The following is a 144,179-nucleotide window of genomic DNA, read 5'->3' as shown; positions in this document are numbered from 1 at the left end:
CATAGGCACAACTTCCAAGGTCTAACCACCATGAACCAAAGGAACCTTTCCACATACACGCGCTTTTGCTGAATCGAACTTGCGTGTACACGCGACTTGGGCTTAACGAAACAGCGTGTATGAGCTTTCTTGCCATGCTGTACTGAGATCTGTCTTCTGATTAAGTTGCCATCACCTGTACTAACCTTTGAGCACCTGTACCATCCACTGAGTGAGTTGCCATCAAGGACAATACTTGAACCATAATGCCAACAATCTCCCCCTTTGGACTTGATGGCAACCACCACACCAAGTCACTCTCCCCCTTTGACATCAAGGGCAAAGGGAGGACCAAGATATTCTCTTCCTTGGTAATCCTTCTGCTGTCCATACTGCTGTCCATACTCCCCCTGAGTACATGCTGAAATCTCCAAGTGTGCTCCCCCTTTGTGAATGCCAAAGAGTACCAATCTATCCATCCTGCTCACCAAGTGCTGTTCATGCTCCCCTTGACTGTAGGCAAGATCTGCAAAAGGTGTTCTTCAAGAAGAACATGACTCTATACATCATAAAAGACCTTCCTATCACCGAAGACTCATACATACATCCATTTCTCAACTAAGTGAGGATATACAAAAAAAATGACTCATCCACCCAACCAAGTGGGGATACATCAATATTGACTCATCCACCTAACCATGATAATACATGAACATTTCATCATTCATCCCAGGCATAGTGGGGAAACCAACAAAGGCCGTTACATGACCTTGACACCATAAAAGAGACAAGAGAGATACATGACATAGAGACAACAGATCTAGACCAAGACTTAGGAAAGACACCAGCAGCATTTGTTAGATCAGCAACTAGAATTTCTTTCTGAGCTCCTTCTTAAACCAATCAACCAAACATCTGAATGCCAACAGTGCTTTCTGAGACTTTGGAGCTGCTCCCCCTGAACCTGTGCCTGTTGCACTCCCTGAAACAGTGCCTGAATACTTCTGACATTCCTATTGCTGTTCAGAACTTCAGAGTTTTCCTTTGCTGTTCAGAACTTCATATACGCGTTTTATCCTGTATAAAACAGCGTATGTACGCGGATATTCTTTCTGCAACAAGCGTCCAGCATACACGCGACTTACTCAGCATAAATCCGCGTGTATACGCTCATATCCCTTCCGTAACCTGCGTATACCAACTTTTCTGTAGAACAAACAAATTTCAACAACAGGATGAAGCATCAACTACTCCCAGCTTTTGTCTGAGATATTCAAAAGTTTCCCTGGGCAGTGGTTTTGTGAGAATATCAGCAACTTGCTCCTTAGAAGGAACATACTCCAATTTGACCTTCTGCTCAAGCACTTGTTCCCGAAGAAAATGGTACTTGATTGGTATGTGCTTGGTCTTTGAGTGCATGACTGGATTCTTTGAAATGCTGATTGCACTTGTATTATCACATAAGATAGAGACAGGTGGAGTGCAAGTGATTTGAAAGTCCTGCAAGGTCTGCATCATCCAAAGAAGTTGTGTGCAACAAGATGCTGCAGCCACATATTCTGCTTCAGCTGTAGATAAGGCAATCGAACTTTGCTTCTTGCTGAACCAAGACACTAATCTGGAACCCATGAAGAAAGCACCTCCACTTGTGCTTTTCCTATCATCCACACTTCCAGCCCAATCTGCATCTGTGTAAGCATGAAGAGTGAGATCTGTATTTCTAGGATACCATAAGCCATAGTTTTGGGTCCCTTGAAGATATTTGAAGATTCTTTTGACTGCCTGAAGATGGGTTTCCTTTGGGTTGGCTTGAAATCTTCCAACCATCCCTACTGCATGAGTAATATCTGGTCGAGTACCTGCCAAATAAAGCAAACTCCCAATCATGGATCTATAAGTGGGTTGGTGAACTGCTGCTGATTCATCATTTGCACTGAGGCTGCATCCTGTAACCATGGGTGTACATACTGGTTTTGACTCTTCCATGCCATACTTCTTCAAGATCTGCTTGAGGTATTTGGTTTGAGACAAGAAGATACCTCCTTCATTTTGTTGGATTTGCAATCCAAGAAAATATGTCAATTCTCCAAGAAGTGACATTTCGAACTCTTTCTGCATAACCAAGGCAAAGTTTTGACTCATAGTTTCTTCATTGCTGCCAAAAATAATATCATCTACATAAACAACAAGAATTAGCAATTTGTTATTTTCAACTTTTATATAGAGATTGCTATCTGCTGATCCTTTTGAAAAGCCTTGTTGGTGAAGATATTTGTCCAACCGATAGTACCAAGCCCTTGGGGCTTGTTTGAGCCCATAGAGAGCCTTTTTCAATCTGCATACAAGGTTTGGATCATTCCCAAGAATGAACCCATCTGGCTGCTCAATATATACTTCTTCTTCTAAGTCTCCATTCAGGAAGGCTGATTTCACGTCCATTTGAAATACCTTGAAGTTTTGAAAGCTTGAGAGAGCAAGGAACATTCGGATGGCCTCTAGTCTTGCCACAGGAGCAAAGGTCTCTTCAAAATCTATTCCTTCTTGCTGTGCATACCCTTTACAAACAAGTCTGGCCTTGTTTCTAATTACTTCTCCATTTTCATTTAACTTATTCTTGAAGACCCATTTTGTTCCTATTACATTCTTATCTTTTGGTCTAGGAACTAATTCCCAAGTGTTGTTCCTTTCGATTTGCTCAAGTTCTTCATCCATTGCTTTGACCCAACATTCATCTTTGCATGCTTCTTTCACATTTTGTGGTTCAATGGAGGAGAGTAGAGCCAAGTAGCTTGAAGCTTCTGCAAGTGTCCTTCTTGTTTGTACTCCTGCTTCTTTCTGCCCCACAATCTGAGTTTCTGGATGATTCTTTTGGACATATCTGGATGGAGTCTTCTCTTCTATTCTTGTCTGCTCCTCTGGTTCTTCTTGAGATTCTTCTTCTTCTTGAGGTTCTTCTTCTTCATCATTTCGCCTTTGAGAGTAACCTTCATCTTCTTCATGATGAACTTGCCTAGGAATATATCCCTTCTCATCAACCACTATATCAATACTGTCAACAATTCTGCCAAGTCTTTTATTGTAGCACTTGTATGCTTTGCTATGTGGAGAATAACCAAGAAGAATGCCCTCATCTGCTCTAGGTTCAAGTTTGCCAAGTTGCTCATCAGTGTTCTTAATATAACATTTGCTCCCAAAGATTTTGAAATGCTTCACGGAAGGAGTTTTACCACTCCAAAGCTCATGAGGTGTTTGAGTGCTGTTTACTCGGACATTTGTTTTGTTAAGAATGATAACAGCAGCATGTGCGGCTTCTCCCCAGAAGGTTGCAGGAGTACCTGATTCATCGAGCATAGCACGAGCCATTTGTTGGATAGTTCTGTTCATTCTTTCCACAACCCCATTTTGCTGAGGAGTTCTAGCTGTAGAGAATTCTCTTCTTATCCCATGTTCATCGCAGAAATCAAAAAATTCATTTGATGTGAACTCCCCACCTCTGTCAGATCTGAGGCACTTGATTTTGTGTCCTGATTCATTTTCGGCCAATGCTTTGAAGGATTTGAATTTTTCGAATGCTTCATCTTTGTGCTTCATAAGCCCTAACCAAACAAACCTTGAGAAATCATCAATGAATAATATCAGATATTCTTCTCCTCGAGGTGACCTTTTCCTAAATGGACCACATACATCTGTATGGACTAGCTCAAGAGGCAAGCTAGCTGATCCTTCCTTCTCTGGAAAGTTAGTTCTGGTCTGCTTTCCAAACTGACAAGATTTGCATATGGTGTTGTCTGGAATTTTGATATCTGGAAGATCGCGAACTGCCTGATATTTGCATGCTTTCCTTATTTGTGAGAAGCTTAGATGTCCCAACCTTCGATGCCATAACCAGTGCTCTTCATCCTTGCTAAGATAGCATTGTTGTTGTTCTTCTTCAAATATGTACAGATTATTTGGAGTTCTTTTGCCTTTGAGAACTGTTTCACCTGTATCAAGATCACGAACAAGACATCCATTCGATCTGAAAATAACCTCTGTTTTTTGATCACACATCTGGCTGACACTTAGAAGATTATGTTTCAATCCATCAACATACAAAACATTTCCAGCCTTGACCTTTTCTTTTAAAGGAGCAATACCTTTTCCTTTTATAGTTGCAGGAGTATCATTTCCAAAAGAGACTTTCTTTCCCTTTTCTAAAGTAGAATAAGATTCAAGTTTTTCTTTATCACCTGTCATATGTTTCGAACATCCACTGTCAATGTACCATAGATTTTCCTGTCCTTCTGCATAAAATGCTATCCCACATCTTTCTGTTTGAGGTTCCTTTATTCTCCATGTTTTGGTGCTTGTGGCTTGTTCCTTTTTCTCCTGAAACCTGCTCCTGCATTCAGAGTCTTTATGACCAAAATTATTGCAAATAGAACATTCAACTTCATTTTCAAGCACCGAAAAGTTTTTATAGGTCCTTTTTGTAATCCCTGTCATACTTCTTTGTTTTTGAGCTTCCCTAGTCATGATTGTTTTATATGCAACACATTGAGCTGCTCTGTGACCAAAGTTGTGGCAAGAAAAGCATTGTCCATTGAAGAAGCTTCTGCGGTTATTGAATCTACCAGCCAACTGATTGTAATTTCTATTTTCATCTATTCTTGAGCCAAACTGAGAAGATTTTACCTGTGGTTGGTTGTAGCTTTTGTTCATCCTTAAGGAGGATTGTCCCTGATAGTTTCTGTTTGTAACTCGTCCCTGCTTTACCTGATTATCTTCATTGTTCTTCCGCTCATTTCCTCTTGCTGCATCAAGATAACTTTTTGAGGTGGATGCTTGAGAGGTTTCTCCATTATAGCCCAAACCTGTTTTGTTTAGAGGAGACCGCTGCACACTAATAATCTCATCCAAGGTTTCAGATCCTTTGACAAATTTAAGATTAATAGTTTTTGTTTTCTCAATTTCTTTTCTGAGACCAACAATTTCACCTTCTAGTTTTTCAAGATGTTTTTCCTTTTCATCAATCTGAAATTGCAAAGTATCAATAATCACATTCCTTTCTTCTATGCTTCTCTTGAGTCTAGTGATTTCATTATAGAGATTATCCACATCTATAGCATCCTCATAATCATCATCTTCAAATGCCATTAACAGCTTATATTTATTACCTTGTTCATCTTCATCACTGTTTGATAAGCCATCACTATCTTCATGTGTGTAGTAGCTTTTCCTATTTGCACTTTGTTTCTTGTTCCATCTAGCAGGTTCTTTTCCTTTATCCTTATAAGGACATTTTGCAGCATAATGACCTACTTTCCCACAAGCAAAACATTTGAAAGGTAGCTTACCTCTGAACCTTCCAGAACCCCTTTGAAGATTTCTGACAAAATTTGATTCTTCTTCCTCTTCTTCTGGAACTTGTCTTGCTTCATAGTAATCTTCTTTTCCTGATGCCTTAAAAGCAGCTTCCCTTCTGTCAGATGGACCTCCCTTTCTCATTTCATAAGCGGTTAGAATTCCATGTAGCTGAGACATAGTGAGAACACGGAGATTTTCCTTTTCTTCTACTGCAGATACTTTAGATTCAAACTTGGGAGATAAAGATCTTAGAACCTTTTGAACAACTATAGTTTCTCTTACTTCTTCACCCAAATTTTTCATACAATTAACAATCTCATCTACCCGGAGAAAATAATTAGCCACACTTTCATCATTATACATCCTGAGAGTCTCATATTGAATCCTGAGTGTTTGAAGTTTAGCTTCCTTTACCTGTTCATCTCCTTCATAGCTAGTGATCATTTTGTCCCATATTTCTTTTGCTGATTTGAAGTGCATGACCTTCATGAATTCTGTTTGAGATATACTTCCTAATAGGGTAGCGACTGCTTTTGCATTTGTTTCATATGCCCTTTTCTCATCTGGATCTGTAGGAGTAGCTGAAGGAAAAGCATAGCCTTTTTCTACAATGTCCCAAACTTCTGTACCAAGAGATTGAAGATATGCAGTAACTCTTACCTTCCAATAATTGAAATTTGTTCCATCAAAAACCGGTGGCCTGATTGATGCTTCTTTCTCGTAGTTGCTCATGATGAATGATCTTCCTTCAAGCGATCAAGCTTCTCTGAAGGACCTGCTCCGATACCAATTGTTGGAAATAATACTGAGAGGGGGGGTGAATCAGTATTATCAGATTAATCAAACTTTTCAAATGCTCAAAACATATACGCTACTTCAGTTAAGTGAACCAGCGTGTACACGCTACTGTGACGAAGTAAAACAGCGTATAAGCAGAAAACTCACAATTTAGTTGGCTTATTCTTCAATTAAGTGCATCAGGACATTATTCATCATATTAACAGTAAACATGTGCAGTATAACAGAACAGATAAAAAGCCACACACATGAACACCAAGATATAAGGTGGAAACCCAATGTGGGTGAAAACCACCTGCTGCAAGTTGTCTCTATCTTTCTTAATATGAAACTTCAGTTTACAATCTTTTGTACTGGTGCAGCCTTATACCAGTACGCAGGCTACAACCTGCAGAAGGCTTCAACCTTCTCTCGTTCTCCAAACTTCCTTGGAAGGGAGCTCCAACCCCCTTTTGCTTTTGTACTAGCCAAGATACTAGTACGTAGGTGCTGACCTACAATCTTCCTTCTTCCAGGTATCACTTTTCATACATTTTCAGACTTGGATATTCCTGAAGCACAACATTACAATCTGAAGACCACAATTCATTCAATTTCCACAACAGATCATTGAAGCATAAAACAACCCAACTTTGAATCACTGAACCACTGAACCCTGTCAATCACCAGTTACCAGAACACAGAGCAGACTACAGAATTCTGTAATAACAGTCAGACCCCACTGTACACCCAAATCAAGCTTCAAAAGATATACGCTACTTTAATGAGCAGAAACCGCGTATACACGCGCTTTTACCAAAGCCAACCTACGTACAGATCTAAAAATAAACTTTCTCAATTTGCAGCTGTACCAGATATTAGTTAGACTCAGAACGTAACATTGCGACAATATGCAGATCTAGAAATACGCATAATCAACCATATCATGATAGTGCATTTCAAACCATTTGATCCCGATCTCTCCTTAGATCTAGTTCTCCATCAACCGATGAGATCTCTCCTTAGCTCAGATCAACCAACTCAGAACCTGCATATCAGATCTCTTTCTCTCTTAGATATTCATGCCTTGTCGAAAGATGATATTTGCCTAATGATCTTCTTCTCCTTATATAGCCTTAGGCCTTTCTCAATACCAAGAGCCAAAACCATAGTAACACAATACCATCAACTTTAAAACTAGGGATCGACACGCCCGTCGAGACATAATGGTCCGAAATCATAGGCACAACTTCCAAGGTCTAACCACCATGAACCAAAGGAACCTTTCCACATACACGCGCTTTTGCTGAATCGAACTTGCGTGTACACGCGACTTGGGCTTAACGAAACAGCGTGTATGAGCTTTCTTGCCATGCTGTACTGAGATCTGTCTTCTGATTAAGTTGCCATCACCTGTACTAACCTTTGAGCACCTGTACCATCCACTGAGTGAGTTGCCATCAAGGACAATACTTGAACCATAATGCCAACATAAGGTGCTGAAGTTGTCGAACGAAGCTCTAGGCAATTCAATGTACCATTTTGCCGTTGGACCCGTTAACGTCCTCTGAAAGAGGCGAAGTCTTATCGAATCATCATTTAGGGTGTTTGATGAACACCATAGATGAAAGGTCATCACGTGATTCGATGGATCTTCGCTGGCCACCAAGGGGCGTAAGCAATTGGATCGTTTGTTAACCGATTTAAATCAGGTAACTCTAAGGTTGCCACAAAGGGTAACTATTGATTCAGGTTAGGTGAAGCATACCCAGGATAAGATGGAATCGCCTGAGCAGTTGGTCTTTGCATACCGGCATAATGCATTTGATGCTGGTATGTTTGGTAAGGTTGGTGGATTTGACCATTGCAAAATGGTTGATTTTGACCGTTTTGAATGTACGGTTGTCCACTGTTCGCAAATATTTGCTGCTCAGAACCTTGGTATACTTGTTGGAATTGCGGTTGTTGGTATTGCACCAGCCATGGTTGCGAAGCCATGTGCTGTTGCGCGATACTAACCATTTGACCAAGGTGAGGGGTAATTGTACCCGTCTGGACCAATGTCACTCCACTAGTCGGCGATTGTGGTTGAGTCGCAGGGTCAAGGGGATTTTGCATTACAACCTCAGAAACCTGAGGTTGGCATACAACAGGCAGCGTTTGAACTTGCGACACCGTCACAATAGCTGGCGTAGTCGAGATGTTCGACATAGGTACGCATTGTTGCATCGAATACACAACTCTTGGTTGTTGAGGTAGTATAGGTACCCAACTACTTGAGGTAATTCCAATGTAACCTGAATGTTGTTGTGAACTCCCGTATGGATATCCTCCCGGAGGGGATAATGAAAGGGCATACTGCCCCCCATACGGTGGTAATCCGGAACTCAAGGGAATTGTTTGCCCTTGGGGACCGGACTGCCCAAATTAACCTCCAAATGGATCAATTTGTTGAGATTCAACATAAGAGTTTCCGGATATTATTCCGGATGAACAAACAGGAACGGACCATACTGTCGTAATAGCCCCTGAGTGGGCTCCTTCTAGCGGCTGAGAGCTAGTCGGGACAGATGGTATGCCGACGAACATTGTCAGAGTGATAGCGGGGAGTTCTGCCGTCGCTGTGTCAGATGACACAGTCCTATATGTTGACGGTTGCTCAGACATTTGTAATCTATCCAAAAGATTACCTAGCGATTCTACAGGAGCTTTCGCTGGTGGTAGACTAACTTCTGATGAAGAGGGATATAGAGTGATCCCGACTCCAAAGTGCGTTGGAGTACTTGTTTGAGGATCTTCTACAATTTCTTCAATAGCAGTCAGACCAAGTGGAAGGGGAAGACTGTCAGGTCCGTAAAATATTTCTGGTGCCGAAGAAGGTGTGAAATCGGCAGCGACAGATGTTTAAAGAGTAAGACTCTCCGAACCAGTTGTAGATGGAACTGGTTCGGTAACACAAGTGTTTACTCTCAAACTAGGATCAGTATCACTATCCTTCCGTGGCTGTTGAACTTCTTCTGTAGAGGCAGGGATTCCAGAAATGTTTGGAGTAACCGGAGTCTCTGATGTCGTTGGAACACTTGTTCTAACTTTAATAGGAGATTTGGAACCGGTTAAACGAGTTTGCTTTGTCCGTACTGGTTTCGATTCCGGAGACAAAGACGGTTGACTTGTAAGCCTCCGCGAACGACGGGGTTTCAATTGACTTTCTTCCACGATTGCGGATTACTCGATCAACTAAAATAAAGGGAAGGTATGTTTCCGAGTTAAATGAATTTTAGACGCTTTGACACAACTTGTTTTTTCAGTTTTTAAGAGTCGAGAAAAAACAAAAGATGACTCTAGTCTCCTTCGATTTTTAAGGAGCCTGAAGTGACAAGTGCTCAGATGGACCTTTTCCGCTAAGGAGTCTGAAAAGGAACGAAAGGGACTGCTCTGGAGATCTAGGTAGAGGGAGTACCAAACCAATCGCAAAACTGCAGAATACTTTTTACGGTACGGCAGTCAATCTTCCCAAATGTTGTGTTCAGTGCATTGCGATCGATAGGGCGGCAAACACGGCTTCCTATGGATAAAGGATTTAAGCCTATAGGGGTCTCCCAAAATATACTCGACGGTACGTGGGAGCACAAGTCCGTACTGGCACTTATCGTCTCAAAGTGGAGGAATCACCCAACCATCAATGAGGACAACAGTTACCAGGCTTTACGACGCCAGAATACGTCTCTAGCCTAGACCTCTAAATGTTGTGCATTAAGTTCCAAAGCGTTGTTAGATTCATTGAATTTATTTTAAGTTGATCTTTCTTATGAAGTTTGCCTTTTGGGTTCACGACGAGATGTAGATGTAATTACTAAAATGCAATCTAAAGATGATAAACAAGATTTTATCTCTTTTGTGCAATGAAAATCCTAGCTACTAGAGGAAAAGAAAGACACAATCTTTTCACAAAGAGCAAAGAGCACACTGTAAATGCACTTTCCTAAATCAAGCCAAACACGCTGTCAATATGCAAATGCACATGCATGTATTTGTTTTCGACTTTCTTTGTATTGATGCTAAAAAGAAAGTTGATGTACAAATCTGAATTTGCTTTCAAGCGATAAGCACGAACAAGCTTCTTTTCGAAATCAAAAGATAGAGACGATTACGACACTTTAAGATTTTGAGATAAATACTCGTTTTTGACACTAGAAAGTCACAAATTCAGACCAAACGCAATAGTAAAAGTATAATTGACTATCAACAGTAATCAAACTTTCTCCTATGATCGAAATCGACACTTGCGACAGATCTAAATCAAAGGACGACAGTACGACTATTCTACTTTTGCAATGGAAAACTGTAAATGACTCAACAAACACACAAAAACATCTACAGTTCTTTTTTACAAAGGAGGCGGAATAACAACAAGGAAAAGGGGTTTTTAAACAGACATATACTAATCACAGGCTGCAAAAATCAGAGACAAAACTGGAAAGAATGAAGCACAAGAACCTCAGCTGCACAGGGCTAGTCTGATCAGCGCACCTGTAACACAGAGAAACTAGATTGCAGCGCAGGTTTCCCTTTCGGGAAGTGCGCTGAAATGCAGTAACTCTTAACAGTACCTGTGCTGGGCCAGAAACTAGAATATGTATGGGTTTTGGGTCACGGTTTGCAGTTCAGTCTTTGGTTTTTGGCCAAGTAAAAGCAATCAGTAATGCACAATCAGGGGGTAGATCTAAGGAGGGTCTAAGAGCTATCACAAGGGCAATTAGATCGTTCGTGAATCAGCTGTTCAAATCATAAATAGATCCAGTGAATGGATTGAAGCAGCAAATGTCTACTTTGCATTTTTTATGGAAAATGCAGTTCGAATGCTACTTATAAGTTTATGAACCAAAAAACAAAGAGATACACAAACAAACTAATTAGACAATCGTCCCCAACGGAGTCGCCATTTTGTTACCGGGAAAAGTGTCTATTTAGAACTGCTCTATCCCACTAAGGTGTGACAGCTGCCTTAGAAACAAACAGAGAAATCTACTTTTGTATTTCCTTTATGAACTATAGATAGAGGGGGATAGAAAGAACCGACCTGTGTCTTGCGCTAATCCTTTGATCCAATCCCTCTCTTCTTTGACAGCTTCCAGCTACCTACTCCCTTACTTGCCCGGCTTCACCAAGTACCTGTAAGGTCACAGAAGAAGAACACTATGCAAAGACATGGATCTATATTCATAAACAACTTAAGATCAGATTTAAGTTAACCATACAAATGTAACAAGCATCAATGATACAAAAGCATGGAGGAAAAACTCAAATAGTTTTTATTGATAAACAAGAAGATCTAGGAGGAGTTACAACCGATGGTTCCTGACCCAGCATCAATCTCCCAACAGAGAAGCCCCTCTTCACCTCCAACAAAGCATAAATCACCCAATACTCTGATCTTTGTCTCAAAACCAACAACAATTCCTTACAATGTGAAAAATTCCAGCCTCTGGATCTCTGGGATGAGGGATCCATATATAGATGTATGCAAGGAGGATGAGTCAGCTTGTGATTTGATTAGTTTCTTCTCTCTGTCATTTCTTGCTTCCACTTGGAGACTGAAGGCCTATTACTCATCCTTGGTCGAATTCAGTGAGGCAAGTGTCATAGGAGAAGATTCTGGAAGCTTCCATTGTCTCTCCACCTCGCGGAATGACACTGCCATTTGTCATTTCTCGCCCAACGCACCCTCATAGTGCATTTAGGTGCATTGCAACGCACCCAACTAGTGTGTTTAGGTGCTATGCAACGCAACTAGCCAGTGGAGCAGCGGAAATGATCCTATTTTGATTTATTCTGAGCAGTTTCTGGTGGAGAACTTCTGGGAGAAGCTGTAATTTGTTGACCTTGTTTCTTTAGGGGTTAGAACAACACTTTTAGGGACTTAGGAGCCCTTGGTTTATGGACATTTCATGCTTGGAGCTGCAAGGCACAAAAATGTCTATAACACTATGGGGTGGGTCGTCTTCTTTAGAGATGAGGTTCCACTGTCAAGAATTTGTATCGAAGGAATATAAGTGCTTGAGCTCCTTATGTTGCTCATCTTGGCCATCGAAAATATAAATGACAGAGCCAATAGGGACCATGGTGACCCCCATTCTAGGAGGTGGTGCCTCCTCGTTGGCATCTGCCACTCACTAGGGATTGCCCTCTAGATCCAAGATATGCATTAAATTGTCCACTGGCATGCATGGCTCCACCTCTCCATTGAACACATACACCTTTTTTCCGACCACTAGAACTGCATGGGAGCTCTGCGCCTTCAGCCCCCCTTCCTCCCGATTCACCTGCACTGTCCATTACCCTCATTTTCAATATAGTTCTCTAGTGAAAACGAACTATCTATCAAAGAATTAAATTAGCAAAGATGAAGATCAGAGCGATACCTGTAGCCATTTCCCCTGCGTGATCACCATCGGACAAGCTTCTGGGTGCAATGCTTCGAGATCAGATCAGAGCACTCTCCTGCTGGAAGTAGGAATGGATGAATTCATAGAGTTCACAGTCAACTATACTCACCAAAAAACAAATTGGGTTGGGGTCCAGGGCAGAGGAACAAGGCCCCTCAGGTAATATGCTCCGTAGTGTTTCTTGTTTTTATTGTTTTATAAATTCAGAGGTTTCTATAGCTGGTTGAAATTGTCAAATTTCCTTAGTTTCCATTATAACCTGTAAATGAATATGACCACTCAGAATGAGATGTTAATAACTGAGTCACAGTTGAGCGACTATGAGAGGTATGCCAGATGGGCTTGACAGGGTACAATGACTAGAGGAGAATGGTACAACTACGGGTAAGACGAGGAGCAGAAGACGTGAAAGGAGGACAATGTTTGCAAATAGGTATGGCGAAGGATGTCATGTCAGTCGAGAGAATCGCACAGGTAGGGAAAACTGGGCTGAAAGCTAGCTGGACAAATGGAAAATTTTCATTGGTTAGAGAGACAAACACACAGAAAAATTTAACTGGTTAGAAGGGCCAAATTGAAGCTCTCCCATTGGTTGAGGTGAACAGTGTTTTCCCACCCCAAGCCAGCAAAGAAAACGCCTTTCGACGTAAAAATGTGAGGAACATAGTTTCCCAGTGTTAAACTTTGTACAAATTTATTTATTTATTTTCCCCAATTTCCTATTGTGTTCACCACATAGGTATCGATATATGGTGTTTCTAATTAGTTTCACTGGTCTCTTCCTACTCCGAGTACACCTTTAAGTGTGGCTGATCTTTGGGGAATCTATGCCTAGACACTTTCACAAGTGAAATGAGGTCGTTAAAAGACACGGAAAAAATAGAACCCTTTCTTCCTTTTTGTAAACCCATTTATGAGTGGATTTGTCAGCAATCCAAAATCTACAATCTTTGTTCTAATATGTCTTCGCTATCTATTTCCTGACGACGAGGGGTCTAGTACTCAACCCAAACATTGTGATTTTCAATATTTCTTAAACAACTTATCCAAAAATATTCATATACACTATGCCGAGTCTTCAAAATACAAAGGAAGAAAAAACACCCATTTTGCCTTTCTGCAATCACCATTTTATAGCAAATTTGTAACAGTCTAAAATCTACGGCCTTTTACGTAGTTACTCTACTTTTTTTTAGTTGTTGAGGCCTTATTATATGGACATAATAAACTTTCTTATTGGTGAAAAGGAATTTTTTTCCTGAAATGCATTCTACTTACCAAGTCAACTCCCCAATTTAATGATTCGAGAATCTATTTTGGTATTTCAGATGCTTACATTTGTGCTATATTAATGGACTAATACTAAGTATAGTGGGCAATTGAATCTATTTTGGTATTTCAGATGCATCCGACATTTGTGCTATATTAATGGACTAATACTAAGTATAATGGGGAAATTTGGGGATTGTTTTAAAGTATTATGACTATAAAACACAAATAGCAAGATTTCCAAATAAAATGAATCATTGTTTAGAAGCACTCTTTTAATGTACTTCTATCAATTGTAATATAAATGTAGTAATTTTAAAGCTTGCTTGGTGATACTTAATTTTAATCCAATCATATATTATAAATGTGGACTCATTGAATTGACTTTCACATTTTTTTTCCTAGTTAATAATTTTTTTTGAAATTTGTGCGAGATTAATTTTTAATTGATGAATTGAAATTCATATATATTTAATTAATTTATTTTTATTATATAGGTGTTATATATAAAAAAAATAAAAAATTACAATGATAATTTTTTATTGATTATATTTTTATAAAAAAATATGGAAAATCATGTGAAGGGCAGTTTAAACATAAAACGGTCATAATTTTTTTTATGACAAGGGACCCGTCAAATTTAACCCTTGAAATTTATCGGCGTGTCGCCGAGTCGACAGCAACTGCACGTAAACGTAATCAAGGACGAGTGGGACCCCAACTGCACCCTATTGTGGGACGTAATAATTGCGTTGTAAGGTGTAATGAGTTGTCCCCAACTTCTCCCTATTGTAACTTTAGTTATTCCATATTGGCTAACCCAAGGGTTTCCTATAACACCACATGGTTGTAAAATTTTGGAGTTATTTTGCGTTGAGTTCAGTGAGAGCAAGTTGCTATAATTTCAACACAGTATAGGCTTTGGACTATGTTATATAACCTGTCACATCAGCATGGCATTATTGGGGTGGGACCACTATAACGAATCACATCATTGTAATACGTGACCTCAAATATGGATAACCATCTTGACATTTATCCTCAAATACACGTCACCTAATTATTGTAATTAAACGTTGCATCACTCACCGCTCAACGTCAATCCGTAGACTTTGTTCGGTAACGTAAATGGGTTTCATTATTTGAATGGATTAGAGTTGCTAGATATCAACCACTATAGAAATGATGTGTACATCCATGATTGCACTCAATCATGTCTTGATTTGAAACCCAAGAGTTGTCTATAATGTGATTTTTTGGAGATTCTGGTGACGGAATCCGGCGGAAGAAATTGAGGTTAAATCTTGATTTGTTGCAGTTAAAATGGTTTTTTAACTACATATTTGGATTCAACACCCTGGAAAACCCCTGAGACGCTTTGATTGTGCAGAAACTAGCTATCAAACTTGCGATTCCAATAAATTGCTGCCGGATTTTGACCGGAAAAACCCACCGGAAAAGCTTCCAAAAAGTCGCATTATAGACAATTGCATTGTTATTTGAGCACAAGCAGAAAGATAGTATACTTTGTAATCAAATAGTCACGGGATAGAATGGATAGAATTGGGGATAGAGTGAATAGAATTTGAAAGGCAAATTGTTTGTTTGTTATGGAATGATTTAGATATTGAATATAGCTTAAAACAATCTCATTTCTTACTATTATGGGATAAAATGATGAAAACATAGAAACTGTGAAATTTGATGGGGACTTCAAATTTACCATTCCTAATTCCTATACTGGTACCAAACATTAAGTATGATAGAGTAATAGGGTAATGTTACTATTAAGATTGTTTTCTTTTTTTTTCTATTTCTTGTTGTTTCGGGAAATTAAGGCCAACATCCTTTTTTTTCATTTATTATTCATGCATAGAAGTCTTTTTTTCAAATTACATACTAAATTTGGGATAAAGCAAGTTATTATTTTTCATTGTAACACATACGCAAATCGATTTGCTTTTTAGATCATCGTTTTTGTATAATTTGGCAGTGTTGTCTTTTATATTGTAACAATGCATTACAAGGTTAAGAGGAAAGGTACTTGTAAATAAGATTGCGTATAGTAGATAAATAATGGAACCCACTTTAACCATTATGCCAAAGCCTTTTCAGTAATATTCTTAATAGATTTTGATATTGATAGGTTGTCTTAGATAATTTCTTATCGCATTGAAAGATAAAAACAAGGGCATTTCACATAAGATTTTGAAATATCATCATTCCCCAAGGTTACACATATAGTTGCTTTCATTGAATCTTAATTACAACAACAATGTATATATTCATGTTAATGATGAGTTTATTAGACATCCTAGTTCATTGTATTGTAATATCAAAGTTCTCCTTATAAATATTAAAATTTTCTTTCATTAACTTCACATTGAGATGTCACTTTATTAGAAGTTTATTTTTGTATTTTTATATATAGATAGAAAGAGGGAGAGAATAATTTCATAACATTACAAAATAATTTCAGTAATTTAAATTATGATTTTTTTATTTTTAATATATATATATCTATATATATATATATATATATATATATATAATGCAATTTCCCTAATGTGCTGTCTAGAAAATGAAGTTTCTTAATTTATCAAAGGTTCACGAAAATAAGGTGCTTAACACTTAGACAATGGCGTGTTTTTAGTTTTCAAACTAAAATGACAATGTAAGTGTTAATTTTTATGTTTTTAAACTTCATCTAATATTTTAGTTATTAAAAGGGGTGGCAAGTGCGGAAATGGGTTCTCTTTGTCCCCAAAGGAGAAATAGAATTGGAATACTAATGGAGGCTAGGTATAGCCTCTAACAGCAAAATTGAAATGTATGCTCTCTTCTAAGGCATTGTCCTAACTTGATCTTACTAATTAGATCTCTAAATATAATAAGTGAGTCTAATAACTCCATTTGTCGTCTTGCTTTGGGAACCTTTCTCCATGCTTCACCATTGAGAGCACTCACTTGCATTCCTCACGTTCAAGTCAAATATGTTTTAAGAGACTTAAACAGCACAACAAACAAGTTGGACAATCTATCCTTTTCAATTCCCCCTGGAATTTTGAGGGACAACAAAACCTTGTAGGGAGCATGCTACCTTAAAATTATGATGATGAATTTCAATTTAAAAGGATATTATAAGACAGTTTGCATGTCATGGATGTGGCACTTCAGAGGCACAATGGATGTATGTGGAGGTCATTATGAGCTTCCAAAGTTAGATAGGGTTGTACATTTTTAGGATAGTCATTTTGTGGGAAGCATAGGTGATCACCATTCAATTACTTGAAGGAACACTGTGGTCATTATTTGGATCCCTCTCATGCTAGCAAAGGTGAAGAGACAAGATCAATGCGCTAACCAAGGAGGACTCTGTGTGTGATTTAGTACATAATACCCTCCAAACATGAGTTGTAGCATGGATCGTGGAATATGGGAGGGGAGCATATTAATTTTAGAAATTTGTAGGTGCTCATGCAAATTAGTCCGTAGGTATCCAATGTGTAGAGAGATAATAGTTCTAGGAGCTTCATTCTTAGTTCTAGGAGGTTTGAGGTGGATTTCAAAGAAGGAAGTGGATAATTGTGAAGTAGATTGCATCACAAGGAAATTGAAAAGAGCATTGAGCCCTAGTCAGTGGTTTCCAATCACTATGTTGTATTATGATGAACAATAAGAAAGGAAAAAGACAAGGTCAAAATAGAACAGAGAGGGATGTTGATGAGGATTTCAGGATGGAGATTGTAGTCTTGAGAAGAAAAATGGATCACCTTTCAATCCATGTTCAAACAATAAAAAACATTTTCTCTACATAGTGATAGAAAATACAGAACATGAGTATTGACATGAAACGTCTTTAGTCTCAAGTGAAATAGCTCTAGGCAGCGCAATAGGGAGACACTTAAGGTAGTGAGCACGAAATCTCTTCTACAAACTCGTTCTAATCTTCCCTAGTTGAACTGCCTAATCTTAATCAAGTAGTTGTTCATGAAATTTTGATCATTATAGATGACTAGGAGTCAATCCTTTTTATATTTTGATGCCAACTAAATTTTACCGCGTTAATGACAATTTTTTATATATTATCTTAGTATAGTTTTTTTGGAACTTAGTATTAGGTTTGAGGTGCAACCATTTTGGGTATAGTAGTGTAGTCTTAAAACCATTTGAATATTTTCTCTCAAGAATATATAGATGTATTTCATATTTGTTTCAATACATTTTTTGTTAATATAATCTACCCTATTATTATTAAAAAGAAAAATACTTAAGTTATTAAAATTGTGGATTTATCTAACCTTAAATTATTAAGGTCTTAGTCGATGCTCTTTACAATGATTTGGTATGGAATTTTTAAGCAATAATGAATGATGTGAGTTTTTAATTGTAATTTTGAATGATCAAGGAGGTTTTCTCATGTTCCTCATAAAAACTAGTTATGAACTTCTCAAGCCATAATGAAAATATGAGTGTCGATATTTATATTTCAAGGTCCATAATTTATATAATATTTGGTTTATTATTAAAAGAAACAACAAATTGTAATTATGAATTTTTCCCAACATTAGATAAACGAGGTATTTTTTGATGTCATTTATAACAATTTGTGTGGACCTTTCAACATTGAATGAAAATGAGAGTGTTAACATTTATGTTTCAAGTCCATACTCCATATAATATTTTGGTTAATATATAGAGTGGAGGATGAGGTTCATGGAATTTTTTTGTAGCTTTGAGTTTCTTTAATGTGTATTTTTATAATAACTTGGAGCAAACCTATCAAGCTACAACGATAATGTGGGTGTTGACATTTATATTTCAAATTTATACTTCATCAAATGTTTGGGTTACTATCTAGAGCAGAAGATTAGGAGCATGGATTTTTTGTACTCTTAGATTGTCAAAGTCTTTGTTCATCAATTTCATAACTCTTGATATGGCCCCTCAAGCGACAATAAAAATGTGGATATAAATTTATGTTTCAATCCATACATCATATAATATATTGGTTAACAATTAAGTACTAATAAATGAAGAAATGGTTTCTACCTAACTCTCTTATGAAGCTCCTTATGCCATGCCTTTAATATAAGTGATATGTTGGTGAAATCAAACTCCTAAATCATAATGAAAATATAAATATCAACTTTTATGTTTATAACTCATACTTTATCTAATATTTTAGTTAAAAATCAAATTCTAATAAATCAAAATCATTATTTTAAATTAACCCTCCTAACAAAAATCCACATTTGGGTTTTATAATAAATTAAAATTAACTTAAATATTAAATATATAAATATTTTAAAAAATTCACAAATTAAAATAAATAATTTCTCTTAATTATTTTATATCTATATCTCAACAAACATCCACCCTTTTATATATAAATAAATAATTACATTTTATAATTTTTTTAAATATCACAATATCTGTTGCATAATATTAAAAATAAGATGTTATTTCACATTATAAGACTATTACTACATTAAACTGAACACGATATATTTCTATACCAACAAACCTCCACCCTTTTATATATAAATAAATAATTACATTTTACATTTTCTAAAATACTAACATCCACCCTTATATGTAAATAAATAATTACATTTTACATTTAAAATACTTTAATATCCGTTGCATAATATTAAGAAAAACAAATGTTATTTCAGGTCATAAGACTATTACTACATTAAACTGAACACGATATATTTATTATTATTATTTTACAAGTTTGAACCTGAATAAACATGAGAATGTCACAATTTCCTTTTAACCAACTAATAAGGCTTCCCACGTACCATTGGGATTTGGCTTTTCAAGCTCGTCCTTTAAAAAGTTAAAGTGCCAATCACATTTGTGTGACAATTAATTTACTTGAAAGCATAGGTGACTTTTTCAAAGGCCACGTTCACATCAAACTACTATAAGAATATTAGTTTCTTTTAGTTTTTTTAGTTTCTTTTACATAAGCAGACCCCGGGTTTTTTTCGGCATATGTTTTCTTCTTAAACCTTATATTCACTTCAGTTTATTAGTCCATGCCATTTGGCAATGTCATCAGATTATAGTAATAGAAAAAATGGACTTTAATATTTATTTAACTGGTTTATATTTATTTAACCGGTTTACTATGACAAATGACAAGTTACAATTATAAATAACCAAATTTTTTAAGACTAATCAGTGTGATCGTCTTATTTAGCCTCTTTCCAAGGCCGGAGGCTAAAAATATAAGTTATATTCATTTTTTTCCTTGGCATTTGGATTTTTTTCTTAGCACAGTAAACTAATTTGAGCATTAGTTTAAAACATTAAATGTTATAACAATTGAATTAAATTACCGAACCTAAGCATTAGTTTAAAACATTAAATGTTATAACAATTGAATTAAATTACCGAACCTAAGCTCCTAAGCTTCACGATAAGGTGAGAGACTTGGCTTAATCCTTGAAAATCAGATACTCTGGAACGTCTACGTCTACCATCGCTGTCTGCATGTCTATCTGCGAAGGCTTCTGTCTAGTGCGCCTGGCACCTGCCACCGCTTCAATCTAAGTGTCATGTCATACACTGTAACAGTTGTCCCTTTCACCAGATTGCATCGAAGATTTTTCCATAAGCCGGAGGGAGTCCCTGAGTCTTCTGCATCATAATGAAGATGAGCCACTCTGTGATGTCTTGTCTTGTATGAAGATTACACAAAGTCCTTCACCTGCGTGTGAAACTTGAGGTCAAGGCTATGGAGTAGGAAATACATAAACAACAATTACTTCACATTTATGGGTGGTCGATTAAGAACAAACGGAAGAAGAGCAACAAGTAAAGCAACAAGTAAGAAACAACTTTGCATTCTTTGCTATAATTTCTTGCACAATCAATTTTCATTATGAATTCACTCTTTCTCAACGTTTCTTCATTCTGCATTTACTCTTTGTCATTGTTCCGTGCACAGTCCATAGGCAATTTTCGCACAGTCAATTTTCATTTATGATCTTTTGCTGAACACAACATTTTAATTTTTTATGGAACTCTTAAAAGTTGAGATTAGAAACAAAACAACTCACCTTTGTGATTTACCATTTTTATTTGAATGTGAGATCAGATTTATCAAATGCACCAATCAACCTTTCACATGATCTTAGATAAAGTAAACACTCTAATGCACAAATCTCCAAGTCATCACTAAATTATCTAGTTATGTATCAAATTATGCAGAAAGGTTTTTCCTCAAACTCATAGATATAATCAGAAATCGTTTAGATATAGAAGTCATTGGTGTAAGGTTATTCCTGTTATGAATTTAAATATTTATGCTAAATATATGGTTAATTGAAATTTGATAAATATGTTGACCCGTAACTGTATTATGCTAAGTCAGCCTGGCAGACATATTGATCTGCGGTAGCTGGGAATATGAGTAAAATATCAAAACATGAAAGCAAAGCAAAAAGAAAAAGCAAGAAGCAACAAAAGTAAATTCTTAAATTTTTTTACTCAGATTGTTATCTTAATCAAAATATTTGTTATTTCTTCCCTGTAAAGGAGTTCTATATCATATCTTTATGATCAATATGAACCATATATATTCTCTGTTATCCTCAAATACTATAAGTTAATAGCAAGCTAATGTATTTGGATTTTATTACGTTTATGCACTCTAACTACTTCCTTATATCATCTAGAAATCAAAGTTAAATTATCACTATCTAATCTTCATACTGACCCTTAACACAATTAATTATAATGGTGTTTCAGAGATTTGTAATCAATCTGCTCTGTTATTAATTTCAAACTGACTCTTACCGTACTTTGCCCGATAGTTATCATGCACACACAAGCAGCGCTCCCGACAAGCTATATCGATCCATAAACAAGAAGGCCAGTGTACCGATGTCTCTTCCACGTCCAAATTCAACCAGTAATACCGTAAGGCTAGTCAACGAAACTCTTTCTAAAGGAAGGAATCAGTATTCGAGGACGGCCTCCGACAGACTGATTTAATAGGCTTTAACTAAATAGAAATGGGCGTAAAGAGAAAGTCCTGCACTCAAAACTACAGGAAGGGAAGTCGTAATTAAGCAACAAGGGATGAGCTAAAGCAAGAATAAGGTTCATGCCCGAGGCTCAAAGGAAATACTGACTGCACATCTTGGGCATTGTATATGTACCCCATGAATTGCTTATAGAAGAATTGTTTGACATACTTGCCGAATTTGAAAGCACTACAGCATAAGCCTCTTTAATATTAAAGGTGGTGCGGTGTCCAATTAACTATTTCTGATACCGCCTTCTTAAAAGGCTTGTAATAAAAATTGCAGGTGAAGCCACAACCTGTGATGGTGGCCTCAAAATCCATGGCACCCATCTCCAGATGAAGCCTCTTTCTCAAAAAACTTTCGCTTTCTCAAAAAACTTGTAATAAAAACTGTCATATTTCTTAAGCTAGTCATTCGAAAACTAGCAAAACCACTACTCATATGCCTTCTCTACCATAGGTAGCTATGGATCAGTGGCTGAAGCAGCTTAAGATCCAGACTCACTAACAGCATACCTATTACCTCTCTCAGTTCCCTTTCCCTCCGCAAATAAACTGGCCTATTGTGTGGAATATTGAACTTAAGAAGTTGTGCCTGCCCTATCAATTTCAATGTATGAACCATATAAAATCTTCACTTAGACCTTACATTTCGAGAGCCAGTCCTTTATGTTGCTTAAGCAGTAGATCCAGCACCAGTTTATCCACCACTACCTACACCAGCAGCAGTAGAAGAGCTAGCAAGAGAACCAGCGGCAGGACCAACATCACAGCCATGCCATACAAGACAACAATCCAAACCAAACGACCAGCTGTGTAATCAAGAATTGCTTCATGTTTCGGATTCACACTCATATACAAACGTTTAGTGTGAAGAACCGGCACGTGGTTTGCATGCAAGCCTCAAGAAGGCATCATCATACTTGCCATGCTCATTAAGGAGAACCCTCGTGCTGAGACTAAGACTGACATTTGTTTCTCTAAAACATTTGTCTCTAGCTAACATTATTTAGGAGAATACAATACATTTAGATGCTCTTTTATTTGTTTAGATAGATCATGTATCCCCTGTTGGAAATTTCTGGTGATTTCAAACACAAAAGACCAGAGAACAATGCTCTGATATAATGTTGGGAATTTTTCTGCTAAAATTCCAAAAACAAAGCAAACACAACACAGAGAATGATACTCTGCTAGGAATTTCTGATAATTCCAGAACAAAAAAAAATCACTTGAACAGAGGATAATACTCTATTTTACAACACAGTATCTTTAATACAGGATCTTGCTGCAGACAGAATTTCAGCTTGCTGAAGATAAGCAACAAACAAAAAAAAACTTCTATCCATTTACAATAAACCAACTGTTACAAAACGTCTTCCTCACATAGAGGGATTTTCACAACTGCTATTACAAAAGCATCTTCCTCTTGACAGAGGGATTCACCAAAGATTATGCTGAAGAGCATCTTCCTCTTAACCAGAGGGATTCACCAGTCTATGCTAAAAAGCATCTTCCTCTTGACAGAGGGATTCACCAAAGACAACAGATCTTCCTCTTAACAGAGGGATTCACCGGAGACTGTGCTGAAAAGCATCTTCCTCTTTAACAGAGGGATTCACCAAGAACTTCCACCAAAAAAAAAATTACTCTGCCTCCATTTAAAAGGATTTACACTGTTGTGTGTAAATTTTTCATTTACATTTACTACTGTAAATAAAAAAAATTCTTACATAGATTTACTGCTGTAAAGTAAAAAAAATTCATCATATGCTTATGCTCTGTTTTTGTTTCATTTCGCACTGCTGTGCATTCCATGTGCTCAAACTCATTTTAACCTGCTGAAAAATTCTCCCCTGTTCTTGCTTCTTTTACGCACTACTGTGCGTTTTTCATTGCCCAATAAAAAACATTTCCATCTGCTGCATATTACACTCACTCTGCTGTGTGTGTATATTCTCTCACGCTGCCCTGTTCCTCTATATTCACACTGCTGTATATTGCAATGCTGTTTCATCTCACGCGCTGCTGCACGTATTTCCCATCTCAACAAAATCTTGTTGTCTGCTGTGTCTAATGCATTACATATACAATGAACAGCAACACATTACATTTGTTGCTGCGAATTCTTTTCATTTTCACTCAATGGAAAACCTTTCTTCACGCTGTTGCGTGGGTCACAATGCATAATAAAAAAAACAAAACATATGACATTACATATTTTGAGCCATACTCCCATGAGCAAATAAAAAACATTAAAATTAAAACTTCACCAACCATTTACGAACCACAGTAAATTTTATGAAATGTTTTACTGACGCAAACATCGGTCAACAGGAAGACTTTCACTTCACGTAATTTCCATGCCCTGCAGACCTATATTCAGTCATACGGCCATTGTCAGCCATACGGAGGTCCTCCAAAGAAAACATGCACCCTCACTCTCATGAATTACCAACCGTTGATCTTTCCCTCAACAATCGGACGGCTGCTGGCAATATCGGGAGGCCCTTTCTCGCCGATCTTTACGTTCCGGGGGATGGGCGGTTTTGAGACCGTACTCTGGATGCGTGGCAGCAAGTCGGTGTGATCGGAGCCCTCCTGAAAAATACCACAATCGGCAAAAGGTGGTGCGATATAAAACAGGTGGTTTTGCTGCTGCACGATGGCGGATTCGGCAATTAACTACGCGGCCGTCGTTGTCCCTGCACGGCAGTTGGAATTAATATTCCAACACTCCCCTTTAATTTCAACTGCTGGGTTATCAGTCATACCCAGACATTTCCTCAAAAACTCACAACTTTTCTGCCTATTCGTATCAGCTTTCCTTTCATCGCTTTCACTGTTGTGCTCAGGCGCTCCAATCATGTAATATCCTCTTTCTCTCTGCCTCAGGCAAGATTTCCAATCTTTGCATCTCCAAGCTATCCTGCAACCTTTTCTTCTCTGCTTTTATGGCAGATTTAATTTCATATCTTTCCCTTATAAGAAGATCTATATCAAAGATTGATTGTTAATATAATTTAGCAATAATGATCAAGAATTACAGGCTCCCCCTAACTGTATGCATCGTCTCCTTTTGGCAAAGTCTTCTCAAAAGAAACTTAGATTGGCTAGGGAGCTCAAGGGACTTTCGGACTGTATTTCTTTCCTTCTCCATACTTGTGTAACTTTCTTCTTTTGCATGGATCTAGCTTGTGTAAGAGCCCATGTTAAGTTACAATCACGTGCCATATGACCAATGTTATGACACTTGAAGCATTCTACATTGTTCATGAATAATATTTCATGATTTCTTCCTGTAAAATTGTTTCTTGGAGGTTGTCGAAGACTATAACATCTGTCTCTATGAGATGCCTTCCAGTCTTTTGCCATATGAACAAAGTTTCAACAAGAATAACAATAACCAAAAAATGAACTTTGGTACCTGAGAGATGGAGGTTTCCTTGATGTACTTCTGAAGCCTTTCTGCCTTGAGATCCTTTGATGATAACCATTGCCTCTTGTCTCTTTGACATCATCTACATTTCTTTTTGGACCTGGTTTTCTACTTGGAGCAAGATTTCTTCTTGGAATAGAATTTCTTCTATTGTAGCCTTGATTTTTCTCCTTGCCTTTGCTGGAACTAGGAGCATCACCATTTCTTTCTGGCTTCTTCACCTCTCTTTTGCTTAAAGCATTTTTATTCTTGTTTGAGGGTTCACCTGCATACCTGAGTCCTGATTTATCAGATGGACATCTGTGATAGCTGAGCATGTCATCCAAGGCTTGAGAGCTCTTCATGATTTTGTTCATCCCTTCAACCTTTTTTCTAAGGAGGACAATCTCTTCTTCCAATCTTTCACACTCATTATTCTTCTTTGCAAGTTGTTCCTCAGTTTCTTCCTTGCTACGAGTAGCTTCAGCTGCTACTATTTTAAGGGAGATGATATCTGACTTCATTTTGAAGATTTCTTCATTCTTTGCTTGACTGCTCTCCATTTTCTTCTCAGCTTCTTGTGCCTGCTTCCTAGCTTCTTGTAATTCAGACTTAAGGGAGGAGACCTCTACCTTGTACTGTCCAATCTCTTCTACAAGTTTTTTCACTCTCTTGTGCCTTTGTTCAAGTTGACTTGACAAGGTATCTTCCTGCTTCTTGGCTTTATTCAATTGATTTTTCATGGATATGACTTCTTCATGATGCTTTCTTTTGCTTTGATCAAGTTCCTTCTTAAGATTGGCGAGCTCTTCATCCTTTTCTTGTACTTGAAGCTTGATGAGGTCAACCTTCTCATTTTCAGCTTCTATGGTGGGTTCAGAATTTCCTTCTTGACTGATGGTCATGGTCAGTGCTCCCTTTGAGTGAAGGTCATGAAGTTTGTCCCATATATCCTTTGCTGATGAATATTTTCCAAGATTCTTCTTTACAGAATCAGGTAGCCCATCCAAGATTGTCTTTGCTGCTTTTGCATTGTACTCCTTGGATTCTCTATCCATCCTGCTATCATCAATCACTGATTCCCAAATTTCAATCCCTTCAGACTGTAAGAAAGTCCTCATTTTTACTTCCCATATATTAAAGTTCCCATTGAACCTTGGAGCCTCAAATAGAATGCTTTCAAATTGATTGTTTTCTATTTTAGTAGTAGAGGGAGACACATCCTTAGGAGGATTGGAGACTTTCTTCTTTAACCTCGCCATTCTTAACTATGCTTCAAATACTTGACTATGTATTTAAAATAACTGACTGTTTCTTCAACAACAACACAGAAAATTAGCTTGAGAAATACCTTGGATTTTTTGACTGAGTCTTCACTCTGCTGGAGAAGCTGTTGCAGCAAAAGGGACCTTCCTTCAGCTTCTTTGACAACTTCAAAGAGCCTGGACAGGCTCTGATACCATGTTGGAAATTTCTAGTGATTTCAAACACAAAAGACCAGAGAACAATGCTCTGATATAATGTTGGGAATTTTTCTGCTAAAATTCCAAAAACAAAGCAAACACAACACAGAGAATGATACTCTGCTAGGAATTTATGATAATTCCAGAACAAAAAAAATCACTTGAACAGAGGATAATACTCTGTTTTACAACACAGGATCTTTAACACAGGATCTTGCCGCAGACAGAATTTCAGCTTGCTGAAGATAAATTTTCAGCAACAAACAAAAAAAAACTTCTATCCATTTACAATAAACCAACTGTTACAAAACGTCTTCCTCACATAGAGGGATTTTCACAACTGTTGTTACAAAAGCATCTTCCTCTTGACAGAGGGATTCACCAAAGATTATGCTGAAGAGCATCTTCCTCTTAACCAGAGGGATTCACCAGTCTATGCTGAAAAGCATCTTCCTCTTGACAGAGGGATTCACCAAAGACAACAGATCTTCCTCTTAACAGAGGGATTCACCGGAGACTGTGCTGAAAAGCATCTTCCTCTTTAACAGAGGGATTCACCAAGAACTTCCACCAAAAACAAAATTACTCTGCCTCCATTTAAAAGGATTTACACTGCTGTGTGTAAATTTTTCATTTACATTTACTACTGTAAATAAAAAAAATTCTTACATAGATTTACTGCTGTAAAGTAAAAAAAATTCATCATATGCTCATGCTCTGTTCTTGTTTCATTTCGCACTGCTGTGCATTCCATGTGCTCAAACTCATTTTAACCTGCTGAAAAATTATCCCCTGTTCTTGCTTCTTTTACGCACTGCTGTGTGTTTTTCATTGCCCAATAAAAAACATTTCCATTTGTTGCATATTACACTCACTCTGCTGTGTGTGTATATTCTCTCACGCTGCCCCGTTCCTCTATATTCACACTGCTGTATATTGCAATGTTGTTTCATCTCACGCGCTACTGCACGTATTTCCCATCTCAACAAAATCTTGTTGTCTGCTGTGTATAATGCATTACATATACAATGAACAACAACACATTACATTTGTTGCTGCGAATTTGTTTCATTTTCACTCAATGGAAAACCTTTCTTCACGCTGCTGCGTGGGTCACAATGCATAATAAAAAAAACAAAACATATGACATTACATATTTTGAGCCATACTCCCGTGAGCAAATAAAAAACATTAAAATTAAAACTTCACCAACCATTTACGAACCACAGTAAATTTTATTAAATGTTTTACTGACGCAAACGACGGTCAACAGGAAGACTTTCACTTCACGCAATTTCCATGCCCTGCAGACCTGTATTCAGTAATACGTCCATTGTCAGCCATACGAAGGTCCTCCAAAGAAAACATGTGCCCTCACTCTCATGAATTACCAACCGTTGATCTTTCCCTCAACAATCGGACGACTGCTGGCAATATCGGGAGGCCCTTTCTCGCCGATCTTTACGTTCCGGGGGATGGGTGGTTTTGAGACCGTACTCTGGACGCGTGGCAGCAAGTCGGGGTGATCGGAGCCCTCCTGACAACTACCACAATCGGCAAAAGGTGGTGCGATATAAAACTGGTGGTTTTGCTGCTGCACGATGGCAGATTCGGCAATTAACTGCGCTGCCGTTGCTATCCCTGCACGGCAGTTGGAATTAATATTCCAACATCCCCCAATGTATCCCCTTGATGAATGTTGAATGACTACCCCACCCCAATAGCAGTACTCAGGGTTCTCTTCTCTCCTCAGTGAATGTTGAATGACTGTCCCACTCCAATCGCAGTCCGGTAGACCTGGTTTTGGTGTGTTCGTTTAATAGAATTACTAATTACCAGGGCCCAAAGGTCTGTATTCCATGTGTTTCCTTAGTGAGTGTGTTTGTGGCAAGGTCGAGCATTGGCTGACACAAGATCATAGGTAGAATAAAGGCTCACCACGGCAAACCCTTCAACTTCACCTTGAAGCTTAAGTACACAAGACATTTATAACCAAATCAGCTTACACAAGACTCAGGGAGTATAAACAAGCAATGATATATGTTTACAAGCTTTCTTGTATTTGTGCGGCAAGCCAAGGAAAATACGTATTTTTATTCAGATATTTAGCTCCTCAAGGCACTTTGATCACGTCTTTTGGCACTATTGCACTGGAGGTCATTTAGTTCGAAAAAGTGTCTGGTTTGATAACATGTTTTAAGATGTTTCTATTTCTAGACCGGATTCCTGCCTGAAGCAAGAAGACCAGCTATCGAAGCGGAACCTGCAATAAGGTAACCTAAATAACATTTAGTGTTGCTGCTGGAACTAGTGCTTCAGTATGTTCCTAACGCTTTCATAAAAAAAAATCTGCAGTAACACATATAACCTTATCCCAAAAGTGCTTTCTAAGCAAAGCAAAGACTTGTTGCTTGCAACCCTCTTATTAAATTTAAATGAGTGTTAGAGTACATATTAAATGAATTTTTTTTCCTTATAAGAGCAAAATGTTATTATCCAGGATTATACAAGATTCAATCAAATTTACATGTTTTTTTTGGAAATAATCTCTACCATTAACACTCATCTTTAACTCATTTTTAACTTATCCTTAAATGATTAAATTTAAAATTTTATAAAAATTAAACCTCATAAAAATCAACTATTTATATGTCAAATATATTATTGACATGTTTTTACATTATATTGTATTACATGTAATACACCGATAATAGTCTCACCCTCTTATAACATAATGGATGAATGAGTTGAAAATTATGATAACTTTATTAAAGCATAGTTGAATGGCATGGTTTGAGTTGCTTGATTGAAACCAAATAAGTTATGGGTTTGAAAATTATTTTATTTATTTATAATTAGAGTTTCTTTTTGAATCTCATATATGGTATTTCATAAAATAAACTATAAAGGAAGACATCTTTTCCATAGCTTTGCAGATTTAGTTTTTAGCCATAGCTTTGCAGATTTAGTTTTTAGCCATAACAATAGTTATTTTAATATTGGGTTCAATTTATTTAGTATTAAAATTAATTTAATAGTGGGTTAAGAAAGGAGATAATAGATTTGTGTATAATTAATTCTAAAATAATATTTCTATATGGCTTGTATTGGTTAGTTATTAATTTTTTGAAATGTTCTAAGGATCAACATAGTAGTATTACGGCTAAATCTTTATTTAGTGTTACCATCATTCACCATTAAAAAAAAAATTCATGACTCATATGATCACAACTCCAATGAAGACATATTCTTCAAATACACTCTCCAATTTCTCTAAACAATATATATTACTAATAATAATATAAATTGGTTTTCCACGATTAAGATATGATTAAGTAATCAATCCATTTCTTCTTCTATAAAGAAGAAAGTGAATGGTCTATGCAATACCACTTTATGTTCAACGACTACCACCACTACAAATTCTAAGGAGTGAATAGAGGATATGGTTGTATTTACAAATGCTCAATTTTTGAAACTATCTATGAGCTCAACTTCTTAGCCCACTACATCATTAACCATTTCTCCAACCACAATTGATAACTAGCCATCTCTTTCTCTATTAGAAAGAATCATCTTATCGTAGTGAAGCCAACTACTTCAAAGCTTGCTATAAGAAAATCCATTGAAAAATTTGGACAACAAACTTCAATATGTCATGGAATAACTAGGCATAGGTGGATGCTGCATCGTGAAGCTCATTTATGGGACAAAAATTGCAAAAGGGAAGTGCGTACACACAAGGGCATGCAAGTGTATCTAGATGAATATGAGAAAGCAACATGTGAACTTGAAAATGATAATACAACGTTCATAGAGCATGAATCCATCAATGCTTTACCAAGCAAAGTTCGTGAAGAGATATCAAAGTGAATACTCAAAATTTGTGGTAGAAGATGCTCCTATTGAGCGTCATGTTGGGTAGAAATCAAAACAAGCGGAATCACTCAAAATAGAAGCCTTGCTCCATGCAATACAACACTCTCAATACTAGTTATCGTTTTCAACACCTAGAAAACCATTATTTCAAGGACCCCACAACATTCTTTCTTCTGATACAAGGCTATTTTTAGTAATACACACTAGCTTAATGCTTCTAGAAACACTCTTATTGTAAACAATGTAACTATGGGAATGTTATCTAAGTATAGAAATGATATCAAACTGTCGGGTGCAACCCAACTTGGACTAAATTTTGATGAAGACTCTGCATTTTCGGGAGTGGAGACCAAAGTAAAAGATGTTGCGGAGTGCGAAGTAGACCGCGCAACGAAGTTGTTTTTATTATACTGCATGGTATAAGAGCTTCAGGATAGGGTGAAGCCCCTCCCTTTTGTAATTTTGTAAAAGATAATAGCTGGTATTAGGGGAGTCCATAGTATATGGAGCATGGTATTGCAATGATATATCCCTTGATGTAACAACATATATAAGGTTGAATAATAAAGAAGGAGATAGTCTTGAGGAATCACATTACGTGTTGAATGATTGTATCTTTGTGAGTTGGGATTTTGGGCAAGGAGGCGAGGCTCTGCAACTGAGTGCGCAGAGGCCTGAGTCCGCAACTGAGTGCGCGGACTGCCTGTAGCTGAGTGCACAGGCTAAGAACTATTTGTTGTACAAATTCTCTATTACAAGCAACAATTCTTGTGGACGTAGTCCCACATTGGGATGAGCCACAGTAAAATTTGTGTCTTCATGTGTTTATTTGCTTATTACCTATTATAGCATAGAAGTTTATTACAGTTGCATGTATTTACAACGCAATAATGTTTATGGATTTATAGGATATGTTTTTAGTTATGAATGTAATATGGAAAAGTGATGTGAAGTAATGTATGAATGTTAAGTATCAGAAAAACACAAAACACCACATCTCCATATCCTTCAAGGTTGCAGAAACCTAGTTCTGCATCCGCCCATAGTCACTTCGGGTGAGACTACGATATTCTTGTAGGTCGTTTCCGAAAGGGCTAGTGAGTGAGGGTTTCGTTGGTGCATAGTAAATAATTGAACCTAGGTCAGCCCAACCTAAGCCAACAAATATGGTAGAACTTGACATGATGGAGGAAAGAATGTTGCAGTTGATTGCTTTGGAAGAAGACATATTTATAGCAGGATTGCATCAGCAAGTAAAAAAATAAAGGGAAAAGGCCTGGCATGATAGGCATATTAAGCAAAAGAAGTTCCAGATAGGAGACCTTGTTCTCCTCTATGACAAAAATTTTGTGAAGTTCCCAGGAAAATTTAAAATGCATTGGTTAGGTCCATACGTTATCAAGTATATGACTGATGGAGGCACAATCTAGTTAGCGAAGTTAAATGGATAACTAATTTAGGGAAAAGTAAATGGAAGTAGATTGAACTCGTATAGGGAAAACCATTTCCCTACAACCTCGTACTGAGGAAGAAGAAGAAATTCCTTAGTGAAACTTGCAGTTGAAAGTGGGCACTAGACTATAAACTACACTATAGAGATCTTCGACGAAGGAGGTTACTTCGCTACAGTTTGGAGTATGTCGAAGTAAGTAGGAGCCGTTACATAAAACAAATGTTCGCTAAATTATGGAATATGTCAAAGTTCATCGAAAAATAGAAATATGACCGTTCAAAGGGGAAAATACGCAAAAAAATGCACTTATGAGGAAAAATTGGCAAAATCTAAGGATAGATATGCAATTAATGAGAAAATATGAACACAATATGGAAAAAATCAAATCTAATGATGGGGTTAAAAACTCGAAATCTCTATAAAAGGCTGTGTCCCACCCAGATTGAACACTTTGTTGAATTGAGAATTCGAGCTTTAAGAGTGCGAAGTAGTTGCAGAGAATTTCTGCATGAATATCTTGTCAACCGAAGAATACATTTGTATATTGAATGAGTGAGTTTTAGAAGGATTCATGGAAGTGACCGCCGCAGCAACATTTGGTACACCCGTAGCATCGCTCGCAGTAGCATCAACTGCAACACCATCATAGAAACAACGAAGATCCTCAAGAAAGAAACCAACTAAGGAGGTGAGAAGCAAGAAGAAACATGATAAGAAGCCTGTTAAACCTCAACAAAAACCCGAGCTAGTAAAAGTCAGTGAAGAAGAAGTAGAAGCGATATAGGCAGAGGAAGGTAGCGCAACATTTTTATCACCCCTACCATCATACATCCCACCAAGGAAACCAAATGATGAACCCATAAAGGAATCAAAAGACATGAAGTATGGCACATTTACACCCTCATTTCTGGAAGTAGTGCCATTTAAAGGAGAAATTTTAGGGAAAATTTCGTAGCTCAAGTTCACGGATTATGATTTTAACGACAGAAAGAAGTACCCTCAGTTTGCATCGGACCACTATTTAAAACAAGTTCACTACCCGAACAACGGAGTGACGAGGTTGGAGCCAAAACAATGGGAAAATGGGTTGGTACAGTCAGGGCTGCTAAATATGTTGAACGTGTTGCACTTTGGAAGAAGCGCAGGAAGCACAACATATGTGAGGCAATTTCTTGTGTTGGTGCACGACATAAACTTATGGATGGGGGATAATATCCCTATAGATCCTATGATGATCTTGAGGATCACAAGGTTACCATACCAAGGACGGAACCCTGCGGAGGAGTTTGTGGGAAAGGATCAAGACCACACTATATTAGAAAGTATGAAGAAAAAGTCTGGGCTCGTCAAAGGAAAGAGGGGCTATGACATAAATTCGATTAGTGACCAAGAAAGTCACTTCATGATGCACATATTGGCCGGGAAGATTATGAGAAAGTTCCATGCAAATGAAGTTCTTGCATTGGTGGTGTCAGTAGTCACGCAGTGTGACAACGGTGTTCAGTATAACTAGGTTGAATACCTATGCAAGGAATTCTTGGACGACTGCTGCTAGGTCCAGGAAAAAGGTACAACGTTGCACTATGCGTGGCTAATATTAATTATTGCTATGTTGGCATGGAAAGAACCAGAGGATTCCCAGTTTCCTCAAGTGCCTACAGATACCTATGAAGTAATGAGGTATGCTTCGCTATGGTTTACTACCCAACCATCGTGTGCACAAGAAAACATAATATTTTTTGTTTTGTACTACATGGATTTACACATGTTAGTAAACCAGCATCCTAGACTATCACCGAGCTTATACGAGAAATATAGCTCTGTGGCCAAGTTCAAAGCATATTTTCACAAAGTGTACATACAAGCGTGTAGGGATACAAACAATAAATGGCATGCTTTGCCATATATGGTGACTGAATATGATCTTGTGGTGTAGATACAGAAATGGCATGCAAAATGGATGACTCCACTGGATGTAATAGGGGACAACGCAACAGAAGAAGAAGAGGAGGACACTTCGCAGCATGGTGAAGCCAGTGGAAAGGATAAGGAGCAAGATGAACATGAATCAGAGAAAGATGAGCATCATGATGAGGGTCAGTAGGATCCTCCTAAGGGAGATAAGCAGACCAAGGAGATAGAAAAGGCAGAAACATAAAAAATTGTCTTGGAGAAGAGGAAGGTAGAGGAGGAAGCTTCTTCAAAAAGTAAGAAAAAGAAATGGGCTGATAAAATAGAAGATATCACACCAATGGTCCTTACTGAAGGGGACATGGAGCAGATTGGAGAAAAGATTTCGGAGGTGACAGTCGAATCCTAGAATAAAGTAGAAGATCGCTACGACGCACTTCTTATAGGTTACAGGAGGGGATCATAGAGCTAAATATTTTGGCACTAGTAGTTAGAAAGCTTGCGTAGATATAGGAAAGGGTTGGATTAGAAAGAAAAATAGAGCCTACCCTTGCATCGAGGTTGGCTCGAATACATGCAGGAGCTTTACAATTTGAATCTCTCGAACTACAACAGTAGGCAAATGAGTGGAAAAATGTCAACATGAACATCACAGCACCATCATTGCAAAGACTACATAAGTTGCAGATGGAAATCATAGAAGAACTGAAGCTGAGGGAATAACATACATCGCTACTGAATATACAAGTAGAAAAAAGACCAAGCTACATTTCCCCAGAAGCTCAATCAAGTGATCAAGGAAAGGTATCAAATAACTACATTTTCCCAGAAGCTCAATCAAGTGATCAAGGAAAGGTATGAAATAACATCGCAACAACACAAGCTCAAAGACACAATATAAGAAACATACAAAGAAAGCCCAGATATTGATGTCGAATAAGAAGAGCCAATAGAAGAAAAGGTCGTGAAGCTTGGCCTTGCAGTGAAAGGGTACAAGAACAAAATTGCAGAAGTACAATTTAAGTATGAAATGTAGATTATTGAGCTACAAATGAAGTTACAACCACCTATGCCATAGGAAGTGAGGGATCAGAGGGAGACTGGCCTAAAGACTGTAATGGCTAGCATCTCCACAACATTGGTCGACTATGGAACACTACTGGATGAAATTTTGCAAATTTGGACTTTGCTGTAGGAAGATCCAAATGTACAAAAACTGCAAGAAGAAATGCAGCTACATCAACAATAGTTAGAAGAAGTTCAGGCATCTGTGAAGACTTGCCAATCTCGCAGAAGCTCATGAAGATTAATGAGTCAAAGGTCCTACAAAAGAATATTGAGGAGCTGAAGAAGGAAGAACAAATTTTGATAGAAAGGACTCAACCTTGGTGGATGAGGCCCTCTAGCTATCACAGATAGTGGATGAGAAGCTTTAAGAGCTTTGACAGAAGGAGGCATCATTGATACAAAAGGCTGCAGAACACATAACAGAGGCACTATTGGAGGAAGCACACAACGAGGATAAGTAAGTGGCAGATACGCTGCAATAGTTCAACAAGGACTACAACAAAATCGCAGCAAAAATCAAAGGCAAAAAAGATAAGTGACTCAGGACGAGTCACATGTGAGTGTTGGGGGCCTATTGGGCGCAGTCCAACTTGGCCTAAGTTTTGATGAAGACTCTGCATTTTGGGGAGCAGAGTGCGAAGTAAAAGATGTAGTGGAGTGCGAAGTGGACCACACAACAGAGTTGTTTTTATTATACCATGCAGTATAAGGGCTTCGAGATAGGGTGAAGCCCCTCCCTTCTGTAATTTTGTAAAACATGAAGGGCTTTAAGACCATAATAGCTTGTATTAGGGGAGTCCATAATATATGGACCATGATATTTTGATGATATATCCCTCAATGTAATAGTATATAAAGGGATGAATAATAAAGAAGGAGATAGTCTTGAGGAATCACATCATGTATTGAATGATTTTATATTTGTGAGTTGGAGTTTTGGGCAACGAGGCAAGGCTCTACAGCTAAGTGCGCAGAGGCCTGAGTCCGCAAATGAGTGAGCGAACTTCTTGTAGCTGAGTGCGTAGGACAAGAATTGTTTATTGTACAAATTCTCTATTATAAGCAACAGTTCTTGTGGACGTAGTCCCACATTGGGATGAACCACGGTAAAATATGTGTCTTCATGTGTTTATTTTCTCATTACCTATTGTAGCATAACAATTTATTACAGTTGCATGTATTTACAACGCAAGAATGTTGATGGATTTATAGGATATGTTTTTATTTATGGATGTAATATGGAAAAGTGATGAGAAGAAATGTATGAATGTTAAGTATTAGAAAAACACAAAACACCACATCTCCATATCCTTCAAGGCTATAGAAACCTAGTTCTGCATCCTCCCATAGTCACTTCGAGTGAGACTGTGATCTTCTTGCAGGTCGTTGCCGAAAGGGCTAGTGATTGAGGGTTTTTTTGGTGCGTAGTAAAAAATCAAACCTGGGTCAGCCCAACCTAAGACAACACATACATACGAATTTCACATTACTTAACATCCTTCTTAATTTGAAGGTAAGTGGTATAGGAATCCATAGGATAGTAAGAAACATAACTATGTCATAATTAACTATAAAACATATTAAAAGAAAAATAAAAACATAGTCAAATGTGATTTCCCTATTTTGTATGTTTATATAAAAACTACTCCATGTAAAATATATTATATTTTTACCGTGGAATAATAAATTTTCTTTTATTGATCAACTATATTATTCCATTTTGTATGACTTGGAGAGTTGTTAGAAGGGGTAGTGGTAAAAACAACTTATTCTTATGCTACAAAGAGAGGTGGAATGTGTAATAATGGAAAATTTGGCATATCAATGATGGAAGAGGGCATCGATGTCATGTGTTTTCAATGCCCGAAAAACACTCTTAAATGTTTAAAAAGAAATATTTCCATAGCGTTACTTACACATTGACTATAGATAAATAAAAATGATAGGACACATCTCTAATTTACGAATGGATGTAACCCCTTAAGTTCTAAACTTCAATGATATGACAAGGGAACATCACACTTTACTTTAACCAAGTACGGTTAAGAAAAATGTAGCAATAAAGGCTCAATTTGATTTAGCCTTGGTCAAATTGAGAAAATTTAAAATTTCCACATCAACAAACAACTTGGAGGTAGTTAACTGGGGTGACATGGCTCTTGTCACTCAATTAGCTCAATAAATTTGAGTTAGAGGGCTTGAAGTTTAGTTATGCATATGTGACTGCTAATTTATAGCAAGATCCAGTTCATTTATTTCTAGTTGTACTCAGTTAAACTAGTTCTAATAGTTAATAGAACTAATTGGAGGTCAGTTGTGTAGTGGGACAATAGTCTAACTCAGGTATCATCCAGTTAACTGATCAATCAACCAAAAATAGCTAGTGCATGTAACGGATTCGAGTTCCTCAGTTGTGGTGGAGATTCCAAGGTAGTGTAACAATAGTTCTAGACTAGTCTTTAGTGTACATGTGTTACATGCAATCAATTATTAATCATTGGTAATTATGCAAGCATTTTGGAGGAAATTCCTAAAGAATAGGGGCTAATTTCCTCGGGATTTGTGCAAGGAAATAGGAGCTTAGGTGAAGGAATAAATTCACCAAGTTTGGGTCAGAGCTTCTCATTGAGAAGAGAGAAAGGTTATTCACTTGCAAGTTGAGCTCAGAGAAGCTACAATTATAATACATTCTCTATTCATATTATTAATGTAAGAAGGCTTAAAGGTTTTTAACTAGTTGGTTTACCCTAAAAAAATATGTGTACTTGTGTATGTGATTGATGCATGTTTTTGAATGTTGTTCTAAAGTGTGAATTAATTTCCACATAGCTGTAGAGTAGAATTGTGTCTCTTGATTTAGAGTAAATTTCTTGAGAAGTTGCAATTCTATCACCATATTTCTACATGGTATCGGAGCAAGATTCACATTAGAAAAATAATTTCGAAGTTTTTTCTTCGGAGGTTCGAATTTTCAACTTCAATGTAATAGGATTTCCTCAGATTTGGGAGAATGGCCTTCAATGGATTGAGATTAGAGTATTCCTTGGAAGGTAGCTTGAATTTCATTACCTAGAAGGATCACATGGTAGGCAGTGCTTGATGAAAATGGACTACTGGAATATGTTAAGACAAACATTCCAAAACTAGGATTAGCTAATGCCCAGAACCTAGCCCAATGGAAGAAATATGTAGCCACAACGAGGAGAATAATATTTGAGGGAGTGAGAGACCATATTGTCTCAAATTTCCATTGGAAAGAAACTCATTTTGCAATGTGGAAGGCTCTACCTGAGCTATTCGAGAATAACAGTGACCATAAAAAACCGGCCCTCAAAGACAAACTTTGAAACATTAAGATGCAAAAGAATGATATTATTCCACAGTATCTCACTAGATTTACACAAGTTCAGGATGATCTTGGAGGGGTTGGTGTGAATGTTTCACAAGTTGATCTGGTAAGCCTATCTCTTCTAGGCCTTCACAAAAGATGGCATATCTACCAGGACTCGGTGAATGTGTGGGAGAAATTACTGAATTGGGAACGCTTATGGTCCTATTTCGTACAAGAAGAGATTAGGGGAAATACCAAAGATGGAAGTTCATCCAAGGGAGAGGATGAAGAAAATTTTGAATTGGTTGGAAAGGGAAAGAAGGGAAAAGGGAATAAGTCTCAAATCAAACCAGAATCTAGCCAAGGGGACAAGAAGAAATAATTTTCCAAAATAAAATGCTTCAATTGTCATGAATTCAGGCACTATGATACAAAGTGTCCACACAAAAATTCTAGGAATAAGAACCCAGGAGGAACAAGAGGTGAAGAATTGGCTTCAAAGTTCGAGCTAGAATTCACCTTGATCACATGCATGGCCAACACAGTGATGGGGAGTGTGTGGTACTTGGACTCAGGTGCCTGGTTCCACATGACATGGAGTCGAGATTTTTTCAGTGATCTAGAGGAGAAAGATATCCAGAGGCATATTGAGCTTGGGGATGATGTAAGGTACAACGCTATTGGGATTGGTATAGTAACCTTCAAGAGGGAGTCAAGATCCCCTCTTTGCCTCAAATATGTCATGTTTGTACCTGGCCTAAAGAAAAACCTTGTCTTTGTAGCGGTTTTGGAAGGTCGTGGCTATGATGTGATCTTAAGTAAAGGGAAATCCTTTCCAAGACACAACCACTAGGTAGGTGAATCAAATCGGGGTTTGTGTGAAGAACCTGCATAAACTTGATGTGGAATATTGTTATGCATTAAGTAGTAAGGTAGAGGAAATGTAGAGTCACGTTGTCATTAAACTATGTCACTGGAGATTGGGCCATTTGCATCATGGCGCCTTAAAAATTATGCAACAAATAACCACTAGCCTCTCTAAAGGATCACTTGAGCAGCAGGATGTCTACAAGGGTTATACCTAGGGGAAGTATGCAAAAATCCACATTCCATGATTGAGATATCAAAGCACATACAATCTTGGAGGTTCCATTTTGATGTTTGTGGACCCTTCTCGACAACCTCCATTTCTAGACATAAATACTTTGTTATTTTATTGATGATTTCTCAAGGAAGTATTGGATCTTCTTCACATGGAAGAAGGATGAGACATTCTTAAAATTTGTATAATTCAAGGCACTAGTTGAGAAAGAGGCCGACAAGAAGGTGAAGGCTCTTAGGAGCGACAATGAATTCAAGGACTTGTGTGCCGAAAAAGGAAGTCAAAGAGAGCTGACAACTCCCCACAACCCACAACATAACATGGTAGATGAGAGGAAGAAATGGAGCATTGTGGGTGTTGTGAGAGCTATTCTACATGACTTCGGCCCGCCACTACATTTGTGGGAAGAGGAATGTAACACAACAGTCTACTTGCAAAACTAGAGTCCTCATCAAATTCTTGGTATGATTACACCGGAGGAGGATTTCTTGGCGAGAAAGTTGAATGTGTCTCATTTTAGAATTTTTGGAGCTTCTGTTTATTGTCATGTCTCCAAAGATTCGAGGAAGAAACTTGAGCCAACAATAGAGTTGGGAGTTTTTGTGGGTTACATTGAAATTCCATAAAATTACCGGGTTTACTTACCATCCCTTAGAATGACAGTTGTGTGAAGAGATTTAAATTTTGATGAGGATAAAGCAATGCGATTCTCTCTTAAGAGGGAGCTTCAAATCCCACCAGAAGAGGAGATTTTAGCTCCAAAGGAGAAGCCTTTGGAATTTTTGGAGCAACCACAAATGGAGGAGTAGAGAGGAGGAATAGTGGAGACATCCACTCAAGCAGAACCATCCATAGAAGGTAGAAAAAGAATGATGGAAGTTGATATATTGGTATAGGATGTGAGGGAGAATGTGGGCGCTCCTTCAAATTTTCCCATGCAAAGGAGGTCATCTGAGAGGTACACTGGCTACATGGCTCTAATTAATGAGCTTGTAGAGGCCGAGCCATCGTCTTTTGAGGAAGAATTTGAGAAACTATTTTGGGTTGATGTAATGGTGGAAGAATACAAATGCATCATGAAGAAATTTTTTTGGGAAGTGGTCCCAAGACCAACAGATAAATCATTTGTGGGTTTGAGCTTGATCTTCAAGGTTAAGCATGCAACAAATGGAAGCATAGAGAAGTATAAAGCCATATTTGTGGCTAAAGGATTATCTAAAGTTGAGGAATTTAATATGAGGAAACCTTTGCTCCCGTAGTAAGGTATTCATCCATTATATCAATTCTTGCATTGACTGTGCAGATGGGGTGGAAGATCCACCACATGTATGTAAAAACAACATTTCTCTATAGTGTTATTGACGAGAAAGTGTACATAGAGCAACCAAAAGGTTTTGAGACATTTTATCAAGAGTCTCGTGTGTGCAGACTCAGGCGAGCATTGTAAAATCTCAAACAAGAAGCCCAAGCTTAGTACACTCAGATTTACATTTATCTCATTAGATTACGCTTCACCAAAAGTGAAGCGGATGCGAAACTCTATCATATTTTGGTAGAAGGTAAATTGATTATCATTGTTTTATATGTTGATGATTTAATATTGACAGGTGATGAGTAGCTGATAAGCTTTTGCAAGGAGGACCTTTCAAGGCAATTTTAGATCAAAGACATGGATCTCATGCACTACTTCCTCCGACGGGAAGTATGGAAAGTGATGGGGAATTTTTTGTGTCTCAAGGAAGTTATGCCAACGAGATACTACAAATATTTCGCATAGAGAGTTGGAAGCCCATGGATACACCTCTAGTGACCAACTAGAGGAAGGAGAATGCCACTTCAGGTGAAGAGGTGGATTCTACTATTTATCGACAACTGTTGGGTTCACTGATGTATCTTGGAAACACACGACTAGATATGTGATATGCATTCAACCAACTAAGCCAAGCTATGATTAGGCCAATGAAATTGTATTGGAAGGAAATGAAGTATGTTTTACGATACCTTAGAGGCACTACCTAGTATGGATTATGGTACAAACCGAAAAAGGGAGTGAATTTGTGTGGCTTCACATATGCAGATTGGGCAAGGAGTCCATTCAAATGAAAGAGTACATCAGGTGGAATTTTCAATGTTGGTTCTACACCAATTTCCTGGTACAATAGGAAGCAAAGGTTTGTGGCGCTCAACTCTATAAAATCTGAATACATGGCTGCAAGTCAAGCAACATGTGAGGTGGTTTGGATGAGAAAGATACTTGTGGGACTGTTTGGTTAGGAGATGGATCCAATTGTGATCTATTGTGATAATCATATTTTCATTAAGCTCTCTAAGAATCCAGTATTTCATGATTGATCCAAGCATATTGATATCTAATATCATCATTTATGGGACTGTGTGCAGAGGAGGATAATGTTGCTACAATAAATTCTAACAGAGGAACAATATTCTAACATCTTGACAAAGGCTTGTCAAGAGGGAAGTCAGAATTCCATAGGTGTAGGATAGGGGTGGTTTATAATCCATTTATTTATAAGAGGGAGTGTTAAACAAATGTAGCAAGAAAGGCTCAATTTGACTTAGCCTTGGTCAAATTGAGAAAATTTGAAATTTCCACATCAATAGACAACTTGGAGGCAATTAACTGAGGTGACATGGCTCTTGTCACTTAGTTAGCTCAGTAAATTCGAGTTATAGGGATTGGAGTTCAGTTATGCATGTTTGATTGCTAATTTATAGCAATCCAGTTCAGTTATTTCTAGTTGTACTCAGTTAAACTAGTTCTAACAATTAATATAACTAGTTGGAGGTCAGTTGTGGAGTGGGACAATAGTCTGACTCAGAGATCATCCAGTTAGTGATCAATCAACCAAAAATATCTAGTGCATGCAAGGAATTTGAGTTCCTCATTTTTGGTGGAGATTCCAAGGTAGTGTAACATCAGTTGTAGATTAGTCTTGAGTGTACAGGTGTTGCATGCAATCAATGATCAATCCTTAGGAATTGCGCAAGAGTTTTGGAGGAAATTCCTAAAGAATAAGGGCTAATTTCCTCAATATTTATGCAAGGAAATATGAGCTCAGGTGGGGGCACAAATTGACTAATTTTGGGTTAGAGATTCTCATTGAGTAGAGAGAAAGGTTATTCACTTGCAGTTTGAGCTCAGAGCGAGCTAGCAATTTTAATGGATTCTCTATTTATCTAATTATTGCAAGCATGCTTAAGGGGATTTTACCAGTTGGTTTCCCCTACATAAATTTGTGTACTTGTCTATGTGATTGATGCATGTTTGTGAATGTTGTTCTAAATTCTGAATTAATTTCCATAGAGCAGTAGAGTAGAATTGTGTCTCTTGTTTTAGATTAAATTTCTTAAGCAGTTGCAATTATATCACCATATTGCTACATGTACAACACAATTAAATTATAATATTTGTACATTCGGATTGGTAAAATGTTAAAAATAAATATGATTCAAAAAAGATCAAAATTTATTTGTATTAGCAATGCTTTCATGATGTAGAAATTCCTTGTAGATTCAAACTACTATTTGTAATTTACTAAAACAATAGACTTGAATCTACTCTACTCATCAGCGAAAACAATTAAATGATTGCAAAATTGCAAACAATACAAGATAAATAATTCAATCAACACATTACACAATGATTTCCTGGGGAAATACACAACTAAAAACCCATACAATCTATATAATGCATTAGTTAGAAAATATGAGAAGATTACAATGCTTTGCTCAAGCCCGAGCAACCTCTGCACTATCTCTATCTTTCTCACTATTTCCTAGACAAGCCTAGGCCAATACTTAACCAATTTTCTGCTTGCCCAAGTCCCTATTTCCTTGCATTGTTCAATGAGGAATTAGGCCCCTATTTAATAGGATTTTTCCTCCATTGGATTGCGCAGTTCCTTTAGGATCTTCCTCTGACTACATGCACCATCTATACAACTCGGAAAATTATACAACTGATAGTACACCACCATTGAACTCCAATCTCAACTGGGTAGATCTCGGATTTGACATGCATGATTTATTTATGAGTGAATCATCAGTTAACTGGTTGATCACTAGAGGTAGCACCACACTACTTGATCCAGGTGGATATTGGTGGCCACCTGCCAAGTCCACCTAGACCCCCACCATTGTCTTTCTCAGCATTTTCAGTTTCCTTAATTGTAGCACAACTTACTATTTTTAGCAGTTTTTCGGGTCCTGAACTTCCGGAGCCGTTTTGAGGCCCTAAACGACGTTTTTTGGGGAATCCGGGCCCGTTCCAACAATGATAGTGCTCGGATAGATCTTTCTAATGAGCTATTGTACGCGTCAAACGGAGATCATATGCCAAAGTTACGACCCCGGGAAGTTGATGTACAAACGTACCCCCAAACGGGGCCCACAGTTTGGCGTTTCATCTCCTAGGGTTAGGTTTTGGAATGTTAAGGGTTTTTCCATTGTTTCTCAACAATAAATAGGCCTTCGAGCCTCATTGTAACACAGTTCAGAGGCATGTAGCCATCACATCTCTTCTCAGAGATAAGCTACCATCGCCCTAGCTAGTTTATTGCCATTTCTGTTTGTAAGCATATTTCAGTATTTTCCATTAATGAAATGAAGTATTATTTCCGCTGCATCTTTGTGTATATGGTTATCTCTGTAATTTGTTGCGTTCCTGTTTAAATCCAGATCAGTGGTATCAGAGCGGTCTGCTTTTTCTCTGTTTTTCTTTGCATGTCCCCAACAAGGTCGGGATATAAGGAGTTAGGGCTTGAACTTGTTGAACCTTTGCAAGACCACCCTCGCAAATCCCGACGGCCTGCCATGGCGGACGAGAAGAAAGACAAGGGGGCAGGAGATCCCATCAAAATCTTGCTCGAAGAAGCGCTCGAGCGACAACGAAACGCGATGATGGACAGCTTTGCGCAGATCCTTCAGCGGCTACCCAGAAGCGGCGCATCGGCTTCCAGCAGCTCCTCTGGAAACGCCACACCCTTTAAAGTACAAGTTAATTTTGAAATCCCCATATTCGAGGGTCAGATAGACGCCGATGCCGTAGATAAATGGTTAAATCTGCTAGAGGGTTATTTTTCTGTTCATGAATTTTCGAGTCGGGAAAAGATTGTTTTTGCTCTTCTCAAAGCAGCCCCCCACGTCAAGGACTGGTGGGAAACCTACTGCGAGCAGAAGGATGAAAGTACTGGCTCACTATTTTCAGCCGCACCCACCTGGGATTCGTTCCGGGATGCCATCAAGGAGCAGTACTACCCTATCGGAAGCTATGAGGATGAATACATAAAGTGGACCACGCTGCGGCAGGGAAGGGACCAAGACGTGCCGGAGTTCACCAATCTTTTCCATACCCTTCGCACAAAGTTGGGTATCAAGGATTCGGAGCAACATTTGATACTCAAATACCGTGGCTGCCTGCACAAGTACATCCAGGAAGAAATACAGTTCCTAAACATCCCCTCGCTCGGCGCAGCATACCGGTATGCCGTCAAGCTCGAGCAGAAGTTTAAACAAAAGAAGCGAGACTTTGGATCTGCGAATCCAAAGCAGGGAAAGGTGCCCCTAAACCACAGAACAAAGGACAAAGCCAAGGCGGGACAGCCCAAGACAACCAGCCGAAGCTGCAAGCAAAGAGCAATGCCGCGAAGCCGAGAAAGGACACTGGAAAATGGTGCGAGTTCCATAAGAGCTCCACTCACAACACAAGTGAGTGTCGGGCCAAGCAGTCACTGGTGGCTGAGCTAAAGGTTTCAGAATCAGATGCATGTTCCGACTCTGAGTCAAAACCCGATAAGGGGTATGAAAAAGGGAAGATCATTGATGCGGATCCCAGCGCCACTGTTGCTACCACAAAGATCTAGAAAAATGAACCCGAAGATCCAGAGGAGGAGGAGCGTCTCTTCCACTCCTAGATGTGGGTAAAGGGCTCCCCGATACAGTTCATTGTTGATAGTGGGAGTCAAAAGAACCTCATTTCGGCAGAGGTCGTGAAGCGGTTGGGCTTACTGACCACAGCACATCCACAACCATACACCATTGGGTGGCTTCACCAAGGGCGAGATCTTCGCGTGAGCCAGCAGTTTCGCCTTCCATACAACATCAAGCCCTTCACGGATGAGGTATTGTGTGACATTGCTCCCCTTGAAGTTTTTGATGTATTACTAGGACAACCATACTTGTGGAAGCGACATGCTGTGTATGAATCAAGGCCCCGTGCTGTTATTATTACATTGGGAAATAAGTTGTTCAGGATACCAGAGGTAGAACCACCTGCTGCCATCTCTTTGATTACTGCAAAACAATGCAGTAAGATCATTTCCAAAACCAGGAAATTTGTTTTCCTGATGATATGCCCTCAAGGGAAGAAGAAGACAGTGGCCGCGGCCTCCAAACGGGGTCCCTCTGCACGGCAGCTACAGATGGACAAGATTGTGGAGGAGTACGAAGACATCTTCACCTCCCCGGCAGGGGTTCCTCTGCACTGTCAAGTCAAGCACTCCATCGATCTGACCCCAGTTGCGCCGCTACCCAATGGACCAATTTATCAGCGCTCCGTTCTGGAGAAGAATGAAATCAAGAGGCAGATTCAGGAGCTCCTGCAAAAAGGTCACATCCGTCCGAGTTCTTCACCCTGTGGGAGCCCGATAGTGTTGGTACAGAAGAAGGATGGGACGTGGAGACTCTGTATTGACTATCGGGCGTTGAACAAGATCACTGTCCGTAATAGGTACCCAATCCCGTGGATTGATGACCTCCTAGACCAACTAAAGGGGGCGAAATATTTCAGCAAGATCGATCTGAAGTCAGGATATCACCAGGTACCAATTGAACCTTCAGATGTGTGGAAGACTGCCTTCAAATCCAAGGAGGGCCTCTTCGAATGGTTGGTCATGCCTTTCGGATTGACGAATGCTCCTGCAACCTTTATGAGGCTAATGGATGACATCTTGCGGCCATTCACCAACTCCTTTGTAGTAGTATACTTGGATGACATTCTGATCTTCAACCAGAGTTGGGAAGAGCACCTCCACCACATCCGACAGGTTCTCCAAACACTGCGGCAACACAAGCTATGTGCCAATTTGGAGAAATTCACTTTTGGCATGACCAAGGTTCAGTATCTGGGATACATCATTGATGAACAGGGGGTGCATGTCGATCCAGCCAAGGTCCAAGTCATTCGGGATTGGCCCTCTCCAACCACTCTAACAGAGCTCCGCAGCTTTCTAGGTCTTGCCAACTTCTACCGCAGGTTTGTGTTGGGATTTTCTCATATTTCTTGGCCCTTGAGTCAAGTCACCAAGGGCGGGGCGAAAGCAAAATTCTTTTGGTCTGAATCTCAACAGAAGGCATTCAGGGAGTTGAAGGATCGCCTCTGCACGGCACTAGTGCTCGCGTTACCAGATTTACAACAACCATTTGAGGTCGAGACAGATGCCTCTGACTATGCTATTGGGGCAGTCCTTACTCAACATGGACATCCAGTGGCATATCACAATGAAACACTTTCAGAAACAGTCCAGAAGTACCCCACTTATGATAAAGAGATGTATTCCATTGTACAGGCCTGCCGACAATGGAAGCATTACATTTTGGGGAAGGAAACGGTCATCCACACAGACCACCGACCTCTGCAGTTCATACAGACCCAAGGGAAATTGCAGAATGATCGCCATCAGAAGTGGTCTACATACCTGCAACAGTTTCACTTGAATATCAAGTATAAGAAGGGCAGCACCAATAATGTTGCAGATTGCCTCAGTCGACCACCGATCATGGCGCTAACCACCGTGCTCAACTCTTGCGGGCACGAGACTTCTGATTGGCCACTTCTCTACAAAAGCGACCCAGAATTCGGCCACACATACCAGACACTCTTGGAGGGTCGGCAGGTTGCAGATTTTCACCTCCAGGATGCCCTATTATGCCACCTCGGTCACCTTTGTGTTCCTTCAAGCGAGCGTGCCAAGATGATTTGGGAAGCACACTACAGTCGGGCTACTGGGCATTTCGGGGTCGAGAAAACAGTGGCATTACTGCAAAACTATTTCTATTGGCCGAATCTTCGACAGGATGTTGGGAAGTACATCCGATCATGTATTGCCTGTGCCATTGCCAAACCGACCATTAAGAAGCAAGGCCTCTATACCCCGTTGCCTACCCCTGGTCGACCTTGGGAATCCATCTCCATGGATTACATGTCAGGCCTTCCTTCCACTAAGCATGGAAATGACTGTGTTTTTGTGGTCGTCGACAGGTTCTCAAAGATGGCCATTATGATGGCCTGCAAGAAGAATATCACAGCAGAATCCACTACTAAACTCTTCTTTGAACGAGTGTGGGTGCACTTTGGGATCCCACAGTCTATCATCTCAGATCGGGACAATCGGTTTCTCAGCACCTTTTGGTCCAGTCTCTGGTCAATGCTGGACACCAAACTCACGAAGTCCACAGCCTTCCATCCTCAAACTGATGGCCAGACAGAGGTTGTCAATAGGATGATTGTGCACATTCTGCGCATGTATAACTCAAAGCATCCACGCACATGGGACGAGAGCCTCCCCTACGTTCAGCACAGCTACAACCGAGCTCTTCACAGCTCCACTGGCCATAGCCCTTTTCAGGTGGGTTTGGGATTCCAGCCACTATGCCCCATTGATGTGGCCATGCCACTTGCAGCTACTCACATGAATTCAGCTCATGTCCAGTTCGAAACAGATAAGGCCACCAGCTTCATTGAGCGCATCCAACATATTCGCCAGCAGGTCCATGACATTATTGAGAAATCAAATGCCAAGTACAAGCAGCGACATGATCAACATCGGGTGCCACACAAGTTTCAGGTGGGCGACAAAGTCTGGTTGAATTTGCAAAAGGAAAGCCTTACTGGAGCCTATCAGAAATTGAGACCACTCCGATATGGTCCTTACACCATTACTAAGGCTATGGGAGACAATTCATTTGAGCTCAGCATTCCCCCATTCCTTGGCCTGCACCCAGTATTTAATGTGGACCGCCTTCGGCCATACTTTCCACCATTGCTAGACACATCCGACATTGCAGAACAACTCAAACCCACAGAATTAAATCCAGATTGCATGGAACAAGCTGCAACTGATCGGATCATGGACACATAGATCAAGAACACTCGCCAACAGAATATCCAACTGTATCGAGTTGTCAAAGCGGGCCAACTCCTTTAGCAGGGCAAGTGGCTCACCAGGGAACAAGTTCAGCAGAAGTTTCCTCATCTCATGGAGGAGCTCAACGCAATGGGGACCATTGCTTCCTAAGGGGGGAGGAATGATCCAGGTGGATATCGGTGGCCACCTGCCAAGTCCACCTGGACCCCCACCATTGTCTTTCTCAGCATTTTCAGTTTCCTTAATTGTAGCACAACTTACTATTTTTAGCAGTTTTTCGGGTCCTGAACTTCCGGAGCCGTTTTGAGGCCCTAAACGACGTTTTTTGGGGAATCCGGGGGCAACACGAGGCCATGGAATGGAATGGTGTTGCCCGTTCCAACAATGATAGTGCTCTGATAGATCTTTCTAATGAGCTATTGTACGTGTCAAACGGAGATCATATGCCAAAGTTACGACCCTGGGAAGTTGATGTACCAACTTACCCCCAAACGGGGCCCACAGTTTGGCGTTTCATCTCCTAGGGTTAGGTTTTGGAATGTTAAGGGTTTTCCATTGTTTCTCAACAATAAATAGGCCTTCGAGCCTCATTGTAACACAGTTCAGAGGCATGTAGCCATCACATCTCTTCTCAGAGATAAGCTACCATCGCCCTAGCTAGTTTATTGCCATTTCTGTTTGTAAGCATATTTCAGTATTTTCCATTAATGAAATGAAGTATTATTTCCGCTGCATCTTTGTGTATATGGTTATCTCTGTAATTTGTTGCGTTCCTGTTTAAATCCGGATCACTACTAGACCTCCCACTAGTTCCTCCCATAGTTGTAACTGGTTTAATTGACTTTAACTCAGTTAAACTGAATTAATTAATTATAACTCAAAATAAGCTCAACGAGGGCTCCTATAAAGTAGGAGACACTCTACATGACTCAAGTTATACCCTCAACTTGAATTAATTGAACCAACTAAGTCAATTTAACTTAGTTAACTCGTAAAAGTAGTCTTGTGATGTGGAATTACCATTTTTCTCCTAATTTAATTCAAGGGAAAATTAAATTAAGAATTTTTGTTGCATTTTCAACACTCCCTCTCAACAAGAAAGGGATTCACATATACCCCGATTCAGCACCTTTGAAATGTATTGCATGCAACACCTCTCACTATTGTTGTTGCAATTGCAACATTTGCAATTGAGAATAAAAAATAAAAATACAAATAACCATCAAGTCAATCTGCAACTGTCTATTGGGAAAATTGTGTTGCTGATGACTCTGTTACTAAGCCTCTTGCTCTGCTGTCAAAATTGCTCTACACTCCTCAGTATATGACTGACACTGATACCCCTGCTACTTAATACTATGGGCCCCCGTTGCAAGGTAATGATCCATGAGATGAAAACATCTCAATGCACCCTGCCCAAATTTCTACACTCTTGGGACTAAGCATCTACATCGCCCCACCTCACATCAGGATGTATAACTTCATATAAAGTGAACTCTAATATACTCGTATTGTTTTTGCTTCTTCACTATTGTTGCAACTACTGCAAAACGATTTTGATCTCCCCATATCCTAAAGTACTAGCTTCCATAGGGCGCTAGACTACCTCTGAGTCTCGATCTCCCTGTGGGAAATCTCTCTGCTCCTCAATCTACCAATGTAAATGATCACAACTCATTTTTGTTTCACTAAACATTGGCTCAATGATTTTCTCACTAGCAGCCTTCTAGCTCCATAAAGAAGTCTACACATAGGGTCTTCTAGATTTGCCTTCAACTAGAGCTCTATCAATCTGCAATTTGAAATTCCTGATCTAATTTGAATCATGCTCTGATAGTGATTCCTGCTTTGATACCATGTAGAAATTATTTGTAGATTCAATATGCTAATTATAATTTACTAAAAGAATATACTTGAATCCACTCTAGTCATCACCGGAACAATTAAAAAATCGCGAAATCACAAAGCATAAAAGGGAAAGAATTCAATCAACACATTACACAATTATTTTCTAGGGAAATCCACAACTAAAAACCCATGCTATATGTATATTGCATTAGTAAGAAGATATGAGAAAATTATAATGATTTTCTCTAGCTCGAGCAACCTCTGTGTTATATCTATTTGTCTCACTGCTTCCTTGTTGGCTTATATGGACCTAACCCGGGTTTAGAAGAGTTATTTAGCCAAACAAATCCCACAGCTACTGGCCCTTTCAGCAATAGCCCGCGGAGCGCGGACTGAGGTCTCACCCGAGGTAGCAGGGGAGGGTGCTGGAACCAAGTTTCCACACCCTTGGGATGTCTTGATGTGGTTTGGAAGGTTTGCGCACCATTCTGTGGCCTCGCGCCACTCTGCTTCTGCGTAGATCCAGAACAAGGCAAGTCCTTAATATTTATGATTACTGAGTTTGTGACAAATCAGATCTACTGTTTTATGGTCTTTAAGCAAACATTTACTATAGACAACCAGTTCATGCATCCAAAAGAGATACATATTTGTATAAACTCAATATGTAAGCATAAGCGCATAGATCAAAAAGATATATAAATTAACCAGATCCACAATAATTAAGATTCAACACAATATTTCAGAACCAACTTATCTTTACTCAATTCTTTCGCTAATACAACCAGATCTACCCTGCGCACTCAGCTGCAGGGGTCCGTGCACACAGTTGCGAACTCTACCAGGCCTCTGCGCACACAGTTGCAGAGCCTTTATCTACCCACCAACACCATCAACTCAGACTTACAGACACTTGAAGACTTTTGTCTTCAAAAGCCCGTTACATACCAGATCCAAAAGTACATACCAAAAAAACTGACTCCTAACTCTACAACCTTGCTCTATTTATACATTTCCATGGTCCGCAGACCATGGGTGGGCCGAATTATTTTACATTATCTTTGGGTGGACAACCCTTTGACTTGACTCATTACAATTCGCACTTCGTGCATCTCACAGATCCTTTACCATACCTTTACCCAAAATTGCAGGCTTTAAGCCCCAAAACCATTATGCGGGCCCTCTGCTACCCAACAATCCCCCAACACAATCATCGTGACTTGTCCTGATTCACTCGACTGGTGTGACAATCTGTTATAGACAATTTTGTTCCTTACAACAACAAGCATGAATTGTCAATAATCCAAGGGATCCAAAGTTCCCTAAACATGATGTTCCTACCCCTAGAGGAACAAGGTCAGCAAACCAACAGCTCTCAGATCAGTTCTCCACCTGAAAACACTAAAAAACAAGCAATCCTGAAATCAAAGCAGGTGCTCCACTAGGTTTCTGCGCTGAAACTCAGTTGCTCCATGGTGTACCTGCGTTGCAAAGCAAGTGGGACAAAGGCCACCTGCGCTGAGCGGGATGGGACAAGTGGCACAATGAGTCATTGCTTTGGAATCTTCCAAAAATGACACTTGGATCAGGGATTTCGCCTTGTGATGAGTCAGAGGCTCTGTTTCTCCAAGTGGAAGCAAGGTTCTCCAAGTGGACTCAAGAACTGAAGATCAACTAAAGATTAACTGAAGAGAGAGAGGACACAAGGCAGCTACACATCAGTTGCAAGCTGACTCATCCTTTCTCAATTCATCTATATATTGAGCTCTCTCCTATGAGCTCAGGAGGCTGGAATTTTGTGCAAAGTAATGATATGCTGTTGGTTTCACTATTGAGTTATTGGGTGATTGTTTGAGAGAGGTGAAGAGGAGCAATTCTTTCTGCTGGGAGGTGTTGCTGGGTTGGAGCCTTCAATGGTTGTAATACTCTCAGAACCTTTACTTCTTCATTAATAAAAGCTATTGAGGTTCTTCTATGTGCTCTTGTTTCAATAATATATTGTGATGATTGCATGTTTGGTTTACACTAATCCATGAACCAGTTATGATTGCATGCCTCTTGTAGTTTCCTTCTTTGTTATTTTGCAGGATCTCATTGTAGCTGGGTAAGCAAAAGAACAAGGAGCTAGGAGCAAGCGGCCAAAGAGAAGAGTTTGGATTCGACATTAAGCGCAAGGCAACGGTTAGTGCATTTCTCCATTCTCTTTTGCTTTCATAAAGAAGTAAACCTTAAGTAGTTTGTTTTACAGTTGTTGCTAAGGAACTATCACCCTTAGAGTGGGATAGGGTCATCCGAGTCGGATACTTTTCCCTACAACAAACTGGCGACTCCGCTAGGGATCGTATCCGTTTGATTGTGTTTGTAGTATTTTGCTATTCATTTCCTGAACAAAAGAGTACCAAATCGAAAAGCTTTTGACTATATCAAAAGCGAAGTAGAGGGCAACTACTCTAGCTCATTTCTGAGCAAGTTCATGATTTGAAGAGCTGATCTACAAGGATCCTTGTAAGCTCTTAGTGATAGCTTTGCACCTTCCTAATCATCCCTTTGAGTGTGCTTGACTGATTGTTTCTGATTTGAGCAAAAACCGTGCATTTTTGAGAAAATTATGACCCTATCCCACTCTAAGGGTGATAGTTCCTTAGCAACAACTGTAAAACAAACTACTTAAGGTTTACTTCTTTATGAAAGAAAAAGAGAATGGAGAAATGCACTAACAGTTGCCTTGCGCTTAATGTCGAATCCAAACTCTTCTCTTTGGCCGCTTGCTCCTAGCTCCTTGTTCTTTTGCTTGCCCAGCTAGAATGAGATCCTGCAAAATAACAAAGAAGGAAACTACAAGAGGCATGCAATCATAACTGGTTCATGGATTAGTGTAAACCAAACATGCAATCATCACAATATATTATTGAAACAAGAGCACATAGAAGAACATCAATAGCTTTTATTAATGAAGAAATAAAGGTTTTGAGAGTATTACAACCATTGAAGGCTCCAACCCAGCAACACCTCCCAGCAGAAAGAATTGCTCCTCTTCACCTCTCTCAAACAATCACCCAATAACTCAATAGTGAAACCAACAGCATATCATTACTTTACACAAAATTCCAGCCTCCTGAGCTCATAGGAGAGAGCTCAATATATAGATGAATTGAGAAAGGATTAGTCAGCTGGAAACTGATGTGTAGCTGCCTTGTGTCCTCTCTCTCTTCAGTTAATCTTTAGTTGATCTTCAGTTCTTGAGTCCACTTGGTGAAATTTGCTTCCACTTGGAGAAACAGAGCCTCTGACTCATCACAAGGCGAAATCCCTGATCCAAGTGCCATTTTTGGAAGATTCCAAAGCAATGACTCATTGTGCCACTTGTCCCATCTCGCTCAGCGCAGGTGGCCTTTGTCCCACTTGCTTTGCAACGCAGGTACACCATGGAGCAACTGAGTTTCAGCGCAGAAACCTAGTGGAGCACCTGCTTTGATTTCAGGATTGCTTTTTTTTGAGTGTTTTCAGGTGGAGAACTGATCTGAGAGCTGTTGGTTTGCTGACCTTGTTCCTCTAGGGGCAGGAACATCATGTTTAGGGAACTTTGGATCCCTTTGATTATTGACAATTCATGCTTGTTGCTGTAAGGCACAAAATTGTCTATAACAGATGCCCCCTAAAGTATGAGGTCGTTTATTGGGTGAAATGCTTTATTGAGAGGATCCGAAGTTCATTCAATCTGCTGAGAAGTGTCCTGTAATAAGATACAATACAATACATTATTTTCATACATTTTTCATGATCTAGCTGAGGCGGGCATTCCCATGCTCAGCTTTATAAATACATTTTGGTACATAGAACAGACGATCGTCTGATTGTAGACTGATAATTCTCTGCTGAAATTATTATCCTTTGAGAAGGATGATCATCTGCTGTAATGATGTACATATCAAATGTCTTTATGTCGTGAATATATATCGCAGCCCGGATGGATGAAACTAGATCCGGGGTCTTCAATTTCTTCCGATCTTCACTCGATGTACAAGTCGATCCATGTGAGAATTTCTTGAAGTCGAACATGGAAAGACATCGCTTGATTACCGGTCAATGATGTAAACCGTTAACAAGCGCGAGAGGAATCACCGATAAGGATGATGACCCTCAAGGAACGGCAGTATAATTCACATGGTGGGAATAAAGGACTTGGTGTCGACCACCATGCAAAATCTTCTGGTCGAAGGTCATTGATGTATACCTGTCGCCGGAAGTGAGAAACTTGCCATTGAGGCATGCAAGCTTCAAAGAACTGAAGGGGGTGTTCCTAGATCAACTCCTTGGATAATGAGCTGATGTCGACAAGGAGTGATCCGTCAAAGGAGGGCCTTAATGAATCCCACATCAGTGACACGGAACGGAGCTAGTGATTGTGATGAGGTGAAAACAAACTGTGATGTATGATTCAGGGTGGCGGTCATGAAGTGGATGAAGGATAATGTATGGCAGTGGGTGGAACACGGTTGACTCTTTACAGAACCACATCTCTTGAACATATAACAACACTGATGTGATGGATTGGTAGCATTACCCCAATTGTGGATGGTGTGGCGAGGACCATGGTTATGAGACCGGTGAATGAAACAACCCAGCCCGATGTGATACGGAGGACAAAGTGTCATGTTCAAGAGCGACTTGCTACCATTAATGCTGTGAGGTTCTCCCAATTTTTCCCCAGTCATTGCTAACCAGTACCTCTTTATTTTTGTCAAGCTTGAGGAGGATAACATATGCTTGTTCTATAGCCTGCCCTTCGGGCAAGCCCATCGCTATGTTTTAACGAGCCTAGCGATAGGGAAACTCGTTCTCGTCTAAAGACAAGTTTGTCGCTATTTAATCATTTTAACGAGTCTAACGACAAGGAAAACTCGGTTCTTTTCATTTTTAGAGAGTCTGAAAAGGTACGAAAACTTAACTCCAAAATTCCTTTTTCGTCTTCTAATCCCTTAAGTCCGAAAAAGTATAAAACAATACAGAAGGGATGAATTTTCGATTTCTTTAACGAGCCGAAAAAAACAAGCGCTCGATCTTTTTGTGTAATAATCCCTCAGGTCAAAAAAGATTAAAATCTAGAGGAGGGATAGCTCTTCCGGTCCTTTTAACGAGCTGGAAGGCCAAAACTCGGCAAACTTTTCATATTTCACGAGTCAGTGAAAAGAGCTCAAAGAAGACTCGTCTTTTGAGAAACGAGTGATGAACAGGGATAGCAGCAGATTCCAGGTACAGGTTGGAATTCTCCAATCACGGCAGTGTCACAAGGATGGCTAAATGAAATCACTCTTCGCAGCTGTTCCTCAAAATGGGTAAACAAACATATGGAGGTGAACGATTGGCCAAATGAACGGATGGAGGTGATGGCATATAAACACGACCAAGGGATTTTAATATGGCTTTCAAAGGTTACATTTCTCGAGGTTGTTTACCGGTTCATTTTTTCTGGATGAGCTTGAACTGTTAGGGAAAGATTGCTCACAAATTATGTTTATTTTTTAACGAGCATGAACCCTACACAAAAACTGCTCGATTCTTGCGTTTATTTTTTAACGAGCATGAACACTGCTAAAACTGCTCAATTATATGGTTTACTTTTGATTTTCACCATAATTAGCTTCTCTTTTTCATTGATAGCACTGCATTTTCAATTTGCTGCAACAAACTAGTTAGAAATGGGTAATATTTACTTGAAAATGAGATTAACATTTACCTTGAATTACGTAAGAAAGCAAATAAAAAGGGTTTTACCTCTCATTTTACCATTTCATTTTCATTTTGCTTGTTGGAGCTTTGGAGGAGCCTCTTTCCCCTCGATTTTCATGAGCTGATTCCGGGAGATTCTGCGGACGATTTTCGGCGCCGTTTGGACCAGGTAGGAGCTAAACCTTAGCTCTTCATTTTCATGGTTTCATTTTCCTGTTTTATGCCTGTTTTGCTGTTCTATTGAGCCTCTGGGGTTTTGCCAGGGCGCCCTCTGATCAACGCAGGTTCCCCATTCGAAAACTGCGTTGGGATCCAAGCTGCTTGAAGGCAGCTTGTCCCCCAACGCAGGTAGTACACTGGGCACCTGCTTTGGGGCATAAAAGCAACAATTTTTTACAGATTTTGATGAAATTTTCGCCAGTTTTTCATCAATTTCAGGAGCTGACTCATTCTCTTGTTTGTTTTGCAGGGATTCTTGAACAAGATGGCCCTAACATGGCGAGAACGAGAACATGAAGAAGAAGATATGATTGCCCTTCATGATCCTGTTACGGTGGGCGCATTGCGAGACTGTGGTTTACTGAAGTTTTTCCGTATCTCTAGCATGAGAGCACAGATTTCACTACTGCAGTATTTGCTTGATGCTTGGGATCCTGTTAACCAAGTATTCAAGATCAGGAACAAACCTATTCCATTGACTGTGACAGATATTTACTTCTTGACTGGCCTGTCAAGGCGGGGTGCCCCCATTTCTTTATCAGGTACAGTTCGGGGGAATGATTCCGTGAGAGATTATGTTCGCCAGTATTGCAGGGAGGGGTCCCAGCCGAGCAGAGACGGCAAGGTGGTTATCCGTGATGTTACTAGCAGGCCTCTCAAGTCCATTCTGTATACTCTTGGTAGGATGGCCGGTAGCGCATCTTTACATGTTGCCAACAGGTCTCACATGCAGCACGCCTTGGAAGGATCATGAAGGGCAAAAATGACACTTGGATCAGGGATTTCATCAGAGTCGCCAGTTTGTTGTAGGGAAAAGTATCTGACTCAGATGACCCTATCCCACTCTAAGGGTGATAGTTCCTTAGCAACAACTGTAAAACAAACTACTTAAAGTTTACTTCTTTATGAAAGCAAAAGAGAATGGAGAAATGCACTAACCGTTGCCTTGCGCTTAATGTCGAATCCAAACTCTTCTCTTTGGCCGCTTGCTCCTAGCTCCTTGTTCTTTTGCTTACCCAGCTACAATGAGATCCTGCAAAATAACAAAGAAGGAAACTACAAGAGGCATGCAATCATAACTGGTTCATGGATTAGTGTAAACCAAACATGCAATCATCACAATATATTATTGAAACAAGAGCACATAGAAGAACCTCAATAGCTTTTATTAATGAAGAAGTAAAGGTTCTGAGAGTATTACAACCATTGAAGGCTCCAACCCAGCAACACCTCCCAGCAGAAAGAATTGCTCCTCTTCCAACACGAGAAGCATTCCATCGATCCATGGAGGCAATCATCCTCTCCAATATATCGGAGTAATTTTCCTAAAAGGCCCTTCTTTAATGGGCACTTTTGCCCCACCACCACCGAGTAATCTTGCGGAGATGGGTGCAACGGGATATGAAGCCTTCTATTTTTAATGGATCTAAAAGTTTCGAGGATAGTTCCTTTCTCAAGTCAACCTCGTTTAAAAAAATGAAATAAGGAGTAAAAGAGGATAGTTCTTTACGATGTCAACCTCATTAAAAAATGAAATGTCCCCTTATGATTTAGGGGGCATGCGCCTCATCTGCATTATTAGTATGCTGGGGGCATCTTTGAGCAGTTTTAGCAGTGTTCATGCTCGTTAAAAAATAAACGCAAGAATCGAGTAGTTTTTGTGTAGAGTTCATGCTCGTTAAAAAATAAACATAATTTGTGAGCAATCTTTCCCTAGCAGTTCAAGCTCATCTAGAAAAAATGAACCGGTAAAAAACCTCGAGAAATGTAACCTTTGAAAGCCATATTAAAAGCCCTTGGTCGTGTTTATATGCCATCACCTCCATCCGTTCATTTGGCCAATCATTCACCTCCATATGTTTGTTTACCCATTTTGAGGAACAGCTGCGAAGAGTGATTTGACTTAGCCATCCTTGTAACACTGCCGTGATTGGAGAATTCCAACCTGTACCTGGAATCTGCTGCTATCCCTGTTCATCACTCGTTCCTCAAAAGACGAGTCTCCTTTGAGCTCTTTTCACTGACTCGTAAAATATGAAAATTTTGCCGAGTTTTGGCCTCCCAGCTCGTTAAAAGGACCGGAAGAGCTATCCCTCCTCTAGATTTTAATCTTTTTGGACCTGAGGGATTATTACACAAAAAGATCGAGCGCTTGTTTTGTTCGGCTCGTTAAAGAAATCGAAAATTCATCCCTTCTGTATTGTTTTATACTTTTTCGGACTTAAGGGATTACAAGACGAAAAAAGAATTTTGGAGTTAACTTTTCGTACCTTTTCAGACTCTCTAAAAATGAAAAGGACCGAGTTTTCCTTGTCGTTAGACTCGTTAAAATGATTAAATAGCGACAAACTTGTCTTTAGATGAGAACGAGTTTCTCTATCGCTAGGCTCGTTAAAACATAGCGATGGGCTTGCCCGAAGGGCAGGTTATAGAACAAGCATATGTTATCCTCCTCAAGCTTGACAAAAATAAAGAGGTACTGGTCAGCAATGACTGGGGAAAAATTGGGAGAACCTCACAGCATTAATGGTAGCAAGTCGCTCTTGAACATGACACTTTGTCCTCCGTATCACATCGGGTTGGGTTGTTTCATTCACCGGTCTCATAACCATGGTCCTCGCCACACCATCCACAATTGGGGTAATGCTACCAATCCATCACATCAGTGTCGTTATATGTTCAAGAGATGTGGTTCTGTAAAGAGTCAACCGTGTTCCACCCACTGCCATACATTATCCTTCATCCACTTCATGACCGCCACCCTGAATCATACATCACAGTTTTTTTTCACCTCATCACAATCACTAGATCCGCTCCGTGTCACTGATGTGGGATTCATTAAGGCCCTCCTTTGACGGATCGCTCCTTGTCGACATCAGCTCATTATCCAAGGAGTTGATCTAGGAACGCCCCCTTCAGTACTTTGAAGCTTGCATGCCTCAATGGCAAGTTTCTCACTTCCGGCGACAGGTATACATCAATGACCTTCGACCAGAAGATTTTACATGGTGGTCGACACCAAGTCCTTTATTCCCACCATGTGGATTGTACTGCCGTACCTTGAGGGTCATCATCCTTATCGGTGATTCCTCTCGCGCTTGTTAACGGTTTACATCATTGACCGGTAATCAAGCGATGTCTTTCCATGTTCGACTTCAAGAAATTCTCACATGGATCGACTTGTACATCGAGTGAAGATCGGAAGAGATTGAAGACCCCGGATCTAGTTTCACCCATCCGGGCTGCGATATATATTCAGGACATAAAGACATTTGATATGTACATCATTATAGCAGATGATCATCCTTCTCAAAGGATGATAATTTCAGCAGAGAATTATCAGTCTACAATCAGACGATCGTCTGTTCTATGTACCAAAATGTATTTATAAAGCTGAGCATGGGAATGCCTGCCTCAGCTAGATCATGAAAATGTATGAAAAATAATGTATTGTATTGTATCTTATTACAGGACACTTCTCAGCAGATTGAATGAACTTCGGATCCTCTCAATAAAGCATTTCACCCGATAAACGACCTCATACTTTAGGGGGCATCTGTTATAGACAATTTTGTGCCTTACAGCAACAAGCATGAATTGTCAATAATCCAAGGGATCCAAAGTTCCCTAAACATGATGTTCCTACCCCTAGAGGAACAAGGTCAGCAAACCAACAGCTCTCAGATCAGTTCTCCACCTGAAAACACTCAAAAACAAGCAATCCTGAAATCAAAGCAGGTGCTCCACTAGGTTTCTGCGCTGAAACTCAGTTGCTCCATGGTGTACTTGCGTTGCAAAGCAAGTGGGACAAAGGCCACCTGCGCTGAGCGGGATGGGACAAGTGGCACAATGAGTCATTGCTTTGGAATCTTCCAAAAATGACACTTGGATCAGGGATTTCGCCTTGTGATGAGTCAGAGGCTCTGTTTCTCCAAGTGGAAGCAAGGTTCTCCAAGTGGACTCAAGAACTGAAGATCAACTAAAGATTAACTGAAGAGAGAGAGGACACAAAGCAGCTACACATCAGTTGCAAGCTGACTCATCCTTTCTCAATTCATCTATATATTGAGCTCTCTCCTATGAGCTCAGGAGGCTGGAATTGTGTGCAAAGTAATGATATGCTGTTGGTTTCACTATTGAGTTATTGGGTGATTGTTTGAGAGAGGTGAAGAGGAGCAATTCTTTCTGCTGGGAGGTGTTGCTGGGTTGGAGCCTTCAATGGTTGTAATACTCTCAGAACCTTTACTTCTTCATTAATAAACCTATTGAGGTTCTTCTATGTGCTCTTGTTTCAATAATATATTGTGATGATTGCATGTTTGGTTTACACTAATCCATGAACCAGTTATGATTGCATGCCTCTTGTAGTTTCCTTCTTTGTTATTTTGCAGGATCTCATTGTAGCTGGGTAAGCAAAAGAAAAAGGAGCTAGGAGCAAGCGGCCAAAGAGAAGAGTTTGGATTCGACATTAAGCGCAAGGCAACGGTTAGTGCATTTCTCCATTCTCTTTTGCTTTCATAAAGAAGTAAACCTTAAGTAGTTTGTTTTACAGTTGTTGCTAAGGAACTATCACCCTTAGAGTGGGATAGGGTCATCCGAGTCGGATACTTTTCCCTACAACACAATCTTCGTGCGAAGGTCAGTTAGCAACTGTTGTGCTTGGCTTGTGCTTGCAACAAACTCTGCCGCTATCCTCTATACCTATTCTACGCGAGCCGTTGATGCATCCGTGTCACTTGCAGATTCCTGTCCAGGATCACCTACTGCCTGCATGTGTGCTAAATTTCCTTTGATGGGTGTGGAGGCCACCAATCCTTCATCCAGCCAAGGCTAGATGTGGTCTTTAAGCACTGCCTCCTTTTGTCGCGTAGCGTCAACTTGTACCTTGAGAGCCTGGGCCTCCTTCATTTTAGCCAACCTCTGCGTGATAGCAACCGTCTTTGTAACCCCTTGTGCGGTGTCATAAGCTTGCTTCAACTCCCGCGCTTTGGTTTCAACTTGTTGTATGGTTGGGTCTTCCTGGAGGGAGGTGAGCATAAGGAGGGATTGATCTAACAGTCCTGAGAAATCTTGGACAACGCGCTTTATCATTTCCAGTCCTTCTTGAATTTCACCGCGACGCTGCTCTCAAATTTCCGGCAGTGTGGTCAGCTGCGCCTTTAGCCTTAGCTCTGCAATTTGGAGATTTAACTCCCATTGAGTCTTCGCGGCCTCCTCTTGGGCCACCCGGAATCCTGTGGCCATGCGATGAACCCTGTCAGTTGTTGGAAGTTTGGCTGGGATAGCTAACTCTGGTACCTTGCTGCAAGCTTCCATCACGGCCTGTTCCACTTCCTGGTTGCGTGTGATCAAGTCATCTCACTGGAGACTGACCTGCTCCAGATTTGCTTTGTGCTCCATCAATGTTTGCAGGGCGCGACCTTCCCTGGCTCGAAGCTCAGTGGTTACCCCATCCTGCAGTTGGTACAGGGTTTCTCTAGGGAGAGCGGCCAGATTCAACCCCCAACTTCACACGTCCCCCTCTACTTCTGCTAAGACAGCGCCTGCTAGCAGCGCTAATGTGTTCATTGTATTGGTGCGCACCATCTGGTCAGCTGCGGCAGTGTCCTCTATTAATTGTAGGGTTACCCCACCTGAGGGTTGTACCTGTAATGCCTAGAGCTGTGCTCGGAGCTCCCCCAACATATTTGTCTGATCTGTGATCAGGTCTGTCCATGCCTTGGTAGGGACATTACTCGCCGATTTCATGCTGTCAATAAGCTCTTTTTCCAACGCTTTCGTTGTCTTTGAATTTTTTCGTGCATGCGGTGATTCCTTACTGTGCGGTCACTTGGTTTGGGGTGATTCTGTAATATGGTCTGGGCATTCCTGTATCTTCTGTTCCTGTGGCATGTCCTGTTCCGAGATGCCTTCAGCTATCACTTCCGTGGTTACCTCCTTCTGCGAAGCTACTTGTTGTCCCTGACGGGTCTTTTCTGCCAATTGATTGAGTCGCTACTGGAGTTCCTTTTTTCGCTGCTGCGCTGCCATTTTTTCTAGTACAACCTTGTCTGGGGCATGCCACTCTAGAGGCCATGTTGCCAGTACCTTGTAAATCGCATCGTCTATGGCAATGAATGGAAGCGTGACCCATGCTCGCTTTGGATCCTTCCGTGCCCGGATATATAAGTGATGCATGTCCGCTTTGAACTCGGTCGTGCTTTGGAAATTGTCGTAGATTGTTGGAGACATCCGTGGCCTGCGAGTGATCCATGTCTAGATACTCCCCTCCATGAAGGTCCAAAAAACCTTGATGTCAGAAACCCTTGCTGCGTCCTTTGTAGCCCAGAGCGAAGTATACCGCACTGCTTCCAGTAGTCTATCTTCAATGTTGGGAAACTGGCTACCCTGCGACAGATCTCCTGTAACCAGAAGGATTGAGAGTAGCAACCATGCATAATAAAATGTCTTACCTTTGTCCTGTGTTTCTTGAAAGTTTGTCAAAAATTCATCGCATAAGAACTGCGCCCAGTTGAACTAAACCCCATTTGCACACTGTTCTGCAAGCGCAATGATAGGAGATGGTATCTCATCTGCATGGCGTTTCCTCATTAGTTTACTGGCTAGTAACTGGGTGGCGATTCGCACCCTGCGATATTCGATGCTTGCTATTGCATATCCCCGCTTCCACTTTTCCAACTTATATTTAACCTTCATTGTCTCGGGGAGACACACATCGATACTTGTTCCAGCTATGTTTGTGGGATCATTCCCTTGAACAGGAAAGTGGGTAATCCGGTGTACCAAATCTGTGATAGGAATTGGCTCCTCCAACCAGAGATACCCATCATGTACCAGACATAGTAACTGTCAGATAACAAAGATGGTGATGGTCGCGTGGTGATAGTGAGACATCCACCTTAGATTAAGTAAGCTCGCCCTCTCCATACCTAGTAACCACTTCCATGGCAGTAATTTGTTTTTGGCCAATTCGGGGAATTTGTCACTATCTGCAAGGTCCCAATCTTCGAACTTGATGCTCAAAACCCGACCCAGCGGCAACCCATCGAACCTTATTTCATTGGGAAGAAGTGGGGTTTGGAGTGTATTCTTTGCAGCGTCCAAATCCTTCGGTATCTTGGCCATCCCGGTCCACGGGGAGAGGTATGGGGGTCGTGGAGGAATTTGTAAAACATCCTCTTTGTCCTCATCTTGTGCATCAATCTGATCGATCAAAGCTTGCAAATCTTCATCTTCCTTGTCAGGTTCAGTGGTGATTGATTTGCCCTTTTCAGCTCCTGATAACTTATTGAATCTCAACGATATCCTAATTGGCCCCATTGTCTGTTTATTTTTCCGAGGCCGCGGAGTGCATGGGGATTTCGGGAGTTCAGGGATCACGGCGGCTTCATCTAGCTCCTCCTGGGTGGAGTATAGTTCTTTCGCGAACCGTGCTCGGGTTCTCGCCATGGTACTCATGGAATACCTGGTAGCCGAGTGTTTGCTGGTCGTTACTGGTTCAAATCTCAGAGATCCTGGTGTCATCCACAGGTTGTTAGAGGAACATGAAATTTTGAATGGATCTCTTCCCTCCCTTTCCAGTTTATTAACAATGTCTAGGCAGTAGATATTTTCGTATCTAGCTCAGAACTTTCGTCTTAATGGCCCGCCGCCCACTCCTCCCTGACGTAACTCAACTTTCTTGTTAGGAACAGTGGTGTTAACGGTCACCTCTTGTCCTTTCCGCGTGGTAGCACCGTCCGTCGGCCGTAGCCGCGAGCTTGTGGACCGAATGACTCTGTACCGAACCCCTTTTCTGCGCTAGCCTCCCGCAGACTTGTTTATAGTCCCGCGCCTCCTTTCAACTACTCGGGGCGCTGATACTATGCTGTCTACAACTAGTCAGGTGGTTGCACCCCTGGTGTGATTTTTGCCTGCTAGCCCGGGCTGCGAGCACCTTTCGAGTGTCTTTGTAGCCATTAGTTCTTCGTGCACCGTTGTGTGGGGTGTACCCCTCCGTAGGTGTGGGCGTAGCCATGATAGCAGGGTCGCGGCTCGTTCCTGTTCTGCGGGATACCCGACCAGGCCTGATTCCCTTAGGTGTAGACCCGCGCGGCCTCTGTGGGCATCGCTACTTTTCATCTTGCTGATTCCCTCCCCGACTAGCGTGTTTTTCTTTCTTAGCCGTGCCCATAGTGCTTTAATTTCATGAGGCCTGCAGATAGACTACTGGAAGCAGTGCGGTATATAGCAGATTAATTGTCCCCGTCTGCGTCCGGGTCCCATTCCCCCTCGTCCCCGTCCATGTCCTTGAAATCCGCCCCATGCTATTGCTGCAACAGGATCCTGCCCGCGCGCCTCCATCTGCATCATGTAAGCAGGCGTTCAATCCATTAATAACTCATAACTTTGGTAGTGTCTTTCATCGTGGCCAATTGTCCTACAAAAGTTGTAGAATAACTGCTTGGGGGGGTTGTCTTAGGTTCTGTAATAGATGACAGTTGTCCGTGGCATGCTTTCCTCCTACCTGACAGGTCGCACACCAGAGCGCGGGCGCCGCGCTAGGCCTTGTCTTAACCCTTGGTTGCAATGGGATTGGTACCCCCGCCGTCATATAGTTCGCAAAGACCGGACAATGATCCTTATCGTACCCCTGGCCCTTACATTTGATACACCACACCTCTTCGTGCACTTCTGACCAAGGTGCCTATCCTTGCTTCAAACTTCGCATTTCTAAGCACAGGTTTTGTATTTGCGCGTGGATTTGCTGAACTCCCAACCCCGGATCCTGTATTGGGGTTTCGTGCAACCTCATTGCTGTTTCTAACACTTCGGCTTGGGTTGAGATCTTTTGCTGTGATAGCACCATCCTTAGATGTGGTGTCAAAGATGCCACGAACCACGCGTAGTGCTGCACATCCGTTAGTGTCATGTTAGCCTGGCGGATTGTGCTTTTCAATCTCTAATCCAGGTCCCATGGGGTTTTGCCAGGTAACAGTGTGATCTCCTTGAATCCAATGACCGACTATGTCTCTGATTTTGGCCGATCAAATTCCTTGTTCAATGCGTCCTAGATCGCCATTATTACACATTCAGATGATCATTGGAGTACTTTACATACCATGACAGCGTGCGGTCTTGCAGCGCGCTAACTAGAGTAGCATTTTTGATGTTATCATCCGTTATGCCTTGGGCTTCCCATACAACCCTTACCATAAACCAGAACTGACCTGGTTCCTCATTCCCTACACCCTTAAATACCGGTAACTTGACTGCACTCACCATCCCAACCCTCGGTGGTGGCGAAGGTGGAGGTGGATTCGATGAAGATGGATTTGATGTAGGTGAAGTAGGTGATGGCGTGGTCGGTGGTGGTATCAACGGAATGCATTGCCCAATCAACCGAACTGTGCTTCTCAGAGAGAACCCTACGAGTTCTTCCTTGCTTTCCCATGAAATGGAAATCAAAGGGCTATTCTCTAATCCTTCGGTTCCTCGATAACCTCTTCTGCTCCGCGTTACACCAAACATCAATAAACGCGCATAATCTGTTTTTCACACAACAGCATCTTAATCCAAGTATTCAATGATTTGATATACTTACCCCACGGTCCTTGGAGAAAGTGCCTTTCTGCTTCACTATAACTCACAGTTGTGTTTACTGCGAACTCGGCGATAAACCCCCCTATTACCCGATCCAACCAGTTATCTACTGTGCGTGTGATTTTATCTTTAGATGCTTCTAACCTGCGCACCAATCCTGGAGTCCACACAATAGGTCGATCTAGTCTGCACCTTCCTACACTGTCAGCTAACCTCATGATCCACTCATACAACTCCGTCGAGAATGACGCGAAGAAGATCTCGTGAATGTCTGTGTATATGTAATGATCCAACCACTGTTCTTTTGATATCCGTGGATTTCTGTTTTCTTGAACCATGAACTCGTGAAGCTTCTGATCTAGCCAATCTTCAAGCTCTTTCTTCGTAGGGTTCCAGTGTTCTGACATCAGACATCCCTTAGGCAGATCTTGACCCTGGCAATGGAACCATTTGTTGGCTTATATGGGCCCGACCCAGGTTCAGAAGAGTTATTTAGCCAAACAAATCCTGCAACTACCGGCCCTTTTGGCAACAGCTTGCGGAGCGTGGATTGAGGTCTCACTTGAGGTAGCAGGGGAGGGTGCTGGAACCAGGTTTCCACACCCTTGGGATGTCTTGATGTGGTCTGGAAGGTTCGCGCACCGTTCTGTGGCCTCGCGCCACTCTGATTCGGCGTAGATCCAGAACAAGGCAAGTCCTTAATATTTATGATTACTGAGTTTGTGACAGATTAGATCTACGGTTTTACGGTCTTTAAGCAAACATTTACTATAGATAACCAGTTCGCGCATCCAGAAAAGATACAGATTTGTATAAACTCAATATGTAAGCATAAGCACACAGATCAAACAGATATATAAATTAACCAGATCCACAATAATTCAGATTCAACATAGTATTTCAGAACCAACTTATCTTTATTCAATTCTTTCGCTAATACAACCAGATCTGCCCTGCACACTTAGCTGCAGGGGTCTGTGCACACAACTGTAGACTCTACCAGGCCTCTGCGCACACAGCTGCAGAGCCTCTATCTACCCACCAACACCCTCAACTCGGACTTACAGACACTTCAAGACTTCTGTCTTCAAAAACCCATTACATACTAGATCCAAAAGTACATACCAAAAAAACTGACTCCTAACTCTACAACCTTGCTCTATTTATACATTTCCATGGTCCGCGGACCATGGTCAGGCCGAATTATTTTACATTATATTTGGGCGGACAACCCTTTGACTTGAATCATTATAATTTGTGCTCCATGCATCTCGCGAAGCCTTTACCATACCTTTACCCAAAATTGCGGGCTTTAAGCCCCAAAACCGTTACGCGGGCCCTCTGCTACCCAACATTCCTAGAAAATCCTAGGCCAATAATTAACCAATTTTCTTCTTGCCGAAGTCCCTATTTCCTTGCATTTTTCAATGAGGAATTAGGCCCCTATTTAATATGAATTTTCCTCCATTGGATTGCGCAGTTCCTTTAGGCTCTTCCTATGACTGCATGTACCATCTGTATAAATCGGAAAATTATACAACTGATAGTACACTGCCCTTGAACTCCAATCTCAACTAAGTAACTCTCAGATATGACATGAATGAGTTATCTATAAGTGAACCATCAGTTAACTGGTTGATCACTACAGGGAACAACACACTAAACTGGTTAAACTAAATTAATTAATTACAACTCAAAATAAACTCAACCAAGTCTCTTATAAAGTAGGAGACACTCTACATGACGCAAGTTAGACCCTCAACTCAAATTAACTGAACCAAGTAAGTCAATTTAACTTAGTCAACACGTACAAGTTGTCTTGTGATTTGGAATTACAATTTTGTCTCCTAATTTAATTCAAGGGAAAATTAAATTAATAATTTCTTGTTGCATTTTCAATAGTTGATGGTGAGGTAGAAGTAAAGCAAGTATTTGAAATTAAAAAATATAATATAATAAGAGTGATTTTTACATGTTCAACTTAAAATATATATGCACAAACATATAAATTAAATGGACTGCAAACATTATAGACATCAATCCATGATAGGCACCAAGATACTTATCTCATGATACATCTCACATTACCAAAAGGGTCAAAACATGGAGTTGGGTTACACTTTTAGGCAAAATGAGGGCGCGTTTTGCTAAAAAAAGGATTCTTGATCAAAAAATTCTAAGCACTTGATCGAACAATTTTTAAGCGCTCGATCAAGCTGTTGAGGCTCTTAAAAATAGCTCGACTGAGCATTTAAACAAACCCTCGTTTGAGCCATTCTCTAACCTGAGTTAACGGCTCGATCGAGAGTTATGGCTTGATCAATCTATATTTTTTGATCAACTTTAGTGGGTTAGACTTTTTAATGGCTCGATCGTGTTCTTTATTAACCATGTATACCGTCCGATTGAGGGTTACTATAACGCTTGATAAAGCAATTTGAATTTTGAAATTAAGTGCTAAATCGAGCTGCATTTAAAGCGCTTGATAAAGCTCTTGAAGTCCTAAAAATTATGGCTTCAACACCTCTTCTGCAGATTTCTCTACGACTCCATTTTGTACCCTATCAGATTTAGAGAAGAATTTGTCCTTAAGTGGCAGAGTTGATCATGTTGCATTCGTGAAAGAATCCTCTATCCAATGGCAAATGAATTTGACACTTTTGAATTCATATGATATTTTTCATCTAATTTCTTTTAAACATAAAGTTTTAATTTTTTTTTGGACAGTTTCAAAGGGGATGAATAAAAAATCAATAACATAAAATATACACAAAGATTTTTTCCAAAAAATACCACTATATTTATTTACGAGTCCTCTCCAAAAGGGTACTCTTGGTTATTAAATTTACGTGAACACATGTGTCTCCAAAGCGTAATTGAAATATTACTTTGCCAACTTTGAAAATTAATAAAAAATATAATTTTGCATAAAAAAAAAAATTTAATATGAAAAACTTAGTTCTCTCTGTGTAGATCATTCTTATATATATATACATATATATATGTATATATATATATATATATATATATATATATATATATATATATATATATATATATATATATATATATATATATATCACACATTTTAGACTAAGTTATGCTACATGAACACACGCATAACTCCTAAGTTTTGCGAAAATTTACAAGGACATATATTGCATTTAATGGAAAATTGAGAGACTCTACGACACTAATTTTTTTTGCAAAAAATATCATTAGGACAACAACATAGTTCTCCACATATTGTTTTTACTCCAAATCAAAATTCACATTGCTTATATGAATTTTGAGGGGTTCAATTCGATAAAATGGGAAAAACTTGAAATTTAATAGCCAAATTTGTCCTAAAAGTGTAACCCATCTTCATGATTTCACCCAAAAGAAAATAAATAAATAAATTATAAATTATTATTAATTGTGTAGATTTGCAACTTAGTATAGAAAATATATGGTAGTGGAGAAATAATAATAATGATGATGATGATGATAACAACAATGTCTTAATAATAATAAATTGTAATTTTTTTTTATCAATAGAATTAAACATTTTCTTTAAAAACATCATAATGGTTCTGTTGGCCCCTCCTTCTTGGTATTCAGCATGTACCCAGCTAGTTGTCTTTTATGTTTCATCTCTGCCTCTCCCCAGGAATATCTACCCATCCTTCCTGTCCTTTCCTATTCTTTCCTTCTTGGATTATATCCCTCTTCCTTAGTTCATCTCCATCCTTGGCACGACACCTTATAGCTAGGATTAGGAATTTCCCTTATAGCTAGGAATGTAGACCTATCTGCTTCAGTGACTAGCTCCTTTGATCAATAGCTAGGAAATGAGATCTCGGAATAGCTACTCATAATGTGACCTTCTTTGCTTCGTTATGCAAGCTTGATCTGGTGCACTTATGCAAGCCTAGTCTGTATATGCTTCTCATATTAAATAATAATAATAATAATAATTTATAACCATGATATTTAAAAACATATATTGAATAAATATATAAAAAAGTAATAAATTTAATTAAACTTTATTCAAGTAACATTAGCATAACCAGTTGAGGATGGGCCTCGTAAGCAAGGCGACCCAAGATCAAACGTCATGGGGGTGGTTTTTCCCTGTGCTAACGGGAGGAGACATGCTAAAAAATCCAGTCAACTAAGGGATGGTGTGAACCATGATGGGTGCGATCCTTGAGTGACTTTGACGACTTAGATGACCCTCGGTCACGGCTCCTCAATCCATAGGTCAAGCCTGGAGGATCACATACAACTTGACAAATAAAAAAAATGTTGAAAATACATAAAATATTAGTAATAGTTATATTTTATTTTTGGCTTGAGCCACAGGAGTTTGAATTTTGAATCTTAGTATTTACATAATACTTCGTATCATGGTGATAGCCAATTGAGTTGTCTTCATGGACATAAATAATAGTTACAAATCGAAATATATTTTGTTATATAAATTAAAACAATAATTCATATTTATAGTCAATATATTTCATAAATTTATATTTAAATGTAATTAATAAACATATAAAAATTTCATATTTATAATAAGAAAGTTTCTCACACACACAATTATAAAATTAATGTCATACATATTACATTAGAAAATTAAATTAAAAAAATTATAAAGTATGTGAAAGAAAAATGACAAGCATGTCTTCTTAAGGTTTTAATAAAATTTAAAATAGGAATATTTATATGAATAGAGATGTGAAATTTATAAATATAAATAATGTTATTAAGAATATGCATAGATTGATCTGAACTCTAGATTCTAAGCGTGGAGAGGAATCAAATCTCTAGAGATGCAAACATTTCCTCATGTTTTGCATCAAAAGGAGGTTTCCAACTTGAGAGATTTGATCCCACTTTTCTCTTAGTAGATCTGAATTTAAGATGGATCTATGCTAGTTATAAAAAGAATTAATATATGAGTTAAACATATATACATTCAAAAAAACATGTAACAACAAAAACATAATATCCATTAGTATTTGAGCCCTTAACTAATTATTCAAGAAAGAAAAATATGTAGAAAACAAGAAACTGAATTCACACAAAAATAGACACAAAATTTTACGTCGTAATACCCTAACATTGTGTCAAAGAAACCTCCATGGGACAATGGATTTGAATTATTATTACTCAAGGTCAAAAAGGAATCTCCAATAATACATCAAGCCTCTCAGGCAACATCATTTTAATATGAAGACATCATTACATAACTTCCTATCTTTACACAATTATCTGAATGGTAAAGCTAGATTTATTGAGGTAATTACATTTATAACATTCTTTTAATTGCTGTCATTCTTAACAATCTGCACCTTGACAACAATTTTACTAATCCCTTTCCCATGCCCATTCATCATTTTTTCTGCAAGCCAAGCAAATCCAAATACCACCACATCTTCTCTAACAATAATGGTTTCATGAACATGTCTGCACAATTCTCCTGTCTAGACCTTCTTGATATCTACTTTGTCGTCATCGATTATATGTCTTACAAAATGGTATCTTACATCAATATATTTAGTCTTGTTGTGATAAACCAAATTTGTAGCTAAATGAATAACACTCTTACTGTAACAAAATACATTCACAACTTCTCTATCAATACTAGTCGCGTGAACATATTTGCATAATTTTCCTATCTGTGGACCTTCTTGAGAGTTACTTTGTTGCCCTCGATTAAATGTCTTACAAAATGTTAGCTTACATCAATATGTTTAGTCTTGGTGTGATAAGCCAAATTTGTAGCAAAATGAATAACACTCTAACTATCACATAATACATTCACTTTCTCATGCGTCCTTCCAAGCTCATCAAGCAGACCTTTCAACAAGATTGCCTCTTTACAATCATTTGAAACAACTGTATATTCTGCTTCAGTAGTGGACAAAGAAATTGTTTCCCGAAGCTTTGAAATCCAACTAATCTCTCAAATTACAAGAGTATAGGCATATCATGTGGTAGATCTCCTCTTGTCCAAGTCACCAACATAATCAACATCAAAATATTCGCAGAATGAATCTCCACAACCATTAAAAATTTTCTACAATGGTCACTTATGCCTCTCAAATACCAAAGCATCCATTTCATTGCTTGCTAATGTTCTTCTACTGGATTTTCCATGAACCTGCTGACAACTCCAACTGCATGTGAAATGTCAGGTATGGGAGATACCATCACATACATTAAGTTGCCTACTACATTTACATATGGTACATGAGACATATAATTATTTTCTTCATCATTTCTAGGACTCAAACTAAAAGAAAGCTTAAAATGGGAAGCCAAAGGAACATTAACATGTTTCACATTATTTGTACCAAACTTTGCAAGTGTTTTCACCACATGCTTCTGCCATTATAAGCATAGCTTTCCATTTTTCCTGTCTCCATGTATCTCCATGCCCAAGATATTTCATATCAAATGAAATAGAAACTTGAGCCTTTAACCTATTGATATATTCCATGTTTTTTCTTGCAATAAGCATGTCATCAACATACAAAACCAAGATAATGAATAAATCATTGAAATTTTTAAAGTAAACACAATGATCTTATTTACTTCTGGTGAAGTTTTGGCTCACCATGAAGGAGTCAAACTTCTTGTACCATTGCCTGGAAGACTGCCTTAGGCCATACAATGATTTCCTAAGCTTGCAAACTAATATCCTACTTTGACCTTTTACAAAACCTTATGGTTGTTCCATATATATCTCCTCATCCAAATATCCACGAAGAAAAGTTGTTTTAACATCTAACTGTTCTAACTCAAGGTCAAGTAATATAGTTAGTGCTAACATCATATGAATAGAAACAAGTTTTACAATTGTCGAAAAAACTCATTAAATTCAATACCTTCTACCTGAGAATACCCTTTTACTACCAGTTTCGCCTTATATCTCTCAATACTTCCATCAACATGTAGGTTTTAACCTTGTACATAAATCATCTGCAAACATATTCTTAAAACAAAAAAATATACAATGGCGAGAACATAAAATATACACAAATATTTTCTCTTGGAACCCAAATTAGGAAAACATAATTGATTTTTCATTATATTCCTTTCAATGTTACAATACATTATACATGCCAAAGCATTCATAAACCCCAATCCATTAACTCTAGATTGGAACATAACTGTAGTTCCCTTGACTGGATCTACAAAATACCATGGGAAAAAACCATCATGCCCAAAACCATGTCCAAAAAATCATACACAAAAACATGGGTAGGTACACCCACCATCTTTGGGTCTAGCCCCCATCCTTGGGTTTTCATAAAAGAAAAATCCCGGGGCATCAACCCGAACCCTGTGTAGGAGGGCTACCAACCCCCTCCGCTGCGCTTGACACAACGTAACAACACATAATACTAGATGTGGAAAGAATATAACACATAGTTAACAAACCATTTCTCTTCAATTTGAAGACTCGTTTACGTTTGACAACACTTCTCCCTTTAGGAAGTTCTACAAGATCCCAAGTTCTTTTCTTGGCTAAGGAATCCATTTCCTCATCTAGAGCCTTCTTCCATTTTTCATTATCTGCATCATTCATTGCTTCCTAATAACAATAAGGTTCCTCATCCTTAGTAATCAACACAACATATGAAACATAATCTTCATACATTGTAGGTGTTCTTCTTTCCCTTGCAGACCTCCTTAGAGTGACTAGTTGTTGAATTGGTTGTTGAACTAGTTGCTAAATTTCTATAGTTTCGTTTACATCTTCACCTTTTTCTTCAAAAGTTTCTTCTTCATTCCTAATTTATGAAAAAAGGTTGAGCCTCCAACTGAATTTGTTGATTTGGCGATACCTGCTCCTGTTCAACTTTTTTAACATCTGATTTTAGAAGAGATGATTTATCAAACATTATGTCTCTACTAATGACTATCTTATTTGAAGAAGGATCCCTCAACGTATATCGTGTCATAGCATCATTAGCATCCAAAAAATACATAACATTTTTCTTTTGGATATAATTTAGAACGTTGATTCTTTGGAACAAGAGCATAGGTATTATAACCAAAAAATCTTAAATACGAATAATCACGAGACTGACGTGCCTAAACTTCTTCAGAAATTTTACAATTAATAGCAAGTGAAAGTTATCTGTTACCAAATAACAAGCAGTGGATATTGCTTCTTGTTGAAATATGTAACCATGTCTGGTCTTCATAATGACATGTGTAATCATGATTTTATGTAATTGATGTAAAGAAGAAAATAAAATTATTTTGTAATGCTTGAGTCATGGGTTTCATGCCCAAGGAATTTTATTTTATAGTTAAGGCTTCCATTGTGAGCCTTTAAGGTTGGTCATCAAATCACAAAGTCTAGGGAGTCAATGTCATGTATTGAAGACATGTTAGATATTGTAAAAACTAATTTTGTTTGAGTCATTAACACTCCAAGACCTCTTCATAATCACTCCTTCATGTCAGACCTCAAAATAAGATGGAGATCTTTCTAGAGTGGCAAGTCGTCCTAAACCATGGCACAAGTTTTCTTATTCTTGATGGACAGATCACTATATATAGGGAATCTCACCCTCACCTATGACAACTTGATCAAGCATCAAAGAAAGTAAAAGAAGTGTGAAGTTCATAAAAAAGGAAGCCTATCACCAAGTGAAGGAAAGAAGACCATAACCGAGTTTATTTTCTGATCCGTTTTGAGTTATATATACTCCACACGTGCAAGGAATAGGTGTTGTCTACTACAAAAGGAGCCAATGTAATATAGTCACACTTGAAGGTCAGAACAAGGAGAAAGTTAGGTTGGTTCTCAAACAGAATTACCAAAGGAGAAGCCTCCACCTAGAGAAAAGGAATTTAAGATATCAAACTTTGTCAAGTACTACAACTGGGATTTCTGAAGAAGGGTTGAAAGTTGTAGATTTGAACCAAGGGATCGAAATCTGAAGGATAACCGAGCTAGTGGGAGAAGGTAGAAGTTTGACCATTGTTGACTCAAGGAAGAAGAAGTTAAATAAAGAAGGCTTGTGACTTGGTGTTGAGTCCCAAACTTGCATCTTCCCTATACACCTTTTTAGCCTTTTTTTTCCAGTACCTGAACCTCCCAAGCTGTCAAATCATTGCATATTAGTTTAAAAAGAGCATATAGTTTCCTAACTATGTCTTGTGACTGCTGTTTGATCTAGATTTTTGCTCAGTTAGCTGTGGAATTTTGTCACTTTCCGCAACCAGCTCAACTTTCTGCAGCCTTTTTGTTGAAGTCTATGTTACAGGTGTCTACAAGAGAATCCGGCCACATGGGCAAGTTGCAAATGATCTGGACATGGAACGTGTCCTCTTGGTTCAGCCGAATCCCTCACAAAAGGCCATGGTCAAAGATAGTCAAGCAGTGGTCAACATAGAAGTTTTACGGTGGCAGAACTCTGCTTTTCACCACGTGAAGACTTGCGTGGAAAATTCCTAAATCTCAGGAGGCATGCTAACACCTGTGGACTGCTCCATGAACCAAATCTAACAGCCACCCTCCTTGGATTTAATTGACACGGCTACCATCATGCTAGATTTCTGAACTTGGTTATTCACGTGTCTTTTTATCAGCGCAAATTTTAGGAAGTAGTTGTGTCATCCTCTGTTATAAATAAAGCGTTCTCATACACATATTAGCTAGATTTTGTGTATGTAATTTTAACTGTTTTACGAGCCCACTATGCCGTGACTTAATCCTTATGTTATGACTGCATTTCAATACATGAGAAGACAATGTTTTTAAGCTCAATTGGTGGTTGATTGCTGATTGGCCGAGGTTGTGAAGAGGGCCCCTGTACACACCAAGGTTCTGTAATTGCTGTATAGTTTCATGCTTTCTTCCTTTGCGTTCCTGATGCCATAATTGTTTGCTTGTATATATTACACTGTTTATGGTATTCATGTTAGTTGTTGTCCATAGTTTTTTTTATGCTTTCTAATGACTGTTAACTGATCAGTGTCTTTATTTCAGGTTCTAATAGACAACCCGGGCAATTGCACATAGCTTTTTAATGAATAATGACATGGAATTATCTTGTCCTTCTGCTGATTTATTTTCTTAGTTCTAATTCTAGCATTGTTTATTTCTTTCAGTTTTGTTTTGTTCATTTACTTTTCTGCAAGATAGATATTAGATTACTCATGTCATTTTCAGTTACGTCCTATAGCCAGAGCGAGTCAAATTGTGAGGGATTGGAGTATGAATGCGTAGTTTGATATTAGTTTATTTTTCTGCAAGTTAGTGGTTAGATTACTCATGTCATTTTCAGTTACCTCCTATATCCAGAGCGAGTCGAATGGTGAGGGATTGAAGTATGAATGCGTAGTTTGATCTTAGTTTCATTTTATGCAAATTAGATATCAGATTGCTCAATTTGTTTATGATTATCTCCTATAGCCAGAGCGAGTCGAATGGTGAGGGGTCAGAATATGAGTTGATGTAATATGATTTAGTTTACTTTGTTTGCAGTTTTTGAATTTCTTTGAGTTCAGTTTCTTTTTATATAGCAGCAAGGATACTGGGTTTCATAGTCACTAGCTCACTGTTTGGTTTAATTAGAATTTAGGTACATTTTTATTTTCTCTTAGTAATTGATTTCATCATTGCAAGTTTAAAAACTTTTTTGAAAAATTTGAAGTTTGGAAATTATTTTAAAGGTCACCATTGCCTTGAACACTTATATCCATACTTGAATTTTAGAATTGCGATCTCACATTAGGGAATCAACAAAAGATAAACCCAAAAACAAACCAAAAATCAAAAACGACAAAGAAGTAAGAAATCGGTTATCTTGCATATATAGTGAACTTCACTTCAACAATTTACAACTCTCGGATTGACAATTTATATAGCAATTTAGGACACACTAAATTGACCAAACATTTTGGCACCGTTGCCGGGGAAGTGAAACTAGGTAGCCAATTTCTTAAAAAAAAAAAAAAACAAGAAAATTTCAAGGAAGGTAAAAATTGGTAACTTCTCAAAGTATGCTCTCCTCTTGCACCTAGTGTGACCTGGAGGATCAGAAAAGAGAGTTATTGGTTCAATAATTTCTTGAGTATGCTCTCTTCTTGCACCTAGAGTGATCTAGAAGATCAGAAAGAGAATTATTAGCCCAACTTGAAGAGAAAAAAATGACATGCATAGAGCAAGAGATTCTAGGGGAAGGTTTATAGCTAGGTCCAAGAGTTCGATTTTTACAACTCCATCTACTTCATGGTATAGACAAGATACACCTCCATCATCTCCAACTCACACTCCTAGCCTTAAGATTCCTGGAATTCAAGAGGCATTAGCTGAATTAAGAGACTCTCCCACACTATGCACCGAATCTGAGTTAGGAAAAGACCCTTTCTTTACTTCTACAGGAAAACACATTGTAATTGAGGAATTAGAATCACCTGAAGAAGAAGAGGGAGAAATTCCTCCTCGTTCGCCATTAGTAGAAGAACCAGAGGACTCTGAAATCTCTGAGGAAACTATCATGACAGAGGAAGTAGTAAACGGATTTGGAGGAGGTAGAGGTAGAGGTAGAGGAGGAGGAAACAATGGAGGAGGTAGAGGTAACAATGGGGGAAATAGGGATGGAGATAACTCATTTGGATTTCCTATAGTTGATGAGGAATCTCGAACAACAATGAAAAACATCTCACCATCTGTCCTCCCAAACTTTTATGGGTTGCGAAATGAGGATCCTGAAACATTTCTATTTAAGTTTTAAGTCGTGTGCCGAACTTATGATTATAAGGAAGACTCTCAAAAACTCAATTTTTTTCCTTCAACATTGAAGGGAGCTGCTCTAAAATGGTTCATGGGATTATTCACTCAATCTATTAGGACTTGGAATGATATGAAACAAACATTTTTGGATAGATAATTGGACTATTGTATGCCCACCAATCATAAGGCTGAGGTATTCAAAATGGTGCAAAAAGAAGATGAAAACTTGGAGGATTTACTTGAAAGATTTCAATACAACCTGAAAAGAGAAAAAATGAATAACCTAGATGAGGAAACCTTGAAAGCCCTTCTATTAAAAGCCATTAGAGATGAATGGATAGATATTTTGAACATGATGGGAAAAGGAGATATATCTCAACTTCCACTTCATGATATAGAAGAGCTATGTGTCCATCTCTCAAGGGGAAAATCTAAAACTGGAAAAGGGCCTAGAGATCCTTCTCTCATTAGAGCAAACAAATCTGCAATTGGATCAGTAAGTAGGGCTAAGATTGGCAACATGCTTGATGAGTTCAAAACTGATATTTTAGGGAGCCTTAGTGAGAAACTAGACACCCTTAAGATACAAAACAAGCAGAAAGCAGAAGCTGAAGCTTTGGCCATCTTTTGTCCAAAATGTAGGGAGAAATATGCTCTAAGGGAATGCCCCTTGGATGCAAAAGTTGTAGAAACATGTATGATTTGTTCAGAAAGCCATGAGACCAAGGATTGTCCTTCAATTCCTGGGCTCAAAGCTGTCTTTCAAGAATACCCAAATTCAATTGAGTCTCTCTGTTTTGTTTCAAGGAGACGTTGGCAGGGGCAACAAAATCAAGGGTTTAACAACCCCACTAACTTTCAACCCCCACCAAATTGGAATCCTTGGCAACAACCTTGGTCCCACTCAAAATCCATTTCAATCATGGGTACAAGGTATGCAAAATCCTTATGGGATATTTTCTCAATTTTATCAATATCCTCCATCTTTTCAAAACCAACAAGCTCCACAAATTCCAAATCAAAATCCACAACTTTCATTGCCATTTCCACAACAACAACAACCTTCTCAACAGAATCCAAATTCCCAACTCTTGCTTCCATTCCAACAAAATACAAATCAACTACTGTCCCATCCATTGCCAAATCCCAATAATAAAAACCCTCAAAATTCTTACATGGTAGAAGGACAACAATTTCCTACCTATATGATTGTTCCTCTCAATGATGTACAACTTAGATCTGGTAGAGTTTTAGAAAAGCCTTCTATAGATGCTCAAAAGAAAATCATTTCTGAGGAAGATTCTCTTGAAGCCAATAAAGGTTCTGAAGCATCTCTTCAACACCCAAGCACTCAAAAAGAAAAAGAAAAAGAGTCAACCCCCACAACTCCTATAGTTGAGCAACCTACATCTTCATCCACACCTCCTTTTCCTGAATGATTACAAATTGATAAAGGAGTGGAAAAACAAATCTTGTTGCCTGACTATGATTTTCTAGATGAATTAAAGAATATCTGTATCAAGATTCCATTGCTACAAGCCATTAGAGAGATTCCTATTCTAGCAAAAACAATAAAGGAGTTGAGTCTCAAAAGACTAGGAAGGAAACCAAGAGATACAAGAAGAATCCACCTGGTAGGAAAAATCGCAGATATCATGATGGGAAAAATTACCATGCAGAAGTATGTAGATCCCGGTAGTCCAATTTTCAAAACACATATCAATGGGGTAGAAATTCCAAATACTTTGACTGATTTAGGGGCTGCTATCAACATTATGAGTAGACAGACTATGGAACAGCTAAAACTTCCTAATCTTCTTTCTACACCTACTCTACTGCAACTTGCAGATCGATCAATTATATCAAACCAGATGGTGTATTAGAAGACATTACAGTCTCCTTATATTCTTGGGAATATCCAGTAGATTTCATGATTTTAACTCCCAAGAGTAATCTAGGAGGGCACCCACTCATCTTAGGAAGACCTTGGCTAGCCACAGCTGATGCTTTTATCAGTTGTAGATCTGGGGATATGTATATTTCTGATGGTAATTCGACAAAGAAATTCAATCTGTATCCTCCAGCAAAAGCAATTACAGAAGTAGGAGATAATGAATGGGTCGATGATGAGGACACTATACAACCTGTCTTTACCATTTCTGAAATCAGTGAAGATAGTCAAATTCTGAACACATTAGAAAACTTTGAAACATCTTCAGAATATGACCACACACAATTTCAGTTGGATTCTGACATTGAGTATCTATCATCTAGACAAATGTCTCTTTACTCTATGGAAGAGTTTGGTAGTTCCGCCATTGAGATCTTTCCAGGTAAAACATTGAATATCAACAAAAACTTGGAAAAATCACAACAGGGAGAGCTAACCAAAATCTTGCAAAAACATTCTACTGCATTTGCATGGGAGTATACTGATATGAAAGGTATTGACCCTAAGACTTGCATTCATCACATCTACATCGAGGAAAACAGTAGACTAATCAGACAACCTCATAGAAGGATGAATCCAAACCTTAGGGAGATAGTGAAAGAAGAGCTCCAAAAACTACTCAATGTAACCTTCATTTATCCAATTTCAGATAGCTGATGGGTTTCCCCTTTGGTTATAGTACCTAAAAAGAATGGTAAATGGAGGGTATGCATTGATTACAGGGAATTGAATAAAGAAACTTTGAAGGATCACTTTCATTTACCCTTTATCGATCAGGTATTAGATACTCTAGCAGGCAAAAAATACTTTCCATTTTTGGATGGTTTTAGTGGCTATAATCAAATTTAGGTAGCACCTGAAGATCAAGATAAGACCACATTTACCTGTCCATGGGGAACTTTTTCTTACCGAGTGCTTCCTTTTGGATTATGTAATGCACCCGCAACATTTCAAAGGGCAGTACTAGGAATCTTTTCTGATCTAATCCATGATTGTGTAGAGGTTTATATGGATGATTTTACAGTTTATGGTGATTTATTTGAAGAGGCATTAGAGAATTTGGAAAAAGTCCTTATAAGATGTGAAGAAACAAACCTTTCATTGAGTCATGAAAAATGCTTTATGATGTTTACTGAAGGTATTGTTTTGGGACATCACATTTCAGGTTATGGGATTAAAGTTGATAGATCCAAAGTTGAAGTCATCTCCAAGTTGCCTATTACAAATTGTCAAAAAGATTTTAGAAGTTTTTTGGGATTTACTGGGTACTATAGAAGATTTGTAGAAAACTTCACCAAAATAGCATCTCCACTCTTCAAATTGCTTACAAAAGACTGTGAATTCAAATGGGATCCTGATTGTCAATCAGCATTTGAAACTTTGAAAACAAGAATATCTGAAGCACCCATTTTGAGAGGGCCAAATTGGAAACTTCATTTCCATATTTCTACAGATGCTTCAGATACAACTCTAGGAGCTGTGTTGGGTCAAAAGGATTTAGTTCCTTATGCCATTTACTATACCAGTAAAAATTTGACTCCCACTGAGTTGAACTATACTGTGACTGAAAAAGAGTTCTTAGTTGTTGTTCATGCAATCAATAAGTTTAGACATTATATAACAGGCTATGAAACTTTTGTCCATACTGATCATTCTGCGATTAGATATCTAATGAACAAACCTGTTACTAATGGCAGAGTTACAAGATGGCTCTTACTTTTACAGGAATTCAATATTACTGTGTTGGATAGACCAGGAAAACAAAATACAATAGCTGATTTCTTGTCTAGGATCCAAAATACTAAAGAAGATTCTCCTGTAGAGGATAAGTTTCCAGATGAATATTTATTTGCAGTAACTAATAAGACTCCTTGGTATGCAGATATTGATAACTATTTGGTTACAGGGAAACTACCTCCACATCTATTTCCTAGTGAAAAAAGAAGAATTATTCAGGAGAGTTCAAAATATTCATGGATTTCTAACGAATTGTTTAAAACAGGGCCAGATTGTGTGATCAGAAGATGTGTTAGGGAAGATGAAATGCCTGACATCCTCAAGGCATGTCATGATGAACCATGCGGTGGACACTTTGCTAACAAAAGGACGACCTATAAAATCCTTTCTTTAGGATATTATTGGCCTTCCCTCTTCAAAGATACAAAAGAATATGTCAAAAGGTGTGACAACTGCCAAAGAATAAGGAAACCGACTCTTTCAAATGAAATTCCATTACAACCACAGGTACTCATCGAACCCTTTGAAAAATGGGCTTTAGATTTCATTGGACCCATTAATCCACCATCTAAACAAAAGAAGTATATATTGGTATGCACTGATTATGTCACTAAATGGGTAGAAGCCAAACATTTCTTTCTGCTACTGAAAATTTAGTTGTTAGTTTTCTTTATGAGGATATTTTTACTCGCTTTGGTGTCCCAAGAGAAATTGTGACAAATCAGGGAAGTCAATTTACATCCAACATGATGGAGAAGCTGATGGAAGAATACGAAATCAAGCACAGAAAATCTACTCCTTACCATCCGCAAGAAAATGGCCAAGTGGAGTCTACAAACAAAGTTATTGAGAGCATCATCACCAAAACTGTTCATCTACACAGAAGAGATTGGGCAGAAAAGCTTCCTGAAGCCTTATGGGCCTACAAAACTACATGGAGGAATACAACAGGACATTCTCCCTATGAACTTGTTTATGGGAAAGAAGTCCTGCTCCCCATTGAGTTTCAAGTCAAAACTTTGAAGATGGTAGTTCAGTTGGGGATGGATCTATCAGAAGCCCAAAAGCACAGAATGGAGTAGTTGAATGAGTTAGATGAGATCAGGCAAGAAGCAATCCTAAGAACAGATCTAGTTCAACATCAAAGAGCTAAGTGGCATGACAGATACATCAAACAGAAAAAGTTTCAAGAGGAAGATTGGGCATTACTATTTGATTCCAAGTTTAAAGACTTCAAAGGTAAATTTCAGACCCATTGGCTTGGGCCATATGAGATTGACAAAGTCTTTAGCAATGGAGCGGTAAGAATCAAGACCATTGATGAATTTCAAACTCCTCTAATTGTGAATGGCTACAGATTAAAGATTTATCATAAGCCACTCTCAAAAGAGGAATTTGTCAAAATGTTTCAAGAGAATTCTTCAATAAGGCTGGTGAAGAAGAATCCTTCTTCCCCACCAGCCTAGCCTTTGTTCCTTTCTGTCAAAGAAAAAATAAAAAATAAAATTGTATAAGCCTGAAAACCAATCACTGATTGGCAGTCTTATACAGAAAATGTAGAGTGAAAATCAGGGACACCTGACACTCTATATTTTCCAAAAAAAAAAATCTCTCTTTCTTTCCCATTTTCACTTCACTTCATTTCCATCCCACTCCATTTCATTTTCATTTCACTCCACTCCACTTCATCTCACTCCATTTCATCCATTTCATCAATAAAAGTATTTTTCATGACCATTTCCATTCAGATAGTTATTATCTAACTATCTTTATTTAGCCAAGTGGTTGTTGTGTCAGTTTCCGCAGCTGGAATCAGTTTCCGCAGCCAGAAGCAGTTTCCGCAGCCACCACTCTGTTTTTCAAATTTACAGTCAAGATGTTAGTGCAATAATCATGAAAATGCAGGTATGACTGAGCATATGCTATGAAGACATGGAGCATCTACAGACATCAATAAGGAACAATTGATTAAGGGCTAATGGACAACAAATGACAAGGATTCCAAGGTATGAGTAAAAATTTCTTTCAAATAGCAATCAAAGGCACAATTTTGCATAGTTATTAAACCATAAAGCTCCACTATATGCAAATATTACCATGATAGCTCCATTACCATTCCATGACATTACTCCATGAACCATGCATTTATTCCCTAAACGGTCTCATGATTAATTTTCGGGTTTAACTCGTAGTTGACTGCGCTTTCACACTCCACTTCTAATCATGAGATATGACCCATTTCATTACGGCTCCTCTCCATCGCATTTTTCGCAGCCATTTCATAAACGTGTACGCAGCCGTTCAGTTCAAAAATTCCAACTTCACTTCAATACCCTGCCATTTTGTTAAAACCACACCTCGTTCACATATGTCTCCACTTCATTTCGTGAACTCACCTCGGCTGCTCATCCTCTATTTCCGCTTACAGTTCCCGAACACTCCCATTACCTGTCATCCATCTTCCAATTTCAACCACTATTTTTTTTCCATAAACCCTGCAACCTAGCCATATTACCTCTGCTAAACCCTCACACGCAGTTGAATTTCAAACAGAGGAAAGGATGGGATGGTTATTAAGGGCAGAACCGGAAGGGCCTAAGTTCTTAGAAGGATACCCTGAAGTAAAAGACTTGCTGAAGAAGGAAAAATGGCTACGTTTCATTCAAAAATTTAAGGTCCACAATAAGGAGGTAACAAAATCCTTTGCAAGGCCTTTCAATGGCCAGGTGGTGTAAATTGGAGACCTTAATTTCACGGTCACTGAAGCATCAATAGCAGCTGCCACAGACCTGCCCCAGGAAGGTGAACGTTGGTTTAAAAACAAAAGTTTGGACGAGCAGGCATGGAGAGTTATATTACGTAACCCAGGGATGGACGTTACTGTATTTACAAAAGGAATTATTGTTCATGCATTAAAAGAAGAGTGGGTTAGCTTACTGTTAATCATTCAAAAGTTCATCACTTGTGAAGGCCGTTTTGGAGCAATGTACATGTATCATACTAGGTTATTGATGAACTTCTTAGAGAACCAAACCCTTAATCTGCCCTATTTCTTATTGCTGAGCTTGAAAAGGATGAGAACCACAGTCCAAAAGAACATAGGAGACATAGAACCTCATTTATATCATCATGGGCTCGTGAGGATTCTAATTGAAGACCAATTAAGGAAAACAAAGATAGATGGGAATGGTTTTTAGTAAGAAATTACTTTCAAGAGCCATCTGAGGCACCTGAAAGCAGTACACCAAAGACACCAAGAAGAAGTAGGAGAAAAGAAAAAAGTTCCATAATCCAAGACTCTCCTATTAGCAAAACTAAAGAAGTTGGTCAAAAAGAGAAGGAGGAAAGAACTAAGGACAGAAAACAGAGGAAATTGAAAGGAAAAAGGAACATAGAAGATGTCTACCAATCACCAGAGCCATCTATAGAGGAATACTATCAAGTGTTGTCTGAGAGACTAGTGCATCTTTGAAAACAAGCTGCTACAGCCGAGAAGAAAGAAAAAGGAAAACAGAGCATGGAAGAAGAGAGTACTAGCCCACAGTATTTAAGAAGAAGAAGCAGGCTTAGAGGAAAGTGGAGGAAAACACAAGTGAAAGGACCCCACTTCATCGACTTGGGTGGGGAAACACCTGAGAAACCTCCAGCTGGCCGTAGTCCACCTCATCCTCAACGAAATATTGAAACCAGTCCTCCAGATGTTGATGTAAGTCCTTCTCGGCCAGAATTAGAAATCAGTCCTCCTCCTCAACAAGACTTTGAAGTCAGCCCAAGGAAAACACCCGAAATAGATCCAAGTCAGCAAGAGGTGTATGATTACCTCGAATCCTTAGAGAAGACAGCTGTAGGCCCGAGCACATCATCCACTCTGCCTCACATAACACAAGATGCACAAGTCCAATCCTTGAAACAAGAAGTGTTTGAATTGGAGGTTCTAAACAGGCACATTAAACAAGAAAATGAAGCATTAAAGGAGCAAAGCAAAGTGGACAAAATAATTCATGATAATACTATGTTACATTTGGGACTGTGGCAGAAAAAGAACAAGAAACTAAAGAAAAAGTGCAGGAAGTTGAGCAGGGAATTAATCAATCTCAAATTCAGTTGTTTGATAAGGAAGCCAGAATGGTAGTAGCACCAAGAAAGAAGAGAAGAGGACTGGATGTACAAGTAGAGGCATTAGAACACATGGACTAAAGGGGGATGACCAAAATTTTGGTTGCATGAGGACATGCAACACCTTCACAGTGGGGGTATGTTGAGTCCCAAACTTGCATCTTCCCTATACACCTTTTTAGCCTTTTTTTTCCAGTACCTGAACCTCCCAAGCTGTCAAATCATTACATAATAGTTTAAAAAGAGCATATAAAATTGTTTCCTAACTATGTCTTGTGACTGCTATTTGATCTAGATTTTTTCTCAGTCAGCTGCGGAATCTTGTCACTTTCCTTAACCTGCTCAACTTTCCGCAACCTTTTTGTTGAAGTCTATGTTACAGGTGTCTACAGGAGAATCCGGCCACATGGGCAAGTTGCAAATGATGTGGACATGGAACGTGTCCTCTTGGTTCAGCCGAATCCCTCACAAAAGGCCATCGTCAAAGACAGCCAAGCGGTGGTCAACCTAGAAGTTTTACGATGGCAGAACTCTATTTTTCACCACGTGAAGACTTGCGTGGCAAATTCCTAAATCTCAGGAGGCGTGCTAACACCTGTGGACTACTCCATGAACCAAATCTAATAGCCACCCTCCTTGGATTTAATTGTCACGACTACCATCATGCTAGATTTTCGGACTTGGTTATTCACGTGTCTGTTTATCAGCGCAAATTTTAGGAAGTAGTTGTGTCATCCTCTGTTATAAATAAAGCGTTCTCGTACGCATATTAGCTAGCTTTTGTGTATTTAATTTTGAATGTTTTAAGAGCCCACTATGCCGTGACTTAATCCTGATGTTATGACTGCATTTTAATACATGAGAAGATAGTGTTTTTAAGCTCAATTGGTGGTTGATTGCTGATTTGCCGAGGTTGTGCAGAGGGCCCTTGTACACACCAACGTTCTATAATTGCTGTATAGTTTCATGCTTTCTTCCTTTGCGTTCCTGATGCCATAATTGTTTGCTTGTATATATTACACTATTTATGGTGTTCATGTTAGTTGCTATCCATAGTTTTTTTTATGCTTTCTAATGACTGTTAACTGATCAGTGTCTTTATTTCAGGTTCTAATAGACAACCCAGGCAATTGCACATAGCTTTTTAATGACTAATGACATGGAATTATCTTGTCCTTCTGCTGATTTATTTTCTAAGTTCTAATTCCAACATTGTTTATTTCTTTCAGTTTTGTTTTGTTCATTTACTTTTCTGCAAGATAGATATTAGATTACTCATGTCATTTTCAGTTACCTCCTATAGCCAAAGCGAGTCAAATGGTGAGGTATTGGAGTATGAATGCGTAGTTTGATATTAGTTTATTTTTCTGCAAGTTAGTGGTTAGATTACTCATGTCATTTTCAGTTACCTCCTATAGCCAGAGCGAGTCAAATAGTGATGGATTGAAGTATGAATGCGTAGTTTGATCTTAGTTTCATTTTATGCAAATAAGATATCAGATTGCTCAATTTGTTTATGATTACCTCCTATAGCCAGAGCGAGTCAAATGGTGAGGGGTCAGAATATGAGTTGATGTAATATGATTTAGTTTACTTTGTTTGTAGTTTTTGAATTTCTTTGAGTTCAGTTTCTTTTTATACAGCAGCAAGGATACTGGGTTTCATAGTCATTAGCTCACTGTTTGGTTTAATTAGAATTTAGGTACATTTTTATTTTCTCTTAGTAATTGATTTTATCATTGCAAGTTTAAAAACCTTTTTGAAAACTTTGAAGTTTGGAAATTATTTTAAAGGTCACCATTGCCTTGAACACTTATATCCATACTTGACTTTTAGAATTGCCATCTCACATTAGAGAATCAACAAAAGATAAACCCAAAAACAAACCAAAAATCAAAAACGACAAAGAAGTAAGAAATCGGTTATCTTGCAATTATAGTGCACTTCACTTCAGTAGTTTACGACTCCCGGATTGACAATTTATATAGCAATTTAGGACACATTAAATTGACCAAACACTTGGTCTTAGAGAGGTTTTTGTGTCAAGGGTCTTGGTCTTGGTATTTGTCATATGGAGTCTCTATAAGAATAATAATTTATTTTGGGTTTTCCTCTCAAGTTGAAGAGGTTTTTGCCCTAGCTGATTGCCTACATTCTATTTTTCTTGTCTCTATATTGTTTATGATTCGGTAGCTATTTGATGAAGAAGAACACTATAATAATCTAAACAAAAGAGAAGAACCTAATCTAAACAAGTAAAAATAATTCATAAGAAGTTATCATTAGAAGAGAAATCTTACAATCCTAATGCCCTAGATTTCTCAACATGGTATTAGAGACTAAGGTAACAAATCAAGGAAGGGAATCTCAACAAGGGAAACTCAAGCCTTCAAGGACCAAAACTTTATAAGTGCATCATAACATATCTAGAATAACATCTCATCCTAAAATAATTTTGAAGTCAAGATATACAAGGAAGAGTTAAAACCATAGATTGAAGAAAAAGTCTTCACCAGAAGAAGTTTTGGGATCCTCGCTGAAATCATCATCAAAGAAGAGGACCTCAAAAACCCTATCTCTACTCAATAAAGGAAGTAATGAGATTTGAAGCTTCTTGAATACTACTCATCCAAGGGTAGCTAGATCTAGGGTGTTTTCATCATCAGAGATATCAAGGCAATCTCCCTCTCTTTGAGGAAAAGGATTTCATCTCAAAAGAAAATCCTTATCTTTAAAGAAAATCATCCAAGAAGTATCAAGACATCATCAATAAGTCATCAATCATCATAACAAATGGATCAAGCTGAAGAGTTCATATTCACTTGACAAGTAAGTATCTTTATTTCTATAATTAAATCTAGTAAAATGACTTCATTTTACAAGGATAACAACACGTTGGTTGGCCCATCGAACTTCATTGCATGGAAAAGGAGGATAGACCTAGTCCTCAAATAAAATGAAGTTATTGATCATGTCAATATCAAAGTCTCCAAACCATATGAAATGAAATCACACTCTGAATACATGAAAAAGGATTTAAGGGCTCAAACGATTCTTATAGAGTCCATAAATGATTCCCTCATCCCCTATATAACAGAGTTAATGATGTCAAAAGGGATATATGATAAGCCAGTAGAACTATTCTCTGAAAGCATGACAAGAAAAATCATATCACTAAGATATGATTTATGCAAATTGAAAGCATTATAGGATGAAGGGATATCTACATGTCTCACAAAAGCATCTCTAATAAGGAATCAACTTCAAGATCTAGGACATATGATATCTGCAACAACCCTGGTTAAAAAAATTCATGTAATATCTATATCTATATCTATATATATATATATATATATATATATATATATATATCCGACCAAGGTCATGGGACACGTATTCCAAGTTGAATGGTCGACAAACCATCCTAGTGGGTGCTCATTTAAGTTATTATGGCTAAAGGGATATGGTAAAGGAAATGGAAAAGGCTTTGGAAAGGAAAAATGGCATTTTTGGCAATTTATTTATGAAAATAAAGGAAAATAGGAGAAAAGGAAGGTGAAAGGTCACAGGTTGCAAGTGAGGAGGAAATTGAAGGAAAATAATGGAAATTGAAGAAAACATAGGCCTCATTAATAAAAATGCTTCTGAGGATTAGTTGATAGACTTTTGTTAGTTCAATTTTGAAGCTCTCTCTCTATTCTCTCTCACACACTCTTGGACACTTAGATTTTTCTTGCAACACTTAATCATTGGACTAAGGAAAGCAAAGAAGGAAAATAAAAGAAAATATAAAGCAAGGAAGAGCAATATCAAGTGGATACAATAGGATTCTTTGTAGGTATTGAGTTGCATGTATGATTTACTTTCCAGTTTTGGCGTACTTGGTTATGGATGTGCGTTCTTGGTTCTCTTGTTGTCATGGGTATGGGTTTTACCAGGTGCGACAATGTTTTTTAGCCCTGCCTTTCCATTTCTGGATAGCCATGGTGTGATTGGGTTCTCATGTTTTGGTTGAGCTGGATTTTCAGATGGACAAACCACTATATATAGGGAATCGTGGCCTCAACTAGGACAACTTGATCAAGCATCAAGGAAAGGAAAAGAAGTGTGAAGTTCGTAACAGAGGAAGCCTATAACCAAGTGAAGGAAAGAAGACCATAACTGAGTTTATTTTCTGATCTATTTTGGGTTAATATACTCCACATGTGCAAGGAATAGGTGTTGTCTACTACAAAAGGAGACAATGTATTATAGTCACACTTGAAGGTCAAAACAAGGAGGAAGTTAGGTTGGTTCTCAAACTGAATTACCAAAGGAGAAGCCTCCACCTAGAGTGAAGGAATTCAAGATATCAAACTTAGTCAAGTACTACAACTAGGGTTTCTGAAGAAGGGTCGAAAGTTGCAGATTTGAACCAAGGGACCGAAATCTGAAGGATAGCTGAGCTAGTGGGAGAAGGTAGAAGTTTGACCGTTGTTGACTCAAGGAAGAAGAAGTTAAATCAAGAAGGTGTGTGAATTGGTCTTGGAGAGTTTATTGTGTCAAGAGTCTTGGTCTTGGTATTCGTCATATGGATTCTCTATAAGAAGAAGAATCCATTTTGGGTTTTCCTCTCAAGTTGAAGAGGTTTTGACCCTAGCTGATTGCCTACATTCTGTGTTTCTTTTCTCTATATTGTTTATGCTTTGGTAGCTGTTTGATGAATAAGAACACTATAATTATCTAAACAAAAGAGAAGAGCCTAATCTAAACAAGTAAAAAAAATTCACAAGAAGTTATCATTAGAAGAGAAATCTTACAATCCTAATGCCCTAGATTTCTCAACATGGTATCAAAGCTAGGGTAACAAATCAAGGAAGGGCATCTCAACAAGGGACACTCAAGAATTCAAGGACCAAAAATTTCTAAGGGCATCATAACATATCTATAATATCATAAACAAAAGAGAAGAGCCTAATATAAACAAGTAAAAATAATTCACAAGAAGTTATCATTAGAAGAGAAATCTTACAATCCTAATGCCCTAGATTTCTCAACATGGTATCAAAGCTAGGGTAACAAATCAAGGAAGGGCATCTCAACAAGGGACACTCAAGAATTCAAGGACCAAAACTTTATAAGGGAATCATAACATATCTATAATATCATCTCATCCTAAAATCATTTTGAAGTCAAGATCTACAAGGAAGTGTCAAAACCATAGATCGAAGAAGAAGTTTTGGGATCCTCGTTCAAGTCATCATCAAAGAAGAGGACCTCAAAGACCCTTTCTCTACTCAATAAAGGAAGGAATGGGATTTGAAGCATATTGAATACTACTAATCCAAGGGTAGCTAGATCAAGGGCATTTTCATCATCAAAGATATCAAGGAAATTTCCCTCTCTTTGAAGAAAAGGATTCCATCTCAAAGAAAATCCTTATCCTTAAAGAAAATCATCCAAGAAGTATCAAGACATCATCAATAAGTCATCAATCATCATCAACAAATGGATCAAGTTGAAGAGTTCATCTTCACTTGGCAAGTAGGTATATTTATTTCTATAATTAATTCTAGAAAAATGACTTCATTTTGCAAGGAGAACAACACGTTGGTTGGGCCATCGAACTTCCTTGCATGGAAAAGGAGGATAGACCTATCCTCAAAGAAAATGAAGTTATTGATCATGTCAATGTCAAAGTCTCGAAACCATATGAAGGGTAATCACAATCTAAATATATGAAAAAGGATCTAAGGGCTCGAAAGATTCTTATAGAGTCCATAAAGGATTCCCACATCCCCTATGTAACAGAGTTGATGACATCAAAAGGGATATATGATAAGCTAGTAGAACCATTCTATGAAAGTACGAAAAAAAATATCACTAAGATATGATTTATGCAAATTGAAAGTATCAAATGATGAAGGGATATCTACATGTCTCACAAAAGCATCTCTAATAAGGAATAAACTTCAAGGTCTAGGAGATATGATATTTGCAACAACCCTGGTTAAAAAAAATCATGTAAATATCTCTCTCTCTCTCTCTCTCTCTCTCTCTCTCTATATCTATATCTATATATATATATATATATATATATATATATATATATATATATATATATATATATATGACCAAGGTCAAGGGACACGTATTCCAAGATGAATGGTGGGAAAAACATCCTAGTGGGTGTTCATTTAAGTTATTATGGCTAAAGGAAAATGGTAAAGGCAATGACAAAGCCTTTGGAAAGGAAAAATGGAATTTTTGGAAATTTATTTATGAAAATAAAGGAAAACAGGAGAAAAGGAAGGTGAACGGTCACAGTTTGCAAGTGAGGAGGAAAATGAAGGAAAATAATGGAAATTGAAGAAAACATAGGCCTCATTAATACAAATGCTTATGAGGATTAGTTGACAGGCTTTTGTTAGTTCAATTTTGGAGCTCTCTCTCTCACACTCTTGGACACTTAGAGTTTTCTTGGAGTAGTTAAGAATTGGATCAAGGAAAACAAAGAAGGGAAAGAGAAGAAAATATAAATCAAGGAAGAGAAAGATCAAGTGGATACAACGTGATTCTTTGCAGGTATCAAATTGCATGTATGATTTACTTTCCAGTTTTGGCATGCATGGTTATAGATGTGTGTTTTTGGTTCTCTTATTGTCATGGGCATGAGTTTTACCAGCGTGACAATGTTTTTTAGCCTTGCCTTTCCATTTACGGATAACCATGGTGTGATTGGGTTCTCATGTCTTGGTTGAGCTAGATTTTTGGATGGATTCGAAACTGAGTGAGGTGGTCTTTGAAAGAAATAATGCATGGCCTAGTGATCCCTGAATCAGACTGTGGATTGTGGTAAAGCCTTGGACTAGTAACCCCTGAACCAGACTGTGGGTAATGGTAAATCCATAATTTGTGTTACCTTGGTGGGTCTAGGAATCCTCGACTGGTGAATGGCAGGATATATGGTAAAGCCTAGAGGTGGGTTCCCTTGATAAGTCCTAAGAATCCTTTGTTGATGAATGTTATGATATACAGTAAAGCCTGGAGGGTGGAGTCTCGTTTAGGCCTAGGGAACCTCGACTGTTGTATGGCAAGATGTACGATAAATAGTAGATACTAGGAGACAGTAAAATTCCTCACAGTGTAGGTGGAGAAATTTGGTGGCTTCCATGCTTTTTTAGGGCCCAATGATCCGGTGGGGATTGCGGTAAAGATTGGTTTTATTGATGAGGGTGAGGTGGTTTAGCCTCGCAAAGCCCTGGTTGATTTTGGCTATGAGTCCCATGTTCATGCTTGTAATATGGAAGGGGGGCGATTGGCTGAAAGAAATATTTGGTTCAGCCAATCTATGGTCGGGTGGTATGTGGAAGTCCCAAACCTGGTTGGATTATGCATTCATTAATAAGAGTTCCTTCTCCTTGGTATTTCATGTGTAAATGTTTTAGCTCATATGTAGTATTTATGGTTATTGTATCCCTGTTATTTCTATTGGTTATATGTTGGATATGAATATGTTGTTTGGCACTGATAATGTATGGTTCTCATCATGTTTTGTTTGATAATTGAATGTACAATGAATATATGAACTAATAGATTTCATGGAAGCTATTATGAGAAGCCACTAGAACATGCTGGTAATTTTTAGGTAAGAATCAAACCCTTATGTTTAGATATGCATTGATACCTTGTAGATTACATTTTCACAATGTGTTCAATGAAATGTTTGTCATGGTTGGGATTGGTTAGGTCTGACCCTTGATCAAGTTGTGTGTTAGAGGTTTTTTCTTGGTGTAATTTACTGTCTTGGAAAACCTCATCAAGTTCCGGGTAGCAGTATGGAGACTAGCCTTGAAAAAGTGGCTTAAATCTCGCAGTCTCTAGCACAGAACTGGCTGAAAAAGATTGCTGTCTCTCCCTTGCAGGCATTGTGGGAGTGACTGGAAGCCTATAGTCACATGCATGCCTTTTCATGGGAGTGACTAGGGGTTTAATTCATTGAAAGACTAGGTTAACTTAGGGTTTGGGCACTTGGAGTGGTGGATTAGCTCTTAGGGGTCCTGTAGCACCTGAGGGAAGTCTGGAAAGTGTTTGTTTGTCGATTCCACTTCCTTAAATTCACTTAGGGAGTTGAATCATATAATAATAACTCTTCATTACATGTTTATCCCGGTGGATCGATTAGCCTGTGTAAATCTGGGAGGATGGTTTTACATGGTGGTATCAGATCATGGTTCATCCCTTGGAATAGATGGGCAGTGTGTGTTGGTCATGCATTCATGTCGGTTCCATATGTTTTCTTTATGCTTGAGGTATATTTACTTGTGTACGCATTTTGGTGGCCATGGTTGTAGTGGTATCACCATGTGAAAGTTGATGGTGTTGATGTTGGATGTGTTTCTCATGAGTATAGGTTGGTTATGCATTGGTTATGCATGCCGATGTTTGTATGTATTGTGTACGCATGCATGTCGTACGTATGTTGATTATGCATACATTCACATGGTTATAATTTTCATGCATTGTGAGGTCATTATATGTAGTTTGTGTCATCATGATGCCATTGATTATTATGATACTAATGTGTTGAATGAGATGAAGTAGGAGAAGGAAATCATTCGAATGAGGTTACAACACTGGAATTCGAGGTAAGAGCAGATCGTCACATAGGTTTATATGTTAGGCATGCAGGTATATTGGTTAATGGTTGTTACAAGGATTAGGCTTATATACATTATGGTCATGTACATGATTTTAATTATATTTTTGTTGTGGTTACACATATGATAGATGCTAGTTGATCAGTGAGGTTATATGCACATGCGTCAGAATGTCATGAATGGTAGTACTTGTTGTTATATGCATTACGGTCATATGCATGATGATTATGTTCATTACAGTTAAGATTTTGAAGTTATATGTATCGTGCTAACCTGGATTGGCCTATGCAGATGGATATGGTTACAATATTCAGGGATGCGCTGACATATTTGTAATATTATGTAGTACTAGACTGAATATGCATATGTGATTGCTATGCATGAATGACGATTCTTTGAGTTTATGATGTGAACATGATAGCTAGTTACTCTTATGGATATCTTGAACTTATTTATGTTTGAGTTGATGTGTTGTGAAGTTATATCATACTAATCTAGATTGATTCTGCAAAAAAGGTAGCCTCCCATGAGATACATTAAGGTATGAGTTTGATTATGCTGTATATTTGGTGTTTGAGAGTTTGGTGTCTATCATGTCATCTATTTGTTGTTTGAATGTTTGATTAATTGCATAATATGATTATGTATCTATAGCACTGCCTGAAGGAATGATCTTGTTTCAAGATGGTTGTACTAAGACATTATGTGTTGAGATAGTTGATATGCACTTGGGTGCAACTAGGTGCTAGATGTAGTATTATGACTTATGACTGTGAGTTGATTGTAACATGGTTTTTAGTCTTGGTAGAGGTTGATTTCAAATTAATAGATATGATGTTTTGATCCTCATTAGAGGAATTTTGAGGTCTAAAATGGGCCTCCTAATAAAATGTACAACCAAAATAAACTTTATAAGAACCAATAGGATTCAAGATGATGATGCCAACCATGGGGGATGATTTACTATTTTTGGAGTAAAAAGGTAAAAAAATAATAAATAATAAAACTACTTTTTCAACTCATATTTTCAACTTATCTCCATAAGGTTTTACTCAAATTTTGAGCGAGAGTACACGTTGGATGAAAAAATTGATTCCTCATCCAAGGAGTACCCATGTTGCATACTTTCGATGGACCCTCCTACACGAAAAATGAGAAATACATGAAAAAACGTGATTGTAATTACTCTTTTCATGTATTTTTCATTTTTCATGTAGCAGGGTCCATTGAAAGTATACAACATGGGTACTCTTGGGATGAGGAATCAAATTATGCATCCAATGAGTGTTTGCACTCGAAATTTGAGTAAACCCATAGGGAGATAAGTTGAAAAAAATAGTTTTTTTCTTTTTTCCCTCTAAACTTTGATGATCTAATCTAATCTTATTTTATTATTTCCAATATTATATTATAATTTCCTTGGGAGGCCCATTTTATACCTCAAAATTTCCCTAATGTGGAACATGTGGCTGACATGTGTAAATAGTTGTAGGGCAACATGCTTCGTATTAGCCTGAAAGAGTAATAGTTGATTTGTTTATATAACTATCCATTGGGTGATGTGATAGTATATAATAAGAATCAATTGCAATAAGGTAAAGGGTAAAAGAAAAGAATTGGATGAGAATTCCTTTGGCTATGTTTGGAAATTGCAGTTCCAAATGAATCAATGCTTTGCATACATGAAGCCTTCTTAACCCTAATTTTTCTTAAATTATGTGGATATGTGTTATATTCATGGACATGTATTTGACAGGTATAGCACCTAATTTCTAGCTATGTCCATATTCATCAAGGAATTATAGTTCCTTGAGAGGTGTTCATGTTTAGTTACAAGGCAGTGTGCTTGGAACAACGAGGTAAGGTAACCAGTGTATTGTTATATTTATTTATACATTAACAATTATGTGTTTACAACAATATGATGCAGGGAATTGCATGGAAAAGGTGTTAGGTCCCTATAATACTAGTGTATCCCCCTTATTGTTATTTTTGTGTCCATGTAGCCCCCATATTGTTATTTTTGTGCCCCATAGAAGCCCACTATTGTTATTGTTGTGCCCTTACATTATTATCATTATGTAGGCTCTGATTATATTGTGGCCCCTTAGACTCCTATATATACAAAGGAGGCCTTGTCATTTGTATCATCCAAGAATTTATGTAATGTAAATGAGATTTCCCCCTCAAAGAGGATATTTTTTAAGCCATTGATCTATCTTTTCTATGATTTGGTTGCATAACATTTGGTATCGAAGCTTTGGATCCTAAGGTTTCACCGCTTCAATAGTTCATCGTGGAATTTTTTCTATAACTATTTTTCTACGAAGCTTTAGAAGCTGAAATTAAAATCACGTGGAGCCAAAATCTTGGTGAACGTCATGTAGTAATTTCATATTTTGTCTCACTATAGTTTAGGAGATATGATCCAAGGAAGTTAGGGTTTTGTAAGCTCCAAAATTCCATCTCAAACAGGTGACCTAAGAAAAACCGTCATAATTTTCTCTTTGAGAATCGGATTTGAATTTAATAAAACATGATAGAAAGATGACAAACTGTAGTGTTTTCGGTATTATTTGCAGGGTCAAAGGTCTAAACAGTGACATGTGGCACTCCGTACAAGTTTTCTCTACTGAACTAGTTTATAATCAAGTCATCGTGGGAGATTGGGAATAACTCTTACTTGAAGAATACAATATTGGTCTGCTTTGTTGGGTTGGAAAGAAGACTTAGAGGGATACCACAGGCCTTAACTTCAGATATTGGAGATCCGAAATTACATAGTTACAACCATTTCAAGATCTAGCTCCTAAAAAGAAATAAAACGGTGTGTATTTTTTAATTTTGCATAGCTTTTGTTTGAAAATTTAGTTTGAAGTGACTCAAAGCGCATATTGAAGCATATAGATTAGTATTTGTTATAAAATTACTCCCAAACAAAATAATTATACACCAATTAAGACCTCAAAAATATCTACTGTGACACATGAAGAAGAAGAATTGCAGCATGATATATCAAAGTTACGGGACCAAGTGCAACAAATTTCGCTCTCATAAAGAGAAACCAAAGATGACATGGATGGCTTAAAAAGGGACATGAATGGTATAAAAGGAAACATGGATGGCTTAGAAGGGAACATGGATGGTATAAAAGGAAACATGTATGTTTTAAAAGTAGACATGGATGCGATGAATGTCAAGTTGGAAGGGTTGACAAAGTTGTTGCAGGAAAGGGTTCCCGGTGGTGACAAGGTAATCCATGAAAATCAAGAATAGGAGAAAAAGAATATGAATTACGATTTTAGAGACTCAAATGTGGGGTTTAAGAACCATGACATTCCAAATATAGATATGAGGAAGTTTGATGGCAAGGATCTGGTAACATGGATACTACATATGGAACAATATTTTGATTTACATGATGTGCAACCCTCACAAAAGGTACGTATTGCATTCTATATTTAGGACCTAATCATTTTGTATGGTATAGATGGATTTGTTATCGTAAATAACTTGTCATTTGGTCAATTTTTACATAGGAAATGATAGCACATTATGAAGATACAAAGAGAAACACCTTCTTTAGCCAATTGATAAGTCTCAAACAAAAGGGTTCAATGGCGAGGCACATTGAATACTTCCAAAAATTGAATATTAGGGTAATCGATATTCCATAGGAGCATAAGATTGATGTATTTAAGGACTTTAAAATATAATATCCAACATGAGGTTCTTTTTTGGGAACTTGATTCATTGGAGAAGGCATTTAGGGTGGCAACAAAAGTTGAAAGAAAAATTATGGCAACAAGGAAGTCTACCACTCAAAACTATAAAGATGGAAGTGTTGTTGCTCTTATTCCACAAACTACAAGGTTGACATCACAACAATTTGAGGAAAAAAGGGAAAAAGGGCTTTGTTACATTTGTGATAGAAAATACACCAAAGGTCATAAGTGTGTTGAGAGGAAATTATTCTACATAGATTGTGAAGAAGAGGAAGAAAAGGAACACGAAACATCAAAAGAGGAGGATATACACCAGAAGCCAAACTAGAGAAAGAAGAAATGAATCCGACCATATCTTGTAATGCATTGGTGGGCATTACCACTCCTCAAACTCTCAAGATAGAATGATAGATCAAGAAGAAAAAGCTAATAGTGCTGATTGATTCGAGTATTACCCATAGTTTTATTCATTGTATGATAAACAAGGAATTTAATTGCTTCTTATATCTAGCACCAGAGTGTCAAGTGATGGTTGCAAATGGGGGACTTATAATTTGCTCTAGAAAGTTCCATAATATCAAGCTAATCATGGGGGAATATGTATTCAATATTCCAATGCTTTCCATTCCAGTGGGTGGTGCTGATGATGTACTAGGAGTCCAATGGTTACAATCTTTGGGGACAATAGCTTTCAATTTTCAAGAACTTGAATTTTTTTTGGGAAGGCAAGAAATTTGAATTAAGGGGTATCGTAGGGAAACCAAGAAAGATAATCAGCTCTAATGGCATGAAAAAGCTTCTAAAGAAAGAACGATGGGGCATAATTTCACAAATACTCTCACTAGGGGTTCAAACATCGAAATACTCTATTTCTCTAGATCTCCAAAAAGCCTTGGACAATCATTCCAAGGTGTTTGAGACTCTGAAATGCCTCCCACCTATACGTAATCATGATCACGCGATTCACTTGATTCCATGAAGCGTTTCTCCAAACATCAGTCCTTACAAATATCCTTATGCCCAAAAGAGTGAAATTGAAGGTACAGTTGTAGAAATGCTAGAGGCTGGCATAATTCAACCTAGTAAAAGTTCTTTCTCTGCTCCAGTAGTATTGGTGCGCAAGAAGGATGGATCATGGAATATGTGTCCAGATTATAGGGAGCTCAATAAGCTCACCATTAAAGATAAATTTCTAATTCCTGTCATTGATGAATTGTTGGATGAATTACATGGAACGATTTACTTCACCAAGATGGATAGTCATTCAAAATATAATCAAATTAGAATGAAAATTGAAGACATTTCAAAAACAACATTCAGAACTCATGAGGGTCATTATGGATTTTTGGTCATTCCTTTTGGCCTTACTAATGCAACTTCCACATTTCAAGGTTTGATGAATTCCATTTTCAAACCCTTCCTTAGAAAATTTGTGTTAGTAATTTTTTATTATATACTAATATACAACAAGTATTGGAAGGATCATATTCAACATGTTGACAGGGTGCTCAAACTATTGGAAGAGAAACAATTATATGCAAAAACCTCCAATGTTTCTTTGGAGTACACGAGGTGGAATATTTTGGTCATATTGTATCCCGTGAGGGTGTTAAGGTAGAACCTAACAAAATTAAATCCATTAAGGAATGGAAAATCCCCACAACCATAAAGCATCTTCGAGGATTTCTTGGGTTGACAGGGTATTATCGCAAATTTGTTAAGAATTATGGGAGAATAGCGACACCTCTAACATCATTACTAAAGAAAGATGCATTTTATACGTGTCTTAGCTATGCCAGACTTCACAATTTTTTTTATTGTGGAATGTGATGCTTCAGGAAATGGTATTGGTGTTGTTTTAATGCAAGAAGGAAGACCCATTGCTTTTGAAAGTCACCCAATCAAAGGAAAGTATTTACACAAACCTATTTATGATAAGGAAATGTTGGCAATACTACATGGACTAAAGAAATGGTGACCTTACCTAATGGGAAGACACTTAAATGTAAAAACAAATCATGATAGTCTTAAATACTTTTTGGAACAAAGGTTATCTTCAGAAGAGCAGCAAAAATGGGTGACAAAGATGTTGGGTTATGAATTTGAAATCATCTACAAAAAAGGGAAGAAAGATTTTGTTGCAGATGCACTCTCATGAAAGGATGAGGATGTGGAAGAATTTCTTTGTGCCATTCATATTATCCAACCTTAGTGGATAACCAAAGCAAAGGATGAATGGAAGAATTATGAAGAGGTGTGATCACTCATTCAAAAGTTGCAACAAGATCCAAATACATCTAATACATTTAGCTGGAAAAATGATTCATTATGGTATAAAGATTTCTTATATATTTGTAAGATTTCCCAACTCAAACAAAAGATTCTTTTGGAATTGCACACCTCTCCCATTAGGAGGGAACTCTATATTTTTAAGAACTTAGTATAGGGTTAAGAAGGAAATTTTTTGGGATGGCCTTAAATATGATATTCAGAATTTTGTGGTAGAATGTTTGGTTTGCCAACAAAAGAAAGTTGAGGTAATTAAGACCCCGGGTTTGTTACATCCTTTAGCCATTCCAAGTCAGCGTTGGGAGGAGGTCTCAATGGATTTTATCACAAGTTTACCCAAGTCTGAAGGAAAGAGTGTCATCATGGTGGTAGTTGATAGACTTACCAAGTATGCACACTTTTGTGCATTATCTCATTCTTTTAAAGCCAATATAGTTGCTACTACATTTATGGAAACAATTCAAAAGATTCACGGAAATCCAAGGATTATAGTAAGTGACAAAGATCCCATTTTCACTGGAAATTTTTGGACGAAATTATCTTCTTTTCTTGGTACCCAATTAGCTCATAGATCATCTTATCATCCTCAATCTATGGGAAAATTGAGATAGTGAACAAATATTTGGAAGGATATCTTTGTTTCTTTGTAGCTAATAAAAAAACACAATGGGTCAAGTGGTTACCCCTAGCTCAATGGTGGTATAATACTTCCTTCCATACTACAGCAAAAATGGCCCCATTTATGGCACTTTATGGATATCATCGACTATCCATCACATCATATTTAAGAGAAAATTCTAAGGTTCAAGCAGTGGAAGATCACATCAAGCGTCAACACCAAGTTCTCCAACTCTTAAAGGATAACCTCATTGTAGCGCAAAATCGAATGAAACCACAAGCATATCAAAATCGTAGTGAAATAAGTTTTGATGTATGTGATTGGGTATTTTTACGACTAAAACCATACAAGATAATGTCTCTCAAGCAAGCTAAGAAGGGTAATAAATTATCACCTAAGTACAATGACCCTTAGAAGGTGTTGCAAAATATTGGTACTATGGCATACAAATAGCCATGAAAACAGTCACGAAAACAAGAACCTGACAACTACAAAATTGATCAATTTTAGAGTATATGATTAAGTGGAAGAACTTACATGTTGAAGATTCCACATGGGAGGATGAGAATTTTATATAGAAGCATCTAGAACTACTTAAGCTTTGAGGAAAACACTTTTTTGAAGGAGAGGGTCATATTAGGTCCCTATAATACTAGTGCACCCCCTTTATTATTATTGTTGTGCCAATGTAGCCCCCATATTGTTATTGTTATACCCCATAGAAGCCCATTATTGTTATTGTTGTGCCCTTAAATTATAATTGTTATGTAGGCTCTGATTTTATTGTTGCCCCTTAGACTCCTAAATATGAAAAGGAGGTGTTGTCATTTGTATCATCCAAGAATTGTTCATTTATGTAATGTAAAGGATCTTTCCCCCTCGAAGAGGATATTTTTTAAGTTGTTGATCTATCTTTTCTGTGAGTTGGTTAAATAACAAAAAGAGACCACTGTGAAATATTGAAGAAGGCTAAAGTTGAGTTTTCCCTTAGAAGCATTGAGAACCCATGGGAATTGGGTCATGGTGTATGTTTCTAGTTTTGTGCCTTTGATATTTTGTGGTTTGTTTGAACTTGATTTATGGGTTTTGATTGTGTGTGGTGCAAGGCCTTACCACTTTTTTTGTGGTGTCATGTTGCTATTGGTGTTTCATGGTTTTCTTCTTGTTTGTTTCTTGTTCTTGCCTTTATGTTTTGAGGGTCTTGGGAATTGGTTTGGGAAAGAGAAATTTAATTGAGCTCGGGGAGAGTCGTGTGAAACCCATCACATAATGTAAGATTCAGATGAAGCTCGATGCATGAGTAAGGGAAGTTTAAGGTAAGAATATGACAATCAGTTGGATTGGTTGGGTCCATTGCTATAAAGGGATGGTGGAAGGATAGTCATGAGAAAGATAACAGAAAAGGTAAATTAAGTGGATTTTAGGTGTCAAATGTAGGTTTTAACCCCGTACAGAAATTACCTGCATATGAATTCTAAAACACAGAAAATAAACAATGCGAGAGCATAACACATAAAACACATATACACAGAGATTTTCCCATGTATCCCAAAACCGGGACTACCATCTTGATTTTTCATTATGTTCCTTTCAATGTTACAATACATATTTATACATGTCGAATCATCCAATACCATGGACCGAAAACGATCACGTCCAAAACCATGTGCGAAAATCATGCACAAAACCATAGGTAGGTTCGCCCAACCTAACATAGGGTCCAAAACAAAATTTTTCTAGGGCACTACCCCGGACCCCATAGAGTGGGGTTACCAGCACCCCTCAAACCCCTTGTGACTCCCCCCGCTATGCAATCAATACAACGAAGGGGGGGATTCGCCCCCCTTATAACCCCCCGGTTAACTACATGGGCTAGTCGTGGAAAGAACATAACACAACCAAACATTCTCCCACTTGTTGTTTTCTTTCCACAGGGGGCCACAAGAGAGCTTAGTCATTTATCCAGCCCCGTAAGACCCATTGTTTCTCTACACCAAGAGATCTTCTCAGAGCTCACAGATTTTGTCAATGCATCTGTAGTATTCTTCAAAGTGTCCACCTTTATTAGCAACACCTTTTTGTATTCTATCATATGCCTCACAAAGTGATACTGAACATCAATGTGCTTTGTATTTGAATGATATGCAGGGTTCTTTGCCAAGAAAATTTCACTTTGGCTGTCACAGTCTATCCTTATAGCTCCCTGTACTAACCCCACACTTGAACACAATCTCTACAACCAAACTGCTTCCTTGCTTGCATGAGTGGCTGCCATGTATTCTGCTTCTGTAGTTGATAGTGCCGCTACAGATTGTTTCTTACTCATCCAACTGACTGCACCTCCAAATAGGTTAAACACATACCCACTTGTAGATCTTCTCTGATCTAGATCTCCACCCAGTCTGCATCAACAAAGCCATGAATATCCAACACTTTGTCCAATCCTGGTCTTCCTTGGTAGCACAAACCATAATCGCTAGTGCCACACAAATACCTGAAAACCCGCTTCACTATTGTCTAGTGCTCCTTCCCTAGTTTTGACATAAACCCGCTCAATACTCCCACTGCATGTACAATGTCTGGTCTAGTACAGAACATCGCATACATCAGGCTACCGACTGCACTTGCATATGGAACACGAGACATGTCCTCTTCCTCTTCTTGTGTCTTGGGACACTGTTCAGCAGATAACTTTACACCTACAAGAATAGGAACCTTCATCGGTTTACTATCCTGCATATTAAACCTCTGCAATATTGTCTCGACACACCTCCTTTGGTTTAACCAGAGCTTCCTCTTTGTCTGATCTCTTTCAATTTCCATGCCCAAAATATAGTTTGCTACACCAAGATCTTTCATGTCGAATTTGGAGGACAAATGGGTCTTCAAATCCTGGATAATTTCTTTGTCATTTCCAACCAGCAACATATCATCCACATACAAGACCAGATAAATAACATTGTCACCAATTAATTTAAAATAAACACAGTGATCTGCTTTGCTTCTGGTGAATCCAAGTCCCCATATAAATGTATCAAATTTCTGATACCACATCCTTGGTGAATGGTTTAACCCATACAAAGACTTCTTTAACTTGCATACCAGTTCTTTCTTACCCTTCACCGCAAAGCCTTTAGGTTGCTTCATGTAGATCTCCTCTTCCAGATCCCCATGAAGAAATGTTGTCTTCACATCCATCTGTTCTACCTAAAAATCAAAAGAAGCAGCAACAGATAAAAGTAATCTAATAGAAGTTACCTTGGCAACAGGAGAAAAAATATCACCAAAATCAATTCCCGGCACCTGGAAATAACCTTTTGCTACCAACCGAGCTTTGTATTTCTCCATCTTCCCTTCTTCATTTGTCTTCTTCTTGAACACCCATTTGCTGCCAATGGGTTTCCTTTCAGTCGGCAACTCCACCAGATCCCAAGCCTCATTTTTGTGCAAAGATGCCATTTCATCAACCATGGCCTCTTTCCAAGGTTTTCCATCCTCTGAATCTACTGCTTCCTTCACAGTTCTGGGATCATCATCAGTAATAGATAAAGCAAAATTTGAACAGAAAGCAAATGGACTATACCTTTCTGGCTTCCTTCTTTCTCGAATTGATCTTCTCACACCCGGAGTTTGTGGATCTTCATCTTCTGATTCCTCCTTTAGCTCAAACTCTATCTTCTGAGGTTCCTTTGGTTGGACTTCATGTTTAATAACATCTTTCACCTCTCTCAACACCACATCTCGGCTATACACAACCTTCCTTGTTACTGGGTTCCAAAGCTTATAACCCTTTAAACCATCCTTATACCCAATAAAGATGCACTTTTCAGATTTACTATCCAACTTGGTTCTTTTCTCCTTTGGAACATGTACATATGCATCACATCCAAATACCCTCAGATGTGAAAGAGAAGGTTTCTTACCAGTCCATACCTCTTATGGAGTCTTATCCTCCGATGCTGATGAAGGTGATCTATTGACCAAGTAACATGCTCTCTCCACTGCCTCTGCCCAGAATTCCTGTCCTAACCCGACACTACTGAGCATGCTTCTCACCCTTTCCATCAACGTCTTGTTCATTCTTTCTACAACTCCATTTTTTTGAGGTGTATATGGAGTAGTCTTCTGTTGTGCTATACCACACTTCTTACAGAATTCTTCAAATTCCTTACTGAAAAACTCTCCATCGTTATCTGTCATCAGTACCTTTATCTTCTTCTCTGTCTAGTTTTCCACCAGAGCCTTAAATTCTTTAAATCTGTCAAAGACTTTAGATTTATTATTAAGGAAATATGTCCATGTATTCCTTGAAAAGTAATATTTAAATGATACATAGTACACAGACTTACCCAGTGATGGAACCTTCACAAGTCCAAACACATCACTGTGCACAAGCTCTAATATCTATTTCGCCCTCTTACCACCAGAGGGGAAACTCACCCGATTCTGCTTCCCATATACACAATTTTCACAGAAATCAAAATCCAGAGAGTTATTACTCATACCTTCTATCATACCTTTACCATGAAGTATTCGAAGGCCCTTCTCTCCAATATGTCCAAGCCTTTGATGCCACAGCATGGTCTTCTTTCCAGAGACCACTAGATTTTTTGATCCACTTTCAGGAACCACAGAATTGTTGCACCCATCAACAGTAGTGCTACCTTGTAGCTTGTACAGAGTTCCAATCTGAACTCCCCGCATCAATACCAGTGCTCCCCGAACCATCTTGCATGTATCCTTCTCGAACACTGTTTTTACACCTGCATCATTCAGCTTGCTTACAGAAATCCGATTTCTGGCCAATGCAGGAATATGTAGAACACCCGGAAGTGTTCTAACCCTTCCACCTTGCAACTTCAACTTTGCTTTTCTGCGACAAACGATTCTATTCGTCCTATCATCCCCTAAGAAGACATCACCACCATCGTATTTCTCATACTCATAGAACCACTCTATATGGCGAGTGAAGTGAAAGGATACACTTTAGTCAATCAACCATGCCTCATGATATACATGTGTACTTGAAGAAGCCAAGTACACATCCCCACCTTCATGTGAGGTGGTTTTCACCTCTGGAGGAGGAGCATCATTAGATCCATTTCATTTCTCAGGAGCTTTAGATTTACAGTCCCTTTTGCAGTGCCCTTCCTTTCCGCAATTCCAGCACACCACCTTTACAGGTTTTCCCGAAGATTTAGATCTCCCACTCGATGACTTGTTTTTAAGGAATTTAGACTTCTGTGATCCATAACATTGTCTAGATAATCTTCGGCAAAATCACATGATCAATCTTTTGTCGACTTGTTTTTGTTTCTGTTTTGGGATTGTCCTCGTACAGACAAGGCATCACCATTCTGGCTCTCCATATTTTTCTGTCTCATCTCCTCCATCAACAAGGATGAGACTATTTCATCAAACTGCAAGGCAGTAGCATTGCTACCTATTGCAATAACCAGACTATCCAATGAATTTGGTAGAGAACACAACAAACTAATGCACTTATCTTCATTTGAATTTTTGATATCAATAGATGATAACTGACTTACCACAGTATTAAATGAATTCAGATGCTCTGTCACCGAGTCTCCATCGTTCATCCTTAGGTTATATAGTTTTTTCCATAGGAGCAGTTTATTCACCAGAGACTTAGATTGGTACAAAGTCCCTAACTTGTCCTACAAAGCCTTCACCATATCTTCCCCTAATACATTCAACAATACTGAATCTGAGACACACAATCATATTGTGCTCTTTGCCTTCCGATCCAACTTCTTCCATTCTTCATCAGACAATCCCGTTGGTTTAGTACCCGGATCTATCGTGATCCACTCATCTTTATCCACCAACAGATGCTCCATATTGAGTTTCCACAACTCAAAACTCTGATCATTAAATTTCTCGATCTATATCTTTCCATTGCTCGCCATCTTCTTTCACTACCAGAATCGATCCCACAGATCTCCCACTGAACAGGGTCTACCACTGGCCCGAGTGAAACTCCTCAGCAACAAAGGCGTCCCCTTGAAGCCAAACCAGCTCTGATACCAAATGTAGGTTTTAACCCCGTACAGAGTTTACCTGCATACGAATTCTAAAACACAGAAAATAAAGAATGTGAGAGCATAACACATAAAAAACATATACACAGAGATTTTCCCCTGGATCTCAAAACCGGGACTACCAGCTTGATTTTTCATTATGTTCCTTTAAATGTTACAATACATATTTATACATGCTGAAGCATCCAACACCATGGACCGGAAACCATCGTGTCCAAAACCATGGACCGAAAACCATCGCGTCCAAAGCCATGTGCAAAAATGCTGCACAAAACCATAGGTAGGTCCACCCAACCTAACATAGGGTCCAAAACCAAAATTTTCCGGGGCGCTGCCCCAGCCCCATAGAGTGGGGTTCCCTGCACCCCTCAAACCCCCTGTGACTCTCCCCGCTACGAAATCGGCGCAATGAAGGGGGGCCTCCGCCCCCCTTCTAACCCTCCGGTTAACTACATGGGCTAGTCGTGGAAAGAACATAACACAACCCAACATCAAATACCTTGTCTCTATTGGGAACTCTTGTTCTTAATGTTTTTCATGTTGTGAATGGATAAAGGGATTTCCCTTAACCTTGACCTTATGCTATTTGGTGATTATGTTGTGGTCATGATTATTTTGATGTCTATATTTGTATACATGTATGTATGTATGTATGTCGTTTCCTGATAGGGTTTTCTGAAATAATGGTTGTTTATGCTAATATTTATATGTATACATGTATGTATGTATGCCATTGTGTGACGGGATCATGATTGTTTTATGCTAATGTTTATATATATGTTCACTGTCTGAAAGGGTTGTCAAATATCATTCTTATGTAGGAATGATTTCTTATGTAGGTGAATGGCATTAAAGAGGTTCCTGGTCTTATGGGGAATCAAGTCAGGGGGGTAGCCTCGACAAATTTATGAGGTTAGTATCATGTGGATATGAGTTGATATTATGTGTTTATATTATGCCTATGTTTACGTTATGGATAGGTAATTCTAAGAGACACATCAACGGAATTAAAGCAACGTGATCCGCGACATGCTAGGATAAGCATGGATGATGTAGAGACACTTGAAGCAAGGTTGCTTAGTAGAGACAGTGTAGTGTTGTATGTGCAATGCTACTGTTATGTATATGTTGTGCAAATTGTATATTCAATGATTGTACCTATTCTATTGTGTGAATGTTTTATATATGGTGTTGTGTGCATATACAGTGCTAGGTATAAATGGTGTTATGTACATGTTGGATATGTTGTGCTATGTACATGTTGGATATGTTGTGCTATGTACATATTGTACTGTGCGCATGATGGATATGCGGTATTGTGTACATATGGTGATGTGCGTGTGTTGGATATGTGGTTCTGTACACATATGGTGATATGCACATGTTGTATATGTAGTGATATGTACATATGTTGTTGTGTGCATGTTGTACATGTGGTTCTATGTACATATGGTGTTGTGTGCATGATTGTACATGTAGTGAAATGTGCATGTGGTGCTGTGTACATGTTGTACATGTGGTATTGTGTGCAGGTGGTGTTGTGTACATGTTGTGCATGTGGAAATGTGTACATGCAGTTTCGTGTACATGTCGTGCATATGGTGTTGTGTACATGTGGTATTGCGTACACATTGTACAAGTGGTGTGGTGTACATGTGGCACTTTGTACACATTGTGCAGGTGGTGTCATGTACAAGTGATGTTGTGCACATGTTGTGAAAGTGGTGATGTGTACATGTGTTACTTTGTACATGTTGTACATATGGTACTGGTGTACATGTGGTATTGTGTGCATGTCATACAAGTTTTGTTGTGGGCATGCGTAACCATGTATGTGCATTGTGTAGTTGTGATATCATGACATGTGTATTCATTGTGTTGTACTCTGTGTAGTACATGTATTATGTTGTGTTTTACACCTACTGTAGGTACATGTATTGTATTATGGTGTACACTAGTTGTAGGTATATGTATTGTGTTGTACATCAGGTGGAGGTGTATGCATTATGTTCTGTTCTACACTAGGTGTAGGTGTATCTGTTATGATGTACACTGTGTGTATGTGTACGTGATTGAAGAGAAGTAAAGGCATTGGGTGTTTTCCAAGTGTGGAAATCGATTCGGTGTGTATACAGAAAGAACAAAGGCAGAAGTAAGGCCCGATTAAAGGATAAGTATGGGTGGTTGAAATTGACTACAAGAATTAGTAGAAGCGGAAAAAGGAATTGGAGCAAGCAACAGTATGCTAATAAAGCACTTTAGGAGCAGGGCCATTGTGGGATGCTAGTACCCAATAATTTCCATTGATTTCCATGAGCATGTTATGACCGGTATGATGGTTTTGAGGTAGGGATATGCCTTGGTTTTTTAACTTCCGATGCAAGGAAGCCTTGCCAAGGGATGGATTGCCGAGGACAGGGGATGTCAGGGAACTTGGAAGTTGAGTGACTATAGGGAAGGGGAGATATGATTTCCCGAGGGACTATGTAGCAGAGAAGGGAAGGTCGGGGAATGGATTTATTTGGTCATTAACATTGCTAGATGGAATCAGATGCACATTGGGAGTGTGCTCTAGAACAATGAGCCGGTAACTGTTCACTGAGAGGAAAAGTAGCGCATAGATCGTAGTGCTAGATATTGGATGGAACTTTGAATTTGGCAGTGGATTCTGGACTTCCTACGAAGGAGGTGAATCACGGTGCTACCTTTGAGTGTGGAGGTGTGAGTCTTTGGATTCCCTTGTTGGTTATGCAGGTGTCGTATCCTTTTATTTGTTGGTTGAGAAAAGTTGTATATCTTTATATTACTGTAAATACTGTATCGAGATGGATTTATAAATCTCCATGAATAATATGGTTATTTGATGGTTGAAGAAAATGTGCATAACTATATGTGGTTATTGTAAATACCATAATGAGATAATTTATCAAGGTCCAGTAAATGGTATGTTTGTCGTGTTTCAGAAGTGGTCATTGTAAATACTCCAATGAGTTGTGTTATAAAGCGCCATGGGCAGTATGCTCTTATTTTCAATGGTCTTGCTGGTTGTAGGTGTCATTGAACACCGAGAACATTGTTCCCCCAAGAGGGAGGGTTTTGTAACAACCCTAGTTAAAAAAATTCTTGTAAAAAAAATATAAGACCAAGTTCATGGGACATGTATTCCAAGATGAATGGTGGGAAAAACATCCTAGTGGGTGTTCATTTCGGTTATTATGGCTAAAGGATATTGACAAAGGCAATCGCAAAGGATTTGGAAAGGAAAAATAACATTTTTGACAATTTATTTATGAAAATAAAGGAAAATAGGAAAAAAGGAAGGTGAAAGGTCACAGGTTGCATGTGAGGAGGAAAATGAAGGAAAATAATGGAAATTGAAGAAAATAGAGGCCTCATTAATAGAAAGAATTCTAAGGATGAGTTGACAGACTTTTGTCAGTTCTATTTTGGAGCTCTCTTTCTATTCTCTCTCACTCTTGGACACATAGATTTTTATTGGAGCACATCAGCATTGGATGAAGGAAAGAAAAGATGGCAAAAGGAAGCAAAGATCAAGCAAGGAAGAGCATGACCACTTAACTACAGTCGTATTCTTTGCAAGTATCGAGTTCCATGTATGATTTCCTTGCCAATTTTGGAATGCATGGTTATGCATGTGTGTTCTTGGTTCTCTTATTGTCATGGGCATGGGTTCTACTAGGTGTGACAATGTTTTTTCAGCCTTATCTTGATATTTTCGGCTATCCATGGTGTGATGGGGTTCTCATGTTTTTGTTGAGCTAGATTTCCAGATGGATTCAAAATTGAGTGAGGTGGTCTCTGAAAGAAAGAACACATGGCCTAGTGATCCCTGAATCAGACTTTTGGTTGTGGTAAAGCTTTGGCCTAGTAAACCATGAACTAGACTGTGAGTTGCAGTAAAGCTGAATTTTGTGTTACCTCAGTGCACCTAGGAATCCTTGACTAGTGAATGGAGGGATATACAGTAAATCCTATAGGTGGATTCCCTTGATAAGGCCTAGGAATCCTTGGCCAGTGAATGGCAGGATATACGATAAATCTTGGAGGGTGGAGTCTCTATTAGGCTTATGGATCCTTAATGGTTGTATGGTGGGATGTATGATAAAGCATAAATACTAGGAGATAGGAAAATTCCTCATGGTGTAGGTGGAGAAATCCGGTGGCATCCATCCTTTTTGAGGGCCTAGTGATCTAGTATGGATTGCGGTAAAACCTGGTTCTATTGATGAGGGTGAGGTGGTTTAGCCTCGGGAAGTCCTCGTTGATTTTTTTTATGAGTCCCACATTCAGGCTTGGAATATGGCATGGGGGTGATTGGCTGAAAGAAAGATTTGGTTGAATAAATCTATGGTCAGGTGCTACATGGAAGTCCCAAACCTTGTTGGCTTATGCATTCATTAATAAGAGTTCCTTCTCATTGGCATTTCATGTGTAAATGTACTAGTTCATATGTGGTATTTATGGTTGTTGTATCCTTGTTATTTTTGTTGGTTATATGTTGGATATGAATATGTTGTATGACAATGATAATGTACGAATATCATCATGTTTTAGTTGATAATTGAATGTACAATGAATATATGACCTAATAGACATCATGGTAGCTATTATGATAAGGTATCAGACCTTCTTGGTGATTTTCAGGTAAGAATCATATCGTTATGTTTAGATATGCATTGATAGCTTGTAGATTACATTTTCACAATGTGTTCGATGAAATGCTTGCCATGGTTTAGCTTGGTTAGGTCAAGTCCTTGATCAATTTTTGTGTTAGAGGCTTTGTATTGGTGTAATTTATTATCTTGGAAAGTCTCATCAATTTCCAAGCAGTGGTATGGAGACTAGCCTTGAAAAAGTGGCTTAAATATCACAGTCTCTGGCATATAACTGATTGAAAAAGGTTGCAATCTCTCCCTTGCAGGCATTGTGGGAGTGACTGGAAGCCTATAGTCATGTGCATGCCTTGTCATGGGAGCGACTGGGGGTTTAATTAATTGAAAGGCTAGGTTAACTCAGGGGTTGGGAACATGGAGTGGTCGATTAGCTCATGGGCGTCTTGTAGCACCTGAGGGAGGTCTGCAAAGTGTTTGTTCGTTGGTTCCACTACTTTAAATGTACTTATGAATTTGAATCATATCAGAGTAACTCTTCATCACATGTTTACCCCAGTGGACTGGTTAGCCTGGGTAAATGTGGGAGGAGGGTGTTATGAGGTGGTATTAGAGCATGGTTCACCCCTTTGACTGGATGGGTATTATGTGTTGGTCACACATTCGTGTTAGTTGCATATGTGTTTTTTATGCTTGAGGTTTATGTACTTGTTGTGCATGCATGGTGGTGACCATAGTTACAGTGGTGTCACCATATGAAAGTTTATGGTGTTGATGTTGGCTATGCTTATCATGAGTATAGGTCAACTATGCACTGGTTATGGATGTCAGTGTTTGTATGCATTGTGTATGCATGCATGTCATACATTTGTTGATTATGCATACATTGAAATGGTTATAGTTTTCCATTGTGAGGTCATTGTATTTATTTTGTGTCATCATGATGTTGTTTTTTGTTAGTATGCTAATGTGTTGAGTGAGATGAAGCAGGAGAAGCAAATCATTAGAATGAGGTTGCAACACTGGACATCAAGATAAGAGAATGTCATCATACAAGTTTGTATGTTAGGCATGCAAGTATGTTAGTTAATGGTTGTTATCATAATTAAGGTTATATACATTATGGACATGTACCTACTTCTCATTCTATTGTTGTTGTGGTTACACACATGATAGATACTATATGATCACTACAGTTATATGCACATGTGTTAGAATGTCATGAATGGTAGTACTTGTTTTTATATGAATTGTGGTTGTATGCCTGATTATTATGTTCATTGCAGTTAAGATGTTGATGTTATATGTATCATTCTAACCTATATTTGACTATGAATATGGTTATGGTTATGATATTACGATATACGTCGACATATTTTTGATATTGTGTTGTACTAATCTAGACTAACTATGCATATGTGATTGTTATGCATGAATGACAATTGTTTATGAGTTTATGATGTGAACATGTTAGCTAGTTACTTTTATGGATATACTGAACTTACTTGTGTTTTAGTTTATATCATGTTAATCTAGATTGATTGTGTAGTGTTATCACTTAGAAATTTCTCTAGAAGTTATTAGAAAAAAGAAAATGACCGAGGTAACCACAAACCAACTTTGGAGCATAGGCTCTAGCCAACCTAGGCTCAGAGAGGGCTCTCTCTATATTATTTAGCTTTGTTTGCTTGGATTTCAGGCTAGTTATGAATGTTTATGGGGGTTTTTGATTTGTATTCAAGATTGGATGGTGGAATCCTTGACACAGATGGATAGAATGATGTCTTTAGACCATTGGGCTATGGATTCAATAGAAGGGCAACATAACTGGATCAACTCACTAAAGGGAATGTTGAAAGGGAAAGCTAGCAGAGTAAAGTGTGGGTCTTTGGAACAGGGGGGTGAAATGGTTTTAATCAGGGTGAGAGAGAAATTAAGAATTCTCAGACCGAGATATGAAAAAGGAATGGAGGGTAATCGAAAGAAAAGGGCAATTAAGAATCCTTTGATCTGGATTAGCAAGAAACAACCTAAACTAAGGAGAAATTAAGAATTCCTTAACTTAGATGTCAATTGGAAACATTTATATGCATAACTGTTAGAACATAGTGTAATTAAACAAATTTTGAGATATTGTTCCAGTTATAGCATTCGGATTCAGAAATACATTAAAGGTTGTGGAAAAACTTTAAGAAAGATAACGATAACATAAGAGAATACTTGTTTGCACTTCGCTCAACACATGAATCCTGTGAAATATCTGGTCTTTACTCATCAATCCAGCTTGCTGGCTCAGTCAATGATACAATAGCTTTACAGTCTTTTGATCAAATTTCTATAGAAATGTCTAAGAATCCACACACATACTTCGAATTGTGAAGTATTTATACAAAATTTTTATTACAAAATATCTCAAACTAATTTGAGATTTCATCTAGGAAATAAAAATATCTTCTTGCAAGAAGATAGAGACAGCTATTGAACTGTTTGATGTTGTCCCTTGTATTTTGGTATTGCTAGCTTTTATGGTTTCATTTCTAGCCCTTTATGCTACCTTGTTGTTTGATCTTTCATGGTGGAAGCTTCATTCAATTTTGGCTTTCATCTGATACACTTTGACATTGATACTCTTTGACTCTACTGATCTGTCTACATCTTTTCAGCTGGCTATTTTACTTTTACCTTTTTACTGTATTTTTCTTACAGTAAATCAGTCAATTTTTCCCACAATTCAGCATCAAGTAATTTGATTTTCAACATCCTCCTATATATCTCATCTGCTTCGGTGTACTTAGTAAAAGTAGGCTTAGTGATGAATAAGTGTTTTACCTCATGTTGGAGGTAAAACAAGTTTTCAAACATCTGGTAGAGAACCTTGCCTGTTGGCAATGCCTTTATTGATGATGTACTAGCATGTTCTTTAGCTAGTTCTTTGATTTTGATGTCATGATCCTGTTGTGTCATGAGCTTGTCATTTATGACCAAGGGACTAGGTAACCCTTTCTCTCTCAAAATTTGAAACTTGGCCATAAATCTATCAACTGCTACCTGCATATTTTGACACTTGTCCTCCAAGTTTAACGTCACGTTTCTCTTGGAAAGGACCTTTCTTACCTCCAAAATTGTTTCTGTCATGTCCTCTATATTCAATTCCTGAAGCTCATATTTGTTTTTACTATTGAGTAAGTGGATAAGTCTGGTAACATCTTTAGGAATGTCTCCTAGTTCTTCATTGACTCTTTGGATAGCCTCTGTAGCTATCTTTATTAGATCTATCTTTTCAAAAATCACCTGAATGGATGGCCAAATATCATTGACAGAGTCAATGATATTGGCCCATAATAGTTCCTTGGCTTTCCTAAGGGATTCATTTAGTGTTAGTTCTTTATCCATGGCTTTTAATCTCTCATTCATTCTAGCAGCTTTCTACACTTCTTCCTTGTGCATGATTTTAGCAAGCTTGTAATCAGTTTCCAAGCTTGTCACCTTTTCTTTCAGCTTATTCATCTCTGTAGCATGTATGGACATTTCCTCCATAGGTTTGACCAACTTTGCTGCTTCTTCACCTGATGAACCTGCTGTTGATGTAGACTCTGTGTAAATTGGTTGTGTTGTAGGCATAGGAGCTGTGGGAGCCAATGAGGCTACCAATGTGGAAGGAACAACTATTGAGACTATTGGGATGACATTTACAGATGTAGTGGCAATATCACTTTTCTTTAATTGGATTAATGTGTCCAATTCCTTCTCTGTCTCCTTTAACTGATCATTAAGTTTTAGGACTAAGTCCATCAATTCTTCATGTCTGGTTTGGTTCTCCAAGATCTCCTGTATCTGGGGATGCTGCAGCTGAGGTATCTTCAATTGTTTTTTAAGTGCCGAAATGTCATCATTCTTTTTCTTTATGAGTTTTTCAGTGGCTTTAATTTCTTTGGGATCATGTCCCAATTCAATCACTAAGTCTTCCAAAGACTTGATTTTAGTATCCTTGGCCTGTGAGGAGGCCTTCTCTAACTGATATTGGGCTAAGATATTGGTCAATGAATTCTGAAATTGATGGGCAGCTATGGCTTTACCTGTGAGGGTGGAGTAAATCATCTCTCCAATGTGTTTGTGAAATTCTTTTTGGTCAATGTGATGAATATCCCTTGCCAATACTTCAAAATCAATATTTTTGTAATCAGATGATGTCCTTAGCTGTTGTACATTTGGTTTCACAAAGGACATTTTCATCTTTCCCTCCTTGATTTCAAAAGCTGACATCAATCTGTTTTGATTTGTAGGTGTGAGCTTTAAATACTGTGCATAAGATTGTGCCTTTAATTTCTCATTTCTCATTTTAATTTCATTAAACCTATCTTTTATGTCCTTATCTTTGTCAGCAGGCCTACTGAATGAGGAGACTTCTACACTGAGCTGCCTTTCCAACATCTAGGTCTGTGATGTGGATGGCTTCTGTGTTTCCCCTGATGGAGTTGTATGCCTGCTCATGTCAAATTCAATAATAGTAATCTCTGCTGAGCCTTCTGTGTCTTCCTGTTCTGAAAAAGGATTGAGCCTTTGCCTCTTGCTCTGATTGGCTTCATGCTACACATTAGATGTGTCCATGCCTGAAGTGGAGGCTCCCTCTTCGTTCCTCTTGGGATTCCTTTCCTCATTCTGAGGAGTTTGCATGATAGGAGGGGTACTCATAGTTCTTTCTTATTGTTCAGGTACCTGCATAAACAAGCTCTCATCAAGTTGTCTTTCTAAGTCAATCAAGGTATTCTCTACATCTACCTTTGTATAATCCTTGTCTACAAGAGTGTTTTCCACCCACTCGGATTGATTGGAATATCTTTCTATCTCTAGTATGGGGTGATGAATATAAGGTCCCAACTTCACCTTCTTTCTCAATTTGTTCATAAATTCCTGGGGGTCATATCTCCACATGAAACTCTTTTGGAACTTCATTTGTTACAAAATTTGGTCTGCCTCCTCCCCTGCCTCTCTAGAATTGCAAATGAAGGGGCCTAAATGGTTTTTGACTTTGAATTGTGATCTTTTCTTAGCTGAGACAAAATTGATCTCATCAGAATTCATTATTTGTCTATAGTACTCTAGAGAAAATAACCTCATGGGGAGGTATTTGGGCAGTTTATATTGTGCAAGCTAGCAACCATAGATTCTTATCTCTGTGTGGTTTTGGTAAAGGTACCAATCTCCCACCTTACTTTATTTAGATAAATGAAGCACCCTTTTGATCTCTTGGCTTATTCTGGGTGGAGGACTTCCTCTCAGCATAGTCATGACTGGGCGAACAAAATAATCAATGAAATATGTATAAGTGTATGGTGATTTAAAATTGTGGAAAAGTGGGGTCCAAAATATGACAGTCCTAGGCTAGCCTCTGGTATCAAGTTTCTGAAGGGTAAAGGGAAATTTGTCTGACTGGTAATATAGAAACATATGGTACATTACAGATGTATTTAAATACTCTTTCATTGTCCATTCTAATAAATTGTTCATCCATCCTTTCAACTATGAACTCAACATAATCATATAAAATAGCAGGAGGTTGTCCTAGGGTGTAAATGGACATGAAGGCGGGGATGAGCACATCAACAAATTCATTAGTGGTACAACTCAGAACACATGATATAATAGTTATAATATGCTTGCCTCTTTCAGAGAAAATGGTATAAACATATGGAGGGGAATCTTTGGGGATATATTGCTCTTCTCGAATGAAAGTTTGGAATATTTTGGCTAATATAGACAGGTTCAATTTGGAGTACTGGTCTAAAAAATCCCCAATGGAGAGTGGGGTTAGGTTTGGTCCTGGTTGGACTTGTAACATCTCATTGATTGATTCAGCTGTGATGGTGAACAAGACTTTTTGATCAGGGGACATTATGGCTCTCTGACTGGGAATGTAATAGCAATGGCACATATGGACAATTTCAGGGAATACATGTACCTCTAGAAACTGGTATTTGGGAAAATTTGACTCCCAAAGTCCAATATCATCAGCATCGTTAAGGTATTTGTCCCTACTTAAGCAATGGATTTTAAGTAGGAGGGTATGGGTAGTTGTATCTTTGATTTGGAAATCCCTGTCAGCCAAGGGAAGGTGGTCGAGGTCCAAATGGGGAGTTGTGACAGGTCTAATATCCAAGGCAACAGGGGCAGCCATAATTCAGTTCTTGTGGATTTGAATTTGGCAGTGTAGGGTTGTATCAAAGGGTCTTGATGGAAACTGGCAGTTTTGAGAAGGGTTTAGGCAACCGACTTTCAAATTTTGAAGTAATTTTAATTAATTTTACTTAATTAAAACACTTTATAGGCTGAAAGTTTCCAAATTTCAGAGGGTGAGTGGTAATTCGTAGTGAAATACCTGGAATTGGGTCAATTATCTTCAAATTTGGAGCTCACAGCAGCTGCAGCAGTTCAAATGGATTCGATATGGACTGAGACGTCGATTGGGGTCTCTGCAGTTTCTTCAGGAGTGAATTTGGAGTTCAAATGGTGAATTCAGTGTTTGCAGGAATCACATTGGTTCGCAGAGGTTTCACAAAGAAAACGAGAAAAAAAAGGTGAAAAAGCGCTTCTCAGGCTTTTTATGGAGCAACGGTCATTTTTTGGTGGGTAATTTAAGAATGAACATTACGTGGTTTATCGGGTTGAAAAGGGAGGCGGTTTCCCAGGCCATTGCACCACTTTTGTGGAGGAGGCGGTATTGAGGAGGGGTCACCCGATCTACTCCATCGATCAACACGTAGTAGTTGGGGAGCCAGGGAAAACCACTTTATTGGGCAGGTAACGATCGACTATCGGGCGCAGCTGATATGGCTGTGGACCATTGGATGAGGGGGATGGTGATCAGACAATAGTCGAGTGATGGAGGTGCGCGGGTGATAAGAGCATGGGCTTCGGGGGGGCCCAGGGCCTTAATCTTTGGAGGTTTGGGATTAATTAAGACTTAATCCCAGGTTTAATTGAATGGGTTGGGTTTAATGATGGGGTTAGTTTAGGTTTATCACCCAGGGGTGTATTAAGAGGGTTTTGTCAGGATATAGGGTGAATTGTATAGTTTTTATTAAAACTAAGGGTTGGGATATTACATAAGGGATTTAATTAATATAAGGAAAAGGTATTTTGGGATTTACATAATTAAATTAAAAATTAATATGAAATTGGCGGAGTGAATATACCCTTAATTATAAATATAAATGTAATATTTGCACACTTTATCTACATACACTTAATACTTAGGATAAGATGTTTCTGTGGGTTTTTTGAATGAAAAAGGATTTAACATGGAGTTTCTTTAATTATCCTAGGCAAATGAAGTTTAACCTTAGGAAAAGGTGTTTTATTAGGGTAGTGAAGGGGGATGACTTTCATGAAGGGGATTCTAACACTTGATGTCCATAAGTCATTAAGCCGAGGGTTTGGTCCCACCAAAAGTCAGAGAAATGCTCTGAGTCTCTTTGACTTGAAGGATCTAAAGTAATAGAACATACTTGTGGATAGGAAATTAGTAAGTAAGGGGAAAAATGAATGGAGGGGAGTTTATCATATTAACTTGAAAACCTTTTTTTTTCGTCCATAATTGATCATACATATTGAAATATGTGCCTAAGCATGATGCATGTGGTTTGATCCAATCAACTCTATACTTCAGCAACCTTTCTTCTACTTACCCATTTACTTACCCTAACATTTTTTCTTCATTTATTTGGGTTCATTTAGGCTAGCAAACCCTTATCCTATCTTTTTCTTTTACAAAACAAACTATCTACTTCTAACCTTATGTCTTCCAAGGGATCAAATTAAACTGATGAGCTCCTTTTATTTTTCTACTTATCTAATGATCTACCAAGATTAAGCTATTTGGTCAGATTTTATTCTCTAACTATAAACATAAAATTCAAAGCATGATATAATCAAGATTAAATAGTTTGATTACCATGGATTGTGGCATGAATAACAAGCTGCACACAATCATTATTATGCATAAAAGTAAATAGTATTGGCATTTATATTTTCACACTTTCATGGTATCTTTTTGTTTTTGGGGTTCATATATTTTCATTTTTTGACCTTCTCTCATTCTTTTTGTCCTTTGATGTTTCTTTTATGACATACCATATTTACATTTTTTAATTTTTAAAATGGAAAACATTTGCAGAAAGAAAAGGTATGTACAATATTACAAGGCTTAACCTTAGTCATTCAAAATTATGACTCCTATTGGTATAGGAACCTAGCAGTGGCTCCACTTAGGGATGGCATTTTCCAGTGAAATGTCAAGAACTCTAAATATCAGTAGCCTTTGAATTGTTTCTGGTGTTACCTTGCAAAGTGTCCTTCTGTGAATCTGCATTATTGATACTTATGATAGTAAATCCTTTAAAGCCTAGTGCCTTCTCTTCGAGCTTCAACTTCAAAGGTCACCATCCAATCCAAACTAGACTTTGTAAATAAGGTATGTACAAATGGGAAATGAAAATTAGTAACTTGGTTAAAAGTAATGTTTTAGCATTCAGCCATTCACTGGCCCACCTTCTTCATCTGTACCATTAATTTCTCTCAAGAAGAAAGCATTATTTCCTCTGTAAGCATAAATGACATAGGGACCTTTCCATAGGAAATCAAATTTCCCATGTTTTCCTTTGTCTTCCCTCCTTAAATCCAACTTAAGCACTTTGTCACCAATGTAGAAATATTTAGCCTTGGTTCTCTTATCAAAAATATTTTTAATCTTTTCCTGCACAACTTGAGACCTGACATAGACCTCTTCTCTAGTTTGTTGTAGATGAATAGTTTGGTTGATTCTTCTTTCGATACTATCTGGTTCAACCTGTGATTCTTGAAGTATATTCATTAGTGGTACTCCCAAAGAGGATGGAAAGACAGCTTCCATCCCATAAACTAGTCGATAGGTGACGCAGGAAAACCCTGCAACCCCAGAATCTTTCCCTCTCATGCATATACAAAATGCATCTCCATATTCAAAATCCCATTTATGACTCGAAGTCTGGCAATTTCATCATTATCATATGCGGAAGCTTCTTTTTAAATCCCTCATTATGGTTATAAAACCATTGCACAACAAAATCATATATCAAACTCTCAATCAAATCAACATTCGAATGCTCCCATAAACCAAACCCAATACCTCTCATTTTAAAAATTCCATTTAAATCTCAACATTCATATATGGCTTTTAATATCGTATTTTTCAATCAGAATTCTATAAAAACAATGTGCCCATGCTTACCATTCCTCCGCGCATTCGTTCCAGCGCTACACCATATGTGCATTCTCCATCCGTTTATTGTCGTTTAATTTCTGTTTTAATTCAAACAGTTTTCACATACTACAATGCCGCCATAAACTTTTCCCAATTCGCTGGTTCATCGCACTTCTGTTTGGAGGTTGACCCCGGATCCATATCGATTCATGCATTCAATGTTCTTCATTCTTCAACTGATCACCATCCGTCCAGTCCGCTACTCAATGCAACGCCTACCCTTCCAAAGCCGAGCACCTATCTGCAATTTAAAATCGACTTTAATTTATGTCAATCGCACAGCACGACTCTGCAAAATTCGACCACGACCAGGATTCAACTGAAGGAACTCCACGCGCTTTGCTTTGGTTAACCCACTGCAATATTGCCACTGATTCGATTCCAAACCATTAATTATTTGGATTGTGCGTTTCTTCCCAAACTCTGCCTTTCCTTAATTTCCGCTCCAAAACTTCACACACATCCCCGACATTTCTATTAACACACAGGTCGACTTTTAAACCTTCCCTATGCACCTCTGGTATTGATCGATTACTGTTCCATCGATTCAAATAGACAGAATTTAAACCACCTCAGCTGCAACTATAATAAATCGATTCCATTAACATTCTGCCTTTAACGCTGTAACTCCTCATGTATGCTACAACTCAGTGCTCTTCCTCTGCATCGATCTTTAAATAAGTTCTTCTGCGTTTCAATTGAACTGCGCCAACCTTGAAATCGACTTCCAAAGCCGACATATCAATTCGATCCAGTCCTCCTTTAGGATGATCGATCTGCGTCCTTTCCACAATTGCAGATTTAATTCACTTCAAAACATGAATCGATGTTAATTCAAATTGATTCTCTCTTCAATAATAAATCAACTACATTCAATTTCATTACTCGAGCAATAGAAATTTAACCTCTATTCAAGCATTGATTGCAAAACTCTCTTCCTATAGAGAACTTGCACTTTTCAAACTAGAATTATATCACTGCTCAGTAATATGAAATAGGAATTGATCTTATTCAAAATAGACAGAGCTTAAAAATAACTCTGCGACCTTTTTATTCCATCAATTCGGCAAGCAGAGGTTTAAATCAATGATTTATCCATCGCTCTTTGATCTCTCATTCGTTCACATGGGTTTACAATTCAAGCCCAAGTTACAGAAATTAAATACACAATTTCTAAATCAACCAATGTAGTTCTAAAAACACACTTTTCATATTAACAAGGAAAATACTTACAAACTTTGTCTTTGGCCAGATATTCAACTGATCCGGATTTAAACAGAAACACAATAAAATACAGAGATAACCATAAATACAGATATGCAGCGGAAATAATACTTCATTTCATTACTGTAAAATACTGAAATATTCTTACAAACAGAAATGGAAAGAAACCAGCTAGGGCGATGGTAGCTTATCTCTGAGGAGAGATGTGGCGGCTACATGCCTTTGAACTGTTCTAAAACTGTATTACAATGGGGCTCGAAGGCCTATTTATTGTTGAGAAACAATGGAAAACCCTTCACATCCTGAAACCTAACCCTAGAAGATGAAATGCCAAATTGTGGGCCCCGTTTGGGTAAATTGGTACATCAATTTCCCGGGGTCGTAACTTTGGCATACAATCTCCGTTTGACGCGTATGATAGCTCGTTAGAAAGATATATCCGAGTACTACCACTTTGGGAAGGGAAACATTAGTCCATGGACCCATGTTGCCCCCAGATTCCCAAAAAAACGTCGTTTAGGGCCTCAAAACTGCTCCGGAAGTTCAGGATCCGAAAAACTGCTAAAAATAGTAAACTGTGCTACAATTTAGGAAACTGAAAAAGCTGAAAGAGACAGTTGTGGGGGTCCAAATGGGATAGGCGGGTGGAAACCAACATCCATCTGGATCATCAACAGTCATGGCCCTTCCAATTACCTGGAGGCTTACAAACTTTGGCTGTCCCAGCCTCACCTCTCCTCTCTATTCTATTCTACCTGATCTTTTTTTCCTCTGAAGCTCATTAATCTATACAAATTGAATTGAACCAATTTAGGTTCAAATCCCTTTAATCACTCAACAAAGTCCTCAAATATCTCAACACCCCTACAATCTAGATTTTATCCCTAAAATCTTGAAACTAAATCTAACTTAGGCTCCATCATTAATTCTTAATTATCTCAAGGCTAATTCCTCTCATGTTTTCCAACTATTTGGAAACATTACAAATCCTCTCATATAATTAATTAAAAATATAATTAATCACTCAAAATCTCATAAATATTTACATAAAATTAATAATTTCTCAAAAACATGAAACCCCTAGATTTAAATAAAAATACAAAGTATTTTCCTGAGTCTATGCTCCTGCATCAATAGGGAGAAGTATCAATTGATTTATTAGTAGTCAATCTGCCTGCCCATAAGGCATTGACTATCTTTTTATTCCAAGTTTTCTTATTGTCCTCTAGTAACTTCTTGATGATATTTACTAGGCTTTTGTTTGAGGATTCTGCCAGTCCATTACCTTGAGGGTAATAGGCTGCGGAATGGCCAAGGGTGATATGGTATTTATTGAAGAAATATATCATTCTTTTGGATTTAAAGGCTGCTGCATTATTAGTAATGAGCTTATTTGGACATCCAAATCTTGATAGAATATTGGTTTCAAGGAAGGTTATGATAACAGTATCTGTGGCTTGCCTTGAAGGTATAGCCTCTATCCATTTTTTGAAGTAGTCTGTGGCTGTGAGGATTCATTTGTGCTGGGCAGAGGAGGGTTGGTGAATTTCACCAATGAAGTCTAAACCCCATTGTTGAAAGTTATTTCTACAGAGATTGGCTTGAGGGGTAAAGGTAAGAGCTTTTTCTTCCCCTAAAAAATTGGCATATTGTCTTACATCAGCAAACAAGGTAGGCCAGTAGAAACCAACTCTAAGGATTTTATCTGCAGTGGTTTTCCAGTAAAGGTGTCCTCCACAGTCACCTGCATGAAATTCTTCCAACACTTTGTCAGATTCTTATTTTAATAAGAAATTGAGAAGAATACCTTCATGATCTCTCCAAAACAGAGCATTGTCTAATATACAAAATTTCAAGGATTTCATCTTCAAAAACCTGCTTTTAGTCCTAGATAATTCAGGAGGAGCTTGTAAATTTAGTAAAACATAAATAATATTAGCATACCAAGGTGATTCAAGAAAGGCCTGGCTGATTAGTGGAGTCGCCATCTCCTCTTCATTATCTATTGCTGCAATAAAGTTTATATCCAAGGCTGGACAGTTTGATTCAGCCATGAGCTTGGATAAACTTTGGCCCTTGATTAACTTAGTAGGTTTGATTTCTATATCATACTCTAAAATAGTAGAAATCCACTTTCCCCTCTTTCCGTCAAGACCATCCTGAGTTAGGATGTATTTAACTACTAAATTAGGAACATAGGCTACTATATGAGAATATAATATGTATACCCTAAAATCCTTAATGGCTTTGACTAAATCCAAGGCTTATTTTTCCATTATGTTATATCTCAAGGGGGCATCTCTCAGGGCTTTGCCGAAGAAAGAAATCGATTGTTCATAGCCTTGGTCATTTTTTCGCAATAGAATTGCAGCAATTGTGTGCTTAGAAGCAAAGGAAAAGAAGATGAAATCTCTGTCAAATTTGGGACTGACTAACACAGGTGTTTTAGTCAAAGCTAGTTTAATGTCTTCAAAGGATTTTTTAGCCTCAACAGTCCATTTTATGGCAGAGTCATTTTTCAGCATGTTGTTTAGCGATCTAATTAACTCTGCCAGATTAGATATAAATCTTCTAAGAAAATTATTTTTTCCTAAGAAAGCTTGTAACTCTTTAATGTTCCTAGGGTGTCTTATTTGCAAGATGGCTTCTATTCTAGCAGGGTCTATTCTTATACCATCTTTTGAAATGATGTGACCTAACAATTTTCCTTCTTCTAACCCAAACAAGGACTTCTTGGGATTTAAGGAGATTCCAAACTTCCTGCATTTAATAAAAACTTGCCTTAGATGATCCAAATGTTGATTGTCGGATTTTGAAAATATAGTAATATCATCTAGATATATCACAAGGAAATCATGAATTTCTTTTGCAAAGGCTATATTCATAGCCCTCTCGAAAGTGGCTCCTGCATTCATTAGCCCAAAAGGCATTTTCACTTACATAAATGTGTCGCAAGGAGTAGTAAAGGCAGTTTTGGGTTGGTCGTCTGGATGAACCAAGATTTGATTGTAACCAGAAAAACAATGAGATTCTGGTTGATCCAACTACTCACTGTAAAATGTGGTCCATTTTGGGGAGAGGGTAATTGTATTTAGTGACACCTTTTTGAGGTTTCTGAGGTCGACACAGAGTCTGATCTCACCAGTTTTCTTTCTAGTTGGTAGCAAGTTTGAGACCCAATCAGAAAATTTGATTGGTGCAATTATTTTGGCATCATACATCCTCTGAATTTCTTTTTCAATTGTAGGTAATAAGACATGATTAATCCTTCTATGTTTTTGTTTGAAAGGATTTTGATTTTCTTTAATAGGAATTGTGTGCTGGATGATGTTGGTGTCATAGGATTTAAGGTCCTCATAACTCCAAGCAAAGACATCTTGAAATTCTTTCAACAACTCAATGTATTTCACTTTTTCAGTTGGGGGCAATAATTTTGAAAGTTTGATCAGTTTAGGATTTTCATCGGTGCCTATATTACATTCCTCTATATCGGACCTTAAAGGTTCCATTTTAGGTTTCCTAGGAACATCATTTGAATCAAATAAATCTTCGAGAGGGGTTAATTCCTTTGGTAAGAAGTTATCTTTGAGATTAATTACTTCGATTTCTTCACTGATTATTTCATCAATCTCGATTTGCTCTAAGTTATCTACATCTACTTTGGTAAATTTAGTTGGGTTGAGTCTATCTATTTCATCACCTTCTATCTCATTTATTTCTATCTCATCCTTAGTGTCAAGATCTATTGAGGTATCAGTATCTATATTGTTATTGATAAGCTCTTCTTCTGAAATTAAAAAGTTATTTATCTATTTATCATCAGAAAATATTTGCCAATTCTTCAAATCGTCTAGAATTGCAGTTCTATGCCTAACTTCAGCAATGTACTGATGGTTGGGCTGGAAGGGAAATTTGCAGGTGCTGGCAAACATTTCTAAACTATGATCTTGCATGTTATGTTTTCTAGGAATTACTGCAAGCTTTGTTTCTAGGAAAGTGTTAAGTATTTATACGATAGTGTTGGGTGTGGAGCATGATTATTTAGAGGTCTCTGTTTCAGGCGGATGTATACCCCAAGAAGTTTGTACACCCGTCCATGCAGGGGGGACTTGTTCCCCCCCGCGGGGGTTCGGGGGGGCTGATCCCCCCCGGTTGGGGGGTCTGGGGGCTAGCGGTCCCCCGGTGGGGGTTTCGGGGGCAGCGCCCCCGAAGCTAAAAACAAATGTAAAATTTCCTTGTAAAAGTATAGTAATTTATAGTCAATCTGGGCCGTTCATTAGGCGGATGATTTGACAGTAGAACTTATGTTTAGTTTAGGGTTTTTTACCCTAGAAGGAAACCCCTCTATTTGTATGAGGGTATTGTATTAAGGCCGTGTAATAGATGTGTATTCTCCGAGCGAGAAACATAGAGGTGAGACTGTGAGAGAAAACAGAGGATATTACAGCGGATCTGTTGTAGGTTGTGTCTCTTCATTTTGCTAGATAATAGAAAGGAAGGACTGGCTATTCGGGGTGGACGTATCCAAAATTGGGTGAACCACGTATATCTGTTTCTCTATGTTTTTATGCGTTTTCTGTGTTTATATTTATGCAATATTCTATGTGTTCCATTGCTTTGTAATATATAATTTTCTAACAGATAGTTCCCCTATAACAACTTAATCTAGGGTCCTTTGTCATATATACACCATCAATCTATTTTACAATTAGTTCAAAGTCTCCCATGACATAAACTCTTTTATCTCCTAGATTCCTAACTAACTTAAGACCTAAAATTAATGCTTCATACTCGGCCATATTATTGGTACATTTAAAATTCAATCTATATGCATGGCCTTCTGAGTAATCATTTTCCAAATTATATATCCACACTCCTGCTCCTACTCCTAACCTATTGACTGATCCATCAAATTCTAAATGCCATAACATCTCATGATCTATATTTACACTATCTGGTGCAACAAAATTTTCATCATTTATAGCAATTTGATTGTCTTATTCATTGAACAGTTTTGTAGTTTGGTTAGTTTCATTTTGTGTAGAAACTGCAATTTCTTTTGGTTCTGTATTAGTACTGTCTGAAATTTTTTCTTGTGTTTGATCAACATTATACAGGATAAAATAATCGATATCTGAGTGTATGGAGTATATGAGAAAGTTTTGAGGCTGATCCTGGCTACTTAACATATATTTCATTAAGGTTTCTCGGTATAGTTTCTTAGGTTGTCCAAACACAGAGATTGTTGCATATGACATATCTAGTTGTAAGGATCCCTGAAGTTTGGCTCCCCATGATCTAGATAACAACATGCCATACTTTGGTGGGATGTCAGCAACCACAATATCCATAAGGATGCTTTCAGCAAGATATTGGGCTAAAGACATAGGTCTTTAATCAATCCTAGACACTCTACCTGACTGGAGTCAAATGAGAATAAGTCTTTATAAGGCCTTGTAATATCTAGGTTTAATTTCTCCATCATTGATTTGGGCATTAAGTTGTGAGAGGCCCTAGAATCCAACATTGCATTGTGTATAATTTTGTCATGGATACTAAGGCTAATGTAAAAAGGTGGAACTCCTCCTTCTAATGGTTTGCCATTAACATCTGGACCAAATATGAGTTCTAGTTGGTCATCAAATAAGTTGACTGGATCCTCATCTTCAGAAATGTTTAAGGTCTGGGTTATTTGTGATTTATAAGTTTCATTCTTGATTAGTTTTGTTAAAGGAACTGAGATCTTTAGTTTTGCTATCTTTGCTCCCAAATTGAATGGCAAAGAGACTTTTTCTGTTTGAAGGTTTTGAATTTTTGCAGTAGGGATTTGAGTAGGCTTGTCTTCTTTTCCTTTATTGGGGACCTCCTTATGTTGATTTTCAAATTTGATGTTTTGAGCCTTTTCCATTGGTTCCTTAGGTGGAATAAAAGTGGATGGTTGATCAGTAGAAGGTTGATAAGAGGTTGTGTCTACAATTGTGGGGCCAGAAGGATTTGGGTTTTGCCTAGGGAGAATTTGGAGGATTTTTGAAACAGGGGCTTCTTTTATTTTCTTGGGTTGATTTTGTACTATTTATTTAGTTTGGTCAGGGACATTAGAATTATTTTTTCTTCTTAGGTTATACTGTTTATGAACCTCAAAAATAGCAGAATTGTATCCCTGTTTATAATTAAATGATTCCCCAGACTGTAATTGTAATTACTGCAGCATATACATTTCCTGCTCATCTTGGGTTAGAAAAACAGTATCCTCATCATTTATTCCCATTAGCTAATTTTTGTTTCTTGTTCTGGATCTTCTAGATGGGATGTCTCTGCATAATTTTCTTGAAAAGGAGGCTTAATGTTCTGATCCGGTCCATTTTTCCCAATGTTTTGGGTTTTTCTAAAATTTGGGTTTCTAACAAGAGGTGCTTGTTGGTTATCCCATTGAGGTTTCCTTTCTATGTTCTCTATTCTATCCATTAGTCTTTCCATGCTTTTGGCTAAACTATCTATTTTAATGTCAGATGGTGAAGCTTCATCCTTTGCAGTTCCTCTCCTTTCATTTCTAACTCTAGCCCTTTTAGCTAACAAATTAGCTTCTACACTAAGCGCTACACTTTGCATTTCTTCTAATGTTTGGGGGGTTTCGTTCCCTAAGTTGGTATGCCATATCTATGTCAAAATCATCAGGAAACTTTATTAATGCTAAGTCGGGTGGGGGCCTAAGGTTAACTCGGATTGCATTATATATATTATTGAATCTAGTGCAGTAAACTTGAATAGTTTCATTAGGCCCCCTTCTAATATTCTCACATTCTGAAAGGATTTGTAGGTGATTCTTTTTCTTTTCCCATCTATTCAAAAATTGCTAGTAAAACATATCTAAACTATTAATACTATTAGCAGGCAATGCTCTAAACCATTTCCTAACATCACTAGCTAATGTCTGGGAAAACAATCTCATTCGAACATTATCTATGTCAATTTCATGCAACTCAAAGTAATCTGTCATCTTGTTGACATGTTGTTGTGTAGTGTAATGTCCTGTGCCATCAAATTGAAAAATTTTACTTTGGTAGTCTGCTAGCATAGCACCAAGTTGGGCAGGTAAAACAAGAGGAGCATATCTATTTGCCATGGTTGTAAGTTGGGAGGGGCTAAGATGTGGGGTTGAGGTACTTGGAGATGATGCAATAGTGGATGAAGAAGTAGGAGTAGTAGATGATGAATGAGTAATGATAGGTTGGTCAGTGAGCGTAGGTATAAATGGTGGTGAAGAATGGACTTTAGAAGGTATTATTGATGAGGTTGAAGGGAACAATGGTGAATTCAAAGTAATGGACAATTGTTCGGAAAGCTTAGGGGTTGTGGCAGTATTAATGGATGATTGTGGAGATTTCAAAATGTATTCATCAATTGATTTGTTGGCCTGTTGAACTTCAAGGTCTGCAATAATATCATGATCTAGAACAGTTTCATCGATTGCACTTTTAGATTTTGTTCTAAATAATTAAAGATCAAATAGCACATCAAAGGCAAATTCTTCTAAAAATAACCACTCATCAGGACATGAATTAGCTTTAACTAATGGTATTTTGCTAACCGAACTTTCTTCTTTTTTAGATTTTCTTTAAATTAAGTTGGGATTATCAACTACTGGGGTAGGGTTAGGGTCTGGAATAGCCCAAGTAAAATGAGTCTTCCTAGAAGCCAGAATTGCAAATTTTTTAATTGTTTTTCTGAAATTTTTTCAAAATAACTTCTAAAAAATGACTTTAAGAGGCTCAGAATGTAGATTTAGAATTTTCTTAAAGGCTTTATTAGGACTGAGGATTAGCTAGTCCCCAGTAAGGTCACCACTATGTTATCACTCAGAAATTTCTATGGAAGTTATTGGAAGAAAGAAAATGACCGACGTAACCACAAACCGACTTTGGAGCATAGGCTCTAGCCAACCTAGGCTCAGAGAGGGCTCTCTCTATATGATTTAGCTTTGTTTGCTTGGATTTCAGGCTAGTTATGAATGTTCTGGGGGGTTTTTGATTTGTATTCAAGTTTGGATGGTGGAATCCTTGAAACAAATGGATAGAATGATGTCTTTAGACCATTGGACTATGGAGTCAACAGAAGGGTAGCAGAACTGGATCAACTCACTAAAAGGAATGTTCAAAGGGCAAGCTAGCAGAGTAAAGTGCAGGTCTTTGGAACAGGAGGGTGAAATGGCTTTAATCAGGGTGAGAGAGAAATTAAGAATTCTTAGACCGAGATATGAACGAGGAATGGAGGGTAATCAAAAGTAAAGGGGAATTAAGAATCCTTTGATTTAGATTAGCAAGAAACAACCTAAACTAAGGAGCAATTAAGAATTCCTTAACTTAGATGTCAGATGAAAACATTTATATGCATAATTGTTAAAGCAAAGTGTAATTAAACAAATTCTGTGATATTGTTCCAGTTATAGCATTCAGATTCAGAAATACATTAAAGATTGTGGAAAAAATTTAAGAAAGATAACGATAACATAAGAGAATACTTGTCTGCACTTCGCTCAACACATGAATCCTGTGAAATATCTGGTCTTTATTCATCAACCTAGCTTGCTGGCTCAGTCAATGATACAATAGCTTTACAGTCTTTTGATCAAATTTCTATAGAAATGTCTAAGAATCCACACTACATACTTCAAATTGTGAAGTATTTATACAGATGTTTTATTACAAAATATCTCAAACTAACTTGAGATTTAATCTAGGAAATAAAAATATCTTCTTGTAAGAAGATAGAGACAATTATTGAACTGTTTGATGTTGTCCCTTGTATTTTGGTACTGCTGGCTTTTATGGTTTGATTTCTAGCCCTTTATGTTGCCTTACTGTTTGATCTTTCACGCTGGAAGCTTCATTCACTTTTGGCTTTCATCTGATACACTTTGACACTAATACTCTTTGACTCTGCTGATCTATCTTTATCTTTTCACCCGACTTTTTTACTTTTACCTTTTTATTGTATTTTTCTTACAGTAAATCAGTCATTTTTTCCCACAATTCAGCATTAGGTAATTTGATTTTCAGCATCCTCTTATATATCTCATCTGCTTCGGTGTACTTAGCAAAAGTAGGCTTAGTGATGAACAAGCGTTTTACCTCATGCTGGAGGTAAAACAAGTTTTCAAATGTCTGGTAGAGAACCTTGCCTGTTGGCAATGCCTTTATTGATGATGTACTAGCCTGTTCTTTAGCTAGTTCTTTGGTTTTTTTGTCGTAATCCTGTTGTGTCACAAGCTTGTAATTTATGACCAAGGGACTGGGTAACCATTTCTCCCTCAAAATTTGAAACTTCGCCATAAATCTATCAACTGCTACCTGCATATTTTGACACTTGTCCTCCAAATTTAACATCAAGTTTCTCTTGGAAAGGACCTTTCTTACCTCCAAAATTGTTTTTGTCCTATCCTCTATATCCAATTCCTGAAGCTCATATTTGTTTTTACCGTTGAGGAAGTGGATAAGTCTGGTAGCATTTTTAGGAATGTCTCCTAGTTCTTCCTTGACTCTTTGGATAGCCTCTGTAGCTATCTTTATTAGATCTATTTGTTCAAAAATCACCTGAATGGATGGCCAAATATCATTGACAGAGTTAATGATATTGGCCCATAATAGTTCCTTGGCTTGCCCAAGGGGTTCCTTTAGTGTTAGGTCTTTCTCCACAGCTTTTAATCTCTCATTCATTCTGGCAGCTTTCTGCACTTATTCCTTGTGCATGATTTTAGCAAGCTTGTAATCAGTTTCCAAGCTTGTCACCTTTTCCTTCAGCTTATTCATCTCTGTAGCCTGTATGGACATTTCCTCCATGGCTCTAACCAAATTTGCTGCTTCTTCACCTGATGCACCTGCTGCTGATGTAGACTCTGTGGAAACTGGTTGTGCTGTAGGCATAGGAGCTGTGGGAGCCAATGAGGCTGCCAATGTAGAAGGAACAACTGTTGAGACTGTTGGGATGACATTTACAGATGTAGTGGCAATATCACTTTGATTTAATTGGATTAAAGTGTCCAATTCCTTCTCTATCTCCTTTAACTGATCATTAAGTTTTAGGACTAAATCCATCAATTCTTCATGTTTGGCTTGGTTCTCCAGGACCTCCTGTGTCTGGGGCTGCTGCAGCTGAGCTATCTTCAATTGTTTTTTAAGTTCCGCAATGTCATCATTCTTTTTATTTATCAGTTGCTCAGTGGCCTTAATGTCTTTGGGATCATGTCCCAATTCAATCACTAAGTCTTCCAAAGACTTGATTCTAGTATCCTTGGCCTGTGAGGAGGCCTTCTCTAATTGATGTTGGGCTAAGATATTCGTCAATGAATTTTGCAATTGATGGGCAGCTATGGCTTTACCTGTGAGGGTGGAGTAAATCATCTCTCCATCCTGTTTTTGAAATTGTATTTGGTCAATGGGATGAATATCCATTGCCAATACTTCAAAATCAATCTTTTTGTAATCAGCTGATGTCTTTGCCCATTGTACAGTTGGTTTCACAAAGGAAATTTGCATATTTCCCTCCTTGATGTCAAAATCTAACATCAACCTGGTTTGATTTGTAGGTGTGAGCTTTAAATACTATGCATAAGACTGTGCCTTTAATTTCTCATTTCTCGTTTTAATTTCTTTAAACCTATATTTTATGTCCTTATCTTTGTGAGCAGGCCTACTGAATGAGGAGACTTCTACACTGAGCTGCCTTTCCAACATCTGGGTCTGTGATGTGGATGGCTCCTGTGTTTCCCTTGATGGAGCTGTACACCTTCTCATGTCAAATTCAATATTAGTAATCTCTGCTGAGCCTTCTGTGTCTTCCTGTTCTGAAAAAGGATTGAGCCTTTGCCTCTTGCTTTGACTGGTTTCATGCTGCGCATTAGATGTGTCCATGCATGAAGTGGAGGCTCCCTCTCTATTCCTCATGGGATTCCTTTCCTCATTCTGAGGAGTCTGCATGATAGGAGGGGTACTCATAATTCTTTCTTGTTGTTCAGGTACCTGCAGAAACGAGCTCTCATCAAGCTGTCTTTCTAAGTCAATCAAGGTATTCTCTACATCTACCTTTGTACTATCCCTATCTGCAAGAGTGTTTTCCACCCACTTGGATGTTGAAAATGGTAACAAGAAATGCTAAAAAAGGAAGTGCTAAAAATAACATTGCTATTTTTAGCAGTTCGGGATGGATTCCTATTTTAGTCAGTCCCTGGACTAAAAATAGGAAGTAAAATTCGAATTTGAACTTAATAGTTGTTTGAAAATAAATTAATTAATTCACCATCAGTTAATTAGTTGTGAAAAATGAAACATGAAGTCTATGTGAGGACATGCAAAAATTTCTCCATTAATTGAGGAATTTATCCATCAGTTAAAGAGATAAGGATGAGTTCTAATTTGACTTGTAATTAGTTGGCTCAGTTAACTGAGTCAAGTCCAGTTAGATTGATTTAAACAGTTTGTTTAAATTAATGTGATTTCAGTTTGTTAATGCATCCTTTCATATAACTGCTACACTTCAGATAACTGAATATTCTCTCATGAATAACTCATGCATGGCAGTTCAAACAGAGACCCAGTTGAGCTCAGAGGAGGGACAATGTACTATCAGTTGGATAGAATTTTCCTATAAAGGAAGCTCATCCATGGAGAAGGATTTATCTCGTTCAAGATTGCGCAGTTAGATCAGAGGTTAGTGAGTGTGTGAAGAGGCCAATTCACACATGTGGCTTCACTGGACCCCAAGAAAAATTGTGCAAAGAAATAGGAGGCTTAGAGGGTAGAGGAGAAGGTTTGAGAGAGGCCTTTGACTGTTTATGGGCAGCAGAGGGATTGCAGAGAGAGCATGATAGCTTGTGAGCTGATTATTTTTGTAATCCAGACTATATTTCCACTTGTATGATAATACAGAGTTGGGGTTTTAGGCTGAGGCTTTCCCTAGGTTATTTCTTCTGTGTTATGTGTGATTGCTTCTCATTCTCAGTTATATGTGTTCTCATTGATTGTGATCAAATTGATTAAGCTTCCGCAAAGTGTTGTAGAAGTAGATCTTGTATTTTTCTTTAGTCTATTGCATAATCTGTTGATCTACAGTGGGAATTTCTACATGGTATCGGAGCCAAGTTTATCGGAGCATGGTATCAGAGCATATGCGATCAAGGAAGAACAATATACAACAAGGGAGAAGTTTGAAGTTTTCGGTTCCTGAATATAGAAATCGAGTTCTTATCACATCTCTATTTCACCTAGGGTGTTCAATGGTTTAAGACTCGAGTATTCCCTTGATGGTAGCTCGAATTATATAGCCTGGAAGGATCACATGGAAGCAGTATTAGAGGATAACGGTCTAAAGGACTTCATTGATCAAGAAGTCCCCAACCCGACTGATGCTACTCAATTGGTGGAATGGAAGAAATGTGTGGCTAGAGTGAGAATCCTTCTAGAGGGAGTTCGAGACCACATAGTCTCAAGTCTCCATGGGAAGGAGACACTGTTTTCAATCTAGAAAACATTGAAAGATCTATATCAGAACAGCAGCGATCAGAGGAAGCTGGTGTTGAAAGACAAGCTTCGGAAGATCAAGTGTGAAAAGGGCAACATGATCTCTACGTATTTGAACAAGCTCACCACATGCAGGGATGAGCTTGGAAGTGTAGGGATCGTGACAGATGATGATGACATGGTGAGTCTTGTACTCCTTGATCTTACTAAGAGCTGGCATAGCTACTAGGACTTGGTTAATGGAGGAGAGAAACTGCCATATTGGGAACAACTTTTGTTGGATCTGATGTAGGAGGAGATAAGAAGAAGCACCAGAGATGGTTCTTTATCCATGGAGGATGAAGAAAACTGCGCCTTAGAGGGTAAGGCCAAGAAGGGGAAGGAGAAGGATTCTCTTTCCCAATCTAGTTCTTCCCATGGTGGGAAGAAGTTTGACAAATCAAAAGTACGATGCTTTCATTGTCATGAGGTGGGCCATTTTTGTTGGCATTATGATTCAAGTGTTGTCCTTGATGGCAACTCACTCAGAGGTTGGTACAGTTGCTCAGAGGTTGGTACAGGTGATGGCAACTGAATCAGAAGACAGATCTTAGTATAGCAGGCCAAGAAAGTTCATACACGCAGGTTCATTAAGCCCAAGTCGCGTGTACACGCAGGTTGGCTTCAGTAAAAGAGCGTGTATGTGAAAACGTACCTTTGGTCCATGGCGGTTAGTCCTTGGAAGTTGTGCCTATGGTTTTGGACCATGGCGTCTCGACGGACGTGTTGATCCCTAGTTTTGAAGTTGATGGTATTGTGTTACTATGGTTTTGGACCGTGGTATTGTAAAGGGCCTAAGGCTATATAAGGAGAAGATCATTAGGCAAATGAAGGTAGGCAAGGTGCAAGAGTGTGTGTGAGTGATGAAGATCTGAGGAAGTGTGAGATCCAAGTGCTGGTTATGGGTTGGTGATCTGAACCAAGGTTTCACTCATGTGGAGGATGATGAATGATGGAACGAGATATCAAGGCTTGGAATGATTATCTTCATATGGTTTGACTGTGGATAGATCAGATCTACTGACGCATGTTTATTATTATGATCTGGGTATGTTTTGATGTCTGATATAGCTGCAGAGTTATAAGTTAGAATTTGCAGATCTGTACGCGGGTTGGCTTTGGTAAAAGAGCGTATACACGCAGGTTGGGTTCATCCAAGTAGCGTATACAATGTGAAGTATGATATTTGAAGATGAAGTTGGATCTGGTTGTTGTTGACAGGGTTACAGTGATTCAGAATTGGGTGTTTCAGTGATTGATGATGCAGGTTGTTCTACAATGGTGATTGTTTCATGGATCCAGTATGAAAATGTATGAAACGTGGTCCCGGGAAGATCGTAGGCCGGCACCTACGTACTGGTAAACATATCAGCCAGTACAAGAGCCAAGGGGGGTTGTAGCTCCCTTCCAGGAGCAGCTGGAAAACGAGTGAAGGTTGTAGCCTTCTGTAGGGTTGGTACCTACGTACTAGTAAATGGATCGGCTAGTACAAGAGCTATGAGGGTTGTAGCCCTCTGCAGGTTGCAGCCTGCGTGCTGGTAAATGACTGCACCAGTGCATTGTAAAAGAAGTTTCTTATTAAAGAAGAAAGAGACGAATTGCAGCAGGTGGTTTTCACCCACATTGGGTTTCCACCTTATATCATGGTGTTCATGTGTGTGGCTCTTGTGTGATGTTCTGTTCTGTTATTCTGCACCTGTTTACTGTTAATATGCTTAATAATGATCTGATGCATTTACTGAAGATTAAGATAACTGAATTATAAGATCTCTGGATATACGCGAGTTTCATTAGACACAGTAGCGTGTACACGCGGGTTCACTTAATTGAAGTAGCGTATATGTTTCTGAGTATGAAATAGAAAAAGTTTGATTGATCTGATAATACTGATTCACCCCCCCTCTCAGTATTATTTCCAACAATTGGTATCAGAGCAGGTCCTTTGGTAGAAGCTTGATCGCTTGAAGGAGATCCGTGGAACAATGGGAAAGAAGCTTAAGAAGAAAGCTCATAAGAAGAAGAAGACATCTCAGAAGGACTATGACAGTGGGAGAGTCGATTGGGGATTAGGTATAAGAAGCTCTTCAGATTCAGAATCAGATTCAGAATCATTATCAGGTATGAATGTGTTATCCTCTGATGTTCCTGCTATATTTCCTTGTGAAAGTGATGGAAGTGATAGTGAAACTACTGAACATGCTTTTATGGGTGAGCAAGAAAAGTGTCAAATAGAGGCAGTGTTTAGAAGGCTTGCAGACAAAGTTAAAGATCAACAAGATCTATTGAACAAAAGGGAATGTGCTTTCAAAGAAGAAGTTACCAAACTAAAGGCCCAAATAGAAGAAGGAAACAAGGTAAGAAAGCTACTCAAGGACAAGGAAGACCAATGTCAAAAATTGCAGCATGAAGTGACATCATTAAGAAAAGAAGTCAACGAAAGAAGCACAACCATCAAGAAACTCAAAAATAGATCCAGCTACTATGAAAATCTTGAAGCTACTATCCCCTCACTAAAAGGAGATCTTGAAGAATCAAAGAAGCAGAATACAGATCTACTCCAAGCTATTGCAAAACAAGAAAACGAAGTCACCAGCTTAAAATCTCAACTAGAATGTGCCTTCCGAGTTCGTCAAATGCAGCAGGATCTGAATGAAGAACAAGAAAAGGAGATTCTCAAACTAAGGCATCAGTTGGAAGAAGGAAGGAAAGATGGAGAAGACATGAAGAAGCAATGTCTAGAAAAGGAGGAACAACTTCAAGTTGAGGTAAATATCTTGAAAGGTAAAATAGAAGAAAAGGATAAGCTTTTACGATTTCAAGATAGTTCTAAAGTCTTGGATGATATTCTTAGTAGTCAAAGGTCTCCTGCTATCAAGACTGGTCTTGGTTTCCATGAATCTGTTGAAGGTGAATCTAGTTCACAAGGTGAGGCAAGGAACTCTAAAGAGAAATCCAAAATGATCAACAAGGAGATGAAAGGTCAATCTCATCATCAACCAAGGAAAGAAAGTCTTCAAAGAAAATCTTTTACTCCTCCTATGAATAATATTGTATGTCATAATCTTGGACATGTTGCAGCTAGATGTGGAAGAAGAAGGGTTCAAGACCATCATGTAGAAAGATCATCACATTCAAGGTACTTTAATGGATATTGCTTTGCTTGCAATATGTTTGGTCACAAAGCTGCTGATTGCTACAGGAGGAATATGAAACATGTAAGATGTTATGCATGCAACAAGCTTGGACATATAGCAAAGGAATGCAGGAACAAAGGATGGACATCACACCAAAAGAAGAAAACCTCATCACAATTGAAGATATGGAGGAAGAAGGAAGTACAGTCAGCACAATGTACTGAGACACAGCACAGCACAGACATATCAGACTCAGGGGGAGCTGAAAGTGTAAAACATCAGTGTCCTGAATCTCATACGCAAGTTCCTTAAAGGGAAGTCGCATATATACGCAAGTTAGACACTGAAAAGTCGCGTATATGTCAGTTTGTGAAAAAGCAGTGGGGACAGACTCAGAAAAGGGGTCTGATATGATCCAGTCCAGTATATGCTCTATTGGTTAATAGTTACAGTCTGCTGAGGATGTTTGGAAATGTTTTGATACTTGTAAGATGCTAGAAGTATTTAATCCTAACTTGATGATGAGATCTTGATGCTTATTACTGATGTATGCATGATCAGATCTAACTACAGATGGCACAGGCTCAGGGGGAGCATATACTTCAAATAATGCATTGTTGGCATTATGGTTAGAAGTTGTTGATAAAGTCTATGAAGCTAAATGATACATCTTGTTGTTTGATCAAAGGAATGGCATTGCAGGCTGATGGTACAGATCATATATGATGAATGATAGTCATGGTCTTGAATGAATTGCTGGTCTTAGAACTTGCATCTACTCAGGGGGAGCATGGATGGATTGATACAACTTGGAGCCCATTCAGAAACTTCAGCATGTATCTCTTTTATGGTATCTCTTTCAAGGTGTCAAGGTCATGTAACGGCCTATTTTGGTTTCCCCACTATGCCTGGGATGATTGATGCAATACGATTGGTTGTCATATGTAAACTTTTGATGTATCCCCACTTGGTTGGGTGGATGAGTCAATGTTTGTATATCCTCACTTAGTTGAGAGATGGATGTATGTATGAGTCTTTGGTGATAGGAAGGTCTTTTATGGTGTATAAGTCTTTGTTCTTCTTGAAGAACATCTTTTGCAGATCTTACCTACAGTCAAGGCGAGCATGAACAACACAATTCAGCAAGAGCAGGATGGATAGATTGGTACTCTTTGGCATACACAAAGGGGGAGCACATTTGGAGATTGCAGCAGGTACTCAGGGGGAGTATGGACAGCAGAAGGTATACCATAGAAGAGAATATCTTGGTCCGCCCTTTGCCCTTGATGTCAAAGGGGGAGAGTGACTTTGTGTGGTGGTTGCCATCAAGTCCAAAGGGGGAGATTGTTGGCATTATGATTCAAGTGTTGTCCTTGATGGCAACTCACTCAGAGGTTGGTACAGTTGCTCAGAGGTTGGTACAGGTGATGGCAACTTAATCAGAAGACAGATCTTAGTACAGCAGGCCAAGAAAGTTCATACACGCAGGTTCATTAAGCCCAAGTCGCGTGTACACGCAGGTTGGCTTCAGTAAAAGAGCGTGTATGTGAAAACGTACCTTTGGTCCATGGCAGTTAGTCCTTGGAAGTTGTGCCTATGGTTTTGGACCATGGCGTCTCGACGGACGTGTTGATCCCTAGTTTTGAAGTTGATGGTATTGTGTTACTATGGTTTTGGACCGTGGTATTGTAAAGGGCCTAAGGCTATATAAGGAGAAGATCATTAGGAAAATGAAGGTAGGCAAGGTGCAAGAGTGTGTGTGAGTGATGAAGATCTGAGGAAGTGTGAGATCCAAGTGCTGGTTATGGGTTGGTGATCTGAACCAAGGTTTCACTCATGTGGAGGATGATGAATGATGGAACGAGATCTCAAGGCTTGGAATGATTATCTTCATATGGTTTGACTGTGGATAGATCAGATCTACTGACGCATGTTTATTATTATGATCTGGGTATGTTTTGATGTCTGATATAGCTGCAGAGTTATAAGTTAGAATTTGCAGATCTGTACGCGGGTTGGCTTTGGTAAAAGAGCGTATACACGCAGGTTGGGTTCATCCAAGTAGCGTATAAAATGTGAAGTATGATATTTGAAGATGAAGTTGAATCTGGTTGTTGTTATGTTGTCTGGTTGTTGTTGACAGGGTTACAGTGATTCAGAATTGGGTGTTTCAGTGATTGATGATGCAGGTTGTTCTACAATGGTGATTGTTTCATGGATCCAGTATGAAAATGTATGAAACGTGGTCCCGGGAAGATCGTAGGCCGGCACCTACGTACTGGTAAACATATCAGCCAGTACAAGAGCCAAGGGGGGTTGTAGCTCCCTTCCAGGAGCAGCTGGAAAACGAGTGAAGGTTGTAGCCTTCTGTAGGGTTGGCACCTACGTACTAGTAAATGGATCGGCTAGTACAAGAGCTATGAGGGTTGTAGCCCTCTGCAGGTTGCAGCCTGCGTGCTGGTAAATGACTGCACCAGTGCATTGTAAAAGAAGTTTCTTATTAAAGAAGAAAGAGACGAATTGCAGCAGGTGGTTTTCACCCACTTTGGGTTTCCACCTTATATCATGGTGTTCATGTGTGTGGCTCTTGTGTGATGTTCTGTTCTGTTATTCTGCACCTGTTTACTGTTAATATGCTTAATAATGATCTGATGCATTTACTGAAGATTAAGATAACTGAATTATAAGATCTCTGGATATACGCGAGTTTCATTAGACACAGTAGCGTGTACACGCGGGTTCACTTAATTGAAGTAGCGTATATGTTTCTGAGTATGAAATAGAAAAAGTTTGATTGATCTGATAATACTGATTCACCCCCCCTCTCAGTATTATTTCCAACAATTTTGTTACAAATTTTCCACTGAGGAAATCCAAGAACGGATCTGTGGAAGGATGAGAAGGTGAGGCACTAGCCTCACAATTCGAGTTGGATTTCACACTGTTCGCATGCATGGTTTCATCCATTGTGGGAAGTGGTCGGTTTCTTGACAGTGGAGCTTCTTTCCACATGACCAATGACAAGAGTTTGTTCAATACTTTGGAGGAGAAATATCTCCAGATACTCATAGAGATGGGTAATGATAAAAAGTATAGTGTCTCAGGTGTAGGCACAATTGTTTTTCAGAGGGAGCATGGAGCTCGCATTACCATGATCGATGTCAAGTATGTACCAGGACTGAAGAGAAATTTGGTGTCGATTGCGATGCTAGAAGACAGAGGCTATGATTTAGTCTTCAGTAAGGGAAAGGTTTTCCTTAGACACATCATCACTAGATAGGTGAAGCAGATCGGTTCACAGGTCAAGAACCTGTATGCTCTTGAGGTTCAAGATGCATGCAAAGCCTTGAGGAGCAAGGCAATTGTTGGAGACTTGGTGGTTGACAGGGAGAGTACATTACCTCTCAACATGCAGCACAAGAAGAAGTCTCAGACGATTGTGGAGGAGCCACGATTGGTGAAGCAGCTTCAGGAGGTTGTGGAGCAGCCACAACTAGAGAATATGAGAGGAGATCGAGTAGAGACATCTACTCATGTAGAGACCTCCAGTAGGGGGAAATCTCGAGCCAAGTGGGCAGAGGGATCACATGCATCTAGACCTCTAGGTAGGAGGTGGGGCGATGTGGAGTGATTGTCCCAAGAAGGCTGGAATAGGGGCAGGATCCTTGAGGTACCCAACCTCTTTGATTCGACTTTGATACAGGAGCCCCGACGAGGAATAACAGGACTGGCTGAGTGGGTAGAGACAGATGGGGATGGAGTGGCAGAGAGAGCTATAGTGCAGGAGTCCCAAGACTGTGTAGAGCTAACAGGCTACAACAATGCGAGAGGCACATGAGTGTTGCACCAGTGCAGTATGGCACAGAGAGGAGTGCAACGACGTGAGATGCATGGAGTGTTGCAGTAGATCAGAGGACAGAGAGGGAGTACTTGTCAGCAATAGGTAGAGCTTCAGCATCAGAGTATGTTTCTAGCCCAACGGAGAGGTCAGTTGGGAGTTTTTTTTGTTTCTAGAGTTGCTGGAGCAACCACACTTGGGAGAAGTGTTGCATGCAAAACATTCCAAAGGTACAGGATCAGGTTTGATTTGAATGCCTTTCTTGTTGAGAGGGAGTGTTGAAAATGACAACAAGAAATGCTAAAAATAGAAGTGATAAAAATAGCACTGTTATAAATAGCAGTTTGCGTACCAATGTTGGATTGAGAAACAGGGAATGAAAAATGGAAGTGCTAAAAATAGCAATGCTATTTTTAGCAGTTCGGGATGGATTCCTATTTTAGTCAGTCCATGGATTAAAAATAGGAAGTAAAATTCGAATTTGAACTTAACAGTTGTTTGAAAATAAATTAATTAATTCACCATGAGTTAATTAGTTGTGAAAAATCAAACATGAAGTCTATGTGTGGACATGCAACAGTTTCTCCATTAATTGAGGAATTTATCAATCAGTTAAAGAGATAAGGATGAGTTCTAATTTGATTTGTAATTAGTTCGCTCAGTTAACTGAGTCAAGTCCAGCTAGATTGATTTAAACAGTTTGTTTAAATTAATGTGAGTTCAGTTAGTTAATGCATGCTTGCATATAACTGCTGCACTTCAGATAACTGAATATTCTCTCATGAATAACTCATGCATGGCAGTTCAAACAGAGACCCAGTTGAGATCAGAGGAGGGACAATGTACTATCGGTTGGATGGATTTTTACTATAAAGGAAGCTCATCCATGGAGAAGGATTTATCTCCTTCAGGATTGCGCAGTTCGATCAGAGGTTAGTGAGTGTGTGAAGAGGTCAATTCACACATGTGGCTTCACTGGACCCCAAGAAAAATCGCGCAAAGAAATAGGAGGCTTGGAGGGCAGAGCAGAAGGTTTCAGAGAGGCCTTTGTCTATCTATGAGTAGCAGAGGGATTACAGACGGATCAGGATAGCTTGTGAGTTGATTCCTTTGTAATCCAGACTATATTTCCACTTGTATGATAATACAGAGTTGGGGTTTTAGGCTGAGGCTTTCCCTAGGTTATTTCTTCTGTGTTATGTGTGATTTCTTCTCATTCTCAGTTATATGTGTTCTCATTGATCATGCTCAAATTGATTAAGCTTCCGCAAAGTGTTTTAGAAGTAGATCTTGTATTTTGCTTTAGTCTACTGCATAATTTGTTGTTCTACAGTGGGAATTTCTACATTGGATTGATTGGCATATCTTTCTATCTTTGATATGTGGTGATGAATATAAGGTCCCAACTTTACCTTCTTTCTCAATCTGGTCATAAACTCCTAGGGGTCATATCTCCACATGAAACTCTTTTGGAACTTCATTTGCTGCAAAATTTGGTCTACCTCCTCCCCTGCCTCTCTAGAATTGCAAATGAAGGGGCCTAACTGGTTTTTTACTTTGAATTGTGATCTTTTCTTAGCTGAGACAAAATTGATCTCATCAAAGTTCATTATTTGTCTATAGTACTCTAGAGTAAATAACCTCATGTGGAGGTATTTGGGTAGTTTATATGGTGCAAGCTGGCAACCATATATTCTTATCTCTGTGTGGTTTTGGTAAAGGTACCAATCTCCCACCTTACTTTGTTTAGACAACTAAAGCACCCTTTTGATCTCTTGGCTTATTTTGGGTGGAAGACTTCCTCTCAACATAGGCATGACTAGATGAACAAAATAATCAATGAAATCTGTAAAAGTGTAAGGTGATTGAAACTTGTGGAAAGGTGGGGTCCAAAATATGACAGACTTGGGCTAGCCTCTGGTATCAGGTTTTTGAAGGGTAAAGGGAAATCTGTCTGACTGGAAATATAGAAACATGTGGTATAATACAGATGAGTATTTGAATACTCTCTCATTGTCCATTCTAATAAACTGTTCATGCATCCTTTCAGCTATGAACTCAGCATATTCATATAAAATAACAAGAGTTTGTCCTGTGGTGTAAATGGACATGAAGTCCGGGATGAGGATCAGGGGACATTATGGCTCTCTGGCTGGGAATGTAACAGGAATGGCACATATGGAAAATTTCAGGGAAGACATGTAACTCTGGAAACTGGTATTTGTGGAAATTTGACTCCCAAAGGCTAATATCATCAGCATGGTTCAGGTATTTGTCCCTACTTAAGCAATGGATTTTAAGTAGGAGGGTATGGGTAGTTGTATCTTTGATTTGGAAATCCCTGTCAGCCAAGGGAAGGTGGTCGAGGTCCAAATGGGGAGTTGTGACAGGTCTAACGTCCAAGGCGACAGGGGCAGCCATAATTCAGTTCTTGTGGATTTGAATTTGGTAGTGTAGGGTTGTATTAGAGGGTCTTGATGGAAACTAACAGTTTTGAGTAGGGTTTAGGCAACAGACTTTCAAATTTTGAAGTAATTTTAACTAATTTTACTTAATTAAAACACTTTACAGGCTGAACGTTTCCAAATTT

This window comes from Pinus tabuliformis, chromosome 1_2 (genome assembly GCF_031772625.1).
Source record: "Pinus tabuliformis cultivar Carrire ecotype Pingquan chromosome 1_2, CPIR1, whole genome shotgun sequence".
NCBI classification, from domain to species: Eukaryota; Viridiplantae; Streptophyta; class Pinopsida; order Pinales; family Pinaceae; genus Pinus; species Pinus tabuliformis.
The sequence above is the reverse complement of the archived record's forward strand: the minus strand, read 5'-3'. Positions refer to the sequence as shown.